This window comes from Haliotis cracherodii, unplaced genomic scaffold, assembly GCF_022045235.1.
Source record: "Haliotis cracherodii isolate W230 unplaced genomic scaffold, xgHalCrac1.p SCAF_7, whole genome shotgun sequence".
Classification (NCBI taxonomy): domain Eukaryota; kingdom Metazoa; phylum Mollusca; class Gastropoda; order Lepetellida; family Haliotidae; genus Haliotis; species Haliotis cracherodii.
In genome coordinates, this window is record NW_027266330.1 from 59,855,044 (window position 1) to 59,999,222 (window position 144,179).

The following is a 144,179-nucleotide window of genomic DNA, read 5'->3' on the forward strand; positions in this document are numbered from 1 at the left end:
CTCGTAGCTGGAATATTGCTGAGTGTGGCGTTAAACAACAAACAAACAAACAAACAAAAGATAGAGAAGATGTCAAGAGATGCGATACTAACCTAATATATCCACAGTCGATACACTATTCTCCCTGCAGTGTTTTATTAATTCAAATTCAAATTAAGCATTTATATAGCGCTACTTATCGAGATATGCTGCCTCCTCAAGAGCACTCAGTCGTACGTGTGTATGCTCTTTTGAAGAGGATGGTCTTGAGTTTTGATCTGAAGGTGTTGACATCTTCAGATCCCCTGACATCATTGGACAGTGCATTCCATAGAGTTGCACCTGCTTTTCGGAAGGTTCTGTCGCCATATGTTGTTCTGCTGGTTGGTGGAACAGCAAGCTGTAGTTTGTTTGCAGATCTCAGTGTTCGGCCAGGTTGGTAAAGGGCAGTGAGTTCCTGGAGGTATACTGGGGATAGCCCATGGATCGATTTTTAGACAAACATGATCAGCTTGAACACGATCCTGAGTCTCACAGGTAGCCAGTGCAGCTCTTTCAGGACGGGTGTAATGTGTTCACGCATTGACTTCCATGTGATGAGTCTGACAGCAGTGTTTTGCACACGCTGTAGTCTATCCAGATGCTGCTGCTAAATACCATACAGAAGACTATTACTATAGTCAAGTCTTGATGTTACGAATCCATGGACTAGGAACTTGACTGATGCTGTGTCTACGTATCTTGCTATCTGTCTGATGTTCCTGATGTGAAAGTAAGTAAGTCTTGCACTTACTTCTTACATGGTTATCCAGACTGAGTGTTGATGCCGTCAATGATCACGCCTAGATTTCGGGCACAAGAGTTTTGTTCAACTGAACAGTCCCCGATTTTTAAACCAGGAACTCGTTCTTTGGACTGCATCTGTTTAGAGCTGATAATCAATAGCTCAGTTTTGTCATCATTAAGTTTGAAAAAGTTGCTTCTCATCCAGCATCTGATGTCATCAATGCAGCTTGAGATTGCTTTAAAGGCAATGCTGATTGATGATGTAGTCAACGGTCTGAATCCCAGATACAATTGTGTATCATGAGCAGACAGATGGAAGCTTAGATTGTGAGTTGTTGCTATATCTGCTACTGGTAGGGTGCAGATGGTGAAGAGTATTGGGCCAAGGACAGAGCCTTGAGGCACTCCAAACTTTGGTTCATACTTCTTTGATCTTACTCCATTAATGATAACTGATTGGTAACGTCCTGAGATATATGAAGCAATCCAAGATAAGGCATCTCCAGTAATGCCTACTCGTGATTTGAGTGTTGTCAGTGAATGGAATGATCTATGGCGTCGATAGCCGCCGATAGGTCCAAGAGCACAAGAACTGCAGCTCCCTGAAAATCGACAGCATGAAGTAGGTCATTCTGCACACGCAACAAGGCTGTTTCCGTGCTGTGACCAGTCTTGTAGGTTGACTGCATAATTTCACCTAGGTTATTTGTATGCATATGGTCATGAAGACGTGATGGTTCGATCACCTTTGAAATAAATGGCTTATTATGAGGGTAACGCTATTTTTCAGGGCATTATCACTTGCAGAAGCCCTCGGTCTTTTATTAACTGCCCGACGAAGGAGGGCTTCTGCAAATGATATTGCCCTGAAAGATAGCGTTACTGTTATTATAGCTAAAATGAATAGAATTTGTGATCAAATAAAAAAAAAATATCGGTTTTGAAACTTTTACTGCAATCAAGACACTACGAATGTCACAGACACGTTTACAACTATTGAAACGTCATAGAACAAACCTGATGACGTCACTATTGAACGTCACATGACGTCACCTAACAACCGGCGTGATAATGGCCCGTCAAGCAATATAAGGGCATTATCAAGTTACAGTGGCCCGCTCATTTCTGATAACATGCGGGCGGTTTAATGATAATTCTAACCATTTTAGCAATAATAAATTATTTAATATCCCCCAAAACTGGCTCCCACAGGAGATATGGCTTGTGGGAGATCAAGCGATATCTAGATAACGCTAAAATGAAAATGCATCACAATGATGAGCAAACCATTGTGACGTCAACGGTTACAATGACGTCACAACAGTAATATATCTACCACTGAAGCTTGTTGTACCAAACGTTTGTTTGTTTGTCTATTGTTTACGCCGCACGGACAATATTCCAGCGGCTGTCTGTAAATAACCGAGTCTGGACCAGACAATCCAGTGATTGACGTCATGCGCATTGATCTACGTAATTGGGATACAGTGACATGCATCTATCAAGTCAGCGAGACTGACAACCCGATCCCGTTGGTCGCCTCTGAACACCGTCGCCTCTTATAACAAACATGTTACACTGAAGACACTTGTTGGAAGAATGATGTTGGATGATAAATTGAATCTCACCCTTGTGTCTTTTGATATCAAATATATCAACACTCGTGGAAGAATAAAATAAACTCATCGGCTTGAGTGAGTGAGTGAGTGAGTGAGTGAGTGAGCGAGCTAAAATCGTATTTGGTGCGGTTGCCAGGCATAACAAAATATGTGCCCCACCACTGACAATCAAATTATAATATTTTTTGTTGTTGACTAGTTTCGGACCTAGATATGAATGGGGATCCATGCAGTGATGGACGGTGGTCACGTGATACCGAATAGAATATGTTTTCCTATCATGCCGCCATCGCCATGATTGACAGCTGACAGGACGCATATTATAGTTATTATCATTATGATGTATAAATGCCAGGCAGATACAAACACAGAGACATTAATTGTTTGACATTAAGTTTCCGCCATTATCGCAGTGTGACAGGACCGGGGACGTCGGTATTTAGCCAATAGCATAAATCAGTGCTGTGATTAAATTCAATTGCAAAGTCGAACTTGCAGTTACAAATGAGTTCAGCAGCTTCGGATATTTTGCCGATCCAGTGCCGTGCTGTGACGTCACTGATGGGCGTTTTTTCACCGGTTCTGCGTTCTCGAACCACGTGCAGTATATATATACTAGTTTCCACACGAGGCGCCTCCTCTCCTGTTCACACTGCATGCGAGGCGACAGCTGACGGCGCCGAGTTTCAACACCGGTAGGTGGACGCTTTAAAACTTCAGTGCATGCAGGTAGCAGTGTTAACAGCTGATTTTTTTTTAATTTTGTTAAAAACAACTTCAGTTGAAATTTACAATTGTTTTTCAAAACATGACATATGACATCAGTCAACAAATGTTAGAACGACGCCGAGGCCATCTGTGTGTTTTGTGCGTTTCTCATCGGTGCTAAATCACAGTTTCTCTTAAAAAAAGTTTAACAAAAATGAAAAACTTTTGTTTTATATTGCAACCCATTCATCAATCTGAATATATTACAATATCATTCTGCTCTGGTTGAAATGGACAATATTCCATATTCTAATCAAACAATATTATAAACTCAAAGCGATTGTCCTTTAAGCTTTGAATAACGATGCAACAACCGCTGTTCCAGGGCCCCATTCCTCAAAGCGATATTAGCGCTAAGTCGATCGTAACTCCCATACTTTAACATAGACTTACAACTGTCGTAGCACTAAGATCGCTTTGTTGAACAGGGCCCAGGCATATAACGCGATAACGATGAGCACTCCCTCTGATGGTAGAAAAAAACAGTACAACATGTAGCGTTCAACACGGTATAACTCCCCAAGAGACCTCACTGCTTCAGGGGGCACGGGTGGCCCAGTCGTCTAAGGCGCCGCGATTCGCTGTGCAGAGTTGCGTCCCTTGGGCACGCCAGAAACCTAGGATTGTGGGTTCGAATCCCGGTTCGCCCTGATTATGTTTCTAGGTTTGTCAGCACCATACCCGTGCTCGTGGGTTTCACCGAAGTGGTAAACGTCTGAGACCTGCATCACTTCGGGCTTTCCTCCCACATGAAGCTGACACGCCGTGATATAACTGGAATACTGTTAAAAGCGGCGTTAAACCCAACTCACTCACTGCTTCACTCATTGCAACTCTGTGGGAGTCGTGCATCACTTGTGGCAACTCTGTGCGGGTCGTGCATCACTTGTGGCAACTCTGTGCGGGTCGTGCATCACTTGTGACAACATTGTGCGGGTCGTGCATCACGTGTGGCAACTCTGTGCGGGTCGTGCATCACTTGTGGCAACTCTGTGCGGGTCGTGCATCACTTGTGACAACATTGTGCGGGTCGTGCATCACGTGTGGCAACTCTGGGCGAGTCGTGCTTCACTTGTGGCAACTCTTTGCGGGTCGTGCATCACGTGTGGCAACTCTGTGCGGGTCGTGCTTCACTTGTGGCAACATTGTGCGGGTCGTGCTTCACTTGTGGCAACACTGTGCGGGTCGTGCTTCACTTGTGACAACTCTTTGCGGGTCGTGCATCACTTGTGGCAACTCTGTGCGGGTCGTGCATCACTTGTGGCAACTCTGTGCGGGTCGTGCATCACGTGTGGCAACTCTGTTCGGGTCGTGCTTTACTTGTGGCAACATTGTGCGGGTCGTGCATCACTTGTGGCAACTCTGTGCGGGTCGTGCTTCACTTGTGGCAACTCTGTGCGGGTCGTGCTTCACTTGTGGCAACACTGTGCGGGTCGTGCTTCACTTGTGACAACTCTTTGCGGGTCGTGCATCACTTGTGACAACTCTTTGCCGGTCGTGCATCACTTGTGGCAACTCTGTGCGGGTCGTGCATCACATGTGGCAACTCTGTTCGGGTCGTGCTTTACTTGTGGCAACATTGTGCGGGTCGTGCATCACTTCTGGCAACTCTGTGCGGGTCGTGCTTCACTTGTGGCAACTCTGTGCGGGTCGTGCTTCACTTGTGGCAACTCTGTTCGGGTCGTGCTTCACTTGTGGCAACTCTGTGCGGGTCGTGCTTCACTTGTGACAACTCTGTTCGGGTCGTGCATCACTTGTGACAACTCTGTGCGGGTCGTGCATCACTTGTGGCAACTCTGTGCGGGTCGTGCATCACGTGTGGCAACTCTGTTCGGGTCGTGCTTCACTTGTGACAACTCTTTGCGGGTCGTGCATCACTTGTGACAACTCTGTGCGGGTCGTGCTTCACTTGTGACAACTCTGTGCGGGTCGTGCATCACTTGTGACAACTCTTTGCGGGTCGTGCATCACGTGTGGCAACTCTGTGCGGGTCGTGCTTCACTTGTGACAACTCTTTGCGGGTCGTGCATCACGTGTGGCAACTCTGTGCGGGTCGTGCTTCACTTGTGACAACTCTTTGCGGGTCGTGCATCACTTGTGACAACTCTGTGCGGGTCGTGCTTCACTTGTGACAACTCTGTGCGAGTCGTGCATCACTTGTGACAACTCTGTGCGGGTCGTGCTTCACTTGTGGCAACTCTGTGCGAGTCGTGCTTCACTTGTGGCAACTCTGTGCGGGTCGTGCATCACGTGTGGCAACTCTGTGCGGGTCGTGCATCACTTGTGGCAACTCTGTGCGGGTCGTGCATCACTTGTGACAACTCTGTTCGGGTCGTGCTTCACATGTGACAACTCTGTGCGGGTCGTGCATCACTTGTGGCAACACTATGTGGTCGTGCATCACTTATGACAACACTGTGCGGGTCGTGCATCACTAATGGCAACACGATGTGGTCGTGCATCACGTGTGATTCACTCGAGGCGACATACACGTGAAGTTCCGTGTTAGAACCGGTGGTCAGGCTCTCTAACGTGATTGATGCATGTCATCGTATCCCATTTGCGAAGATGGATGCTCATGATGTCATTCACTGGAATGTCTGGTCCAGACTCGATTATTTACAGACCGCCGTCATATAGCTGGAATATGAGTGTGGCGTTAAACACCAATTATAAAAAGAAAAGAAAAAAAGACTTGAGGCGACACGAGTTGGGTGTCATGCATCACTTGCGGTCACTCTGGATTGACCATTGGTCGTGTAGCAACTGTAGAGATGCTAGGTGAGGAGTGCATCTCTTGTGACCTTCTCGATCTTTTGACTCGACATGACATGACACAGCAACATGACATTATGTGTGTTGGTTGGTTGGTTTGTTGTTTAACGCCGCACTCAGCAATATTCCAGCTATATGACAGCGGTCTGTAAATAATCGAGTCTGGACCAGACAATCCAGTGATTGACATCATGAGCATCGATATATGTAGTATGGGCCATGTTGTATATATAGTTCTTTAACTGGGGTGATGCAGTTATTTCAAGTCGTCACGACTCAATCAATGTGTTGATTGATTGATTGATCACTTAAAGGTGATTATATATATATTTTGAACGGGTGCTTGAGGAAATAGATCACTACTGATTATTTTTTAATGTCCCTGTCAGTCAGTCGACAGTTTCAGTTTCACAAAGATGAGTCGATCACAAACTTGCAGTCAAACAACTTTCGTTTCCATTGTGTTCAAAATTTCATGATTACTTTCTCTGAATGATCAGAAACAACTGTTCTGTATTTAGTCATGATAGGGACTTTCCAGGAGTTTCCCCAGGAATGTGGAAGTACTCCGTCAGTGTTTAGCTCAATATAAAATACAATCCAATGAAAAACGTATGGACGTCCAAAAGTGTCCTTCGTGAACGTCGGTTTCGAGTTCTGCAACTTCTCTTCCGGAACAAAACTAATTAGCTTGCAGAACACACCTATATTCATTTATGTATTTATTCACTCTGTATTTCCAGATTTTAAAAAAACAAGCAACCATGCCGATGTACACAATCCTTGCACATCTCGCCGTGACGCTGCTGTTGACGCAACTCCTTACAGCGACCCCGACCTCACGTGAGCTGGTCGCAGGTACGTTGGTGTCGGATGAGGAGGGGAAACGGATGCATCGTCATATATTAAACCAACTGCATTGGTTGGTTGGTTGGTTGGTTGTTTAACGCCGCACTCAGCAATATTCCAGCTATATGACGGCGGTCTGTAATTAATCGAGTCTGAAACAGACAATCCAGTGATTGATATCATGAGCATAATTCCACGCAATTGGGATATGTTGACATGCATCAACCAAGTCAGCAAGTCTGACCACCCGTCAGTCGCCTCTTACGACAAGGTATTCTAACCCGCATCATGGTCGGTGTTACAGATAACCCATATCAGACATTGTAGCCGTGGTCAGACTCGCAGACTTGGTTGATGCATGTCATCGATCCCAATTGCGTGGATCGATGCTCATGATGTCAATCACTGGGCTGTCTGGTCCAGACTCGATTATGTTACAGACCGCCGTCATATAGCTGGAATATTTCTGAGTGCGGCGTTAAACAACAAACAAACAAACAAACAAACAAACAAAACATTCCCATTCAGTATTCTACCCAGGATTCATCACGGGGAAGTACCACTCAGAACATCTCTGACCTCGTGACCTCTGCGGTTACGGAAAGGGGCGAGGTTTACCGATTGGGAGAAGTACTTCCGGTGTGTCATACCCGTGGTGGTAGGGTCAAATGAAGTTATTCAATAAGAACTATTTCATAAACGATACAGAACTAATTTCATATCATTAATTTTCAGATAATGGACAGCTTGGCCCGGCTCAAAACATTCCGAAGTTAAAGTTGTTTCAAAATGGCGGCGCAATGAACCGGAAACGACGTTCATATCGGCATCACAACAACTACCGACATTACTACTGCAGAAAATGCAAGTGTTGTGGATTAAAAGAAGTCATTTCTCGGTTCTAGACTTGGAGGTTATGGAAGTATGCACCGGCACTATCCACTTCTTCAGTCTGGTGCCATCGTCACACCTGGATCTGATGGCTATGCTTATACTAGTATCTACTTTGTGGAAGAATCCTGTGGAATGTATATGAACCCCACGTCAATAAGTATATAAGATCAAATATTTGTTTAATTGCGGCTAGATACGCGCGGTGAGTGTTCGGCCGTCACCACCAGGGACAGTTTGACTTGACACCACATTTGTTTGTCGTGCATGATGTCGTCACGGTTACGTCGGCCACTTACACATAGAGTGGCTTTATCGATGTCGTTGTAGACTTGGTTTTCGAAATATATTTAAAATGTTTGTTTTGTATTGTTTGTTTAATGAAGGACTCAAAATATTATTTCCATGAACTCATGGGATTTCCGGTGAGAATAAAGGTCCCCAACCCTTGCTTCTCGTAAGAGGTGACTAAATGGGGTGGGTGGGGGAGGGTTGTGTGTGTCGTCCAAGGATCCACAATTCCTATGTTCATGGGTCTTGATTTGTGAGCACCATATCCATGCTCATAGTTTAGTCGGAATGGCAAGCGTCTGACGGGGCTGGAATGTATCTTAACGTGACGTAAAACCATTGTCACCAAATGTTAAAATTCGAACGAGAGCAGCATGACCTAACCAGCTGGGTTGAATTCGGTCAGCATTAAAGGAAAGTTCACTGAAGTACTCGACACTATTCATAACATGCACCCACTTCGTGCAGGAAGCGCAGGTGATGACCCTAGCTAGTCACCCTGTCAGTTACACCAGCGCCATGTCACTCTCGGTCATGTGTGAGCTTCAGTATTGATTAATCTTGACAATTATACCCCGACAGGGGGATGTAAGGGGATATATGTAGGTTGAAGTTATAAGCATGTCGGGCCGTGAAGATCCGGGTTAGAATAGATCTTCAGCAACCCATGATTGTCGTAAGAGGCGACTAACGAGATCAGGTGGTCAGGCTCGCTGACTTGGTTGGTGCATGGCATCGATCCCAATTCCGAAGATCGATGATGTGATGTTTATCACTGAATTGTCTGGTCCAGACTCGATTATTTACAGACCGCCGTCATATAGCTGGGATATTGCCGAGTGCAGCGTTAAACAACAAACAAGAAATATATACATGTTTCGTCTCTCCTTCTGTTTCTATTCCGGAGCAGAAGTATAAAAGTCTTCACTGTCCTTTCGTGAAAATTTGCACATATACTCAGCGTCATAATTGAAGGGTCACTCAGATATGTAGACTGCCAATAGGTCTTAGTGTGTTGACAATATGATTTAGAATTTAACATTTGAACAACATGTTAACAACTAAGGTGAAGCTACCCAAAACACACGCCTGAACGCAACCAGTGGTTCCGCCCCATGCACGGGCAATACATGACAACCTCCGTGGTCTAATGGTAGAGCGTCCGCCCGGAGAGCGGGTTCGATCCCCGGCCGCGTCATACCGAAAGACGTTAAAAGATGGTACTTGTTGTTACCCTGTCTGGCGCTCGGCATTAAGGGGCTAAAACAAGGACTGGTCGGCTCGGAGTCAGTAAACTGTGTCTGAGTGGGGTATTCATGTTAAACTGCGGCATGGTATCTCAGTGTGCTAGCACTATAAATCGGCATCAGTCCGGACTAGTACAAGCAGCCACACACACGCACATACACGTGCATGCACGTCGCTATATAAGTGCAATAATCTTGGACGCGACGTTAAACCCCATTTCACCTCACCTCCAAATGCACCTGAGCTGCACTCTTGGAAGTTGAAAATGCCACGGTCTCCTAAATATTTTTTTATCGTGTTATCTGCACGACCCTCAATAATGACGATGAGAATATATCAATCAGGTGCACTTTGTTACTGGTGCAGAATTATTTGTTTTAAATTTTGATATTTCATGAAGAAAATTGGTATCCAACATTCAAGAATATGGCCACTGACACATTGTACTATAATCCACAAATGTTGAAATGCAGCCTTTCGCTAGGTCATGGTATAGAATGTGCCGTTCCACCCCATAAGGGGAAATTCCGTCGAAACATTTCTTATCGAATGATTCATACTTTTATCAAATTTATTGAGGATGTAACACATATTGTAAACTTTATTCTTCAAAACTATTCAGCCTTCAGTTGTATTAACTGGCTAAACCTCACCTATGTTATTATAGATAAGTTATATGCTGAAAAAGAATCATTTTGAGAAAAAACCCACTAGATAATGGTTCAGTGTCGCAATTATTAATTACTTATTGCACATGAGTTCATGTAGTGAGTGAGTAAGTTTGGTTTTACGCCGCTTTTCGCAATGTTCAAACAATATCACGACGGGGAACGCCAGAAATGAATTCCCACATTGTACGCTTTGAGGGAATCGAACCAGGGCTTTCGGCGTGACGAACGCTTTATCCACTTGGCTAACCCAACCGCCTTTCACGTAGCTACACATGGCAGTTATGTAACCACATATTGCAATAATGTCATCGACAATAATGTAACCACAAATGTCATCGTATCCCAAATGCGTAGATCCATGCTCATGATGTCAATCACTGGACTGCGCGCGCGCACACACACACACACACACACACACACACACACACACACAGACACACACACACACACACACAAACACACACACACGCACATGCACGCGCGTACGCACACACCATTATCGTAACCAGATAAAAGGCGACTAACGGGATCGGGTAGTCAGTCTCGCTGACTTGGTTGATGCATGTTATCGTATCCCAGTTGCGTGGATCGATGTTCATGATGTAAATCACTGGATTGTCTCTCCCAGACTCGATTTTTTACAGACCGCCGTCTTAAAGCATAAATATTGCTGAGTTCCGCGTTAAACAACATTCATTCACTCGTAACCAGATACAAACTAAAGAGTAATTTTGTCAAGGTTTATTTCTGATGTATAGCTAGCTCTGTAGCAAGCCTGCACAGACACCCCTTCGTCAGTTCACAGTCTGCATCACACAGTGATGAGTCAGCATCACACCACCGCCATAAGTTAATTTGAATATCACGTGGATTGATTCTTTCTTGTTTGTAAATAAACGTGCGTATTCCGAAATCATAGCAGTCCGTGGCATTCGTCACCACTCGCCCCTTTCCGTAACCTGCAAGAACACTCGTCCCCTTATCGATGAATGTTATGTGCGAAAATACGACAAACCAATCAGAATGCGCGTATGATTTCAAGTTCTTCGTCAAAGAATCCCTCAGAAATACTCTCTGTTTTTACATATGTCTTGCATCTAAAAATATACCCAAGACACAGTTAAATGTGTTCAATCATACTGTATAATTTCGCATGTCCTGACGTGCTTTAAATTGCATCTGAAATATAAATAATATAGGAAAATATTTGAACCATTGCGCAACGAGTTGACAATTGTTTAGGTATACCCGTTTGCGCTAAGACGGAACCCGGTTGCAAAAATGGCCACGAGAGGCCATTCCGGCTTGTCCCGGAATAATACGAGTTGGTCACGAATGTGTCCGAGGAAGCCTTTCAATGGCATTTACAACTTGTTTTGCATAAATACGCGACTACAACTGCGACAGTGGGGTGGACGACAACACATCAATACACAGTGACCCTATCGCTAGCTCTCCTTAGGGCTTCGATGTCTGCACGTGGAATCGTACAAATATTGTAAACAAAGGATAAATACGCAAATTGAAATAGTTTTTCCCATTTTAGGAAATTTTCTCAGCGAAATTAACGACTATGCCATATCATCATCTAAATGTGTCGAATTTTCAAAAATGGAATAGATGAACATCACATGTATTTTTTTGAATGGACTGTAAAATGTAACGATTCGTCACATATCTCTGGTCTGTAGCAGAGGTACCAGGTTGATCGCAAGGAACTCTGGGTAGGAGGGCGACCCTGTGTACTGTATAGCTCTAAGTATTGCCCCCCTCACATGCTAAGCTTGAGCTCCGTGACGTCACTGGTCGCGCGGACAACGCTCTTGCGACCCTCTGGAGAGAACGAGTTGTTGTTTAACATGAGACCCCTCAAAGATTTCACAGTTTTGATGACGTCAATCACATCTTTCGTGACGTCATCTGTTATGAGGTTCCCGCTGAGGTCAACCACCTTCAGACACGCGCTCTGCAACACTGCTCCTATAATAACACCAGCTTTGACGTCATCAAGTCCCGCGTGGCAGACCGTGACTTCTTCGAGAAGTGGGCTTGAGACAATCAGCTCATGCAAGAGGGAGCACGCCCGGGCGTCGATGGCGGGAAGGAAAGTTCCCCGATGGGTATCCATAACAGAAAAGCTTTTTTTAGCGGACAGCAGATTGAGGCTCACTACTTGTAATTTGTTGCACATTTGTGCGCACTTCAGGACATCGTGTAACTTTGCGCTCGGAATGTAACAGTTTTCTAATCGGAGATGATAAAAATCACCTTGACCTTTTAATTTGATGATAACCTCTGACCCAGCCGCTTCAAGGTTACACCTCCTGACCTCGAGTCTGTGGAAGATGTTGGGCCAGCAGCCAATCACATAGGCAATCCGGTGCATGTGGCTGCAATTTTCTATTGTCAGCGTTTTAAGCGCTATGGCGGATGTGAACGTCGACGCAACCCGTCTGTGTAACGCGTGGGAGAGATTCTCGGCCGAGTTGAAAGGTCCTCCTAAAGTGAAGTTTTTCACATGGGTGTTACCTTGGAATGTCTCACAGAGGAAATGTACCAAAAACGTTGTGTCGGCGACAAACGTCGCCCGCAGCATTAACGTTGTTAAAGACGTCATACAATTCAGAGCACGTGCCAAACTGATACCGAGGCTGGACTGTGTGAACATTTTGTCCATGTGAATGACGATTCCATGAGTTGAGAGCTCGTAACGCGCCATCATGTGGATCATGTCTTGAAGCACCGAACAGACGCTGTCCTCTAAAGAAAATTCTAATATCGTTGGAAAATTTTGGGCTGCGAGTTTGCACACATCCTCTTGAAAATCTGTTTGTCTGAGACAAACTAGAACCCTGCTGACGTCACAGAGGGTACCGCGTGTCACGAGCTGATCGTGACCTAGCATCGTCACGTACTGCTGCTTGGATCTCTCCATCATTGTCTCAACAAGCGTCTTGAGGACCGCGATGTGACCCGACACGCTGAGCTGTCTGCAGCAGTACCCGCACAGACTCTCGAACACTCTGTCCTGGAGGAGATTTGGTAGGAGACTTTCCGAGATGGTTGGATTGACCAACAGATGACAGACATGCGCAGAGGCCAGGAAGTCGCGGAAACCTCTGGAGCTGTAAGCAAACATATCACTGGCTGAAGCCGATTCGTTCTGATCTCCAGTCTCGTGAATGTCTCGGATTATTCTCAAGTCACAGAGGTGAAGAGGTTGGACGGACTCCGCGAGCACGGACTTGTTGAAATAGTGTGTCCCTCTGTACAAGCCTTCGTATGCTTGTTGACGCAAGCACACGATAATCCGTTCTAAATCACCCCCAGTTCCTTTCTCTTGTAAAACGCCATCTAGTGACCGGAAGCTGTGGTGAAGAAGACACTGTATCAAGTCCGTCTTGTTGTTAGGGATGACGTCATATCCGGTTTTACAAAAGTCAGCAAGTAGCGAACTTATTAGGGGGTTTCGGAAGAATTCCCCTTGAAGATCAACCATCTTGATTTGGTCAACACTGGACACCTTGTGCTCGGGAAAGTCACACATCTTCTGCAAACGTCTCGTGAGGATTCGTGAGCCATAATCCGGGTTTATTCCGTAACAGTAGAACAGGTTATCGAACCGATGTTTGTGAATCACGCTCGGGCCAGTGAACACCATTACGCGGGCGAACGCCGTCTTGTGGGAATCTAGAGTGGCCTCAATGACCTTGATCAGCCCTGAACACACGGTCACGTTGTCAAAGTATATCTCCACGTCTCCCGAGCAACTTGTCAACCAGTCACTCATGTCGTTGGTCTGAAAGTCACACCCTTGATCCCCCAGCATGGCCTTCACTGTCTTGACAATGAATCTGATGTGGCTCTTGCTGTCCATCACGGATGAAAACGAACCCTCCGTAACGTTGGAACAGTCAAGGTACAGCGGTGTCTTTAAGTTCGGCAGATGGACGTCCTTGACCGTGGAACTGCTCGTGGCCTTCATACACTGCGTCTGTTGACACGCGACCTTGACCTCCCAAAGCTGCAGAAGACGCTGACAGATGGTTGTCTTGCCAACGCCAATATCCCCCTCCACCAGGATGCTGACGCTCCGGGAAGGTCGAGGATACACCAGGTCATCAATCGACGCTGTTTCAAGTCTGTGGAAAAAAGAGAGAGAAAACGATATATTGAATTTCCTATTGAGTGAGTATGATTTTTACGCCGCTTTTAGCAATATTCCAGCAATATCACGTCGGAGGACACCAGAAATGGGCTTCACACATTGTACCCATGTCGGGAATCGAACCCGGGTCTTCGGCGTGACGAGTGAACGCTTTAACCACTAGGCTACCGCCCTTATTGCTCTTAGAGACAATAGTCTAGGAAGAAAGCCATTAGCGATTGGTCACATAAAGGAGGACATACAGAGAGGTATGTGTTGGAGGCCCCGTCGCATAGACTACAATCACACATTGGCAATGTTGTGTTGCATTCTTGGATTCTTTGAAGTCACCTTACATTAATCATGCCTTCTTTTAAGTCACCTTACATTAATCATGCATTCTTTGAAGTCACTTTACATTAATCATGCATTCTTTGAAGGCACGTTACATTAATCATGCATTCTTTGAAGGCACTTTACATAAATCATGCATTCTTTGAAGTCACCTTACATTAATCATGCATTCTTTGAAGTCACTTTACATTAATCATGCATTCTTTGAGGTCACTTTACATTAATCATGCATTCTGTGAAGTCACCTTACATTAATCATGCATTCCTTGAAGTCACTTTACATTAACCATGCATTCTTTGAAGTCTCTTTACATTAATCATGCATTCTTTGAAGTCACTTTACATTAATCATGCATTCTTTGAAGTCACCTTACATCAATCTTGGATTCTTTGAAGTCACCTTACATTAATCATGCATTCTTTGAAGTCACCTTACATTAATCATGCATTCTTTGAGGTCACTTTACATTAATCATGAACTTTCCAACCGAATCGCCTTGGTGGCACTGGTGGACATCGCTAAGAACTTATCATAAGTGGACATCAAGCTGCAAATCCACGTGATTCTGCCCTGATGAAAATCTACGATAAAGGCGGAAAGCTCTTAGAGACTGGTGATGTAAACAATAACCCTCTTTACGATCGTGGTTACAGAGGCTGTTTACGTTTATTATCTAAGTCTTCCTAGAACAGATGATCCTCCTCTATTTTAAGTATGTACTTTGTTTTTCGATTCAAGTGTCCACGACGTCATATCCCTTGATGCCAAAGGATTTACTTATGATTCCTTATATTCTCATAGTAATATCATGATAGGGTTAAACGTCGCGTTCAAGATTACTGCACTTATATAGCGGCGTGCGTGTGTGTGTGTGTGTGTGTGTGTGTCGCTGCTCGTACTTGTTCGGACTAATGCCGATTTCATAGTGCCAGCTCACTAACATACCATGCCGCAGTTTAACATGAATACCCCACTCAGACACAGTATACTGACTCTGATGATAACGCTTTGTTATTACTAAGAAATGGGGGGGGGGGGGGGGGGGGGGATATAGGTACAAAGAAACAGTTTATATTGATGTAGTGGCGTGTTGAGTATTAATGCCCTCTACAAAGTAAGTCAAAGAATATTATGTCGGTGTGTTTGACATATGCAATCCCGTGCTCGTGGGTTTTACCAAAGTGTTAAACGTCTAAGACCTGCATCACTTCTCGCTTACCTCTCACGTCAAGCTGATATATAAATGAATACTGTTCGACGTGCCGTTAAACCAAACTCACTCTCTTTCGCCGATTATTCTAGGGGTTTCTTTGAGAACAACATGACAATGAACTTGTTCTCTTTTTTCTTTCCCTAAGTATAGCCCGGCATGGGCTGACGCGCACCTGGCTTTTGTCTGACCACGGCTTGTCATAACACTGTCAGGGAAATGTACACTGGGAACGGGGGAGGGCATTGCGTGCTAGTCAGACACCGGGTTCGTTTCAACGGTTACGTACCCATTCCCCGACATATCTATAGCCGAATAAAGTACCTCTTGACACATATGAAACACATTGTGAAATATATGTGAAACACACAGTGAAATACATGTGAATCATGGTGAAATACATGTAAAACACAAGGAAATACAAGGTGAAACACACTAGGAAATCTATGTGAAACACTGGGAAATACAAGGTGAAGCACAAAGTAAAACATGCAGTAAAACACATAGTAAAACACGTTGTAAAAGACGTAGTGAAACACGTTGGGAAACAGTAAAACACGCAGGAAAACGTAGTGAAACACGTTGTAAAACACGTAGTGAAACAGTAAAACGCGTAGTGAAACAGTAGAACACGTAGTGAAACACATACAAAAAGACGGTATAACGTGGTACATCTTGTTACCCTGCCTGCTGGCGTTCAGCATTAATTAGAACAAGGACTAATCTACTCGGGAGTTGTGTTTGAGTGGGGTATTCATGTTAAACTGCAGCATGGTATCTCAGTGGGCTGGCACTGTAAAATCGGCATTAGCCCGGACTAGAACAAGCAGCCACGCAGGTGCTTGCATGTCGCAATAAAAGCACAATAATCTTGATCGCGGCGTGAAACTCATGGCCAATGCGGCCAGGTTTTATCGAGGCAGGCTTTCAAACAGGTATCGCTGTGTGTATCACAGGATAGTGTTTTCGAGAATCAGCTACCGTAAAGCCTTGATTAAACATATGTTTAAATAGGTTTTTGGATATGGCGTATATTTGAGGCAGGCTTTATTTCCATTTTCATCAAATGTCTCTTTTTCCATCAAGCACTTGGCCAGGCACCCTTTAAGGCAGGTTTCGTCATTTCTGTGCGTAGGTTGCCCGGGCGTTGATAATGAGTGAGTGAGTATGCCTTTGCGACGCTTTTAGCAATATTCCAGCAATATCATGGCGGGGGACACCAGAAATGGCCTTAACGCATTCTATCCATTTTGGGAATAGAACCCGGATCTTCGACGTGACGAGCGAACACTTTAACCACTAGGCTACCCGACCGCCCCTCCTGGCGTTAACATAGATGCAGGCGATTATTCATAGAATAAATAAATGATATATAATTGAAGATTTACGGAAATGTAGACATAAAGGCACACAATTCTATGATAAAGTCAAGAGTTGGCACCGAGTCCAAGGTTCGAGATAACACTGTGTATTTGTATCCCGAATTCGCGGTAAGAAGCGAAGTTTACATGCATTTATATAGCGGCGGTCGGGACCAGGTTCGATATAGCGGTACATTCGAGATGTCCGGATTCGACTGTACATATGAATTAATAAAGCGTACAATCCAAAACAAATGTATCGCCTTCTTCATGCCAAGTTCTAATACTACCAAAGTATGGCATGGTTTCCTTGCTTAACAGTGTCTAGATTGACACAAGAAAAAGGATATATGATGATGGTCGTCATGGATACGTTCCTAGCTGTATGGTCGCGTCGTTTTCTGCAAATGGCTGAAGTTTTAAACTGAGACGTTAACTGATAGTTTTACACAGTTTGATGAAGCGCAGGATGAACATGGGCGACTTGGCAACTTATCAATGGAGCTACACTTAAAATTGCTGGCATTTCGTGTACTGAGATATTCTGCAGATATGATGTTATCTGATAACCAACAGTTTCAAGCTTGTTGATTTCGGTGTGCACACGAAGCGGATTTACGTGACGTGTGCACACACGTATAGACAGCTGACGGTAATGAGTGACATCGACCGGAGCAATTGCAAGCCCCGCCTACTTTTATCAGCCAATCAGAAAACAGTATTCCGCTAGAGGGCGTGGCCTTTGTTTTTACATGAACGAAATAAGCATGCTTTGTATGTCAATCAAATGCCATGGACTCAATTGCAAATTATTTGCAGTATTATTACGCGATTTTTTAAATTATTATTTTGTAGATTACACAAGGTCGCGGTTGTATAGTATACATCAGTTCACGCCCTTTGTGTCGTCAGTGCTACATGAAGTAACCCTACACCTGTGTATTTGTCGTAAATCGCCTGAATTTCAGTTGCTTGAGGTTGGACCACAATCCAAGTGTCAAGTGGTGTAACGGACTTGTATCATACCCAATCACAGGTAATAACTACAATGATGTTCAATGAAACTCCGCCCACTTATTGACCTGACGTCATGGGGCAAGGTCGGGATGATTCGAATACGCTCAGTTAATCCTATGCCTCACTTGATAATGGGTAGAATAGGTCTTCAGTAACCCATGCCTGCCGTAACAGGCGACTATGCTTGTCGTAAGAGGCGACTAACGGGGTCCGGCGGTCGGGCTCGTTGACTTGGTTGATTCATGTCATCGATCCCAATTGCGTCGATCGATGTTCGTGATGTCAATCACTGGATTGTTTGGTCCGGTCTCGATTATTTACAGTCATACAGCTGGAGGATCTTAACTGGTGATTTAGCATAACTGGTTGTCCGTCATACAGACCCTGATACAAATATATCCAATATAGCCCACGCAAGCCTGTAATGTTTGGCAAGTCTAGAAAATAAAGAAAGTCTCTGGTCTCCTTTTTATTATATTTTATAACTATGATATAACAAGTGTTTTTTTCTGTAAAATATGTTCATTTCTGACACTAGATGTCAGTCTACGTACATGGTAACAGTTGGTTCTGCCAGTGCCAATTCAAAGTTTAAAAATCTCTGACGTAGGCGGTTAATGACGTCATAAATAGTCGATACCTTTTCGCGTATTATCTTGCCCAATCACGTCAAGTCAATAAGTGGGCGGGGTTTTATTGTACATCATTGTAGTTATTACCTGTGATTGGGTGTGGTACAAGTCCGTTATACCATTTGACACTCGACCGATTATGGGCCAACACGGCTATGGCCCATACTCGGTCACGTGACATGGCATAACTATTACTTAGTACTCAAAGAATACTTCTACTTATGTATTTAAAAAAAAATAAAATTAATTTAAAACTTTTAAAAATTTATTCAAGATTTAAATGCTGATGGGTATCTTAGACATCTTATATTTGAAAATCAAATTCTGCATAAATTTACAATTCAACATGGTAGGTGTCTACATTTGACAATTTATTTTACACAAAATTACTCAGCCACAGACTACCTTATATAAACTGTTGCAGGAATGAGTGATGGTTAAATAGACAAAATGAAATCTAACAACAGTTCTTTCAGTGAGTTACATAAATAACAAACGCGACATACTTTCTTTTTTAGTTTATGTCCTAATATAAGAGCATGTTGACGGATACATTCACCGAACAAGGCATTTGCCATATGTTATACACATAACATTTATCGGTTGTAATTACGACATTTGACATTTGTATTTTGTTTCCATGCTAGCGTTCAACAGAATCCTTTCGGAATGTTGTTTATTCGTTTCTTTGTTGCTTCACGTCACACTCAGCAATTTTCCACCTATATGATGGCGGTCTGTATATAATCGAGTCTGGACCAGACAATCCAATGATTGACATCACGAACATCGATCCACGCAATTGGGATATGATGACATGCATCAACAAAGTCAGCGAGCCTGACCACCCGATCCCGTTAGACGCCGTTGGTTACGACAAGCATGTGTTGCTGAAGGCCAATTCTATACCGGGTCTTCTATTCGAGACATACAACCCTGTCATTGTTTCACAAGCCTTTCGCTTGTCGGTGTGAACACGATTAGCAAAGCTTAGGTAATCATTAGTTAGTGTTTCAAGTCTAAACAGTGTAAACGAAAATGGCAGAATGCCCAGCAAATGGCTTATCAATTGTTTATCGATGGGACCCCGCGAAGATGTCTACATGTCGTAATTAATTCCAAGACAAAGTTTTCAGCACTTTTGTTGATAATTGCTCCCAAATTACTTCGCCAATAATTGCTCGCCCCGGCATGGCGTGAAAATATACATAGGCAGTCGCGAGTGGTCATGCTGTATCGTGTTATAACACTGCGCTCCGCACATAGAACATGTAGCTAAGGTACTGCCGACGTCCTCATCAATAGCAAACAAACGGAAGAGCCAGTCCACCCTGAAGGTTTGAGTCAAGTGATTGTCTACCACTACATGCGAATGAGGCGTGAGTGAGTGAGTTGGGTTTAACGCCGCTTTTAACAGTATTCCAGTTATTTTAGGGCGTGTCAGCTTAATGTGAGAGGAAAGCCCGAAGTGATGCAGGTCTCAGACGTTTACCACTTCGGTGAAACCCACGAGCACGGGTATGGTGCTGACAAACCTAGAAACATAATCGGGGGGAACCAGGATTCGGACCCACAATCATAGGTTTCTGGCGTGCTCAAGGGACGCAACTCTGCACAGCGAATCACGGCGCCTTAGACGACTTGGCCACCCGTGTCCCCGCGCCAGAAGCATCCAGGAGATGTGTTCAGAGACACGAGACTTGCCCTCCTCAACACGTATCCGTTGTGTTTTAGTGTGACAACCCCTTCCCTTGAATCTCGAATAGCATCTAATTTTTCAAACAGTTGCTCACCATGATTCCCGATTACACTAACCCGCTTATAACGAACTACGGTTATAACGAACACAAAGACACCACTAATTTAAGTTCGTTATAACCGTAGTTCGTTCGTTATAAACATATGTACAGCATATATACAGCAAATTGACGGATCAAAACACATTTCGTTATATCCGTCAGTTCGCTTTAAGCGTGATCGTTATTAACGTAGTTTACTGGACTTCTTACTCAAAAGCACAGGTCAGAATTCCCTCTTCATGGCAGAATGTCGATCACAGACGAAAACCTATAGAACGCGTTCCCAGGTTATAAAGGGTTGCAATTTGAAGTCAAACAAGTAAAGAACCGATGGTAAAGAATTTAAGAAGAGGGTGTCCCAAGTTGGATAACGTGTTCCTAATCCTTTTCCATTTGTGAATACAATATGTTTTAACTAAACCGAACAAGTAAATAAATATCGAAAAATATATGTTAGTTTTCGATATTTCTTTACTTTAGTTTAGTTTAACCATGTTTTATTCACAAATATTATAAGCATACATACGATTTGACTTACGTCCCGCGTACAACACTACAGTCAACTACGTTTATAACGAACACGCTTATAACGAACTGACGGATATAACGGACTTGCTTTTTTGTCCCTGACATTTGCTGTAGTTATGCTGTATATATGCTTGTAACGAACAACGGTTATAACGAGCTAAAATTAGTGGTCCCTTGAGTTCGTTATAACCGTAGTTTACTGTACATAGTCCCGAATACCCCCTAAACAGACCCCCGAATCCTGCGTACCAAAAGGGGATTGGCAGGCTGAACCGTGGGTATCCTTAAATCAGTTTTAGTTCCAGCCTTGGGATGGGGATTGTTATAGATCAGGGGAGACCTATCTTTGTTTGCATGCTATTTTACGCCGCACTTATTATTCCAACGAGTGAGGACCTGACAATCCAGTGATTAATTATATGAGCCATGGGGTTACGAAAACACGCAATCAACCAAGTCACCGAGTCTGACACGGTAGAAGACCGCCTCCGTGGTCTAGTGGTAGAGCGTCCGCCCGGAGAGCGGAAGGTCCGGGGTTCGATCCCCGGCCGCGTCATACCAAGAGACGTTAAAAGGTGGTACTTGTTGTTACCCTGCCTGACGCTCGGCAAAAAAGCGGCTAAAACAAGGACTGGTCGGCTGGGAGTCAGTTTACTGTGTCTGAGTGGGGTATTCATGTTAAACTGCGGCATGGTATCTCAGTGGGCTATCTCAGTCCGGTCTAGTACAAGCAACCATACACACATACACGTGCATGCACGTCGCTATATAAGTGCAATAATCTTGAACGCGACGTTAAACCCAATTTCACCTCACCTCACCTGACACGGTAGAGATTCGGCGATTCAAACTCAAGAATAGCTGATCCTGGCACGGCGAAGGGACACAACTTTGCACAACGTGTTGCTGCATCTCAATGTAACAAGCTTCAAGGACATGTGTTAGGACAAAAGCAGTGTGCACACACATGGCAATGCGGAGTTATACACCATGCAACTACCTGGCAAACTACAGCACTAGACGAGCACTCCGCTACACGAAAATAGTTCTGTGGGTGATATCACCTTGTCAGCGGATAGTACGCAGGCCAGAGTGACGTGTGCAGATCATTCCGCACTTTAAACCTGGGAACTCTTTTTATTTGGAAAAAGGGTTCCCGAAGTGGCAATTGTCTTTCCAGGTCACATGACCTCCCATCACGTGACTCCCGATGGCGCTTGTAGGTTGCCAGGAGACATGACCTCAGTCGTTCACCAAACTGAGATGCTGAAAGATAATTGAGAAACTTAAAAACAATGCATTAGAATAAGACTTTAGATTGATTGTTTGTTTGTTTGTTGTTTAACGCCGCACTCAGCAATATGACTTTAGTAAAAGGCGACTAACGGGATCGGGTGGTCAGGCTCGCCGACGTGCTTGATGCATGTCATCGATCCGAATTGCGTGGATCGATGCTCATGTTGTCAATCACTGGATTGTCTAGTCCAGACTCGATTACTTACAGACCGCGGTCATATACCTGGAATATTGCTGAGTGCGGCGTTAAACATCAAACAAACAAACAAACAAACAAACAAACAAAACAAACAAAACTTCGTCTCATACAGAATACAGAAACCCCTTTCACAGAGATCTCAGGGACCTTAATCAAATCAAGGTCGTATCAATAATCAATTGATCTTAATTCAGCAATGCTTAAAAATAAGTGTACTGTATTTTACACGGACTGAAGGCCGAAAGAACAAAATAAACATGATTTGATTTCGCGCTTGATATTTCATCAACCATCAACAGTGGGGAGGGGGCAGGGTTCATCGCGAAGTTTCACGCGGCAATGGAGAACGAACAATCTGGAATGGTGACTGCAACGAGCATGAATTGAGGAATACCCATGGATGCTATCACAGTTATTTAAGTGAAAATATGTGTTATGTCCTGTAACACAAGCGAGACTTGATTCTCGATTGACAATGTCCGTCGGAGCTCACCAGGACGTTGTGAGTGAGTTTGGTTTTACGCCGCTTTTAGCAATATTCCAGCAATATCACGGCGGGGGGACACCAGAAAAGGGCTTCACACATTGTACTTATGTGGGGAATCGAACCCGGTCTTCGGCGTGACAAGCGAACGCTTTAACTACTTGGCTACCCAACCGACCCTGTAAACACAGTAAATTTCTCTGATTCTTGCACAGTAGAGTCAAATTAGTCATTCGTTCTATTTTGACGCTTGTTGCTGCAAGCGCTAATTATCACCAAAGGCGAATGTATTTAGAAATTATATTACCGTTATGTCGATGATAAAACTTTACCGACTTAAAAGCAAGCGAAAATGGCGGACAACATTTTTTTGGCAGCTATAGTGTGTTCAACATGAAAAAAAGACGAGTTCGTCTACTAAGCCTACGCATGTACCTGCCATTTCAAAGAAACATTTCTTTTCCTGTAAATCTATATCGTAGACCGCGCTCTAACTATCATCTTCCACATTCACACGAACGAGCTGGTCGAGTTTAGACCGAGCAACGAAACAGACATTCTCATTAAAGTCAGATCTTAGTTCTTGCTAACGCTAAACAAACGCTATGTTTAGCGGTAGCGAGAACTTGGGAGTTGATTTTAATGAGATTGCAAAACAGAACGGAAGATATCATAACTGAAAAGAAAACATGTACTGTATAGTTCTTCCCGCAATAAACTGTTCTCCTTTAAATGTATTCATTGATAGTCCCTAACAAGGGCCCTAGCTAGTAATTCTTTTTATTGGGACCGCCTCCGTGGTCTAGTGGTAGGGCGTCCGCCCGGAGAGCGGAAGGTCCGGGGTTCGATATCCAGCCGCATCATACCAAAAGACGTTAAAAGATGGTACTTGTTGTTACCCTGTCTGGCGCTCGGCATTGAGGGGTTAAAGCAATTAGTGTCTTAGTGGGGTATTCATGTTAAACTGCGGCATGGTATCTCGCACTATAAATCGGCATCAGTCCGGACTAGTACAAGAAGACACACACACACACACACACACACACACACACACACACACACACACGTCGTAGGGCGTCCGCCCGGAAAGCGGAAGGTCCGGGGTTCGATCCCCGGCCGCGTCATACAAAAAGACGTTAAAAAGATGGTACTTATTGTTACCCTGCCTGGCGCTCGGCAAAAAGAACTAAAACAAGGACCGTCGGAGTCAGTGTACTCTGAGTGGGATATTCATGTTAAACTGAGGCATGGTATTTCAGTGGGCTAGCACTATGAATCAACATCAGCCACACAAACACACGTGCATGCACGTCGCTATATAAGTGCAGTAATCTTAGACGCAACGTTAAACCCCATTTCACCTCTCCTCGTACTTCTTTACATTTGAGTTCCCGATACTATATTTAGACATTGTTTCAAAAGTTGTGCCCTGACGGGAGGTCACGAGGATTCCCTTTTGAGAAAGTAGTTCCCGATACTATTTTTAGACATTGTTTCAAAAGTTGTGCACTGACGGGAGGTCACGGGGATTCCCTTTTGAGAAAGTAGTTCCCGATCGCAGTACCGAAAATTACACTTAATCTTAAGTCAGCCAATCCGAGAAGAGGATAACACAGTCACTTAGTTGAGAATAACGTGCAACCCACAGGAATAAGTCCCGAATCAATTAATTTTGGTAAGCATTGGCTGATTATGTTACGAGGGACACGGATGCTCCGTACTTCAGGGTTGCGGGAGGTTCTTGTGATATATCCTTCATCTTACTAATCAGTACGTGACGTTGCACCAACAGTGTGTTTGAGCTCATGCGACCTGGAATCCGACATTTTTCTATAATTTCTCAGATATCTTTGTTTGTTTGTTTGTTTGTTGTTTAACGCAGCACTCACCAATATTCCTGCTATATGACGGCGGTCTGTAAACTAACCAAGTCTGGACCAGACAATCCAGTGATTGACATCATGAGAATCGATCCTTTTTAATTGAGATCGATGACATGCATCAACCAAGTCAGCGAGCCTGACCACCCGATCCGTTAGTCGTCTCTTAAGACAAGCATAGTCGCCTTTTACGGCAAGCATGGGTTGTTGAAGACCCGGATCTTCACGGGTCTAGATATCTACAATCAAGTTGAAGTTCAGCTCACGAGACCAATGTTACACATAGAACTAACATTTTGTAAGTTTACACATTACTAATAACAGAGCTCCAGATAACGTGTTTTTACTCGAAGGTTTCTATTTTAATTGGGTTATTACATTTTTCATTGGGTAACCAATATGTTTTCACTCATCAGTTTATCACTCTATTGGGTTTTCTATATAAGTAAATATATTGAGATTTAAAAAAAGAAAAAATGTTTTAGTTGTATATAACAGTTCTAAATATAGGCTTGACTCGTAAAGTAAATTAGCTCGTAATTGTGTTTCAGAAATTAGCTCCGTTGTACGCATGCTGAAAAAGCTTCATTGGGTATTTACGCATGCTATTTTCAAACAATTGAGTTATTCATTTCATGCATGCGTTTCTGTACGCAAGTTAATTGAAAGTAATTGGGTTTTGTATAGTTGCGTGGGGTATTTTACGCATACGCAGTTTATCTGTAGCTCTGACTAACAGCTTTACGTTAACTGAGAGGATGGCCCGTTATAACCAGAAGGGTGAAGAATGCACCGAGTTTGCTTTTTATGTAATTGAAAATTGAAAGAACTGTTGGTAAATTAATCTTTAAAAAAATCGAGGTTGCCTCATTGGAAAACACATTCCGACTGTAATTTTCGAAATCTGGTAAGCGACGCTCTGATTGGTCGGATCAAGGGTCGATCTGACGTGACCCCTAACTGGATGTTCTCAGATCCCTCTTTAGCCATAGCGAGAACACAGTTCTGATTTCAATGAGATTGGTTGTTAAATTTGATTATGTGTATCAAACCACCCCTCATTCCTGCAACAGTTTGTAAAAAGTATCTGTGTCTGGGTAATTTTGTGTAAAAATAAATTGGTTTAATGAAGACTTGGGTAAGGAATGACTATGCAACCAATTATCCCCCATCCCCCCCCAAAAAAACATACAAAAAAAACAAAAAAACAGACAAAAAAAAACAAAGAAAAAAACAAAACACACACCATGTTTGAAATGTTGTACCTTCGTGCCGAAAAAAGCAAAATTAGTGATTTTTAAAGATCAGATAATTAAGATTTTGTTTAATCTTTAAAAAATATAAATCAAATGATATTTCAAAAAATAAAAACATGTAGAGGTATTCTTTGAGTTCTAAGCGCCAGTATAGTTCATTTTTTGGATATAATATCGCTAATTTAAAGATTTTATCAATTGAAAATCAAATATTAGATAAAAGCAACTAAGAGGTATAGTTTCTTTTGCTGCTCAAAACGTCTTTTATTCAGGTTGAAAAACGACAAGGATGGTAATGATTATATTTTTTGTAAACGCACTGGGATTCTGGTAATCGCGAATTGAGGTGAAATGGGGTTTAACGTCGCGTCCAAGATTATTGCACTTATATAGCGACGTGCATGCACGTGAGTGTGTGGCTGCTTGTACTAGTCCGGACTGATGCCGATTTATAGTGCTAGCTCACTGAGATACCATGCCACAGTTTAACATGAATACCCCACTCAGACACAGTATACTGACTCCGAGCCGACCAGTCCTTGTTTAAGGCCCTTGATGCCGAGCGTCAGGCAGGGTAACAACGAGTTCCATCTTTTAACGTCTTTTGGTATAACGCTGCAGGGCATCGAACCCCGGACCTTCCGCTCTCCGGGCGGACACGCTACCACTAGACCACGGAGGCGGTCTCCGGTGATCGTAAGGACAAAATGGCCACTGCGTGTGGTCCCAATTTAAGCTGTTCTTGATGTAGGAACACAGTATCTTCTACGCATTCACTTTCTCATGTTGTTGTTTGTCATTGATGAGGTAACCATCTTGCTTAACATCTGTATCTCGTTCAAAGAATAACATGTTGGTAACAAAGATTATATTGCCATACTTTCGTTATTTGGATCTACCAATAAAAGCAGAGTCTCCCCTTTCCAAACAGACTCGTTATAACGAAACCTAATACCTTCATGTACCTTGAAGTGCGCGTGTTTAACCCAGGTTTAGTGTTATGATGTGTTTACCTTGAACCGCGTCCATTCCGTGTGAAATGAGAGTTTCAGTGCTTCATACCGCTCTTGGTAGCTCCCACCGCCGGCAAGCCAAATATATCACAAGAGTGTCTGAAAATACAACAAAGGTTGAAGGTAAGTGAGTTGGTAACGGGAACACTGGCATGCTAGGGTACTTATGTAGATGTACGTACAACGTCAGAGAGATGCAAATATACATTGTACGACACGGTACGGTAATTAACAAGGTATCATGGAGAGAGAGAGAGAGAGAGAGAGAGAGAGAGAGAGAGAGAGAGAGAGAGAGAGAGAGAGGCGCGTTCGTCATTCAGCTTTTGCATTCATTTTTCTGAAAATAGGGTTTGAGCGAAGTACAGCGTCTAAGAATATAAATCTTAGTATAAGGGTTACTAATATATAGATGCAACTTACTTTTAGATATACATCTTCGCTTCATCTTGCCAAGACGCAATATGAAACTTTAAGAATGTTCTCGTCTCCTGCAGAAGAACCCGGATGAATGGGGTAGCCACTTCCCCGGAACTGCTCAGCGCAGCTCTCAGGTTATAGAAACATCAGCCTCACTCTAATGATCCCGGCATCTCTCTGTAGCAGTGTGGGTGACGTATTTCACATTCTGGAGATATTTCTCTGATAAACGCGTGAATTTCCTGGCTACCTGTGCGGCGCGTTATCGCCGGACAGAAGTCTTCCCACAGACAGGTACGCCACCTCTCGAGCAATGGCGGCAGCAGAAAGGGATTTCTCTGGTATCCGATTTCATGAAGCACCGGAAAGAAGATGGCACAGGAATAGATCAGCGAAAGGGGGGGGGGGGGGGGGTTCTAGGAGGGGTAGAGGTAACGTATGTGCTGATAGCGGCGCCAGGCTGGGCTAGAGTTGCATCCAGAGGCTCTGGAACACTGGAAGTTGGGCACTGATCAAGCGCGAGTGCAGACTTCGGGAGGTTATCAACAACTAAGATGTATTATGATACTCAGGAATGTCATTTTTTTAAATGTACGTGTTTCGGGGTGAATTGATCAATGTAAAAATATGACGTAATTGTTTAATTGATCCCTTGATTAATTTTGAACGTGATTACATACTCGACCCGTGAAGAACTGGGGTAGAAAAGGTCTTCAGCAACACATGCTTCCCGGAAAAGGTGACTATGCTTGTCGTAAGAGGCGACTGACGGGATCGGGTGGTCAGGGTCGCTGCATTTTATGCAGGTCATCGGTTCCCTATTGCGTGGATCGATGCTCATGATGTCAATCACTGGATTGTCTGGTCCAGACTAGATTTTTTCTCAGACCATCGTCATATAGCTGGAAGAGTGGTGAGTGCGGCGTTAAACAACAAACAAACAAACAAAACATCTATACTCAGTCTGTGTAACTATTGAACGAGTGAATTAGAAAACATGTGAGTGAGTGTGTATGATTTTAAGCCGCTTTGAGGGACCGACCATTTAATATTCGGGGGTGGGATTGTATCCAAAGAAAATTAATTGTCCAAGAATTTTTTAAAAATAAATATTTATGCTTCCGAGTGTTGAGAAAAAAATGCATGCCACAAAAATTACATTGCTGCAAGGTGTTTTTCTTAAAGCCCAAAGACATCCGATCAGCCCAATCGGGCCGCATGCGCAGAAAATATTTTTCAAGTGGAAATGGGCATTTTATAGTAACCCACGTGTCTCAATCTAAAATACATGCGGTAATCGGCAACGCGTGAACATCGTTATGCACATCATCATATCCCAATTGCGTAGATCAATGTTCATGATGTCAATCACTGGATTGTCTGGTCCAAAATCGATTATTTACAGACCGCCGTCATATAGCTGGAATATTGCTGAGTGCGGCTGAATGCAGCGAGCCTGACCACCCGATCCCGTTAGTCGCCTTTTACGACAAGCATAGTCGCCTCTGACGGCAAGCATGGGTTGCTGAAGACCTATTCCACCCATGATCTTCACGGGTCGATACTTTGTATTGAAGAAATCAAATCTAGAATTAATTCATATTTTGTATCTGTGTAAAAAACATATTGGCATGTCTAAAGAAGATAGATCTATGTATGTTTAAACTACATATCGACATTATGATTTTTATTTATTTTATATATGTTAATTTATAATATATATTTATTTAATTTAAGGTCGCTTTTACAATTACTAGAACTGTCGTGTTTGTACTTTTGGCGCATAAATTTGAAAAAAATATATGCAAACTGTTATCTGATTTTAGTAGCCAGATCTAGATATATTTAATTTTGAATTCACTTCTCAAAAGTTGTTGGGTCGTTTGTAAAATACGGCTCGCAGATTGCTTCGTGTGGATATGGCAATGCAAATGAAAATAGCTTCTATTCTGAGATTTTTCAACGGAAAATTCTGCATACCTGAATTATACCTGCATAAAACAATCATAAACTGTCTGGAGGTATGTGTTCATTGCGGTATTTAAACGTAACGTCTTTGTAATAACATGTATTTTCGGTATACCTCAAGAAAGTGTGCATTTTGCCAGCTCGCCACGTGGTTTGCTATAATTAGATACGCTCGCGCAGATGTCAGCTGACCGAAGGCTAACTCCTCCCACTTCTGCTGTGCATCGGTGTTTCACAGACGACTGGATTTTTTACAACAAAATATCAGATCGAATGTAATGATTTTAGATATCGTTTGACTTTTGGTACATAGACTGGCGTAGGGCAAGTCTGTCTGCCAAGGCTTAGATGTGAATGTTGTCTCGTTCTTCAGTTATTCAAGATTTTCGGCCATCGATAACTCGCTGACCGATCATCACAACAGTCAGGTCTCGCAAAATACCGCGCTATTTAGAATCCGGTTGGGACTTTAACAACTAATTAATGCTCATAGTTTTAATTAATATACAGTAAACTACGGTTATAACGAACTCAAAGGGACCACTTATTTTAGTTCGATATAACCGTAGTTCGTTATAAGCATATATACAGCATATATACAACAAATGGCCGGGTCTAAAAAATAAGTTCGTTATATCGGTCAGTTCGTTATAAGCGTGTTCGTTATAACCGTAGTTTACTGTATATAATATATATCTGGTTTTGTACAAACCCCCAGCCCAGCGAAAGTTCGGCATCAAAGCATCCACTGTGAATAGTATTTCAGTTTATTCAGATAGTTAAGTGAGTGAGTGAGTTGGGTTTAACGCCGCTTTAACAGTATTCCAGTTATATCGCGGCGTGTCAACTTGATGTGGGAGGAAAGCCCGAAGTGATGCAGATCTTAGACGTTCACCACTTCGGTGAAGCCCACACGCACTGAATGGTGTCGACAAACTAGAAACATAATCGGGGCGAACCGGAGTCCAAATCAAAGGTTTCTGGCCAAAGGGATACAACTCTGCACAGCCAACTGCGGCGCTTCAGACGACTGGCCCACTCGTACCCCAGACAGTTACATATATCCATCATTGAATACCCATATACATTCGGATACTGCCAACTAACTAATTTATACTTAGGTCAGGAATGAAAAGCCAAAGTTATGGAGTGACAAGGTATAATTATTTTCTTGTGGTCTATAGTAGTATAGAAAACCAGAGTACACACTGAAAATCTGCCTGTACAAAATGTGTTCACCGGTTGATTCGTTTATACCTCCATAAACGCAAAACATGACCAGGTCAATAATAAATAACTGAGTCAACAATATGACTTACATTTATAAACTTAGTTAATATTTACACATACAAAAGCTGCAGACAACGATACGAAATCAATGACATCAGTTCAGCGCAATAATACAACACTCCCTCCCCGCTCTATTCACAAGCCAATCAGAAAACAGAAGTCCGCCGGAGGACGTCGCCTAAAACTGGGTTTTTTCTTACACTGGGGCCGTATTCTTAAAGATTCTAAGAAGATATTTACACATATTCAGTACCACTTTTGTTCAACCTTTGTCTTATTTGCTGTTGATCAGAATATATTTGAAGCACAGCTCGTCTAGTTGTGATTTGTAGGTTACCTATGGCAGCCATATTAGATATCTTTAAAAAATTCTTAACTTAAGTAAGCTGATGAGATATTGAGCAAAAAACATTACGAAGCTATGTGAATGTGACATCAGAAAGTACTTCAAAGTTAAGTTGGTTGCTTGAGAAAATAGGATTTCTTTGTGGATACCGCCCCTTGACTTCTGATATGAACAAAACATACAGCCAAAAGGAGTTAAAAAGATGATATTTCAAGTGTCGCCGTCATATAGCTGGAATATTGCCGAGTGCGGCGTTAAACAACAAACAAACATTAAAAAACCCAAATGATTTCATATGCGTACTTTTAGTTGTGATGAACGTTTCAAAGCTACTATTATAAAAATGCTAATTGTTGTAACTGTTTTTCCCCAAAGATTATTTACAGACAGCCGCCATATAGCTGGAATATTGCTGAGTGCGGTGTTAAACAACAAACAAACTTAGAAAGTGTTATCCCAACTATAACATTTGTTACGCCAGTGGTTCTGGGTCAAATATAGCCCCGTCACCTTACAAGCAGGCAGCGGGCAAGATATGGGTTATCTGGCTGGTGCATGATATGCGCATTTCGCTATTATCGTGGTGGCAAAAAAACGTACATTTTTTAGGACAGAGACACAGTGTTTTGAGTGAGAATAGTCATTGTTGGTAGGCATTTCTGAATACTTATTTGTACAAATGCAGGCAACTACAAAATATTCGCCATCCCATTACGAAGGGTAACCCCCTACTTAAAACACATCCCAACTTTTACACTTTGACAAAATATTCTTTTGTTGAAAATATTGAAAAAAAACACCAGAACTCTTTGTAGCCTGTATTTATACTGTGTGAGTCGTCCTTGCGTGATGCACGAAGAATGCGTTCTCTGCCGCTGTTGCACGTGCACCAAGCTCCGTCGCGAGCTCATATTTACAATGCATCGTACACGGCTCTTCCAAGTTTCGCCGGGCCCTAAACTAGTATAGTATCAATCGTTTGCAAGTTGCAAATACATGCTGACCGGGATTTTAGCAAATGTAGAGCCCTGAACAAGGAGATATATAATATGTTTACCTGACTATTTTCTCGTCAAAAGTTCAGCGAAGTGCTTAAAATATGAACACTGTTATAGGTACCCTGCTGTGATATAGTATGTACATGTTGAGAATCTCACCCTCGTGTCTTTTGATATCAAATATATCAACACAAGTTGTTAAAAGTTAAAAAACTCCGAGGCTCGCCAAGGAGTTTTTCCACTTTTATCAACGAGTGTAGATATATTTGATATCAAAAGACACGAGGTTGAGATTTTATTTATCATCCAACATCATTCTTCCAACGTTTTCAGATTGTAGACAGTAATTAGCAGTGTCTTAAGTGTAAGAAGTACTGCGAACAGCTTCAGTAGCAGAGGCATTAGTGATGTCATTTTATTGTGACGTCATGGTAACCAATGACGTCACAATGGTCTGCAAAGCATTGTGATACAATTTCATTGCAGCGATATCTACAATGTAGATATCGCTTGATCTCACCCTAGCGGTATCATGTGGGAGCCAGTTTTGGATGATACGTTTGTTTCAGTGTTTAAGGATAATGCAAATATTTGAAAATAATTACTAGTTAATTTCACACTTTACTGTCATGTGCTGCCGTAGCTGAGGTCGCCAATCAGACGTCCTCAAATCAAACGATGCGGGTTCGAAACCCGTTGGCGTTACATATTTTCCGCCAAAATGTGATATCACTCACATGTCCAAAACAAAGTTCCGTCTGTTACAAGTGTAAATTAAAATGTTATTGAAATGTTGGTTCCAGATAATATACACTTGACAAACAACTATCCATTCCTGAAAAGTAATGGAACGTTTAAACAATAGATGTGTTATAACGAGGTTTCACTGTTGTAAACATTTTTGCAAGTCACCGAACATTTTCTGGAAGCTTTTGATGATGCACTGCTCGTCAGTGCACAGTCAAAGGGAGGTAACTAGATTGGTTCTTTATCGTGACGCAGCACTTTGATCCGCTCTATACAACCCTCCCTACACAACTGACCCAGTTTCCTGGCTGACACAGTGTTTTAAATTCCCTAGACCTCTGACAAAATACCAGGCTTACAGTGTTGTGGTGCTACCTCATCACAGAATGGCAGGTCGGGCGCTGATAAAAGTGGACGTCGTGAGCGATGTCGTCTGACCATGGTGTTGGGTCGGCAAGAGGAAGTTGGAGACGGCAATGACGGCGCTCGCTGACAAGTTTGAGTTCCGCGTTCGTTGGGAGCCCTTCCTCCTCCGGCCCGACACCCCCCTTGAGGGAACGCCCAAGTCTGCCAACTTCGCGGACCCCCAGAATCCAGGGTGAGTACCCGGAGTGATCGTGCGTGAGTGAGTGAGTGAGGGAGAAACACTAGACTTGCACAAGTCTCAAAGGCATTAATATTAGTTTAAGTGTTAATTTCTAGATTATATAAATAATACGAAAAAGTTGTCCCTATAAGAGACTTGACTGTCCACATATCTAGAGTGAGTGAGTTGGGTTTAACGCCGCTTTTAACAGTATTCTAGTTATATCACGGCGTGTCAGCTTAATGTGGGAGGAAACCCCGAAGTGATGCAGGTCTCAGACGTTTACCACTTCGGTGAAACCCACGTACACGGGTATGGTGCTGACAAACCTAGAAACATAATCAGGGAGAACAGGGATTCCAACCCACAATCATAGGTTTCTGGCGTGTCCAGGGGACGCAACTCTGCACAGCGAATCGCGGCGCCTTAGACGACTGGGCCACCCATGCCCCCTCTACATATCTAGACTTGCCTATTCGGAGGATAGAATTACGACTCATCTATGGACCTTTCTTTCAGTACAGCCTTGGAGCAAGGCTAGAGAAACGCCAAAACATAACATCCAATGCATCCCTAGTTATATGAACGCTTTCAAACCATGACATGTACGATATAAACATTTTGAAACGTCATCGTGACAAAACAGAAAAAAGGCAATGAAACACATTGGTAGTTGTTAGGGACTAATAAGTTATTATAGGTGTGTGTGGTGGGTGTGCTGATGGTGTGTGTGTGTGTGTGTGTGGAGGGGGGGGGGGGGGGGTTCGGTTGGTTGGAGGGTATGTTTGTTTGTTTGTTTGTTGTTTAACGTCGCTCTCAGCAATATTCCAGCTATATGGCGGCGGTCTGTAAAAAACAAAAACACGAGCATCGATCCAAGCAAGTGAGTGAGCCTGACCACCCGATCCCGTTAGTTGCCTCTTACGACAAACATAGTCTCCTTTTACGGCAAGCATGAGTTTCTAAAGACCTATTCTACCCCGGATCTTAACGGGTGGTTAGCTGATGGAATTAGGACTGTGTGATTCTTTGTTGAATTATGACCGTTATAGTCTTCACAGTGTTACGAATCAGCTTCATTTAAATATAATTGCTGTAACCGTCAGAGATCGGGGTTACAGGATTAACGGGAGTTGTTTAAAAAACAACGTAATGGTGACGCTTTTAGGTCACGTGTGACTTTACGTCTTCCAGCCTTTGAGTATCGTTCGATAGCTTTCTTTAATATTGAAATTACTGAAGTTACATGAATGAACGTTTGCATGCTTATCTGAAACATACTTATCAAGACTGGGTTCGAAAGTTGGTCCCGTCATTTACTTTTGAGAGAGTTACGGCCCTTGCTCTGTGCTTTTCCACTTAGTGCATACGGTGTACAATGAGGACCAGTTTTCTCAGAACTACTGAAGTTACTTGAATGAAGTTTGCATGCTTATTTAAGAGAAACCTGTCAAGACTGAACTCGAAAATTGATCTTGTCAATTATTACGGCCCTTGACCCTTTTTATTTTGCTGGGTACACAGTCATTCGTCACCACTCGCCCCTTTCCGTAACATATTCGGCTTGTCCCGGAATAACACGAGTTGGCCACGAATGGAATGGCGTTACATCGGCAGCCATGTTGGAAGTAGTCCCACAAGTTCTTTCAACTATGCCCGTTTGCGCACAGACGGAACCCGGTCGCAAAAATGGCCACGAGAGGGGCACGAGTCGCTATTCGGCTTGTCCCGGAATAACACGAGTTGGTCACGAATGGGTGCATAGTGTCTGCAATGGGGATAAGTTTTTCTCGGCTTATCAAAGAGATACTTATCAAGACTGAGTTACGGTTCCAGAGAAGGGCCCTTTTATGTATATTAATTTCACATTTAATCAATTTTTCTGATGTCATAAAGCGGCCTAAGTGTCTAACTCTTCTTAAGGATTTATAAGACTCTAAGAGTTTATATTCACTTCTATATGATCAAACAACATTCTAATGTGCCCCGTTGCGGGGGATAGTAATCACGCTGTTTTCTGTCTCAAAACCTATTTGTAGGGGTTCCATGGTAATCTACAACATTGGGAGGGGGCACGGGTGGCCCAGTGGTCTAAGGTGCCGCGATTTGCTGTGCAGAGTTGCGTCCCTTGGGCACGCCAGAAACCTATGATGGTGGGTTCAAATCCCGGTTCGCCCCGATTATGTTTCTAGGTTTGTCAGCACCATACCCGTGCTCGTGGGTTTCACCGTGGTAAATGTTTGAGACCTGCATCACTTCGGACTTTCCTCCCACATTTAGCTGACACGCCGCGATATAACTGGAATACTGTTAAAAGCGGCGTTAAACCCAACTCACTCACTTACAACATGGGGGTTGCAGACTTACAACAGTGCTTAACCACAACATAACATTGCCAATTCCCAGATGCCGCTAGTTAAACATGAAACGGATACAGAGTGTCTAAATGATCGTGAAGCATTCGACTGTGGGTGCATTTTTTAACACAATTACGTACGGAAATTCATTTTTAATGGTACCAAATTAATCCATAGCACGGCATTCATTCCTAAACATGCATATGGAATTTCTGGTTGGTTGTTTGTTTGTTGTTTAACGCCGCACTCAGCAATATTCCAGCCATATGACGGCGGTCTGTAAATAATCGAGTCTGAACCAGACAATCCGGTTATTAATATCATGAGCATCGATCCACGCAGTTGGGATCGATGACATGCACCAACCAAGTCAGCGAGCCTGTGGAATTTCTGCCTCCACGGGGATTCACATATTTTCGTGTGTCCGTTTTTGATTTTAAGGCTATTCGATACAGAGTTTTGCGTCCCGTAAATTCTTGATGTGGTTTTAATATTGAAACGGTACTGACATTGGGACAGAATAAGCTCTGTTTATTCCTGTTTTCCCATTACAGGGTTCGGTATCTGAAACAAGCCGGACAGGAAGTGGGTATCGACTTTACCTATAAGGCCCCAGTGGTACCCAATACACTCAAAGCGCATGCGCTGTTGGAACTTGCCAGAAACAAGGGCCAGGAAAGTCTACAGAATGACGTCGCAGAACGTCTGTTCGACGTAAGCCCAACGTTTCTTACACGTTAGAACACGACAGGTTATTTGTTTGTCTGCTGTTTTTGTGCCAAGCCATATTTTTTCATTTTATTCATAGACATGAGACCCGTGAAGATCCGGGTTAGAATAGGTCTTCAGCAACCCATGCTTGCCGTAAAAGGCGACTATATGCTTGTCGTAAGAGGCGACTAACGGGATCGGGACTAACGGCCAGGCTCGCTGACTTGGTTGATGCATGTCATCGATCCCAATTGCGTGGATCGATGCTCATGATGTCAATCACTGGATTGTCTGATCCAGACTCGATTATTTATAGACCGCCGTCATATAGCTGGAATATTGCTGAGTGCGGCGTTAAACAACAACCAAACCAAACGATGCTCAAACCAACCAAATCATAGACATGAAGTAAGTAGTTTTGTATTTTGTTTTGGTCAAGATGTCATTTTGATGTGCTGATGTAATGAAAAGTGTGACCCTGAAAACGGATAATTCCTGTTTATATTAGGCGTACTTTACGAAAGGGAAGTTCTTAGACGATGACGTCCTGATGGGAGTGGGAAAGGAGGCTGGCCTTGACCCGGGAGAGGTCAATGCCTACATCAACACCGACAAGGTCATCCAAGACATCCGCACAAAAGCGCAGTCATGGGCAATGAAAGGTGTTTCCGGTAAGTCATTGAAGCTCTCTCTCTCTCTCTCTCTCTCTCTCTCTCTCTCTCTCTCTCTCTCTCTCTCTCCTCCTCCTCCTCTCTCTCTCTCTCTCTCTCTGACTCTCTCTCTCTCTCTCCAACACATTTTTACAGTGTGACATGCCTTGTCTTCTGTTTCCTCGACACCGATGACAACTGCAATAACTACTTTGCCTACAGGTGTCCCCTACTTCTACATGAACGGCCGTCGCATGTTCTCCGGCGCACAGGATGTGGAGACTTTCAAGAAGATGATGGAGATGGTGGCTGAAGAGTTCCCGCAGGAAGCCACCAGTCGCACCTAAAATCATAATGGTGCGTTTTTGTGTGTGCATCTTTGTGTGTGCGTTTTTGTGTGCGTCTTTGTGTGTGCGTCTTTGTGTGTGCGTTTTTGTGTGTGCGTCTTTGTGTGTGCGTCTTTGTATGTGCGTCTTTGTGTGTGCGTCTGTGTGTGCGTCTTTGTATGTGCGTCTTTGTGTGTGCGTTTTTGTGTGTGCGTCTTTGTATGTCCGTCTTTGTGTCTGCGTCTTTGTATGTGCGTCGTGTGTGAGGATAAGATAACACACACCTTCGTGAGACACGTTTTGCAATCTGTCAACCATTGCGTCTGCATCTGAACGTCTGTGCGTGTGCATCTGCTTGTATGTGAGGATGTGCGAATGGGCTTATGTTTGTTTGTTTGTTTGTTTGTTGTTTAACGCCGCACTCAGCAACATTCAAGCTATATGACAGCGGTCTGTAAATAATCATGTTTAGACCAGACAATCCAGTGATTGAAATCATGAGCATCGATCCACACAATTGGTATACGATGGCATGCATCAACCAAGTCAGCAAGCCTGACCACCCGATCCCGTTAGTCGCCTCTTACGACAAGCATAGTCGCCTTTTACGGTAAGCATGGGCTGCTGAAGACCTATTCTACCCCGGATCTTCACGGGGCTGATTGGGGTTAACTGTTGATCGTATGTGTATGTATGCACGTGCGTGTATATGTGTGTGTGTGTGTGTGTGTGTGTGTGTGTGTGTGTGTGTTCTTTGAAGCATTCTTTAAAGATGGTGTACTCATGGCGAACCTCAAACGACGCGTTGTTTGTTGAAAGTATAAGATTGCAACAAAACTCTTTTTATCATCTAATGTTATTTCTCACACTTGAGTGCATTGACATATGGAAGTGTATTGTTTATTATCTATATGGCCCAACATATCATTGTTGACGGGTAGGTGAAGTACCCTAGTGGTTAAAGCATTCGCTTGTCACGCTGTAGGATTCCCCACATGGGTACAATGTGTGAAGCCCATTTGTGGTGTCCCTCGCCGTGACATTGCTGGAATATTGCTAAACGCGGCGTAAAATCTAACTCATTCACTCACTCATCGTTAAAGTGAGTGAGTGAGTGAGTGAGTATGGTTTTACGCCGCTTTTAGCAATATTCCAGCAATATCACGGCGGGGGACACCAGAAATGGACTTCACACATTGTACCCATGTCGGGAATCGAACCCGGGTCTTCGGCGTGACGAGCGAACGCTTTAACCAATAGGCTACCCGACCGCCCCGAGAGAAGAGGAAATCAGTGTACACGTGTGTATATCCATCCCATTTTTGTTTACAGTTGTATAACAGGTAAAGAACACGTGACAGTTAAAGTTCAACTTTCCTTTTTTTCAGATTCAGTGACCTAATGTGTAACGATCTTGCAACGAGTGCAAAAGCGTTAACGACCTATCACCACGAACCTCCTATCTATTCCACACTCTGATAGTATATCCTGTTACTCTGCACGTGAAGCTTATGCTAAAATACCCAGTGACCATTTAATTAATTGGTTAGTGTTGATGTTGCCCTTTTGAAAAAGTGACCCGATGACGACAGCCACTAAACTGACCAGTGGCTGAGCTGATGTTAGTCACGTGACGTGAAGAGTAACATCAACATTACAATTGATTGGCTGAGACAAACGACGCTGTTTGATTGGTGCGATACCACTGTATTAAAGTAGAATCTGGACAGAGTTACGATTAAAACATATTTACAATTGTTAATTCATATTAAAAAAAGTTGAAACCTCATGAAAACATAATGTATTAGTTTTGTCTTTTGTACGGACGGAACCAAACTGGTCACCTGAAGGTTGTTTCCTTCACCACGAATTGCTTGTTGTGTATCGCCGCTGTGTGACGACAGCTGATATATGATCGAGTCTGGTCCTAACAATTCACTGACGATATATGGAATTGGGGGACGATGACAAGTGAAAGGGAGACAAGCATAGTGCTTCGATCTATTCCAGCCCGGAATCCCCACGGGGAGACAAGCATCGGTTGCTGGGGCTATTCTAACCCGGAATCCCTACGAGAAGACAAGCGTAGGTTGCTGGGGCTATTCTAACCCGGAATCCCCACGGGGAGACAAGCATAGGTTGCTGGGGACTATTCTAACACGGAATCCCAACAGAGAGACAAGCACGGGTTGCTGGGGCTATTCTAACCCGGAATCCTCACGGGGAGACAAGCATTGGTTGTTGGTGACTATCCGAACACGGAATCCTCACAGGGAGACAAACATTGGTTGCTGGGACTATTCTAACACGGAATCCCTACTAGGAGACAAACATAGGTTGCTGGGGCTATTCTAACCCGGAATCCTCACGGGGAGACAAGCATAGGTTGCTGGGACTATTCTAACCCGGACTCACCACGGGGAGACAAGCATAGGTTGCTGGGGACTATTCTAACACGAAATCCCTACGAGGAGACAGGCATAGGTTGCTGGGGCTGTTCTAACCTGAAATCCCCACGGGGAGACAGGCGTAGGTTGCTGGAGACTATTCTAACCCGGAATCCCTACGAGCAAACAAGCATTGGTTGCTGGGGACTATTCTAACACGGAATCCTCACAGGGAGACAAGCATGGGTTGCTGGGGACTATCCTAACATGGAATCCTCACCGGGAGACAAGCATGGGTTGCTGGGGACTATCCTAACACGGAATCCTCACAGGGAGACAAACATGGGTTGCTGGGACTATTCTAACACGGAATCCCTACAAGAGACAAACATAGGTTGCTGGGGGCTATTCTAACCCGGAATCCCCACGGGGAGACAAGCATCGGTTGCTGTGGCTGTTCTTACCCGGAATCCTCACAGGGAGACAAGCATGGGTTGCTGGGGACTATTCTAACCTGAAATCCCCACGGGGAGACAAGCATAGGTTCCTGGGGACTATTCTAACCCAGAATTCCCACGGGGAGACAAGCATAGGTTGCTGGGGGCTATTCTAACCCGGAATTCCCACGGGGAGACAAGCATAGGTTGCTGGGGGCTATTCTAACCTGAAATCCCCACGGGGAGACAAGCATAGGTTGCTGGGGACTATTCTAACCCGGAATATGGGTACAATGTGTGAAGCCCATTACTGGTGTCACCCGCCGTGATATTGCTGGAATATTGCTAAAACCATACTCACTCACTCAGTCTAACCAGGAATCTTTACAGGGAGACAAGCATGGGTTCCTGCAGACTTATTCTCATCTTGCTAAGGACCAGTTCTAACCCGGAATACGCACAGGGTGAACACTTAGATAATTGCACAGTCATGGCGCAAGATAGTCCTGCACCATGACTGTGGAATATATTTGTTTTACGAAAAACATAATAATCTAGAAACGCATACAAAAGCAAGTCTAGCCAGCTCTTGCTAGCTCTATTCCGCATGAAATTTCTATGAAATCAGCATAGGGAGATTTTTTGTTTGTTTTAGAGTCAAGAAGGATATTGTGTAATATAAGATTTCATAGACTAAATGTTAGTCTAGGCGCAAGACTATAACTCAGCATGAAGATATACACTTACTAATGTCAAGAAATATAACGGTAGTTTCCGAATTCACTAATGATCAGTGAATCTGAGAAGTGACATTTGAATGTAAGTACTGAAATCGTGGGAGAGCGGGGATCCGAATTCATTGTATCACTTAATTTGTCCCAGCAGACGGTACTAAACATGCATGCTTCCGTAAATAAACTCATCGAAATAACATTACCCATGCAGCGGCTGCCAAATTAGGTCGCTCTGGAATGTGACCACCACCCGTGTTATCTTTGGGTTGTATTTACCAAGCTCCTCACAGCGATAACCCGGTCGCGGAGCTCTCCCTACATGATAATAGGGTCATGCGCTGCTGAGAAGCTGTGTTTGTTGATCTGGGAAAGGGAGGTAACTCCAGTGTTTTGTGCGAGTGTTTCGAGGAAGACGTGACAACCGTTCAGGTAAAATACGCATCAACAGGTTGACATAGTTCGTGGTCAACATGGCATCTCGGCAGCTGATCAACGTGGACGTCGTCAGCGACGTCATCTGACCATGGTGTTGGGTCGGCAAGAGGAAGTTGGAGGTCGCTTTAGCTGATCTCGCGGAAAACTTCGAGGTCCGCGTTCGATGGGAACCCTTCCTCCTCCGACCCAATACCCCCATCGAGGGGATGCCCAAACCAGCCATGTATACAGACCCCGCGAATCCCAGGTGAGAACTGATTTGTTGATGTCGAGGATAATAACAGTTTCATTGTTTGAGATTTGACAGGTCACTACTAGGTCAAAGTACGCAGCCAGGGGTAGTATTAACTACAGTGCAAACTCTTGGACTCTTGGCAGTCGGTGCGAGGCTTTAGCAAATGTCTATATATTGTCTGTTGTCAGTTTTGTGTATATTGTATTCACAAAATGTATACAGAATGTATGACCAGACATGACGTGTTTGAAATTGTTCATAGGAAGCGTTCATAAAATGCAGCTAGGTCATCTGAAATCATCGATATTATTTCAGGTCGAGATGGTAAAATGCTGTTTTTTTCATATTTAATCAACTTTGATGAGTTTTTTAACGTGTGGTTTGTATGAGGGAAAATATATGTACATATATGGTATATACGTGGCCATTGAATCAGTTAAAACATTCATAAAATCATCAGTGGATGCTGTGCTTGTCGTAAGAGGCGACTTACGGGATCGGGTGGTCAGACTCGCTGACATGGTTGATGCATGTCATCGTTCCCAAATGCGTGGATCGATGCGCATGTTTTCAATCACTGGGTTGTCTGGTCCAGGTTCGATTATTTACAGACCGCCGTCACATTGCTGAGTGAGGCGTTAAATAACAAACAAACAAACAAACAAACGTAGTTACGTCAAAATCGACTGGCGTCATGACGCTGATCATGTATTTTAATATTAAAACGGTACTGACACTGGGTAAACATTGTTTATACATGTTCTTCCTTCACAGGGTTCAGTACCTGAAACAAGCCGGACAGGAAGTGGGTATCGACTTTACCAATAAGGCCACAGTGGTCCCCAATACACTCAAAGCGCATGCGCTGATGGAACTTGCCAAACACAAGGGAGGAGAAAGCCTACAGAATGACGTCGCCGAACGTCTTTTCGACGTAAGCCCAAAGTTCCCAACACGTGTTAGAAAACAACAGATTATTTTACTGTCTTCTGTTTTCATCCCAAACGATTTTTTCACAAAGTCTTCATTGTTATGATATGTCCCTGTCGTATGTGCATCTTTGATTTTTATCCATGGAGTTTGTAGAACGATTGTTTGAGTAGTTTTTTGTTTAGTTAGGTCAGTTAAGAATATGTTTTTGATGTGTTTGTAGTAATGTCAAATGTGAACATAAAAACGGATAATTCCTGTTTATATTTAGACGTACTTTACGAAAGGGAAGTTCTTAGGCGATGACGTCCTGATGGGAGTGGGCAAGGAGGCTGGCCTTGACCCGGGAGAGGTCAAGGCCTACATCAACAACCAGGCAGTCATCCAGGACATCCGCACAAGAGCGTTGTCATGGAGTCAGAAAGGTGTTTCCGGTAGGTCACTGATGATTCTATCTGTTGATTCTGTCGCTGTTGGACCCGTGAAGATCCGGGGTAGAATAGGTCTTCAGCGACCCATGCTTGTCGTAAAAGGCGACTGTGCTTGTCGTAAGAGACAACTAACGAGATCGGGTGGTCAGGCTCGCTGACTTGGTTGATACATGTAATCGTATCCCGTTGTTAGGATCGATACTCATGATGTCACACTGGATTGTCTGATCCAGACTCGATTATTTACACACCGTCGTCATATAGCTGGAATATTGCTGAGTGCGGCGTTAAATACCAAACAAACAAACAAACAAAAACAGTCTCTGTTGATAAAGTCTTTGATGATTCGGAACAAGTAGTATCTCTTGCCAAAGCTCTTTATATTCGGGAACAGATTGAAATATTCCCGCAAGGCATTCTAAAATTCCCAAAGTATTGAATCAGTCAGTTTCACTCGAAATAAGGGGACTTACACCTTCCATAGACACAAAGCACCACATCGGAACGAATTTTCCATTTTTGTTGTCGGAATTGAATTTTATACCTTGAAATAGGTATTCACCCATTACTTGTAATGGATAACTTTTGAATCCTTACGTAACACTGTTTGGTTTGCGACTCAACTATAAACTAAACACTTTGGACTGAAACATTATCGGCGATTCGAGATTCGAACCCACAATCCTAGGTTTCTGGCGTGCCCAGGGGACGCAACTCTGCACAGCGAATTGCGAGGCCTTAGACTACTGGGCCACGGCGGCCCCTGGTGTCTTAAGGCATATTTACGAATGTGGACCCCAAAGAACGTTTTTTGGCACTAACTGTAAATGTCAAATATTAATAAATAATAAATACAATTATTGAAGTTGTTTATGTGTGCTTATCAATATATTTTGGTAAGACATCCTGGCTGGGGAAATGTCATGCGTAATGCTTGGCCTCCTGTTGCTGGAGACGATGACTGCCGTAGCTAAAAAGCTGTTAAAAGCGGAGTTAAACCCAACTCACTCACTCACTCACTCACTTTGCCTACAGGTGTCCCTTTCTTCTACATGAACGGCCATCGCATGTTCTCCGGTGCACAGGATGTGGAGACCTTCAAGAAGATGATGGAGATGGCGGCTGAGAAGTTCCCCCAAGAAGCAACCAGTCGCACTTGAAATCAAAATGGTGCGTGCGTCTTTGTGCGCGCGTATATTTGTGTGTGCGTGTTTGTGCCCGCGTATATTTGTGTGTGCGTCTTTGTGCGAGCGTATATTTGTGCGTGTGTCTTTGTGCGCGCGTATATTTGTGTGTGCGTCTTTGTGCGCACGTATATTTGTGTGGCAGTCTTTGTGCGCACGTACATTTGTGCGTGCGTTTTTGTGCCCGCGTATGTTTGTGCGTGCGTTTTTGTGCGCGCGTATATTTATGTGTGCGTCTTTGTGCGCGCGTATATTTGTGCGTGCGTCTTTGTTTGCACATAGTATGTGATAATGAGAAAATGAACACTTCTTTAAGACTGCTTGCTGTAGCCTTTTGACAAGTTCGTCTGCAGCAGAACGTCTGTGCGAGCGTATGTGTGTATGTGTGTACGCCCCTGTATGTGTGTACGTGCATGTGTAATTGTACGCACGTGTATGTGTGTAGATGCGTTGTTGTGTGTAAGTGCGTGTATATGTGCGTTTACGTCCGTGTGTGTACGCGTATGTATGTGTATTCGCGTTTGTATTTGTGTACGTGTGTGTCTGTATGCGCGTTAGTGTGTGTACGTGCGTTTATGTGTGTACGCGTGTGTATGTGTTTACGCCTATGTATATACGTGCGTGTGTGTGTATACGCGCATGTATGTGTGTACGCGTTTGTATGTGTGTGTGTACGCGCGTGTGTGTATGTGTATGGGAAGCTTTAAAGACACTGTATTCATGACGGAGTCATTAACAACACGTTGTATGTTATGATATGATGATATATTTTAACAAACACTTTTAATTCTTATTTATCATATCCGAGCCGATAGCCATATCGTAGTGTTATATGCAGAAGGGCAATTATTTATCATCCACTTGGTCCAACATACACTTCATCATTGACGAAATACATACACTGTTGTTGACGTGATACATAATACTTCGTCGGTGACGACATTTTGACACTGCAATTGACGTGATACATACTGCATCGTTGACGACAGGCGGTGGACTAGTCTAAGCGATTCCCCGCATATGGACATAAACACGCACCCTCCTATACCCCCAACCATCAGGGGCGGTCGGGTAGCCTAGTGGTTAAAGCGTTCGCTCGTCACGCTGAAGACCCGGGTTCGATTCCCGACATGGGTACAATGTGTGAAGCCCATTTCTGATGTCCCCCGCCGTGATACTGATGGAATATTGCTGGGGGCACGGGTGGCCCAGTCGTCTAAGGCGCCGCGATTCGCTGTGCAGAGTTGAGTCCCTTGGGCACGCCAGAAACCTATGATTGTGGGTTCGAATCCCGGTTCGCCCCGATTATGTTTCTAGGTTTGTCAGCACCATACCCGTACTCGTGGGTTTCACCGAAGTGGTAAACGTCTGAGACCTGCATCACTTCGGGCTGACACGCCGCGATATAACTGGAATACTGTTAAAAGCGGCGTTAAACCAAACTCACTCACTCACTCACTGGAATATTGCTTAAAGCGGCGTAAAACCATACTCATTCAATCACTTACCGAGCCCACCACCCCTCTCCACTGGAGTGATGTGAGAAGAGAAAGTTTACACAACGCCGTCAATCACGTGTTCACGTTGTGTTTACCCCTCTATCGTTTACCGTTATGTAACAGGTCATGTTCACGAAGTTAAAGTTGACATTTGTTTTTTTTCAGATTTGACGTGACCAAATGTGTAACGATCTAGCACCGACTGGAAAAGCCTTTTCGACCAATCACCAGGGACCTCGTCTTTATCCCGCTCTATGAGTGCGTGTCTTGCTATAAACAATGTGTGTTTGTGCAACAATACCCAGTGACCAATTATGCAGTAGTCTGTGCTGATGATTTGTGTGTCCTGCTACGACGTATGTGAAGCTTATGCTTAAATACCCAGTTACCATTTAATTAATTTGTTAGTGTTGATGTTGCCCTTTTGAAAAGTGACCCGATGACGACAGCCATTAAACTTACCAGTGGCTGAGCAGATGTTAGTCACGTGACGTGAAGAGTAACGTCAACACTACGGCGACTACCTTTGATTGGCTAGAGACAGGTGACACTGTGTTTGATTGGTGCGATACCTAATGTCCATTTTATCCAAGAAGCTTGTTTAGATATATGGTGTCCAGTTGAGATTAAAACGTATATTTACAATTGTTAATTTAAGTCGAAAGAAGTTGAAAAAAACATGAAAACACAATGTTTTAGTTTTGTTTTTTAACGGGCGGAGCCGAAATGATATCATCCCCTGAAGGTCGTGTCCTTCACACATTGCTTGTTTGTTGTGTATCACCGAACTATGACGACAGCTGGTACATATTCAACTATATGGAGCCACCAAAAACATCCATCTATTCGGAACAGACATTATCCAGCTTATGGAGCCACTAAACACTATCAGACCGCCTCCGTGGTCTAGTGGTAGAGCGTCCTCCCGGAGAGCGGAAGGTCAGGGGTTCGATCCCCAGCCGCGTCATACCAAAAGACGTTAAAAGATGGTACTTGTTGTTACCCTGTCTGGCGCTTGGCATTAAAGGGCTTAAACAAGCACTGGTCGGCTTGGAGTCAGTATACTGTGACTGAGTAGGGTATTCATGTTAAACTGCGGCATGGTATCTCAGTGAGCTAGCACTATAAATCGGCATCAGTCCGGACTAGTACAAGCAGCCACACTAACACACATGCATGCACGTCGCTATATAAGTGCAATAATGTTGGACGCGACGTTAAACCTAATTTCACCTCACCTCACCTAAACACTATCCAGCTATATGGAACCACTACACACTATTCAGCAACGTTGAGCCACTACACATTATCCTTCTATATGGAGCTACTACACACTATCCAGCTGTATGGAGCCACTACACACTATCCATCTGTATGGAGCCACTACACATTATCCGTCTATATGGAGCCACTACACACTGTCCTTCTATATGGAGCCACTACACACTGTCCTTCTATATGGAGCCACTACACACTGTCCTTCTATATGGAGCCACTACACAATACCCATCTATATGGAGCCACTGCACACTATCCTTCTATATGGAGCCACTACACACTGTCCTTCTATATGGAGCCACTACACAATACCCATCTATATGGAGCCACTACACACTGTCCTTCTATATGGAGCCACTACACAGTATCCTTCTATATGGAGCCACTACACAATACCCATCTATATGGAGCCACTACACACTATCCGTCTATATGGAGCCACTACACACTATCCATCTGTATGGAGCCACTACACATTATCCGTCTATATGGAGCCACTACACACTGTCCTTCTATATGGAGCCACTACACACTGTCCTTCTGTATGGAGCCACTACACACTGTCCTTCTATATGGAGCCATTACACACTGTCCTTCTATATGGAGCCACTACACACTGTCCTTCTATATGGAGCCACTACACACTGTCCTTCTATATGGAGCCACTACACAATACCCATCTATATGGAGCCACTACACACTGTCCTTCTATATGGAGCCACTACACAATACCCATCTATATGGAGCCACTACACACTGTCCTTCTATATGGAGCCACTACACACTGTCCTTCTATATGGAGCCACTACACACTGTCCTTCTATATGGAGCCACTACACAATACCCATCTATTTGGAGCCACTACACACTGTCCTTCTATATGGAGCCACTACACACTGTCCTTCTATATGGAGCCACTACACACTGTCCTTCTTTATGGAGCCACTACACACTATCCTTCTATATGGAGCCACTACACACTATCCTTCTATATGGAGCCACTACACACTGTCCTTCTATATGGAGCCACTACACAATACCCATCTATACGGAGCCACTACACACTATCCGTCTATATGGAGCCACTACACACTGTCCTTCTATATGGAGCCACTACACACTGTCCGTCTATATGGAGCCACTACACACTGTCTTTCTATATGGAGCCACTACACACTGTCCTTCTATATGCAGCCACTACACACTGTCCTTCTATATGGAGCCACTACACACTTTCTTTCTATATGGAGCCACTACACACTGTCCTTCTATATGGAGCCACTACACACTGTCCGTCTATATGGAGCCACTACACACTGTCCTTCTATATGGAGCCACTACACACTGTCCGTCTATATGGAGCCACTACACACTATCCTTCTATATGGAGCCACTACACACTGTCCTTCTATATGGAGCCACTACACACTGTCCTTCTATATGCAGCCACTACACACTGTCCGTCTATATGGAGCCACTACACACTGTCCTTCTATATGGAGCCACTACACAATACCCATCTATATGGAGCCACTACACACTGTCCTTCTATATGGAGCCACTACACACTGTCCTTCTATATGGAGCCACTACACACTATCCAGCAACGTGGAGCCACTACACAATACCCATCTATATAGGACCACTACTCACTACCCAGCTTGTGCATCGCCGCAGTATGACAACTGCATATATGAGTCTGGGCTTGACAATCCACTGATTGATTTTATTACCAACGATCAAAACATTTGGGTACGAAGACACGTAGAAGTACAACAAGTCTTCCTCACGTTCGCGTGACATTTTTCCCGTGGAAGCACCACCATGAATCAACAAAACATTATACAAATAATGAATGGAATTGCAGAGGTCTTAAGAAGAATTTTAATGAAATACAACAATACAACAAATACAAGATTTTAAACCGTCAGTTTTTTGTCTCCAAGAAACATATCTAAAAAACAGATCTATTTGATATCCGACAGTTTAGTTCTTACCACTCGTTTCCCCCTCCTGGTGATAAAGCTACAGGAGGTTCTTCTATCCTGGTGAAGCAGGGCATTATCCATAGTCCCATACACTGAACGATTATGTAAATATTGTATAGAAAATGGTATATCTTTCAATGAAGATGAATTTCATGTTTTACTTGTATGTGAGCGTTATTCAGCCCTAAGAAATATGTATCTTAAACAGTATATCAAGTTTCAAACTGTAACATCTTTTACTGAAATAATTTCATCAGAAAAAATTGATGTTGTATATAACACATGTTTATATCTATATAAAGTCCAACGGCTAAGAGAAACTTAAATCGACTACTTCCTTGGCATGCGTAGTTCATGCAATCAACCATTGTCTGTATTATGGGCCTATGGCCTTCTTACTGAATAAACTGTCTGTCTGTCTAATAGGCATGAGTTAATAAACAATTGCTTGTTGTGTGATTTCACTTCAACAATGCATTTACTTCAGAGAAGTCTCAGTACCTATTCAAGTTACAGCCTAATATAACATTGATAAGATTACGTAACACATTTATAATTAAAATACCACTTGTAAAATAATAACAAAGTGTAAAGTGTAAGCTCAACTCATTGGATATTCATTTATATCATAGCAGTAAACATTTGATATAATGCAGACATTATAATCAACTCACATTAAATTACTCATTGATAATTACTCATAATGTTTGATATATATTTAAGGAACTCATAAATAACATCTGAACAAAGTTTACAAAAAGCATTCATATGAAAGATTATAACAACACCTTTCTTGAACAATGACATGTCGAATAACTTATTCTACGTTAAATACGGTACATGTGACGTCATGAACTATAACTGATTCAGATGTACACTTCAGAGTTAAATAGTGAATACAAGATTTAATACAGTAAATAATAATGGGACCCGCATTCAATGACTGAATACACTATACTAAATTCAGAAAACAGCTTGCGCAAAATGGTTACATACGGTACGTGCCGTCACTGCCAAGCGCTGGTGAGTGCGCCGTTATATAACAATGAGAGGTGCCGCCTGTGCATGCCGCGCTATGCGGGCCGAGCTTATACAAATCACACAGACTGAATACCGTGTTTGAAACTTGAAATATATATGAATTAAAACTGATTATTAGTGAACATATATTCTATTGTGAATGTTTATGGACCTTATTGGAGATTTCGCTAAAACAGAGAAGTTGCTTGTGAACTGTAATTTAGAAATGGATATAAACAATGCGTTAGGAAAGCCTGTTTCATTATAACTATTCTACAACATAAAACTACTACGTTATCTGTAGCGTCCAAATCATGCTTTAAGTATAGTATCTGAGATATTCTACTCATCGTCCATTCATCTTACCGAATGGAAATAATATGCATAATTTGGAAAACATAAATTTATTAGGCATTGCTTAATTTGCGTGCATTTATCTAGAAGAAAAAGTTACGTTCAAGTATTGTAGTCTAGTGATATGCCCTCACAAAGTAGTTACCTAATAAGAAATATATTTTGGGCTACAGATAAGAATAATATACTTTGCTGTACTTGCACTGATCTGGTTTTGTATATAAAGAATATATTTGATGTATGAACATCGGATATAAGTTATATTCTAGAACCGTATTTATCAGGCATAAGAACGCAAACAAATATACATAACGTAAATTATATCGAGTAACTGGATCATGTTAATGCATATTGACGCATTTAACATTGTTGCATTATAAAACCACTGTACTAACGATACAGAATACAATAAAGTAAATAACACGACACACATATGAATACTGGTCCTACCGATACACGGACAGATAATTCATACATTATTATGATGCACGCTATTCACATTGAACCATGATGATTATGAAGCATCCACGACACCTGTGATTAATAATCATTTGCCTAGTAGTTTTAACCCGATGAATAAACATGTGGCATACGAACGCTGATTGTGGAATAGTAATATTTCTACATGAGACGCACGCATATAAATTACTGTAGTTAATTTGTGTCAGTAAAACTTGAATGATATGCAGCTTAGATTCGAACGGCATTTCGAATACATATAGTATAAGTTCATTGTTCAAGCAAGATATTCATACAAAATTAAAGACAAGTTTAAAAGACAATTTCAAGCAAAGTTCAACCTAAATGGCAAAGTAACAAGTAAAAGTGACTTACCTTCAAAGACAAACAGAGAGAGGTTCTCAGGCAAAGCAGGACTGACTAACAGTCGATTTCCCCCCTATATTTATACCTGAGACCTCCTTTGTTAATCTGAAGGCAAGTCTACATGTGCATGTCCAGTTTGAAATTTGAGACTTTGGACTAATAAAGACTGGACATGTTATACAATTTTGTCTGATGGTTTTGGTCTGTTAATAGCAAAAGCAGACGGTCAGTTTGGAAAGTTGAGTAATAGAAGATTATAAATGCCGATAGAATCACTCAGCTCGTGTTTTGATTTCGCGTTTTCAATTTTCTAATTTGGTCAGTTGCAGCTAAATAGCTGATAACGGTGCACTGGTAAGTGCCGAACGCGCTGACCACTACCAGTTGTTATTCAACATGTAATTAAAGTTTCGCACACCGACCTGTTTGTGGCAGCGTAAATCTGAAGTGCCAGATGTTGTTATACAATTTCTTATCGCTAGTATGTACCGACAGGTCTTAAATGGTTAACCGACAACTTATGAATTGAAGGCGAATTTCACAAAAAGTTGAACAAAATATAGCAATTTTAGCACTGTTACAAAAGCAAGATCATGTGCCGAACCAAACCAGGATGTTGAATCAGGTGTCGTGGACATAAAAGAGCACATCATGGCCAACAAAGACATTAGATCTGACAAACTGAATATCACAACAGCAGAAAGTATTTTCCAAAACAAATCATCTTCCAATCTATTACCTCAAAGCTAAAGCATTAGATAAGAATGACAAGAAGTAAAGTTAACGTTTTCATAATGTTTTCATTGGTATCTAGGCTATTTTCGCCGGAATAAGTTCAAAAATCGGTTTCCAGCAATTTTGATTCCCTTTCTATATCTACTAAGTGTGGAAACATCTTGCGTCAGGAGAGACTCTCTTTCCTCCTCTCTAACATTCTGCGCTCTCAGCTCCAGCTGGGTTAAATACCGGTCCTCCGCTACTGTTTCTTCAGCCTTTTTTCTTTCAGTCAATACATGTGCGAGTTCTTCCTCAGCATCTTTGATTTGCTGAAGAAGTGAATCCCTCACCCGACCATGGCTATTGGGTAACTGTGAAGCCATTTTGTTCTTCTTTGACTTGATCTCCATTCCCCTCTGCACCATCGCTTCCAACACTTTCTCGTTGTCTCTCCTGGATACATGATGGTCGGCCGGGTTATCGTCTATGTCCTTCGGCTGCCGCTTCAGATCTTCCACCTCTAGCTTCAGATGTTCTATCTGTTTCAAGTTTTCTTTTAGTAGATCCCTATAAGACTCCCTTTCTTCTCTGATCTTGTTTTCCATTTCTTCTCTCAGTTTTATCCTAATTTCCTTCCTCATCTCTTCTTCCTTCGTTTTCATCACAGCAACAGCGCTTTGAATCCGACGTTGCATTATTTCTTCAGCTTGCAAAAACATAGAGGAAGAAAAGAAACTTTCCCCGTTCTTCTCTACCATTTCCTGAATACGCTGAAGGAGGAAAGTAACATCCTTTTCCCGAGCCTATTCTCCACCTTTGTTCAATGGACACATAGCTGCCACCAACACTCCGCAGTATGTGCTTCAGTGTATCGGGAGCAGTTTCAAGATAGTCCTTGACAGATTCTCCCTCGCCAAGGTCATCTTTTCTGGTGAAGACGATTATCAAATATTTGTGCATTTGATCTCCAAATATATCATCAATTGCATTGAAGACTTTTTTATCTTCTTCTGTGATTCGCTGCGTTAAGGAATTCACCAATAAGAATGCGTGTGGCCCGGGAGCGGAGATGGCAATACATTTCTTTATTTCCTTATCAACGACGTCTCTTTCCATGTTGGTGTCAAACATCCCTGGTGTGTCGACAACTTTTCGGCATATACGGTGTCTAACGTAACATGACACTGTATACGGCAACTGAAGACACCATAACGAATTTATTATGCCGAAAAGTTTACACTCTCTGGTATCCATATCACACGTGTCATGTCAAAATGAAAACTTGACACTAACCATACATGGACGTTAAGGGTCAAAGGGAGCCTACTCTTCAAACCTTAGAGGCCAAACCTTGTTGAAAATTTTAACGATAATCTTTATCAATAAAGTCACGAACGTGATCTAAAAAACAGATTAATGTCCTTACACATCACAATTAATGATAGTAAAACACAAAACAGTGTCAAATAACGAATTTCGGTACCATATGAAATATGAGAGGTGGGTGTTTGAAAATCCAAGATGGCTGTTACTGACGGTAAACGGTCTCATATTAGATCAGTATCAACCATTGTGGATTTTTACTGACGGTTTACGGGCTCATGTGGGGTCGGTAGATCTGCTCTCTAATTGGTCAATCTCACTTTGAGGCATAATAATATGAAATATGTTTCAAATGGAACTAATAGGGCATTAAAGCAACATCATATGCCACACCAAACCAGGATGTTGATTCAGGTGTCGTGGACATAAAAGAGCACATCATGGCCAACAAAGACATTAGATCTGACAAACTGAATATCACAACAGCAGAAAGTATTTTCCTCAAAAACCCATCTTCCAATCTATTACCTCAAAGCTAAAGCATTGGATAAGAACGACAAGAAGTAAAATTAACGTTTTCATATGTTTTCTTTCGTATCTAGGCTATTTTCGCCGGAATAAGTTTAAAAATCGGGTTCCAGCAATTTTGATTCCCTTTCTATATCTACTAAGTGTGGAAACATCTTCCTTCAGGAGACTCTCTCTTTCCTCCTCTCTAACATTCTGCGCTCTCACCTCCAGCTGGGTTAAATACCGGTCCTCCGCTACTGTTTCTTCAACCTTTTTTCTTTCAGTCAGTACATGTGCAAGTTCTTCCTCAGCATCTTTGATTTGCTGAAAAAGTGAATCCCTCTCCGGACCATGGCTATTGCGTAACTGTGAAGCCATTTTGTTCTTCTTTGACTTGATCTCCATTCCCCACCGCACCATCGCTTCCAACTCTTTCTCGTTGTCGCTCCTGGATACATGATGGCCGGCCTGGTTATCGTGTATGTCCTTCGGCTGCCGCTTCAGATCTTCCACCTCTAGCTTCAGATGTTCTATCTGTTTCAAGTTTTCTTTTAGTTGATCCCTATAAGACTCTTTTTCTTTTCTGATCTTGTTTTCCATTTCTTCTCTCAGTTTTCTCCTAATTTCCTTCCTTATCTTTTCTTCCTTCGTTTTCATCACAGCAACTGCGCTTTGAATCCAACGTTGCATAATTTCTTCAGCTTGCAAAAACATAGAGGAAGAAAAGAAACTTTCCCCGTTCTTCTCTACCATTTCCTGAATACGCTGAAGGAGGAAAGAAACATCCTTTTCCCGAGCCTCTTCTTCACCTTTGTTATTGAAGGACACATAGCTGCCACCAACACTCCGCAGTATGTGCTTCAGTGTATCGGGAGCATTTTCAAGATACTCCTTGACAGATTCTCCCTCGCCAAGGTCATCTTTTCTGGTGAAGACGATTATCAAATATTTGTGCATTTGATCTCCAAATATATCATCAATTGCATTGAAGACTTTTTTATCTTCTTCTGTGAATCGCTGCGTTAAGGAAATCACTAATAAGAATGCGTGTGGCCCGGGAGCGGAGACGGCAATACATTTCTTTATTTCCTTATCAATGACGTCTCTTTCCATGTTGGTGTCAAACATCCCTGGTGTGTCGACAACTTGGATGACGAGGCCGAAGGTCTCCCGGTAGGCATATTGGCTTACTTCTGTCACAGACTGGAACGATATACTCGACTTGAAAACATTTTCATTCAAAATTGTGTTTGCTGTTGCACTTTTTCCCGATCCTGTTTTGCCCAAAAGTACAAGTCTCAAGACGTTTTGGCCTATAAAATAAAATAAATAATACCTAGTATCCTAAAAGTATTTACCTTCAAAAACTGGAATGGAAATTCTCTGCATTTACTTAGAAATACACAACCTACTTTATAATCTTCAAGACCGCCTCTGTGGTCTAATGGTAGAGCGTCCGCCCGCAGAGCGGAAGGCCTGGAGTTTGATCCCGAGCCACATCATACCAAAAGACGTTAAAAGATGGTACTTGTTGTTACCCTGTCTGGCGCTCGACATTAAGGGGCTAAAACAAGGACTGGTCGGCTCGAGTCAGTATACTGTGTCTGAGTGGGGTATCCATGTTAAACTGCTGCATGGTATCTCAGTGAGCTAGCACTATAAATCGGCATCAGCCACACACACACATTCACGTGCAAGCACGTACCTATATAAGTGCAATAATCTTGGACGCGACGTTTCACCTCACCACCTTATAATCTTCAATGATAGAAGGTGTTTGTTTGTTGTTTATCGCCGTATTCTGCAATATTCCAGCTCTATGAATATACCCGTCGTCCGGATTTAATTTTGTCTCTTATCTTTCGAGGAGTAAATGACATCAGGTGTTGTGTTGTCTGTAGCGTTTTATCTAACTAGGCCTGTCTTAACGATAACAGACCGCCATATTACAGACAAACAACTCATACGTAATGGTGATATTACTAATTTTACATTTAAAAGGAAACAATCAAACTGTACCTTTGTTTCTTAGTTGTGTAACGCCGCATTCAGCAATATTCCAACCATATAATGATATGTAAATAATCGATTCTGGACTAGTGACTGACATGCATCAACCAAGTCAGCGAGCCTGACCACCTGATCCCGTTAGTTGCACTTTAGGACAAGCATGGGTTGCTGAAGACCAATTCTAACCTGGATTTTGACTGGTATCAAATAGTACCTAATCTGCGCTGTGATTGAACTGCTGCTGAGATATTTACCTGGTAATGGTGGCTGTCTGCGTGGTTTAGGTACAGGGTTGACTAACGCTGCCATGCTGTCTGTGTCTCCACTGTTCACCCTCAAGCCAACAACAACGTCAGATTACGATCAAACTTAGTATCTAATCTACACAACTGCCATAGAATCATTCGTGACCAACTCGTGTTATTCCGGGACAAGCCGAATCTTCTTGCATGTAACGGAAAGGGGATTAGTGGTGACGAATGGTCATGATGATTGGTCAATCTCACTTTGAGGCATAATAATATGAAATATGTTACAAATGGAACTAATAGGGCATTAAAAGTGAAACAGAGTTACTTTTTACACAAAAACTGATCAAAACCTAGAATGACTTTCGGGGAATTAGCCACGGGATCAACACACCTTCAAAGACAAACAGAGAGAGGTTCTCAGGCAAAGCAGGAAATCTTTATTAAATGTTTTCATCATCATCAAGCATATAGACATAATCAGAGAATCTTCATCATCACCAAACACAAAGACATAATCAGACAAATAATTAAGCAGTAATACAAAAACTGTTAAGATATTCGTTGTTATATAATAGTAGGCATGAGTTAATAAACAATTGCTTGTTATGTCATTTCACTTTGAGAACAATGCATTAACTTCAGAGACGTCTCAGTACCTATTCAAGTTACAGCCTAATATAACATTGCATAAGATTACGTAACACATTTATAATTAAAATACCATTTGTATAATAATAACAAAGTGTAAAGTGTAAGCTCAACTCATTGGATATTCATTTATATCATAGCAGTAAACATTTGATTTAATGCAGACATTATAATCAACTCACATTAAATTACTCATTGATAATTACTCATAATGTTTGATATATATTTAAGGTACTCATAAATAACATCTGAACAAAGTTTACAAAAAGCATTCATATGAAAGATTATAACAACACCTTTCTTGAACAATGACATGTCTAATAACTTATTCTACGTTAAATACGGTACATGTGACGTCATGAACTATAACTGATTCAGATGTACACTTCAGAGTTAAATAGTGAATACAAGATTTAATACGGTAAATAATAATGGGACCCGCATTCAATGACTGAATACACTATACTAAATTCAGAAAACAGCTTGCGCAAAATGGTTACATACGGTACGTGCCGTCACTGCCAAGCGCTGGTGAGTGCGCCGTTATGTAACAATGAGAGGTGCCGCCTGTGCATGCCGCGCTATGCGGGCCGAGCTTATACAAATCACACAGACTGAATACCGTGTTTGAAACTTGAAATATATATGAATTAAAACTGATTATTAGTGAACATATATTCTATTGTGAATGTTTATGGACCTTATTGGAGATTTCGCTAAAACAGAGAAGTTGCTTGTGAACTGTAATTTAGAAATGGATATAAACACTGCTTTAGGAAAGCCTGTTTCATTATAACTATTCTACAACATAAATCTACTGTAGCGTCCAAAACATGCTTTAAGTATAGTATCTGAGATATTCTACTCATCGTCCATTCATCTTACCGAATGGAAATAATATGCATAATTTGGAAAACATAAATTTATTAGGCATTGCTTAATTTGCGTGCATTTATCTAGAGCAAAAAGTTACGTTCAAGTATTGTAGTCTAGTGATATGCCCTCACAAAGTAGTTACCTAATAAGAAATATATTTTGGGCTATAGATAATTAAAGTTTCGCCCATAGACCTGTTTGTGGCGGTGTAAATCTGAAGTGCCAGATGTTGTTATACAATTTCTTATCGCTAGTATGTACCGACAGGTCTTAAATGGTTAACCGACAACTTATGAATTGAAGGCGAATTTCACAAAAAGTTGAACAAAATATAGCAATTTTAGCACTGTTACAAAAGCAAGATCATGTGCCACACCAAACCAGGATGTTGAATCAGGTGTCGTGGACATAAAAGAGCACATCATGGCCAACAAAGACATTAGATCTGACAAACTGAATATCACAACAGCAGAAAGTATTTTAAAAAAAAATCATCTTCCAATCTACTACCTCAAAGCTAAAGCATTTGATAAGAATGACAAGAAGTAAATTTAACATTTTCATAATGTTTTCATTGGTATCTAGGATATTTTCACCGGAATAAGTTCAAAAATCGGGTTCCAGCAGTTTTGATTCCATTTCTATATCTACTAAGTGTGGAAACATCTTGCGTCAGGAGAGACTCTCTTTCCTCCTCTCTTAACATTCTGCGCTCTCACCTCCAGCTGGGTTAAATACCGGTCCTCCGCTACTGTTTCTTCAACCTATTTTCTTTTAGTCAGTACATGTGCGAGTTCTTCCTTTGATTTGCTGAAGAAGTGAATCCCTCTCCCGACCATAGCTGTTCGGTAACTGTGAAGCCATTTTGTTCTTCTTTGACTTGATCTCCATTCCCCTCCACACCATCGCTTCCAACTCTTTCTCGTTGTCTCTCCTGGATACATGATGGTCAGCCGGGTTATCGTGTATGTCCTTCGGCTGCCGCTTCAGATCTTCAATCTCTAGCTTCAGATGGTCTATCTGTTTCAAGTTTTCTTTTAGTTGATCCATATAAGACTCCTATTCTTCTCTGATCTTGTTTTCCATTTCTTCTCTCAGTTTTATCCTAATTTCCTTCCTCATCTCTCCTTCCTTCGTTTTCATCACAGCAACAGCGCTTTGAATCCGACGTTGCATAATTTCTTCAGCTTGCAAAAACATAGAGGAACGAAAAGAAACTTTCCCCGTTCTTCTCTACCATTTTCTTAATACGCTGAAGGAGGAAAGTAACATCCTTTTCCCGAGCCTCTTCTCCACCTTTGTTCAATGGACACATAGCTGCCACCAACACTCTGCAGTATGTGCTTCAGTGTATCGGGAGCAGTTTCAAGATAGTCGTTGACAGATTCTCCCTCGCCAATGTCATCTTTTCTCGTGAAGACGATTATCAAATATTTGTGCATTTGATCTCCAAATATATCATCAATTTCATCAAAGACTTTTTTTATCTCCTTCTGTGAATTGCTGCGTTATGGTAATCACTAATAAGAATGCGTGTGGCCCGGGAGCGGAGATGGCAATACATTTCTTTATTTCCTTATCAATGACGTCTATTTCCACGTTGGTGTCAAACATCCCTGGTGTGTCGACAACTTTTCGGCATATACGGTGTCTAACGTAACATGACACCGTATACGGCAACTGAAGACACCATAACGAATTTATTATGCCGAAAAGTTTACATTCTGTGGTATCCATATCACACCTGTCATGTCAAAATGAAAACTTGACACTAACCGTACATGGACGTTAAGGGTCAAAGGGAGCCCACTCTTCAAACCTTAGAGGCCAAACCTTGTTGAAAATTGTAACGATAATCTTTATCAATAAAGTCACGAACGTGATCTAAAACACAGATTAATGTCCTTGCACATCACAATTAATGATAGTAAAACACAAAAAAAGTGTCAAATAACGAATTTCGGTACCAGAATTTCCATGTGAAATATGGGAGGTGGGTGTTTGAAAATACAAGATGGCTGTTACTGACGGTAAACGGTCTCATATTAGATCAGTATCAACCATCTTGGATTTTTACTGATGGTTTACGGGCTCATGTGGGGTCAGTAGATCTGCTCTCTGATTGGTCAATCTCACTTTGAGGCATAATAATATGAAATATGTTACAAATGGAACTAATAGGGCATTAAAGCAACATCATATGCCACACCAAACCAGGATGTTGATTCAGGTGTCGTGGACATAAAAGAGCACATCATGGCCAACAAAGACATTAGATCTGACAAACTGAATATCACAACAGCAGAAAGTATTTTCCAAAAAAAATCATCTTCCAATCTATTACCTCAAAGCTAAAGCATTGGATAAGAACGACAAGAAGTAAATTTAACATTTTCATAATGTTTTCATTGGTATCTAGGCTATTTTCGCCGGAATAAGTTTAAAAATCGGGTTCCAGCAATTTTGATTCCCTTTCTATATCTACTAAGTGTGGAAACATCTTCCTTCAGGAGAGACTCTCTTTCCTCCTCTCTAACATTCTGCGCTCTCAGCTGCAGCTGGGTTAAATACCGGTCCTCCGCTACTGTTTCTTCAACTTTTTTTCTTTCAGTCAGTACATGTGCGAGTTCTTCCTCAGCATCTTTGATTTGCTGAAGAAGTGAATCCCTCTCCCGACCATAGCTGTTCGGTAACTGTGAAGCCATTTTGTTCTTCTTTGACTTGATCTCCATTTCCCTCTGCACCAACGCTTCCAACACTTTCTCGTCTCTCCTGGATACATGATGGTCGTGGTTATCGTGTATGTCCTTCGGCTGCAGCTTCAGATCTTCCATCTCTAGCTTCAGATGTTCTATCTGTTTCAAGTTTTCTTTTAGTTGATCCATATAAGACTCCTTTTCTTCTCTGATCTTGTTTTCCATTTCTTCTCTCAGTTTTATCCTAATTTCCTTCCTCATCTCTCCTTCCTTCGTTTTCATCACAGCAACTGCGCTTTGAATCCGACATTGAATAATTTCTTCAGCTTGCAAAAACATAGAGGAGGAAAAGAACCTTTTCCCGTTCTTCTCTACCATTTCCTGAATACGCTGAAGGAGGAAAGTAACATCCTTTCCCCGAGCCTCTTCTGTACCCTTGTTATTGAAGGACACATAGCCGCCACCAACACTCCGCAGTATGTGCTTCAGTGTATCGGGAGCAGTTTCAAGATAGTCCTTGACAGATTCTCCCTCGCCAAGGTCATCTTTTCTCGTGAAGACAATTATCAAATATTTGTGCATTTGATCTCCAAATATATCATCAATTTCATCGAAGACTTTTTTATCTTCTTCTGTGAATCGCTGCGTTAAGGAAATCACTAATAAGAATGCGTGTGGCCCGGGAGCGGAGATGGCAATACATTTCTTTATTTCCTTATCAATGACGTCTCTTTCCATGTTGGTGTCAAACATCCCTGGTGTGTCGACAACTTGGATGACGAGGCCAAAGGTCTCCTGGTTGGCATATTGGCTTACTTCTGTCACAGACTGGAACGATGAACTCGACTTGAAAACATTTTCATTCAAAATTGTGTTTGCTGTTGCACTTTTTCCAGATCCTGTCTTGCCCAAAAGTACAAGTCTCAATACGTTTTGGCCTGTAAAATAAGATAAATATTACCTAGTATCCTAAAAGTATTTACCTTCAAAAACTGGAATGGAAATTCTCTGCATTTACTTAGAAATACACAACCTTCTTTATAATCTTCAAGACCGCCTCCGTGGTCTAATGGTAGAGAGTCCGCCCGGAGAGCGGGGTTCGATCCCCAGCCGCGTCATACCAAAAGACGTTAAAAGATGGTACTTGTTGTTACCCTGCCTAGCGCTCGACATTAAGGGGCTAAAACAAGGACTGGTCGGCTCGGAGTCAGTATACTGTGTCTGAGTGGGGTATCCATGTTAAACTGCGGCATGGTATTTCAGTGAGCTAGCACTATAAATCGGCATCCGTCCTGACTAGTACAAGCAGCCACACACACATACACGTGCAGTACGTCGCTATATAAGTGCAATAACCTTGGACGCGACGTTTCACCTCACCACCTTATAATCTTCAGTGATAGAATGTGTTTGTTGTTGTTTATCGCCGTACTCTACAATATTGCATCTATATGACGGCGGTCTGGAAATAATCGATTCTGGACAAGACAATCCAGTGATTGGCAATGAGTATTGATCTGTGCATTTGGGAAAAGATGACATGCATTACCAAACTCAGTGAGCCTGACCACCGGTCAGTCGCCTCTTTTGACAAGCATAGTCACCTCTTACGGCAATCATGGGTTGCTGAAGACCAATTTTAATCCGGATCTTCACGGGTCTATTTCAAGTGGCGAGGACTATCGATAGTATCTGTTTATTACGAAACTTTGTTGCTGTTTTCGCCATGTAAGACGTTGACGTTTCAATATTACAATCTTCTACTACTGAATAGGGCGGTCGGGTAGCCTAGTGGTTAAAGCGTTCGCTCGTCACGCCAAAGACCCAGGTTCGATTCCCAACATGGGTACAATGTGTGAAGCTCATTTCTGGTGTCCCCCACCGTGATTTTGCTGAAATATTGCCAACAGCGGCGTAAAACCATACTCACTTTTATTAAATATACCCAAAGCACAAGTCGTCCGGGTGGTAATTTTGTCTGTTTTATTTCGAGGAGTAAATGATATCAGTTGTTGTTTTGACTTTGCGTTTTATCTAACTAGGCCTGTCATAACGATAACAGACCGCCATATTTTTTAAAATATTTTTTTCAGACCGCCATATTACAAACAAACAACTGATACGTAATGGTGATATTATTAATTTTACATTTAAAAGGAAACAATCAAACTGTACCTTTGGTTTTTTTTCTGTTTAACGCCGCATTCAGCCACATAATGATATGTAAATAATCGATTCAGGACCAGACAATCTTGTGACTAACACGCATCAACCAAGTCAGCGAGCCTGACTACCTGATCCCGTTAGTCGCACTTTGGGACAAGTATGGGTTGCTGAAGAGCAATTCTAACCCGGATTTTCACTGGTATCAAATTGTACCTAATCTGTGCTGTGATTGAACTGCTGCTGAGATATTTACCTGGTAATGGTGGCTGTCTGCATGGTTTAGGTACAGGGTTGACTAACGCTGCCATGCTGTCTGTGTCTCCACTGTTCACCCTCAAGCCAACAACAACGTCAGATTACGATCAAACTTAGTATCTAATCTACACAACCGCCCGGGCGGGCATAGCTGCCCCAGAATCATTCGTGACCAACTCGTGTTATTCCGGGACAAGCCGAATCTTCTTGCCATTCGCGACCAACTCGTGTTATTCCGGGACAAGCCGATTAGCGACTCGTGCCCCTCTCGTGGCCATTTTTGCGACCGGGTTCCGTCTTAGCGCAAACGGGCATACCTAAAACAATTGTCAACTCGTTGCGCAATGGTTCACATATATTTCCCTATATTATTTATATTTCAGATGCAATTTAAAGCACGTCAGGACATGCGAAATTATACAGTATGATTGAACACATTTAACTGTGTCTTGGGTATATTTTTAGATGCAAGACATATGTAAAAACAGAAAGTATTTCTGAGGGATTCTTTGACGAAGAACTTGAATTCATACGCGCTTTCTGATTGGTTTGTCGTAGTTTCGCACCTAACATTTATCGATAGGGGGACGAGTCTTCTAGCAGGTTACGGAAAGGGGCGAGTGCATGGTGACGAATGTCTTCTTGCAGGTTACGGAAAGGGGCGAGTGGTGACGAATGCCCCAGAATTTCATGCACTCGTGTTTTGATGCTTTCGTGACCAAATCGTGTTATTCTGAGACAAGCCGAATCTTCTTGCAGGTTACGGAAAGGGGCGAGTGGTGACGAATGTTTTCTTGCAGGTTACGGAAAGGGGCGAGTGGTGACGAATGGTCATGATGATCCATTTGGATATAAATTTGAAAATGGGTCGTGAATTCATAAACAATGCAATGGCAGAAATGCTGACTGCCACTCCCATATTTCTGAGACATGTCGTAATGCATGATTACCCCCACGGTGAGGAGAAGATGTTTGTTTGTTTGTTGTTTAACGCCGCACTCAACAATATTCCAGCTATATGACAGCGTTCTGTAAATAATCGAGTCTGGACCAGACAATCTAGTGATTTTCATCATGAGCATCGATCCACGCAATAGGGATACGATGACATGCATCAACCAAGTCAGCGAGACTGGACAACCGATCACGTTAGTCGCCTCTTACGACAAGCAAAGTCGCCTTTTACGGCAAGCATGGGTTGCTGAAGACCTAAAGACCGGTAACTAGTAACTTATGGATCGGGTGGTCAGGCTCGCTGACTTGGTGATGCATGTCATCGTATCCCAATTGCGTGGATCGATGCTCATGATGTTAATCACTTGATTACAGTAAAGTGTTCTGCCGTCTATTGTTCTGATTCATCTGCTACTTGTAACGTTTTCAGTGTAACAATGTGCCGTCAAGAAGATCATGTAGTCTTGATTAATTGTATTACAAAGATTTACAATGTGTCTACAACACAAACATAATGCTCAACAAACGATATCTACTTATGGGTTTCTATTTCGGGAGAGTAGATAAAGTGTGTTATCAGTTATGGTTTATGAGATCGCAGTATATGCAAAAACCTATCTATGCATATAGACAGTGTCATCCAGAGATCAAAGGTCCCGTAGAAAGCAGCCCTGATAACGCCTACACACAACACTTCCTGTCTGTCTTCCTCAACCGAGGACACGGGTGGCCCAGTCGTCTAAGGCGCCGCGATTCACTGTGCAGAGTTGCGTCCCTTGGACACGCCAGAAACCTATGATTGTGGGTTCGAATCCCGGTTCGCCCCGATTATGTTTCTAGGTTTGTCAACAAAGTCAGCGAGCATGACAGCATGATCCCGTTAGTTGCCTCTTACGACAAAGTCGCCTTTTACGGCAAGCATGGGTTGCTGAAGACCAATTCTACCCCGGATCTTCACGGGTTGGTTTTGTTGTTGTACTGCATATTTCACATAATCTCTAAAATTACAAGGTCAATGGAGGTGATACCGCGCCATGCTTGTCCATCCGTGCATGTGTCACTATGAACCCGGGAAAATCCGGGATAGAATAGGTCTTCAGCAACCCATGCTTGCCGTTAAAGGCGACTAACGGGATCGGGTGGTCAGACCCCTGCCTCGGTTCATGCATGTCATCGTATCCCAGTTGCTTGGATCGCTGCTCATGAGATCAAATCACTGGATTGTCTGGTCCAAACCCGATTATTTACAGGCCGCCGTGATATGGCTGGAATATTGCTGAGTGCGGCGTTAAACAACATACAAACAAAGCACTTTGAACTTTGCAGCAACCACTGATATCTCTAAAATGTGCTCATAGAGTTCTGATCCGACGTTTAACATGGCTGTCAAAAAGATAATCTAATAACGCCCATTGCTCTGTCATTGTTTGCATGTGTTATTAAAATTATATCATTATTATGATGTGTGATTTTACAATAACATGTTTGATATTTTGTTGAGCATGGTGGTATTTAGAACAACGTCAGCCGTTGACCATTAGGTACTGCAGTAGGCTGTGAATAGTACTCGGGGCGAACAATCATGTCTGTTATATTTTACTTATCCATCTAATATTCCAGAAAAAGTCAGGTGAGCTACAGCGACTTATGCCTCTGTACTGACACTGTGATATAAAGGGTATGTGAGCGATGTGAAAGAGAAATATGTGGAATAAATAAAAGCGACAAAACCCTTTCCATGGCAACAGACCCATAAAGATCCGGGGTAGAATAGGTCTTTAGCAACCCATGCTTGCCGTAAAAGGCGACTAACGGGATAGGGTGGTCAGGCTCGCTGACTTGGTTGATGCATGTCATCAATCCCAATTACGTGGATCGATGCTCATGATATTAATCACTGGATTGTCTGGTAAAGACTCGATTATTTACAGACCGCCGTCATGTAGCAGCAATATTGCTGAGTGCGGCGTACAACAACCAACCAACCATGGCAACAAGACAATTCCGCCACTAGCAGAGTCAACTGCAGGTTTCCGACTGTATCATGAACATGTGTTTATGAATCACTATCAGATAATGTTTGCACAAGGTGCTCGCGAAAAGGTGAGCGTATCCTGTCTCACCTGTCACAAACACATGCAGAGTAAAGTCACCACCATAAACGTTTTTGATGGCCTTGAATGTTGTTACCTTGATCAAACAACTTTTGAGCAAGAGTCGTTGGGGAGCGAGAATCCATGAATTTGTGTTCCTGTCAAGTGCATCGTAGGGAAACACAGACTCACCCAGTAGTAAACCAAATACAGTAGAACACGGATGTAACGAACAATTGTTGACAAGCGCGATGGCACTAGTCGAATGGATTTTGACGATGAGGACATGCAAGAGGGGATTGACTTCGTGGAACCAGCCCCATCCTCCTTTGCCGATGCAAATAAGGCGCTTGAAACACTAAAGCTCTTCTTGAACACGCAAAAAGCAACAGACATGACCTCTTTTGACAGTTTGGCGGATCTGAACGATGCCGTTTCAAGAAAGCAGTCAGCGAAACGAGGCCAAAGTAAAATCACAGACTACACATCTCGTATGTAAATCGAAAAATGATAAATATGTTTACATTTTGTACATGTATTTGATAACAATCTTCAGAAAATTTTAGGAATTTAATGTTATAAAATGAATGTTGTCAATTGATATCAATTGAATGATCACTGCTAATAAAAATCAATGCTGCAGTTACGTGTATTGTGTTTTGTCTTATCCAGGATGGCGGACGTTTCCGAGCGAAAACGGATATAACGAACAACGGATATAACGAACTGATTTCTCTGGTCCCTTGTAGTTCGTTATATCCGTGTTCTACTGTAGGTGCGTAGTTGGGGTAAATTATTACTTGAGTCGCAGTGTGCGCATTAAAATCTGTAGTAGTCTGTCCTGACAACATTTGCGTTTGAAAAGCTTTCACTGTCATTGCATTCAAGACTAAATCTTGTCAATCGAATGTCGGAGTCAAGACTGGAACTCAGGTCTTGTCTACGACGCATGTGTACTGTTTGTTTGTTTGGGGGCGGTCGGGTAGCCTCGCGGTTAAAGCGTTCGCTCGTCCCGCCGAAGACCCGAGTTCGATTCCCGACATGGGTACAATGTGTGAAGCCCATTTCTGGTGTCCCCCGCCGTGATGTTGCTGGAATATTGCTAAAAGCGGCGTAAAACCCTACTCGCTCACTTGTTTGTTTGTTTTTTAACGCTGCTCTCAGCAATATTTCAGCTATGTGACAGCGGTCTGTAAATAATCGAGTCTGGACCAGACAATCGGACTCTTGATATCATGAGCATCGATCTCCGCCACTCGGATACAGTGACATGCATCAATCAATTCAACGATCCTGACAAGCCGATGCGTTAGTCGCCTCTTCAGCAGTAGCCAGAACTAAGATCGGAGTTTAATGAGATTGTTGCCATGGTTGCCAGGGGCCAGAATGAGATGCCAATTTAGCACATCTATGTTTGTTCCTCTCGCGTAGTAAGACCTAACACCGTGTATCACATTTTAAGATTAATGAATCCAATTCCAAGTACGTGTTTATGTTTTCAAAATTTGATTTATCTAATGAGATATTGTGACAAAGTGCAAGGGAATCTCTTCCCTAACAGCACTTGGTTCAGTCCATTCTAACTATATAGGGGTGTGAGGATAACCCCTTGCATGCCACCAGTTTTCAATGACCTTTCAGTTAAAGGGTCAATGTGAGTGAGTTGGCTTTAGTGAGAGAGTGAGTTTGGATTAACGCTGCTTTTAACAGTATTACAGTTACATCACGGCGTGTCAGCTTAATGTGGGAGGAAAGCCCGAAGTGATGCAGGTCTTAGACGTTTACCACTTTGGTGAAACCCTCGAGCACGGGTATGGCGCTGACAAACCTAGAAACATAATCGGGGCGAACCGGGATCTGAACCCAAGATCACAGGTTTCTGGCGTGCCCAAGGGACGCAACCCTGCACAGCGAATCGCGGCGCCTAAGACGACTGGGCCACCCATGCCCGAGTTGGCTTCAACATCCTTTCAATAGTGTCACAGTTATATCACAGTGTGTCAGCTTCATGTAGATGAAAGCCTGGAGTGATGCAGGTCTTCTAAGATTTCCACTTTGATGAAACCCACAAGCACGGGGATGGTGCTGACAAACCTAGAAGCACGGGGATGGTGCTGACAAACCTAGAACCATAATCGGGGGAACCAGATTCGAACCCAGAGTGATAGGTTTCTGGCGTGCCCAAAGGATGCAACTCTGTATAGCGCACATGGCCGTGATTTAGAAAACTGGGCCCTATGAACCGAATTGTTGTATAGAGCTCAAATAACATTTTTAAAATAGCTGTGAGTGAGTGAGTGAGTATGGTTTTACGGCGCTTTTAGCAATATTCCACCAATATCACCATGTGGGACACCAGAAATGGGCTTCACACTTTGTACCCATGTGGGGAATCGAACCCGGGTCTTTGGCGTGATGAGCAAACGCTTTAACCACTAGGCTACCCGACCGCCCCATATGGCTTGTGTACAAGATGTCAAAAATGACAACAGATGCATGAAAGGACGGCATGCCACACCAAAAGGTCACTTCAACTGGAAGTTAGGGTGACCTAAAAATGACACAACAATATCAAATGACATGAAGAATGTAACAATGACTTTATTTGATTATCTCAGAATCAGTATTCATCAGTAAGTACAAAACAAGAAGATTGTGACAATGTATCCTTCTCAGCACAGAGGAAACAAATTGCACTTTTTCCCAATTTTGGACACAAAGACATATCACCAGTTCCAAAGCAAATATAATACCAGTAATGTGTAGGCCATGTCAGTATGGAGAGTCTTGATCTTGAGTCCTCAAACCCTGACAGAGATCAATTCCTGCAATCAGAGCTCCTAAATAGTATAGTTTCCCAATCATCCGATAATCTGGTCTACCGCCAGATAGTCTTGCTTCCTGTCTAGTTCATTAAAAATGGCACAAACCACACAAAGGCATCACGTGGAGTAAAGCACCATCAGTACCTCGATGGTTTGTATACATGAGTTTAAATATCTTCCCCTGAATATTTGTTCTGGTGGAATTGATATACCAGGACTTTTGTTCCTGTGAAATAGTACCCCGGTATGTTGTTCCAAAGGAACAAAAGTCGTGATATATTGATTCCCCCGGAACAAATGTTCAGGACGAACATAGTTATGCTGACACATTCACACTGTTCCTTCATCACCTGTGAATACACACGGCCACTTGGGAGTGTAGTCGCGGTTTTCAACCAATCAGCATTCAGATTATATCTCACATCATAAACCTCCTTATATCATTCCATGGACTTTATATAATATCCCTGGGATTTTATAAATAATCCATGTACTTTAAATAATATCCCTGGGATTTTATATAATATTCTATGGACTTTATGTAATATACCTGTGACTTCATATAATATTCCATGGACTTTTTATAATATCTCTGGGATTTTATAAATAATCCATGTACTTTATATAATATCCCTGGAATTTTAAATAATATTCCATGGACTTTACATAATATCCCTGGGATTTTACAAATAATCCATGGACTTTATATAATATCCCTAGGATTTTATATAATATTCCTAGGATTTTATATAATATTCCATGGACTTTATATAATACCCCTGGGATTTTATATAATATTCCATGGACTTTATATAATATCCCTAGGATTTTCTATAATATTCCTTTGACTTTATATAATACCCCTAGGATTTTACAAATAATCCCTGGACTTTATATAATATCCCTAGGATTTTATATAATATTCCATGGACTTTATATAATATCCCTGGGATTTTACAAATAATCCATGGACTTTATATAATATCCCTGGGATTTTATAAATAATCCATGTACTTTATATAATATCCCTGGGACTATACAAGTCCTAGCAACATTGTAATGTGTGCATATCCCTTACTACAGATTTATCTTGCATTTGCACACAATCTACAAAAGAAAATGTGAAAAATCAAATGACAATTTTTTTTCTATATTTCAGTGGATCACACATACAACTTTAGTATCTGTAGCCTAGTGAGTGAACCAGTTGACTCCAGGGGCACTGATAAATCACGATGCTTTAAGAATCTCATTTTCTAGTGCTGGTACATGTACGCCAGCAACAGATATTCATGGAAAGTATGTTTGACATCGAAAATTGTTGATAAATGATTAAGATTTTTTCGGTTTGCAAGTTAGATAAAACACTTCTCCTGGGGGTTTATGAGATGTAAAACCGGAATCTGAGGGATGAAACCGAGGAAGAGCAAGAGGCTTCACACGTGGCATAGTCTTGTTGTCATCTTCTCTTCACACTGCTTCCATGCTAGAGTCTGGTTCACACACAATGCATGTGCAGAGTTGGCCTCACTTGACTTCCACACAGCCTCATTTCATTACAGGGGGGCTGTTCGGTAGCCCGGGGGTTAAAGTGTATGCTTGTCACACCGACAATCCGGGTTTGATTTGCCACATTGGTACAATGTGTGAAGCCCATTTCTGGTGTCCCCGGCCATGATATTGCTGGAATATTGCTAAAAGCAGCGTAACACCATACTCACTTGCTCATTTCACTACGGGATCAAAACCAGACTCCACTGCTTATCATCCGTATGTATTCACAGTGATGGAGAGGGGGCACGGGTGGCCCAGTCGTCTAAGGCGCTGCGATTCGCTGTGCAGAGTTGCGTCCCTTTGGCACGCCAGAAACCTATGATCGTGGGTTCGAATCCCGGTTTCCCCTGATTATGTTTCTAGGTTTGTCAGCACCATACCCGTGCTCATGGGTTTCACCGAAGTGGTAAATGTCTGAGACCTGCATCACTTCGGGCTTTCCTCCCACAATAAGCTGACACGCCACGATTTAAACTGGAATACTGTCAAAAGCGGCGTTAAACCCAACTCACTCACTCACAGTGATGGAGAAACACATACAAACATGTGAAGTACTGACAATACTTCTGTCCAAGATAGATGGAGTATGGACTCTCCAAGGACGTTTTGTGCTGGTCGATTCTGTTTCCTTGTCCTGTTGTCCAAGCTACGTCAGAGGTCAAGGTCATCATGTGGTGGCCAGGGCCTTCATCCTCTTCTTGATCTCTTCCTTCCGATGCCGGAGCTGCTCCATCCGGACCTTGTTCATTTCCAGTCTGTTCTCCAGGCTCTGCAGCAGCGGTCCTCCCATCACGTCCATGATGTGGCACTCCGACTTGGTGTACACTGAAACATTTAAGTGAACACTGAAACATTGGAGTAAACACTGAAACATTTAAGTGAACACTGAAACATTGGAGTAAATACTGAAACATTGAAGGTGAACACTGAAACAGAAGTAAACACTGAAACATTGAAGTAAACACTGAAACATTGAAGTGAACACTGAAACATTGGAGTAAATACTGAAACATTGAAGGTGAACACTGAAACAGAGGTGAACACTGAAACAGAAGTAAACACTGAAACATTGAAGTAAACACTGAAACATTGAAGTGAACACTGAAACATTGAAGTAAACACTGAAATAAGGTTAAACACTGAATTAAGAGGGTGTCCACTGAAACATTGAAGTTCAACACTGAAACATTGAAGGTGTACACCTAAACATAGGAATAAACACTGAGAGATTGCAGATGTACACTGAAACATAGAGGGTAAACACTGAAACAAAGAAGGTGAACACTCAATTCAGAGGGTGTACCCTGAAACATAGCGTCAACAGTGGCTATTATGAGTTATGTCCCTTCTATGTCCCTCATTTCGACCAATCAGATTCATCCCCTGCATTTGTTTTAGATAGAATGGTGGCTCCCAGTAAAAACATCTGATCGATAATCAAGCTCTATATTGTAATAAAACAGGTCTTACTTCACAAAGTGCACAAATAAATTGAGCACCTTGATTAAAAACATGAAAAGATTTGCAAATATCTATCGATGGCAATACACATGCTTTGCAAATCCTTCAGTCGACTAAAATCAGCAAGTTGAAATCCATGTTGTTTACGATTCGGATATCTAGTCTAGTGATTTTGATTGGACTTTGCAGACTCGTTAGTCAAGCCAAAATATAATTCCATAATTCCTGCCTAGGGTGGAAACTGGACTTTTATAGTCAGTTAACTCACTTGCCTTGGGCAGACATCTATAATGAGATATAATTAATTTTGAATGAATAGAACAGTTATTTTTCAATCATTCAAATATGATGCTGAAATAAAGGGTTTTAGTGTGATGCTCAACATGTTAAAGATTTGGGCTGGGTTTGTTGGTTTGTTTGTTGATTAACGCCACACTCAGCAATATCCCAGCTAAATGATGGCGGTCTGTAAATAATCGAGTCTGGACCAGACAATCCAGTGATTGACATCACGAGCATCGATCCGAGTAATTAGGATACAATGACATGCATCAACCTAGTCAGCGAACCTGACCACCCGATCCCGTTAGTTGCCTCTTACAACAAATTGAAATTGAGTAGGACTTGGGTACCCACAGGACTACCCGGACTCGTGGTTAGTCATGTGATATATTGTTTAATGACAAAAGTTATCTAAAACTCTATGGTTACACTACTGGTCACTAATGTTCCCATTTCTTTCTGACAATGCACCCATTCCTTCTGACTTTTATATGTTTGAATCAAGATAAAAGTCCGTGCAGTAAACTTCAGTGTATGCATGACAAGATCGTTCATGTATCTAAGTACATTTTGCCAGGGCTGCAGTCAAACTTTTCCAAATCAGACAGTTTGTACCTATCTCTAAATATCTACATCGGGTAACCTGGTTGGGTCGGGTAATAGGGTGGTGGGTACCGGGGTAGGGCCGTATAATAGGGTGGAGGGTACCCTGGTAGGGTCGGGTAATAGGGTGGTGGGTACCCTGGTAGGGTCGGGTAATAGGGTGGTGGGTACCCTGGTAGGGTCGGGTAATAGGGTGGAGGGTACCCTGGTAGGGTCGGGTAATAGGGTGGTGGGTACCGGGGTAGGGTCGTATAATAGGGTGGTGGGTACCCGGGTAGGGCCGGGTTATAGGGCTGTGGGTACCCGGGTAGGGTCAGGTAATAGGGTTGAGGCTACCTGGGTAGGGCCGTATAATAGGGTTGAGGCTACCTGAGTAGGGCCGGGTAATAGGGTGGAGGGTACCCGGGTAGGGTCGGGTAATAGGGTGGAGGGTACCCGGGTAGGGTCGGGTAATAGGGTGGAGGGTACCCGGGTAGGGTCGGGTAATAGGGTGGAGGGTACCCGGGTAGGGTCAGGTAATAGGGTGGTGGGTACCCGGGTAGGGTCGGGTAATAGGGTGGAGGGTACCCGGGTAGGGTCCGGTAATAGGGTGGAGGGTACCCGGGTAGGGTCGGGTAATAGGGTGGAGGGTACCCGGGTAGGGTCGGGTAATAGGGTGGAGGGTACCCGGGTAGGGTCAGGTAATAGGGTGGTGGGTACCCGGGTAGGGCCGGGTAATAGGGTGGAGGGTACCCGGGTTGGGTCGGGTAATAGGGTTTTGGGGACACCCGGGTTGGGTCGGGTAATAGGGTGGAGGGTACCCGGGTTGGGTCGGGTAATAGGGTTTTGGGGACACCCGGGTTGGGTCGGGTAATAGGGTGGTGGGTACCCTGGTAGTAAATTTAAAGCTCATGGAAATTCAATCACAAATTCAGGTCAACCAGACTTTTTTTTTTCACAGTCAAAAACATGTTACATACAATTATAGCACTTGGCCGCCTTTCCCGGGACCTCCTGGGGAATAAATCAATGTATCCCACCACCAGCTGACGCAGCTGATACAGCTTCAAGTTGCCAGCTGCCTTCAGACTGAGAGCATCGCACACGAGGACGGAGAGCACCCTTCCTCAAATTCATGAGGTAAGATTTGTCATATTTCATATCCTGAGATGCTAAACCTCTGTATCACCATCTTCCCTAGGCAAGAGAGTCCATGAACCTATATCAAAGCCTAGTTTCATCCTGGCCCTGTCAAGTCGACTTTTCTGTGATAAAACTGACACACTTGGGTGAGGAAAATCACATGTATTGATAGTTAAATCTGTGAACGTTTTAAAAAATCAAGGCTTGAAAACATGGCCGCAGACTTCGCTTGTTGAATTTGAACAGAGATTAATCAAACAATTTAGCGAAAAACAAGTTTTCAATCAACTCACATGAGTACTTTTATACTTATGACTGAAAAATTCATTTTATCTAACTTGAATGACTGAATGTTTGTCAGTGACTGAGATATAATGCTATTTTTAGATGAACCCTGCTGAGCTTTTCATGTAACCTCAATGTGCAGTGTCACACGAAACTATTTAGTCTGTGAGCAAAGCGGCAGTAATAATCTTTACTGTGGTATTACGTCAATTTGTATGTCAGTGTACTGTCTCCGAGCGGGACAGCCCTTGTTTTATCCCCTTAATGCCAAGCACCAGGCAGGGTAACAACAAGAACCGTCCCTTATGGTCTTTTGGTGTAATGGGTCCGGGAATCGAACCACCTCCCTTCCGCTCCCCAACACTCCATTGACCAGACGATGGTTGACAATAAGGATAAGAAGTCTTCAGACTTTCCCACAGCAATTCAACCCGTGAAGATCCGGGGTAGAATAGGTCTTAAACAACCCATGCTTGCCGAAAAAGGTGACTATGCTTGTCGTAAGAGGCGACTAATGGGATTGGGTGGTCAGACTCGCTAACTTGGTTAATGCATGTCATCGATCCCAATTGTGTGGACCAATGCTCATGATGTCAATCAGTGGATTGTTTGGTCCAGACCGCCATCATATAGCTGGAATACTTCTGAGTGCAGCCTTAAACAACAAACAAACAAACAAACACACTACAATTCCAATTACCTGCAGCATTGTGTATTTTGGTGAGAAGGTCAAGGTCATGTTGTTCTGTGTGCTGGTATGCTTCCTGTTCTTCGAGACTGAGGATCTTGGGTAAATTGACAAGGGATTCCAGACACGCTCGGCCAATGCCGGTACTTGGCACGACGTGGAGGGGGATCTCAATCCTGTCATAGCTGCAACCCAGACACAACACAGAGTGTATTAGTCTAACTCACACAACGTCGGGACGGTCGGGTAGCCTAGTGGTTAAAGCGTTAGCTCGTCACACCAAAGACCCGGCTTCGATTCCCAACATGGGTACAATGTGTGAAGCCTATTTCTGGTGTCCCCCGCCGTGATATTGCTGGAATATTGCTAAAAGCGGCGTAAAACCGAAGTCACCCACCACACAACGTCAGTGTACCTAGGACCAGAGTAGCAGTATGGGAAAGTGAATTGCCACTGTTAAATGTTAAAAGTTAGTTCATCAATACAGAGCTCCAGATAAGCTTTTGGTGTTGTGGGTATTTTACCCATGCATTTTAAAATCATTGGGTATCAGTAATTCTATCGGGGTATTCAAATTTCTGTTACCCACTAGTTTTAACACATGTGGGTATTTAAGTTCAATATTTAAAAACACTATTCATCTAGTCCCTGCAATCTGGTGTCGTGTGGGTTCGAGAACTTTATAGGACACAAAAATAGCACGATACTTCCACTAGAAAGTGTGATGGCAAATGATCATGATGTAACTGTCATCGTGGAGTTTGGCAAGGTTGACGGAATGCCCGATTATAATTTCAAAATAAGTTGCTGATTTGCTAATCAAATACGCAGGGTTACTTCACAATATTTTGATGATACGCACAAGTTTTATTTTTGTAGCGTATCTCTAACGTTCGTTTGGATATTTGGATTTTATTTTACTGTGTATTTCTGCATTTCTGATGAGTATTTTATGCAGATACGCAGCTTATCTGGAGATCTGTCAATATCACAAGATCTCTCGGGGTGTTCCGAATGATAGTTACAGGCTTAACGACTGAATCCATACAATCTAGGCCATCTATTAGCCATTCTAGAATGTTCTTTTGTTCAGGTTTCAAATATTTAATCGATAATTTGTCAAAATATGTTTTGAAGAGTAGTCATCAATTTGAAATAAGTGTAAAGCACAAGACAGCTGCCTTCTGATTGGCTAATGTCGACTTCTTGTCTGTCAATCCATTGGTCGGTCAAAGTTTGCGCAAGGTCGGTCTGACATGACCTGTAATAGGGTGTCCTCAGATCTTTGTTAAATGGTAGCGAGAACTAAAATCTTATTTTAATGAGATTGTATCTTCTCCAGATTCATTGTAAACAACCATCTGGTTTGTTATTTGAGGGCTGGTCAATATAAATCCTTGAATCCAAGGTTTAGTCTACAAACAAACATTTATTCCCCAGTTGACATGGAAACAGGCAACATGATAATTACAACTGTTGCTATAGTTACTCTCTTGGAGGTTACGACTGTTGATATGGTTACACAATCGAGAATTCCAACTTTTACCATGGTTACTTACTCAAGAGGTACAACTGTCGCCATGGTTACTTACTCGGAAATAACAACTGTCACCATGGTTACTTCCTTCAAGACCAATTTCTGTTACCATAATTACTTACTTGAAAATTACAACTGTCACCATGGTTACTTCCTTTGAGAGTTATTACTGTTACGATGGTTACTTCCTCGAAAATTACAACTGTCACCATGGTTACTTCCTTTGAGAGTTATTACTGTTACCATGGTTACTTACTCGAAAATTACAACTGCCACCACGGTTACTTCCTTTGAGAGTTATTACTGTTACCGTGGTTACTTACTCGAAAATTACAACTGTCACCATGGTGACTTCCTTTGAGAGTTATTACTGTTACCATGGTTACTTACTCGAAAATTACAACTGCCACCACGGTTACTTCCTTTGAGAGTTATAACTGTTACCATGGTTACTTACTCGAAAATTACAACTGTCACCACGGTTACTTCCTTTGAGAGTTATTACTGTTACCATGGTTACTTACTCGAGAGGGCCGTAGTCTCCTCCCCGACTCACACTCTGGAAGCTGGTCACCTGAACTCGGTTTTGCTGCAAACAAATTCAGGATTGTCACTTCACACTTAATATCAGGCGGGACTGTAAGGGCTTTGGGAAATCATAAAACAACGGGGGACACCAGAAATGGGCTTCACACTTTGTACCCAAGTCAGGAATCAGACCCGGGTCTTTGGCGTGACAAGTGAGACTCAATCTCTTTAAAATCAGATCTTAGTTCTCGCTACCGCTAAACAAAGATCAGAGAACACCCCATTACGGGTCACGTCAGACCGACCTTTTGCGAAATTTGACCGACCAATGGCATGATTAACAAGAACTCGCCAGCCAATCAGAAGGAAGCTTAATCGAGCTTTACAGCACGGGTTTCAAACTGGCGACTACGCTTCCAAACATAATTTGACATATATACTTGATTAAAAAATTAAAATCTGAACAAAAGAACATTCTGGAATGGCTAATAGATGGTCTAGATTGTATGAATACAGACATAAAGCCCATAACTGTCGTTCGGAATACCCTGTGTGGTTTGTTTTTTCAAGGTTGCACGATCAAAAATCACATTCCAACTGTCACTTTCATGATGTGATAAGCGATGCTTTGATTGGTCAGATGAAAGGTCGTTCTGATCTTTGTTTAGCAGTAGCGAGAACTAAAATCTGATTTTAATGAGATTGAGTGAGACTTTAACCACTACATTCCCCGACTGTCCAAGTGCCACAAGATAACTGAGATGCTGATCATTGAATACAGGAGGTGAGGTAAAATGGGCATTAATGTTGCTTGTTGTGTGTGTGGCTGCTTGTACTACACCTTAGACATAATAGAGACACAGCGGATATTTTCCATCGAACCCAAATGCATGGTTTCAGTGCTAAGATCTATGATCACATGATCATTCTCAGTTGAAGATATAATTTAAACCCACTATCAGCGGATCCTGACATTACAAGGGTCACAACTCTGAACAGGAAATTGCAGCCCACTGGGCCACCGAAGCCCAAAGTCATGTAATGTATATCCTGGCACTATGAGCATGACGAGAAGTTGTTTGTCGTTTGTATAATGCCGCACTCAGCAACATTCCAGCTATATGACGGCGGTCTGTAAATAATCGAGTCTGGACCAGACAATCCAGTGAATGACATCATGAGCATCAATCCATACAATTGGGATACGATGACATGCATTAACCAAGTCAGTGAGCCTGACCACCCGATCCCGTTAGTCGCCTCTAGAGACCTAGTCCGCTTTTACGGCAAGCATGGGTGGCTGATGACCTATTCTACCCCGGATCTTCAGGGGTCACTATGAGAAGTGAGCAAAGTTACCTTGGTGTGTTTGTCTTCATTAAACACAGAGAAGATGAGGCCGATGAAGCCAGGGTCCATCAGCTGGTATGACGCTTGTGTTCGCACATCTGTCGGTAACACAAAGACGCAGAGTACACAAACTGAAGTAGTTCACGTCATCCACAAATAGCTGTAACGTTTCACCAATCAGTTTTTGAAATAAGTCGAGCAGGTGACCCATAAGTGTTGCCTGCCCACCTTCAAAGTTACCTGCCCTCATTCAGACATTTAGAATATTGAAAAACTGCAAATAATAAGAGACAAAACGTGTCTTAATTTGGTTGAAATAATCCAAACAATTATTTAAAATCTACAAGAAGTTATGACAAAATTTAATACGTAAGTAGCCTTAAAATAATCTGCTAAACAAGTAGGCAGGAGGAAGAAAATTTCAGACAGCCCGACAGAAAAGTTACTAGCCAGGGGCAGGGGGGCAGACAGTTATTTCAGACACTGTTTCCAATACTAAAGTAGAGTATGTTTTGGGGGTCATAATCATGAAGCTGGTTTTTTTAAGACAGCAATAAAACACACAAATTACATTCTTTTCTGAGCAGTCTTGGATTTATTTCGGATTCCAAAAAAGTTGGCTTGGCAGGGAAACTGGCATTTTTTTTGACATTGTTCAAAATCGGATTTTGTTCATCGTCTTATTTTCGTAAATTCTGAGGAATTAGGATTTTAAGAATTTAAATTGGGAATGTTAACTGTCTCGACTCGACTGCTGACGACTCAGGGCCGAATATCGGTCTCCAAGCAGCTCTAGATAAATCAATGAGAAGTGTTGGATTCTGATACCTGACACAGTATTATCACAGGTATCCATGACAACTGGTCATTTGACCAAACAATAAGGACTTTTTTTACTGAGTGACTAGCTAGGTTTACATGTATTGACAAACAAAGTCTGTAAACATGGTAAATGACCTGGATAGAAGTCACAAAAGCATATGGATCTGTAACCATGGTAACCGATTATTAATGTTTCTTACCAACATGGGATGGCCACACTGTGATGTGGGGATGAGAGTGGTACCAGCCCAACACTCGCATCGGCCGCTGCAGCTCTTTGGCCAAGTCCTGTGCATAAAACATGTAACACCTACATCCTTGTTTGTTGTTTAACCTGGTGCGCTCAGCAATAATCAAGCAATATGTCTGTTTGTTTGTTTGTTTGTTTGTTGCTTAACGCCGCACTCAGCAATATTCCAGCTATATGACGGCGGTCTGTGAATAACAGAGTCTGGACCAGACAAGCCAGTGACTGACAATATGAGCAGCGATCTACACAATTGGGATTGATGACATGCATCAACCAAGTCAGCGAGCCTGACCACCCGTTCTCGTTAGTTGCCTCTTACGACAAGCATAGTCGCCTCTTACGACAAGCATAGTCGCCTCTTATGACAAGCATAGTCGCCTCTTATGACAAGCATAGTCGCCTCTTATGACAAGCATAGTCGCCTCTTATGACAAGCATAGTCGCCTCTTATGACATGCATAGTTGCCTCTTACGACAAGCATAGTCGCCTCTTATGACAAGCATAGTCGCCTCATATGACAAGCATAGTCGCCTCTTATGACAAGCATAGTCGCCTCTTATGACAAGCATAGTCGCCTCTTATGACAAGCATAGTCGCCTCATCTGACAAGCATAGTCGCCTCTTATGACAAGCATAGTCGCCTCATATGACAAGCATAGTCGCCTCATATGACAAGCATAGTCGCCTCTTATGACAAGCATAGTCGCCTCATATGACAAGCATAGTCGCCTCTTATGACAAGCATAGTTGCCTCTTATGACAAGCATAGTCGCCTCATATGACAAGCATAGTCGCCTCTTATGACAAGCATAGTTGCCTCTTATGACAAGCATAGTGGCCTCTTATGACAAGCATAGTTGCCTCTTATGACAAGCATAGTGGCCTCTTATGACAAGCATAGTCGCCTCTTATGACAAGCATAGTCGCCTTTTACAGCAAGCATAGTGGCCTCTTATGACAAGCATAGTTGCCTCATATGACAAGCATAGACGCCTTTTACAGCAAGCATATGATTGTGGTCTGTAAATACTCAAGTCACCATGACAGCATTACTGACATCATGAGCATCGATCTATGTAACTGAAGCCAATAACATGCATCAATAGAGTCAGCAAAACTGACCCCCAAATCTGGTTGCTGATCTGACCTGGATCGTCATGGGTACTTTCATATATAATTCCAGAGGATGGGGCGGGGGGGGGGGGGGGGGGGGGAAGAGAGGTATTTTACACAAATATGCTGCTTATCTGTAGCTTTATTATTATTATTATTATCATTACCGTATTTGACGTAATAAGCACCTCGCTCTAATAAGCGCCCAGTGCGATATTTGCTAATATATTGGTTAGTGAACAATCCCAATTAGCACCCCTTCCCATTGATCAATGTACAAAAGACTTATTTATTCGCGTGCAATATGCACTCGTGTTATACATGTTATATGCACCCTTAATTATGGGCAATTAAATTCTAAATTCTGGGAAAATATATCTGTCGTATATAAACATTTCAGGCTGTCAGTATAAACCATGAAAATTTATCTTTCAACTCAAAAGTTGACTTTTCACCCAAATAATATTCTAATAATAGCCCCCTATTTCTAATTTTGAGAGCGCCCTTGGCGCTTATTATGCGGAATACTTTATTATTAGGCCTTATTGTGCTAATAAACTACCTCTGCCTTGGTTGATGCATCAGAAAGCTGTTCTGGTGATATTTCCACTCTGTCAGCCTGCTTGTCCGACCTCCGTAACATGATGACAGCAGAGACATGGGACACTTTCCTCTCGTCAACCTAAAACATACAATACATATTGACATAGATAGATTTTTACTTTACATACTAGAATCCAGTGATTTAGACACAAAAAACTGAATAGAGGTCAATGACTTGGGCCAAACAAATGTAATAAGTCAATGGCAAAAGTCAAATCAACAAAAATGGTGGATTTACCATAACAACAAATCCATTTGTGATTGGATGAAAATATACTATCTGGCCAATAAAACACTGCGATACCAAAAGCGCTTGACTAATCACTATAGCTTGGAACAGTGTTTTCCTATGACACAGAAAGTATGATGTAATGTCATCTGCTGCTTAGAATTTCCATTACAAAATTTTATGGCTGTGAATTGTTTTTTAAATTAAAATTGTATCTGGGAGTAATCCTTACCATCTTACTATCTAATTATGAAATTATGAAATGTGTGACACCTTGCTTAGCATTTCTATCGGTCAAACGTCTGACTACTTAAACAAACCATCGGTCAAATAGGAATCTTATCGGTCTATGACTGGTGACTGATGGCCTTCTGAAACTCTGGAATCATCTGAATGATTGCTACAAATCCTTTGTAAATGTAAAATATTAGTTGTTGTGTCATTAGCTGGATTTTACTGCAATACCAGCTGAACAGTGAATTGGTCCTGTACCTACTATGACTGAAGGTTCAGCACACTAACTAGTTATAGTTTGGTAATAGCACTTAGATCTATCTTATCCATCCAAAAGTTGACACTCAATGTATTCTCAGTTGTGCAGTGACAAACATGGCAAGTGTTTTTCAACCATGAACATGCTAGGCAAGAACACTATGGCTGGATTTCGCGTTGTTAAACATGCACAAGTGCAACCTATTATTGAAAAGTACAGCCTTATATTTATTTATGCTTATGTCTACATGCACCAAATGAACGTAAAAACTTTGTGTCTGACTGACCTTTACTTCACACAATCCATTTTTGAACTTACTTAGTACCTTTAAAGTTTATTTACCATACAACACAACTAATCCTGTGTTATTCATTATGTTCATGGTGACATCATCACACTGTGGGTACTTCAAGATTATGTGCACATGTTCCTATTACGTTTTACAGCAATGTGTCATTAATTTAAGTGACACTGGCAGCAGACAAGCCTGTGTTTCAACTTTGATAAATTTATGAGAGCAGGGTGCAACCTGGTTCTATTTGGTGCAACGTAGATTGCATATCAACATGCATCAAGTGCAAGTTTAATCAAGTTCCTTAAATCGAGCCCTGACTTTACCAGGAGTGTGTCCTAGCAGACTTTCCTGTTTTGTACTGCAGCGATGTAGCGATAGTCAGCTGTGAATCAAACTTCACTGATCCTTAGTGTTGGCTGTGTCACTGTTAGGGTAGGTTATCTCCCCTCTCCGAAACTAAGGGTTAGTGGTCCAGTGTTGGCTGTGTCACTGTTAGGGTAGGTTATCTGCCCTCTCCGAAGCTAAGGGTTAGTGGTCCAGTGTTGACTGTGTCACTGTTAGGGTAGGTTATCTCCCCTCTCCGAAGCTAAGGGTTAGTGGTCCAGTGTTGACTGTGTCACTGTTAGGGTAGGTTATCTCCCCTCTCCGAAGGTAAGGGTTAGTGGTCCAGTGTTGGCGAATTACTTATCTGCCAGCTCGCCTAACCTAGATTCTACAAGTTGACAATGCAAATTTGAACTCAACAACCACTAGAGCTAAACAGCATGGGGAGTAGTGCACCTTACCAGGAGAACTGTTTCGGTTTTCAATTAATACCACATGGAGGATCAAACTGACTTTGCCACCTTACAACAGGACCGCAAGTGCTAAACAGCTATGACAAATAACTAGTGTTTGTTTACCAAATGATCAGATCGATGCTCATAATGTCAATCACTGGATTGTCTGGTCCAGACATGATTGTTTACAAACTGCCATCATATAGCTGGAATATTGCTGAGTGCGGAGTTAAACAACCAACCAGCCAACTGATCAGCAGCCCATTGTTTACTGCCACATGTATGCACCGTTACTGTGACAGTAGCAATTTTCTATGCAAAACTCGAAACGTGATAAAATGATTGATTTTGCTGAAATTAATTTGGATTAAATCGATAGAAGTGATAGCTAACGCATACTCCATCTCACAACTATAAAGCTAAGGATCTTGGTGGCTAATCTGAAGGATCGTAAAGAGATGTTTTATAGGAAAGGGAAAGGTTTTTTTTATCAGAAAGAGAATCCAAGTGCTAAGGATTGAGTTTGGGATAACTTTCTCTAACACAACTAACCCTAACCATCGAAGAGGCACGCGAGATCTGTGAAGCGAGAGCCACGTCCGGCTGCCTGAGCCAATCTGTGCTATACAGGCTGTATTTTCTTTGACATACATCAAATTCACACACACTAACATTCAAGCAATTGATCAACGACAGCTGTGTGCCCGGTAAACTGCTCATGCAGCTGTACAGGCCCGGTGCAAAAGCTCACCTCTCCGATGAGAAGCCCCATGACTTCTTCTCTCTCGGTTGACAAGGCATGCGTCAGACACACCAGATACGCATCTGCTTCAAGATGTACACAAGACACCGCCATGATTTTACTTTTGGATCAAACAATAACGATCCAACCACCAGATGTTTACAAATATTACCCTTAAAATAGCATTAACAATATCGAATTGTACAAGGGTCGCTTGTACGAGACAATACCGGAAATACTTATCCGGAAGTTAGGTGCTGAGTGAATTCTAAAAAGTTGTAGTGATATCCGAAATACGATGTCATTTAATTTATCATGTGCCTAGTATTTCGGAAAATTGAAGCATTTAATTCACGAGAATTACGTATTTTGAACATGAGATTAAGTTCACCGTTTGCAAAATCCAGTTTATAAAGTAAAGGATAAAATTGTTTCGGATTTATTCATCGATGTGCGTTTTATAATTACGATTAACTTATCGACCTCCAAACAGAAAAGAGTTGTCAAACCTGTGTTTAGACGACCGTGTTTACACGCGAGCAATGAAAAGGTAAACAATGTACTATTTGTTTGATTGTATTGTGATGGCTGCTACATTTATTCATCGTGTTCGCATGTTGCCCTTTTCGCAGGAACTTGATGATGCATTGGTATATTTGTGGCAAATTGAAAAGCACAATTCTTGCTAGGCTTACTGATCGTTGATTTATTGATTGATTTCTCATGTTCACGTGTAAGACTACCCGACAGTAGGTCTTAGTTCGTTGTGCAGCTCAGTTCTCAGTTTATGCCATATGATAACCTATGTCAGCTGCGGATTTTTTTGTCTCATTCATTCGTTTTAATCATTTAGTAATTTTGTCGTTTGTGAAACATTTGTGAAGGATTCGATAATTTTTTACAAACGTACAGCACATATACCATGTATAAAGTTAGGAATCATTTCTATTCTATGCGCTATTTTTTTTACTACTTATTTGTAACAGAATATTTTTTATGGATTCTGGTCCAACATCTTTTAGAGTTAGTGCAATATATCATACTAAAAGACATGTTTCCACCTACTAAAAGCATATACGATTTCCAATTAAAAGGGTTATATGGGATAAACTTCCTTTGGGAAAAAAATTAGCTTGTTCCAAAAGTGTATTTTAAAAATATATTATTTGCTAACTTAAGTGGTATTCTAAACATAAAATTGCATTTAATGCTGTGAAAAATATTCCTGAAAAGCCTCTTCCTCTTTTGGTCATGTTATCAGAGATACAAATCACATCGACCAAGACATAACATTAGTATATATTATTGTTATACAGATATTATATCTTTTCCTATTTGGGAAGTTTTGCTGAAATTTGTTTCAGGCTTGGTGCTGAATATTGGTCTCTGAGCAGGTCTTTGTAAATTCCTGAGTAAGCTGTGTTTTGCCATGACTTAATCACAAGATAAACATAATAAATGTGAATAATTCCTTTTCTATTCTTTTCTAGAAAGTGTCCTGTTGGAATGCCAGGAAAATACAAAGATAACAACGCTAGGACATTGATGTAGGACAATGGCTAGCAAGGAGCCATTAGAGTCAAACTAGCGACATCCATGTTCACCTTCCTAGGCAATGTCAACACGATGGTGTTAGCACTCAACCGATGGAGGAGAACAGCCAGGGGGAAGAAGATACTCCTCATCCTTGCTGCTGGTTTAATCATAGTCATCATCAACATCATCTGTGGTGTCAACTTCATGGACGCTCGCTACCCAGTTGACTACAATGCCAATGACGGCTCTAATCCTGTTGCCACTCCGGACATAAACAGTGAGAACTACATCAGAGAACAACGCCGACGTGAAAGACTCCAGATTTTCCAAAAGATTTTCGAAAAACAGAGTCGAAGGAAATCACAAATCAGTAATCAGACCTGTCAGCATCCTCACTTGGATTTGAAGCATGATAGCAACAAAGAAGCATTCCATTCTATGCCTCCCTTGAACTGTACTGGGAAGAGCTTGTTTTACCTGCACAACCGTGTTGCACGGCTTAACAGAACTGTGCTACAAGGTAAGGAACTCGGCAAGTGCTTGTATTTTGGGATAGAACGAATGACAGATGAATTCTTTACCTACACAGAGAGCCTAGAAAAGACAGCACCTCCGTATGATCTCATATTAAATCATGACTTTCTGAGGATACAGTGTAACTATAAGAGCACCGAGGAAGAAGAGAAAAATATAGACTATCCTGCGCAACGAAGACTGATGTCAGTGGAATTTAGGCACCAGAAGAAAAATATTCCAAACAGCCATAAAGATTACATTCATCAAACTGATTTGAAATATGATCATGATATACTTGACCAAAAAAATGCCAAAGATGTGATACGTTTTTCTCAACAAAAAGCACCTGTCAACAAAAAATCAAATTCTTTATTGGACCAATTGAAAACTTGGAATCAATCCGGTACCGGTACTCAAGAGTGGGGTCACGCACGGAAGTTGCAGCAGATGAATTTTGAGGAGGGCAAAGCTGGGGATGAGTTAAAGGAACCGATGAACGGCGCCGGCGACATCATGGCGCCATTTCCAGGGGGAGACTCGGACCAGTTTAATCCCGGGATGGGGCCGGCTCTAGACGACAGTGAAGGATTTGACTACCAACATTTTATGGGAGCTGAATGGAGTGATAAAGATTTTGATCAGTTTCTTGTTCAAGTTGTTCCAAAGCAAGGTGTGTTTGATAGAATCACCAAAGCTAAAGCTAAAATGACGAAGCCTTCGTCCAATATGAACATCCTCATTCTAGCCATGGATTCCATGTCGCAGTTGTCCTATCAGAGGAAACTGCCTCTGACGTATCGATACCTGAAGGAAGAGCTAGGGGCGACTGTGCTGGACGGCTACAATATTGTTGGTGATGCTACAACCGCCGCTCTCATACCCATGTTCACAGGTGAGGCCAACATTATATATGAGGGTTGTCAGTGTGTGTGTTACAAGTCAGTTATGGTCAGTAGTCAAATAAATTTTGGGTCTTTAATCAGTAGTCAGTATTTTTTCGGTAGTCGGTTAAAAATACCCATTTCGAACCAAGAGCAAGCTGTCAAGATGAATCTAAAATTGGGAATCATCTTGGAATATCAGTCTGTAGAGAAACATGGGGACAGCTGATTCTGCTTTTGTTTCCCTACTGGACCCGTGAAGATCCGGGGTAGAATAGGTCTTCAGCAACCCATGTTTGCTGTAAACCACGACTATGCTTGTCGTAAGAGGCGACTAAGTGTATCGGGTGGTCAGGCTCACGGACTTGGTTGATGCATGTCATCGTATCCCAATTACATGGACCGATGCTCATGATATCAATCACTGGATTGTTTGGTCTAGACTCGATTATTTACAAACCACGGTCATTTAACTGGAATATTGCTGAGTGTGGCGTTAAATAACAAACAAAACAAACAATTATCTTCATGATCTTTGACCCAATTTATTATTGTATTTTTCCGGTATTCTCCTTTAAAACAGAGTTGACCATCAAGACCATGCTTGTTGTAAGTGGCGACTAACGGGATCAGGTGGTCAGGACGTGATGCGTCTGCATCATGCCTAGGTTTGAAATAGGAGATATCCTCAAATTTGAAAATTGTTTATGAGTTCTAACCTATTTATCTTAAATTCTTGGGAATTCTGTTCGTATAAGGGTGGTTGGGCACCTAGCATTTAAAGCCTTATCTCATCACACCTGTTCTGTCATTAGGTAAATATTTCCACAAGTTAGTAATAAGGAGTTATTTCCCCTTGCTTGAATAAATGTGCTTGATGAGATGCGAGGAGCATGGGTGGCCCAATCATCTAAGTTGTTTCCCTTTGGCATGCTAGAAACCTATGATTGTGTATGATTCGAATCCAGGCTCACCCCGATTATGTTTCTAGGTTTGTCAGCACCATACCCGTGCTCATGGGTTTCACCGAAGTGGTAAACGTCTGAGACCTGCATCACTTCGGGCTTTCCTCCAACATTAAGCTGACACGCCGTGATATAACTTGAATATTGTTAAAAGCGGCGTTAAACCCACTCACTCACTTGATGAGATGAGGTGACTATGCTTGTTGTAAGAGGCAACTAACAGGATCGGGTGGTCAGGCTCGCTGACTTGATTGATGCATATCATTGTATCCCAATTGCGTAGATCGATGCTTTTGATGTCAGTCACTGGATTGTCTGGTCCAGACTCAATTATTTACAGACCGTCATTATATAGCTGGAATATTGCTGAGTGTGGCGTTAAACAACAAACAAGCAAAACATGAAGCAGAAATGTGCGTCCACTACACACAAATGTATAGAATGAACACATACAAAACAATTTTTATGTTAACTATACCAAATTCTTGACAAAAAATATATAGGTCCTGTAATTAAAGTAATTATAAAATCTTACAGTACAATACACTTCGCCGTTTCCTTACTTTACAGGTCCCTCATATTTCTCTAAAATACCTCCCAAAGCTATTCAAAACCCAATTACTTTCAATTAACTTGCGTGCAGAAACGCATAAATTGAATGAAAAACTCAATTGTTTGAAAACAGCACGCGTAAATGCTCAATGAAGCTTTTTCAACATACGTACAACAAAGCTAATTTCTGAAACACAATTACGAGTTAATTTACTTTCCTAGTCAAGCCTATATTTAAACCGTTATATATATCTAAAAAAGTATTTCATTTTTTTAAAATCTCAAAATGTTCACTCATTTGGGGAAAACCCCAATAGAGTGATGAATAGATGAGTGAAAAAATATTGGTTACCCAACGAAAAAATGTAATAACCCAATCAAAATAGAAACCTTCGAGTAAAAACTCAATTGCTCAAAAAGTTATCTGGAGCTCTGCTCATATTTCCTATAAGAACTAGCCTAGTGGTTAAAGCGTTCGCTTGTCACGCCAAAGACCCAGGTTCAATTCCCGACATGGGTACAATGTGTGAAGCCCATTTCTGGTGTCCCCCACCGTGATATTGCTGGAATATTGCTAAAAGCGGCGTAAAACCATACTCACTCACTCACTCACTCACTCACTCACTCACTCACTCACTCACTCACTCACTCACTCACTCACTCACTCTAAGAACTAATTAATATATTAATTAATTATTGGGAATCCCCTGGACCTGAATTTTGTAAGTGAAGGTAAAACCACAGTGTGTTGAAACTAAGGGCAATCTGACCTGGTATCACTGTGAAGGGGTGTTGCTGTGTTGCAGGCAAGACGGAGATGGAGTTGCCGGAGGTGCGGAAGGACGAAGAGGATGCCAACTTCCTGGACGTGTACCCCATGGTGTGGAACCGCTTCAAGGAGGCTGGCTACGCCACCATGTACGCCGAGGACGAACCCTCCATCAGCACCTTCAACCTGCGCTTCAATGGATTCCAGGTGACATGACAACCTATCGGACACACAAGGAAAGGGGCGGTCGGGTAGCCTAGTGGGTAAAGCGTTCGCTCGTCACGCTGAAGACCCGGGTTCGATTCCTGACATGGGTACAATGTGTGAAGCCCATTTCTGGTGTCCCCCGCTGTGATATTGCTGGAATATTTCTAAAAGCAGCGTAAAGTCATACTCACTCACAAGGAAGGGATTACGGTATTCGACGTAATAGGCGCCCATTAGAAATTGAGGGCGCTTATTAGAATATAAATTTTGTGCAAAACAGACTTGAAAGATCATAAATTTATGGTTTATGCTGACAGCCTGAAATTATATAAAAGAAAGGTCAGTGTGTGTTATACACGACAGATATATTTTTCCAGAATTTAATTGCCCATAATTAAGGGTGCATAACACATGAGTACGTATTATACACAAATAAATAAGTCTTGTGTACATTGATCAATCGGAAGGGGTGCTAACTGGGATTGTTCACAAGCCAGTATATTAGCAAATATCGCTGTAGGCGCTTATTAGAGTGGGTCGCTTATTATGTCGAATATGGTATGTATCATATCAAACACTGATTACAAGTTCACAAGTTGCAAACTGTTTATTGTTTATTAGTTTTCACATTTTGATCTATCTTTGGTGGCACGTAGTCCTATGTTCAGCACACAGGTCACAAATCAGGTGAAGTTAAGCAACGTCGGTCTCGGAGAGTTGTTGGATGGGTGACCACGTTCAGCAGCTTGACTCCTGAGAGTTTCTAGGGCTTCGGTCCTGCCCCACACTGAAGCACATGTAACACTTGTATCTCCTTAGGCAAGTGACTTTGTTCGAAATGTGCCTCTGTTCACCCAGCAGTGAGTGGGTACCCGGTAGGATGAGATGGTAATGTGGCTGTTAACCTTCTAGCAACTTATATTCAGCTTACGGTTGTATACTCCCCAGGGAGCTGAGAATGAAAATCGAGTGCTCACTGATCCATTGAGCGGGGTAAAAATGTAGCGCTTTGAGCATGAACTGCTACATAAGTGGACATTATTATTATGTTTGGGAATCGCCTCCATGGTCTAGAGGTAGAGCATCCGCCCGGAGAGCGGAAGGTCCGGGGTTCAATCCCCGGCCGCGTCATACCAAAAGACGTTAAAAGATGGTACTTGTTGTTACCCTGTCTGGCGCTCGGCATTAAGGGGCTGAAACAAGGACTGGTCGGCTCGGAGTCAGTATACTGTGTCTGAGTGGGGTATTCATGTTAAACTGCGGCATGGTATCTCAGTGAGCTAGCACTTTAAATCGGCATCAGTCCGGACTAAAACAAGCAGCCACACACACACACATACACGTGCATGCACGTCGCTATATAAGTGCAATAATCTTGGACACGACGTTAAACCCAATTTTACCTCACCTTATTATGTCTGGGGTCTGCCAGATTGGTTCTTCTGACTTGAAACAGTCTGGTGATAGGGCTGGGTCTGAAGCATTAGCTAACTCAATAGTATGACAAACGTTTAATGACAGGGCTTAAAAAATCTTCAGAACCTTAAAATCTTAGAGTATGATACTTGTTGCGATACGATACATATCCTTATGCTGTAGGTGTGATAAGATTTGTATCATTGAGTTTACTCATGTATGAGTTTACAAGATGGTAACTGGCCAGTCAGGCAGAGATTTTATGACGCTTAATTGTAATAATGTTTCGGGGATATGAGTGGCCCAGCAATTAACTCTAGTTGTCCACGTCTGAGTGTTTCGCTCACTCGTACGAAAAAGAATGAAGCCTTGGCTTACTGGCTGATTAGAATCTTCGCCTGGCACGACCTGTGCTGGAGTGTGATCAGATATTTATGCAGAGAAGTATCGTATCTACAGAAGCCTTTTAGAGCCATTTGTCTTTTTGTTTTTTTTGAAGTACCTTGAAATTTGAAGATGCCGTGTTAAAATTTTAAGAAGCGAAGTTGAAATTTGAAGATACATAGTGGTATGTTGAAATGTCAAAATAATCATCTGAACATTTTAAGATAATAAGTTGAAATTTCAAGATAACGATCCTAAAATTTTAAGATATTAATTTGAAATTTTATGATATTAACTTGAAATTTCAACTTTTCTTGAATTTCAACTTAGTATGTGTCTTGAATTTTCAAGTTAGTATCCTGAAATTTTAACTTATGTATCTTGGAATTTTAACTTATGTATCTAGAAATTTCAAGAAAAGAATTATAAACAAATGACCCTAAAAGGTTTCCGTATGTATCAGTGTGAAAGATCGGATTTTAATGAGACTGATTCAGAAAAAAAACCATTTTCTCTATGTTTTCAGGAATCCCCCGCTGACCACTACATGCGTCCATTCTGGCAGGCTATCTGGGAGTCCAGCCTTCGGGCACAGAGTCCGCGGTACAGCACCGGCACCACCCCCCACCACATCTACCTGCTGGACTACCTCAAAGACTTCTTTGTCAGCTACAACAACGTGTCGAGGTTCGCGTTCGGCTTCAGCGTGGAACTCACCCACTGGGACAACAACCCTGGAGAGTACATGGACAGAGATCTTGTAGACTTCCTGCAATTTCTTCAGAAGAAGGGTTACCTTGACAACACAATGCTTGTTGTCATGGGCGACCATGGCGCCAGATACAGCAAGGTGCGGAATACAGTACAGGGAAAGCTTGAAGAGAGACTCCCGATGATGTCACTTGTGATGCCAGCGTGGTTTCTTCATGAATATCCACAAGCTAAAGAAGCTTTAAAACGGAACAGCAAACGTCTCACAACGCCGTTTGACATTCATGAAACATTTTTAGATTTGTTGAATCTGGAACGATTGACGGTTCCCATCAATCCAGAACAGAGAGGGATGAGTGTTCTGAGAGACATTCCCAATAACCGGACATGTGCTTCGGCCAGAATAGACATCCATTGGTGCTCTTGTCTTCATCAAGTGCAGGTCAACCTGGACGATAAGTTTGTTATGACAGCGTCCGAGGAGGTCGTCAACTACATCAATGGGTTGACAAGCAAACTTCGTGGCAACTGCACGGAACTAAGTCTCAAGAGAATATACACTGCTTACATGGTGTTGCCTAATGAGATGGTAGGTTGAAAACTCTGACAAGGTACCTCATAGGGCTGCCGTACAGAGCTCCAGATAACTGTTTGAACAATTGAGTTTTTACTCGACGGTTTCTATTCTTATTGGTTTATTTCATTTTTCATTGGGTAACCAATATTTTTTCACTATATATATTCTATTTTGGTTTTTCCCAAAATGAGTAAATATTTTAAAATTAAAAAAAATGAAACAATGTTTTAGATACATGTATATCATGTATATATAAATACTAAAATATAAGCTTGACTCGGAAAGTAAATTAGCTCGTAATTGTGTTTTGGAAATTAGCTCCATTGTACGCATGCTGAAAAAGCTTCATTGGGTATTTATACATGTTGTTTTTATACATTTGAGTTTTCATTACATACATGCGTTTCTGTACACAAGTTAATTGAAAGTACCGTAATTGGGTTTGGAATATTTTTTTGGGTATTTTACGCAAATATGCAGTTTATCTGTAGCTCTGGCAGTAGTTTCTTCGTTCATTGACATCTCTGTTTTGCAGTGTTCCGTTTGCCAGTAATTAACAGTTTTTTACCGGTAAAATTAGGTTTGGATCAGTAAATCATGTGACTGCCGGTCCCTGTGGACCAGCAAATACAGTACAGGACCTTATAACTCTTTGTTGTTGAACAAAACATTGCCGATATTCATATCAGTATATTTTTCAAACTAAGTCAAGGAGTCTGTTACAAGGTTTCCCATTGTCTATTATCAGTGCATGGCAATGGCATTCAGCTTTGCTGTAGGTTAAATATATATTTGTTGCGACTTTAAAAAAAAAATATTTAGAAAAAAAGAAGGTAAAATGTGACTGAAATTTGTGTGAATAACATGAAGATCTAACTTAGTTACTTTAGAGATGACGTCATTGCATTGATGCAGAGCTCCAGATAAGCTGGGTATCTGCGTAAAATATGCATCAAAAATGCAGAAATATGCAGAAAAATAAAATCCAAGCGTATCAAATACGCATCGAACATTACAGATACTCGACAAAAATAAAACTTGTGCGTATCATCAAAATATTGTGAAGCAACCCTGCGTATTCGATTAGCAAATCAGCAACTTATTTTGAAATTATATACGGGCATTCCATCAACCTTGCCAAACTCCGGGATGACAGTTACATCATGATCATTTGCCATCACACTTTCTTGTGGAAGTATCGTGGTATTTTTGAGTCCTATAAAGCTCTCGAACCCACACGACACCAGTTTCCAGGGACTAGATGAATAGTGTTTTTAAATATTTAATTTAAATACCCACATGTGTAAAAGCTACTGGGTAACAGAAATTTGAATACCCAGATAGAATTACTGATACCCAATGATTTTAAAATGTATGGGTAAAATACCCACAACACCAAAAGCTTATCCGAAGCTCTGTTGATGCACATGATGTCGACAGGTAATTTGTAGATGTTTTTTTCTGTTGAAAGTCGCAAGTGACATAAATTAGATGGGATTGGTAATGGTTAGGTTTGGAAGTCCAACAGGTTTGGCAGGTTCAAAAGCTGGCGAGACCACTGCTGTTTGGTCATTTTTCAGCTTTTAGATTCCATCTTGACTTTAATTAATTAATTATAATAATTAAAGAAACATCACTTCAACAACTGATTCTACCTTTCACTTTGATTTCACTTTGATTTCACTTTGATTTCACTTTGAACAGGACTGTCCAGTTTTAATCCTGTGGGGTTTTCGGGGTAAAATATAGGTTCCACAACTCATGCTTGATGTAAGAGGCGACCAAATGTGTTGGTTGATTGTAACTTGGTTGATTGATGTCATCGTATCCCAATTGCGTGGATTGATGCTCATGATGTCAATCAGTGGATTTTCTGGTTGAGACATGATTATTTATAGACCATAATCACATAACTTGAATCCTGCTGACTGAGGAGTCAAAAAACAAAACAAAATCAAAACAAATCATGGATAAGCGGGTCATTATGTCGGCTTGACATTTTTAATTATAACCTAAGGAAAAAATTTATGTTTTGTACTGACATTGCCTTCATCATCTTCGCAGGTCCTGAAGTTCCAAAAATCAACTGACCCAGACGCGAGGAATGCTAATTTTAGTAGCTCGGTTGACCTTGACAAAGCTCATTATCAAATCACCCTGGAGACGAGTCCCAGCGACGCCATCTATGAGGTTACCGTTCAGGTCGACTTTCGGAATGAGACGTACCACTATCATGTGACTCCGGAGATCAGCCGCCTCAATCTTTACGGTGACCAGCCCAAGTGTATTCAGAAGCACCATCCTGACCTCAGAAAGTACTGTTACTGTCAGGAGTTTGTAAAACCAGACATCGAGGTCAGGAAGGGAATGGCTTAGAGCCCAGTGGTTTCAGACACACGCTCAAATCTCTATAGGTTGGATTTGGAACCCCTTTCCCCCATTGATCTGCATTTGGAAGTGCTGTTTTTGTTTGGAGTGCAGAGCTACAGATAAGCAGCGTATTCTCGTAAAATACCCCCCAAAACTATTCAAAACCCAACTACTTTCAGTTAACTTGCGTACAGAAACGCATGCATTAAATCCGGACCAGAGGGAGCAACCATTTAATTTTTTTGAAGGTGGAGGGGGCTTGATCATATAAAAAAATATATATAAAAAAATCTAGCCCCTGTTTCGCTGAATTTGTTTTTCAGTATGCCTCACACTGCAGAAAAAACAATAATGTTCCCCTTTCTTGCAGGCAAGTGTCCAAAGAATGTAGTACGTTATTTTATTTATTTAAAACTTTTTTTTTGAGTACCTGTTTATGTTGAAAAAAATTCAAATCCTGAATATTACCAAAACTAATGCTGATCTCAAACCAAAATCTCCTCCACAAAACCTACCCCCAGGATCTGCCACTGGGGGTGGGGAAGTGTTGGGAGATCAGGCCGGGGTCATGGAGAAGGGGCTTAGAGCCGACAGTTGCCAGTGTATGAAAACTATGTATTAATATAAGGCTAAAAAAAGATAATAGTCTTTGTTCTCAGGCACCGCGTGCATCAGCATAAAGTTCGACACACGTTTCGATTTTATTTCCATTTTAAAAAAAAAAATAATCCTGAAATATTCCAAGTCCAACGTGGTCAATTACTGTATTTCAGTATTTTACATTGTACTCATCACGGAATACATTTGTGTAGGGAGGCCCTTTCCCAGGTTGAGTGTACACAACTGTTTATTTGGTTACATACCAGTTTGAACACAAATCCATCTGTTCGCACACACTTTATTTTCAAAAGCCATTGCCTGAGGACCAATTCTTTTATTTGTTTAAGCCTTATCATTTACAAGCAGTCCAAATGATCATATTAATTACGTCATGTGTTCCAAATGAAATATATTGAGATTCCAAAGTGAAAGTATTGTTGCATTTATGTCCAGTTACAGTATTTTAATATTTTACAAAGTTTATGATACTCTGCTCATGTCAGATACAGATAGGCTAACAGACTTTGTGGTTTAAGGCCAGTTTGTAGAATATTAAAGTATTTGTTGAATCATGATACTCAAGAAACCATATTGGTAAAACACCTAAGCGATGAATGGCCAGATTACAAAATAGAACCCTGATTATACAGACAGTATTTTACAAGTGAAATTATCTAATCACAGATTTCTATCATTGGAATGAATGAATATTGTTTTACGCAGCATCAGCAATGTTGCAGCTATTCACGGAGATCTATCATTGAGAGCTGTAATGTCCTTTGACTACATCGAGATGTCCCTGCAGTTATTGTCTGGATTAACAGGGGCCAGATTAACAGGGTTTTACTGTGCACAAAAGAGTAAATGGCCAGTTTACAAAATGAAATAATTATTTCAGTAATATTTTTCAATAAATTATTATCACATTTATGCTGAAGATATTTGATATTTAGAATTGATGACTTTGACAGATGTTTGGAGATCCCTTGCCACATCTGTCATAATATTCCTTACGTATTGATGTGGATCATTCATTGGCTGTGAAAATAGATATTTATGTGTTTGTTTGCCTTTGGAAATTTGAACCAGTTTAAAAACTGGAGGTAATTTGATTGGGTTGAACAACAAGATCACAGTCTGTTATGTTAGCCACGAGTGCGAAACGTGAGTCGGAGGATTGGAGCATCTTTTGTGGTAACCTGATACGTCTGCTGATGAGTTTCTCGTGTGTCAAGTGTATAAAATGTGTATCAGTTTAAAAAACTGGTGATATATATTGATTGACTGAGTCAAGGTTGATGTCACTGACTATACCACTGTTTGTGTATAGTATTGTGTATTGTATTTTGTATTATTGTATTTTGTATTATTGTATTGTATTTTGAGGGGAAGGAATGGTTAATACCTCGTCATGGAGTTGGAGAGTATTACGTAAACTTAGCTCAGTAGGTTTACTTGCTTATAATTGATTGGCTGTTTTAAACTTCTGCTTCTGATTGGTTTGAAAGTATTTTAAATACTCTTCAGAAGATTTTTGTTACATTGATCATGTTTTTTTAATTTGGGATGCCTTACGGATATGTTAGAATTTGACTATTGGCCTTTATGTTTTGTTTTAAAACCACAAGCTTGTTTTTGAGACTATGATCGTTGGTTGTAGGTCAAGGTCATCCCCAAGGTCATTGCTTTAAAGAAACTGAATTATGGACTAACTCATCAAGCTTGTTGGTCACTGAAACTTGGTTCATGCTTTTTGCTTTTTAGTGAGCTAAAAAGGTTCAAGCTCACTGTAACGTTTTATGAAGTATTTGTGTCATTTTGTATAACATGCGTTTTACTTATATGATTGTACGATTTGAGTACTTATATCACAAGAAATGACAATCTCATCATCACAGTTGTATGTCTCAGTATTGATGGTGACCTACTTTCATCGTATTATGATTAGTGTTTCAAAATACGTATCGTGCCATTGCCTTCCAAACACATCGGTCATTGAAATGTATTTTCGGGAAGACGTGACAGACAGATTACCAGCAACGACTGAACTAAGTGTGCATCGTTGGATTTTTGTTGGCCCATGAAGATCAAGGTTAGAATAGGTCTTCAGCAATCCATGCTTGCCTCCCCCTGTGAAGATCCGGGGTAGAATAGGTCTTCAGCAACCCATGCTTGTCCTAAAGGCGACAATGCTGGTCGTAAGAGGCGACTAACCGGATCGGAGGTCAGGCTCGCTGACTTGGTTGATGCATGTCGTCGTGTCCCGATTGTGTGGATCGTTGCTCATAATATCAATCACTGGATTGTCATCATGTCCCGATTGTGTAGATCTTTACAAGGTTTACAGGTTATTTGCCAATCAGTTAATTCATGTATGTCAAATGAAATTAATGACAAGAATCACTTGAGATATATTTATATGCATTTACTTCCATCAGAGAAAGATTTACAAAGTGTTTATAAAGTATACTACTCAAAACAAGTTTAAGAACACCCATAATTGGAAGGCTGTGTGTTGCAACACCCGCCAGCCATGACAAATTAACTTTCATATGAAAAAAATAATTCCTTAACTTCTTTTGAGTAGTATATATGTATTGGCCAGAGGGTGTATAAAAGCAATTTATCATTTTATTTTTGAAATGAGCAATGTGTAGTTTTTTTATCCATAAATAATAGAGATGCCTTTTTATCTTTTATTTTCTGATTGTCCTTTTTGCTCCAGTTAGTTGAAAGTCATTAATCGAAATCATGGTCTTGTGAAATGAGACAATACATAAGACCATAAGGAAGAGAATTTATGGATGTCAACTTCTTTATTATGAGGAACACAACATTTTGGAGTATAAAATTAATCCTTCAGGTGAATGAAGGGGTAAGTATGTACTCCGAAACGTTGTGTTCCTCGTAATAAAGAAGTTGACATCCATAAATTCTCTTCCTTATGTGTATCACTTCCGAATGCCATTTAAAGACTTGATCCAACCTTACTTGTGTAAGAACTTTGCCAATGATCTCTGGTTATCCATGGAGTACATGCTAAATGTCATGTCAGAAAGCATGCTTCAGTCGTTCTGTTATGATCTTCCTTCATTATATACCGTATTCGACGTAATATGCCCCCTGCTCTGATAAGCGCCGACGGCGATATTTGCTAAAATATTGGCGAGGGAACAATCCCAATTGGCACCCCTTCCGATTGAGCAATGCACACAAGCCTTTTTTATACGTGTATAATATGCACCCTTAATTATGGGCATTTAAATTCTGAAAAAATATATGTGTGGTATATGAACATTTAAGGCTGTCAGCATAAACCACAAACTTTCCGATCTTTCACCTCTGTTTTTTCACCCAAATAATATTCTAATAAGAGCCCCCTATTTCTAATTTTGAGAGCGCTCATTATGTCGAATACGGTAGCATTGGTCTTCTATTACCCAAACCTGATCAGTGGGGTGTTTTACCTTCCAATGTAGATACACATAGACAGCATTAGAAACCCCTGCTGCAGGTGATGCCACCTAGTCAATAGGTTTAGTTGGTGGTAGGGTGAGGTGAAATGGGGTTTAACGTTGCATTCAAGATTGTTGCACTCATACGGTGATGTGCATGATGTTTGTGTGGCTACTTGTACTAGTCCGGGCTAATGCTGGTTTGTTAGCGTTTGCCCACTGAGATACCATGCCAGTTTAACAGGTATACCCCACTCAGACACAGTATACTGACTCCGAGTCGACCAGTCCTTGTTTTAGCCCCTTAATGCCGAGCGCCAGACAGGGTAACAACAAGTACCATCTTTTAACGTCTTTTGGTATGATGCGGCCGGGGATCGAACCCCGGACCTTCCGCTCTCCGGGCGGACGCTGTCCAGTGTATTGGTAATTATGTTAGAAAAGTAGACAAGCATGTTTTATTATGGATTAAAGCTTTGACATTTTGCTCTCTGCTAATAATATTATTGGTCGGTCGGGTTTCCTGAAATGAAGACTTTTTCTAATGATCTATTGTACACACATCTACATATACATGATACAGCTAGATTGTAGACTAGGAGTTTATGCTTTTTTACAGTTTATTTATGAGAAGATGTAGTATACACTCTGTTGTTTTCCAGCTTGTTGAAATATGGCTGTGTTCATGTAGGAGCCTTTAACAGATGTAACATGTCCTTTACATGCAAGGGTGCTCTAATATATTCCTAGATGACATATCACAGGCGAACATCTTCTACAATGTTCCTGGATGTAATCTGTGTGTTTTCATGTGTATCGTGTAATTTGCTCTTTGAATTGTAATCTCATTGAAATAATATCTTTTACTGTGATACAATACCTTGTGCTGATGTGACGTTGTATTTGTTCAACTGAGAGGATTTGGGCTCCCAATCTAAATGAAGAATGTTTGAGTTCTTGAGCCAGGTAGATGTCGGCTTTTTAAAATGTTCTTTTTCATTTCTTTAATGTGGAAGATCTGATCTCAGCTAAAGAAAACCAGAATCAAAACCTGACACGTTGTGTAGCCACAACAAAATAATAGTGTAACTTTTGTTTACATTAAGAACTGCCAGATTATATTCTTTTTTGGGAACTGAGATATGCTGGTCTGATATTTTCACTCATTCGTGTTGAGCTCAGATCTGCATGCTGAGAGGTATTTTGTCGGAATAAGAGACCTTATTTTAATGAGATTGTTTGAATTTGAATTGCAAACATCCCTGCTCTTTAACTAATTGTGTACTTATGATTGATTGATTTGTTTTGTTCACTGGTTTCCTGAAAAAACACACATCAAATTCTGGTTCTTTGTTCTTCCCAAAATTCTCTGAATTATTTGCGAATTGATCCATGTTTGTAAAGCTAGTGTTGCCAATGTTGCTATTTTATGCATAATAGACTTGTGAAGTCTGAAATTAGGATGATACTCTTTTTAAGGGTGAACACAGAACCTTTAGAATTATTTCCAATTGTACAATTTTGGAGGAAATATTGTTATTTTCCTCATATTTAAGCATGTTTTTCACAAAAGTTGTTTTGTAAAGAACATGTTTACAATAAGTTCGGAAATTGTTATGGCCCAGTCGTCGAAGGTGCCGTGATTTGCTGTGCAGAGTTGCGTCCCTTGGGCACGCCAGAAACCTATGATTGTGGGTTCGAATCCCAGTTCGCCCCGATTATGTTTCTAGGTTGGTCAGCACCATACCCGTGCTCGTGGGTTTCACCGAAATGGTAAACGTCTGCGACCTGCATCACTTCGGGCTTTCCTTCCACATTAAGCTGACACGCCGTGATATAACTGGAATACTGTTAAAAGCGGCGCTAAACCCAACTCACTCACTCATCTCCAGATGACTCTTGTTAGACATCATCATTCATTTTTCACCCTGAAGAATTCCAATGTATAATGCATAACTTTTTATTTAACATGTTTAAGTTTCAGTAAAATGTAACCACTTAGCTGTGCCACTGTGGGTTCCTATACGTGATATAGATAGTTTGGGAAGCTTATGCTCCTATATTAATGCTTTTTTGAGGGTCCTGTTGCCATGGTTACCATTATATCTTTATATTGTTTTGTTTGCATTTTGAAAAAAAGGCATTTCTACTCCATTAAAGTGGGATGTTGATTCCAGTGCAATAATTTCCCATATTGTAAACATTTTATCAAGAGCTTTCTTAGTAGTGTTTTTGAATCACATTCTTATTACTATTGTGATATATATGTGCGTGTTGTTCTGTTTGCCTGACAAGAAACATTGATAAAGAAAGGACCAATCTCATTAAAATTAGATCTTAGTTCTCGCTACCGCTAAACAAAGATCTGAGGACATCCCATTAAGGGTCACGTCAGACCAACCTTGTGCGAACTTTGACCGACCAATGGAATGACCAATCAGAAGGCAGCTTTCTCGCGCTTTACGGCACTAATTTCAAATTGGCAACCAGGACTCAAAACATATTTTGAAAAATTCGCAATTACAAAATTTGAAACCTGTACAAAAGAACATTCTGGTTAATAGATGGTCTAGATTGTATGGATTCAGTCGTTAAACCCCTAACTTTCGTTCGGTGTTAAAGTTTTCGAGGCTGCATGATCAGAAATCACATTCCGACTGTCACTTTCATAATCTGGTAAGCGATGCTCTGATTGGTCGGATGAAAGATCGTTCTGACGTGACCCCTAATCAAATGTCCTCAGATCTTTGTTTAGCAGTAGCGAGAACTGAAGTCTGATTTTAATGAGATTGAGAAAGGACAGACCAATTTTTTTTATCTTTTTACACAGATATTTCCTGATTATATACTACTTAAAAGAAGTTAAAGAACACCCGATTCTTTCATATTACTACAGATTAACTGTCATGCCAAGTTGGTCTTTGTCAACATACTGGTAATCCCAGCACAAAATCAATAAACAAAGACTGATAAATTGTTTTTCTTTCATATCATCCATTTTTTCATTCATGAATTCTACAATAGTAACACAATTATTATGTTGCTGATAAAACCAACTAACTGGATCGGGTGGTCAGGCTCGCTGACTTGATTGATGCATGTCATCGTATCCCATTGGCATGGATTGATGCTCATGATATTAATCACTTGATTGTCTGGTCCAGATTTAATTATTTACAGACTGCTGTCATGTAGCTGGAATATTGCTGGGTGAGGCGTTAACCAACCATCAAACAAACAACCTTGACCTTCTTTTATTATTTTTTTGCATCACCAACTTGTTTCATATGTCATTGTTTTGTCTCGGAATTTTGAACATTACATATCATATATGTCTGCTTTCGCAAAACGTTTGTATAACTTATGTATCATGTTTTGTTGGGCTTGTTTCGTATGTACCGGGGTACTGACTACTGCAGCCACTGTTTGATGTCAATGTGACATATTTGTGTACCTGCTGATGATAATCTTTTCATATTGGTGTTAAAGTGACTTAGGTGACGTCATGCCCTGACGCCGTGAATCGTTGCTCATAATATCAATCACTGGATTGTCTGGTCAAGATTCTATTGTGTACAACCTTCTGTTGTACCACCCGATTTTTAATATTACCATAGTTAATCTGTCATGCCATATTAACTTTAGTAATATGAAAGAATCGGGTGATCCTTAACTTCTTTTGAGCAGTATAGATGACTGGTAAATTGTACCTTTCTGCACCTAAAACTGTATTCAAGGAGGGAACTTCACAGTGAATGTACACAATTGCCCTTAACAGTTAAAAAGGAAATTAAGTACTAAAAATGAAACTTTGATGAAAATTTAATAATAAGATTATTGTTTCTTTATAATCAAATTATACATGTTGTTTGTGCTGTTAATGTGTATCAGGCATAATTTTGGAGACCATTTTTTTCCCACCAGTTCAAGAGTGAGAGATATTGTTTCATCATAAATTGAATGTGAAAAATTCTCAATCAGTTATGGAGGTTTATTGGCTACTGTCTTCAGGTTCAATTTCAACTACAGTTTCAGGTCTGAAAATATGACATCCTGTAATATCTTGAAATCCAACAACTTACAATTTGTATTTCTTATATTTCAGAGAGCTTTGAGCTTTAAGCTATGAGCTTTAAGAGCTTTAAGAGCTTTTAGAGCTTTAAGATAATCTATATCCTTTCCTGTGTGTTTTGTTGTCTCAGTGTTTCATTGAGATGATGGTCAAGGAGAAACTGTTGCTATTTTTGTAGAGGGTATTTTTTGTCAAAGAGACTTTTTCCGTCCTCACAACTGAACCGCCATGACACATCCATGAACTGTTTGTACCTTATATGTGTGTTGTGTGTTGTCTTGGATGTGTTTGTGATGAGGATGATGATATTGGGCATAAAATTGAAAATAAACAATGAAGAAAAATTATCCTTTTGTTATTATTGTAGACATTTCAAACAAGACATTTGTGTTTAATATTTATGCACGTCTTAGGAATTTCATTAAAATTGAATGTACTCCGATACAGTACCTCTCAGTGCAGAGTTGCGTCCCTTGGGCACGCCAGAAACCTTTGATTGTGGGTTTGAATCCCGGTTCGCCCTGATTATGTTTCCAGGTTTGTCAGCACCATACCGTGCTCTTGGGTTTCGCTGAAGTAGTAAAAGTTTGAGACCTGCATCACTTCGTGCTTTCCTCCCACATTAAGCTGACACGCAGTGATATAACTGGAAAATTCCAGGTCAATGCGTAAAAAAAAAAATATATGTTGAAATACACTTGTATATATTTTGATTTCCTGAAAATGTTAAATTGGGAAAGAAAAGTGGAGAGGGGTAAACTCAGGGCGGGGGTTCAAATGTAAAGAAGTATCAAATACCCAATAACACCCGCAAATCTGAAAACACATACAGTAAACAACCGTTATAACGAACTTAAAGAGACCACTAAAAATTAGTTCGTAATAACCGAGCATTGGCGGATACAGAGGGGAGGGGGGGGGGGGGGTATGGGTGCGGGGGTGTGCACCGCCCCTCTTTTTATTTCGAAAAAAAATCTTTATCTCTGTATAAATTACCACCAAAGACAATAAATAGATCTTAATTGTGCACATCCCAGAACCCCCCACCCCCACCCACCCCTTTTCAAAAAAGCTGTATCCGCCCATGCCGAGGTTCGTTATAAGCAGCATAATTACAGCAAATGGACGGATCCCAAAACAGTTTGTTATATCCATCAGTTCGTTCTAAGCGTGTTCATTATAAACGTAGTTTATTGTACTTATATCACCATATATTAGACATAGGGCCGACTGTCATTCTTTCTATGGCATGCAATAGTGTCCGTGCAGAATAAGAAACTAGATCGCGAATTGAACACGTATTCCTAAGTCTGTCGCATGTGTCCTGATTGGTATATCACAAGTCGGTCACAAATCTTAGTTGGGTGGGTGGTTGAGTATATAAATTGGGTATAGAGCAGTCATCAAATTTTCAACCTATAGGGTCAATCACCGAATAATATTCATGAATGGTTGTATGCTGTTTATGGGGGAGGCTGACCCATCATGCGGCATAATATAAGTTGGGTGCAGAAATGACAGTTTGCACCGTGTGCGAAATACGCATCAGTCGGAAAGCGCACGTTAAATCTCCAAAGTAAGTAAGTAAGTAAGTAAGTAAGACAGTTTGGAAGATGGCCGCTAGTATGGTCGACCCACCATCAGCACCAAGATTGTGTGTTTGTTTGTTTGTTTGTTTGTTGTTTATCGCCACACTCAGCAATATTCCAGCTATAAATAGTCTGTAAATAATCGAGTCTGGACCAGACAATCCAGTGATTGACACCATGGGCATCAATCCACGCAATTGGGATACGATGACCAAGTGAGCCTGACCACCCGATCCCGTTAGTCGACTCTCACGACAAGCATAGTCGTCTTTTAAGGAAAGCATGGGTTGCTGGAGACCTATTCTACCCCGGATCTTCACTGGTCTGTATTTTTAATTAAGTCTATATAATTGCTGTATTGACCTACTGTGATCAGCATATGATTTTATCGCTGAAATATTACACAATTTTAGGTAAGGATTAAATATGAAACAAATGTATTCCTAGATGGAATACCTACCACAGACACCCGTCAGATGATAGGCAATTGTTGCGCCAAATAAATGCTACGTCACGTCAGTTTTCTCACATAACGGATGTGGTTCACAGGTCATGGGCAGCTTGGAATGCTAGTTAGAAAAAACAGAACACCGATGTTCTAATAATGGAACACGTGTTCTCGCCCATAAGATTAGTGTGCTGATTTCATTATATATTCATTATAGAACACAGCAGAACACAATGTGTTCAGGGAGAGAACACATGTGTTCCAAAAGTCCAAGAGAAAACGCATGTGTTCAGCAAATAAACCGTATATGTTCCATAGCACCAATATATGCTCCAGGTAAATGTGGCCAACAGAATGCCAGTGTTCTGATACGCGTAAATGTCCCGTAATGCAAGCAAGTTATTTCCATGTATTACCAATGAGCTGTACGTATTTCAACAATGTTTCTTGCTGTATTTAGTCAGGCTACATATGAGTTATTAATAACACAAAGTATGCCGTGTTTATAAACTATTCATTATTCATCAAACTCAAAATATCACCCTTTTCATACACATTTTCTGTTTGACTTAACAATCTACCAGCCTCTCTTATTCTCAAAAATAAATGTTTCAAAAACACAATAAATGGTCGCATTTTAATTTATCTAGCAATATTAAGCACATTATCTCTGCTAAGGTGCATGGATCTCTACATTGGTCAAGCCCACTAGCTTGATGATTGGCTGATAATACAGTGGGCGTGGTTTGTATGGCATTATTCTGATCAATATCACTGTTTTGGTATCGTTGTCTACCGTTTGATATCTTAATGATGAAATAAGCATTCTGTGAAGTTGTTATTGTTGACTTATGTATAAGACTTGATGGTTCGCATCGGTGTAATACCTCCATAAACGCAAAACATAGTTAAGTCAATTCCTACATAACTCCAAATGTCTTCACCCGTGAAGATCCGGGGTAGGATAGGTCTTCAACAACCCATGTTAGCCGAAAAAGGCGACTATGCTTGTCGTAAGAGGCGACTAACGGGATCGGGTGGTCAGACTCACTGACTTGGTAGATGCATGTCATCGATCCCAATTGCGTGGATCGATGCTCATGATATCAATCACTGGATTGTCTGGTCCAGACTCGATTATTTACAGACCGCCGTCATAAAGCTGGAATATTGCTGAGTGCGGCGTTATACAACCAACCAACTTAATTTCTTTAAACAAACACTCTAAACCCACTCTCTCACTCTCGCTACTGTACCCCTCTCCGTGCACACACCTGCATCGGATATAAACTTGTACCGTAGAATCCAAAAAGGTAAGAAAGTATTTCGTTGTTTCGAATTGAACAGAACATGCGCTTGGCTAGACTAATATCTAGTCTCTGAAATGAATATATTTTACCGATAAAAACAGTTAAATCATAGGTATGAAATATAATAAAAAGAGCTCAGAGACTCTCTTCATTTTTAGATACCGCAGTAACCTAGACTTGAAATATTATAGACTTGCATAGGCTGTATTGGATATATTTGTTTCAGGGTCTGTGTGACAGACTATAGTCGTTTTGCACGACTACGGTTGTGAAAATGGCACCTTTATCTGAATGGTTTGTCGTTAAAATACCGCATTCGTCTGTTCTCTAATATCCTGGCTTAATATCAGCTGCAGTATATTGGTAATTATGTTAGAAAAGTAGACAAACATGTTGTCTAAATATCTTATCAAATAAAATTCGTAAGAGTGTAATTTTTTAACATGATAAGCCGAAACGTAAAGATGACCAGTTATACCGACTCCGCCGAAACGGAAACCTATCAAACCTACCCCTCAGAGAGCATACAGAAAAAGAATAACATGCTTGTCTGTTTACCTTGTGAGCCTCAACGTGTCGTGACAGTTGCCGAACGTAACCGGAATAACCCGAGGATATCTGAATGTAGTGTACACGTTTGCGACATATCGGTTCATTTACGGCAGCTACTGTCAACGTGGACGAAGTTCGGCTGGTCGACTGGGGTATAATTGTAAGTTTTCAATAACACGATCGTTGACATCTAAAGTTGTATATGAGAACTGACAAGGTCGAAGCATCGGTTCGATACAACACTTGTACACTTTCTCGATAAAATTAGAACTGTGAGTCTGATTGCATTGCATTGAAGCGAGTTGATGAACAGCTGTTGACAGTTTTGTTGCAAGTTGAAGTGTATTTAATATACAAGCAAACAACACAGATGTCTTGACTTGTTTTTTTCTTTTAAACTTTGGAACCTTTTTTGTTCAGTTTTTTTGTGTGCTGGTGTCATTTGACTTCATAGTGTGACATTTAAGAGGTTTTTATCTTTGGGTCTCGGGAATAGCCAGATTTATATATTGACCATACTGTCAATAGAAACTGTGTTTATAAACGTCTCACTCTAGCATGATTGTCTTCTATCCTAACATGGGATATGTATTGGTAGGGTAATTTAATCGCTCATTTTATGATAAGATTGTTAAGACTACCTGAATGTCTTTGTTTGATTTTTGAAGGCTGCAAGTGTATAATTCACATCAGTATAGCGAGGGTTTTATGCGAAGCGCAAATGTGTGCACAGTGCACACAAATGTAGAAAAGGGATGCAGAAAATAACACTGCACCCTGAGGGACACACAATAATATTCATTGTACCTACAGAGCATCAAGAGCAGTTATGGGTGTCTGTTATTTCATCCATCAATCATGACCACTGTCCACACGATTATTGATTATTCTAGGCTCTAAAGTAATGATCTAAACATACAGACACTACACTATTTAATTAATTTACAGGACTCGCATATTGCCAGCATGGACCCTTAAAATTCATTATCTGGGGTCCCCTGGACCCCAACTTTTGTAAGTCCGGGTAAAACCCTGATAATGATAAGTGTCACGCTATGTATATATTGTGATCTTTTAAGAACTTCATATATTCATAGACAAGAATAATTGTCATGTATGATTGATTTATCCCACAATCTGTTATAGACTTGCCACACTTAATGTTGACTCTGTGGCTGTATATGGATGATGTGACATGTGGCATCACAGATGTTACTTCAGCGTGGTCTTATAACCATATGGTTGATAGTTTACACTGTCACAGAAGAGTTTTTCTCCCATCTTATTTAAATCAGATCTTTGTGCTTAGTAATCTTAGTGCTCGCTAACGCTGCATGGATTTTAATGACATTGCGGTATATCTGTTGTTAGAATGGTGTTTCACAATGATAACTTTATCTAATATTTTCCCAACCTCTTTCACCATGTTGTGATATTTCTATCACGATAGACTAGTGGTAGAGTGTCTGCCTGGAGAGGAAGGTGCGGGATTTGATCGCTGGCTGCATCATACCAAAAGACATTAATAGATGGTGCTTGTTTTAACCCTCCCTGGGGCTCGGCATTAAGGGGATAAAACAAGAATTGTTTTGCTCGGAGCCATAATGGTTGATAAAAAACTGGAAATTCCAAAATATTAGTATCCAAAACAGGTACATTATTAATATACAACAAGATGAACACTTATCATAACCAGATAACTGTTCCTTACTAAAATAAATACTGAATACTTTAGGGTTGATTCTTAATGAGAAATATAGATCTTATTATCATGTGACATATGGCCAAACTATTGAAATGTAATTGCATGCTCATCTTCCGAGGCAAGAGAGTTAACTGACTATAAAAGTCCAGTTTCCAACCTTGCTGCAACCACAAGAACAAAATAGTTTTAAATGAAGGGATGGCTATTAAATGTAACACTAGTTGGCGCGTCCTCAGTTACCACGTCCCTGTGTTTTGCCATGCTTACAGGTGGCGCTGTGCTACTTCTGCCATTATGGGAGGTAACTCTATTAGTTCCCGTTCTATTAATAGCGTATCACGATCTCACAAATAGACGATACAAGTATCGTGTATACCTAAGTATCGATGATATCAAAGCTATCGTGAATCGTTACAGCCCTAACACTAACTACAAATATAGTGGAGGCGGTTGAGTATTGCGAGTCTCATCTTCCCGAGGCAAGAGAGTTAACTGACTATAAAAGTCCAGTCTCCACCCTTGCTGAACTAGGCTGGTAATATGGAGTTACATTTTGGCTGGACTAACGAGACTATGCATAGTCCAATCAAAATCATGTAACGAAATCAAAATTCAGTTCGTAAACTGTCGTGCATATTTCAGTCCATTGCAGGATTTGCAAAGGATGTGCACCGCCAACTCGTTGTCAGCAGATATTTTCCAAATCTTTTCATGTTTTTGATCAAGGTGCTCACGTTATTTGATGCACTTCGCAATGCAAGACCCGTTTTATCACTATACAGATCTTGATTATCAATTAGATCGTCTTGACTTAGCGCCACTATTTAGTTTGAAGCAAGTGATATGAGAGGTGGAATCTGATTGGTCCATAGGAGAGGCTTAGAAGGGATATAACTCGTAATAGCCACGATCGAGCCTAGTAATTTCAGCCTAGTTCGGCAAGGGTGAAAACTGGACTTTTAAAGTCAGTTAACTCTCTTGCCTCGGGAAGATGGTGCATACTGTGTCACACAATGGTGTAATCTTTAACGTTTAGTTGTAACTGATGTTTGAAATTGATTGAACAGATTAATGATTAAATAAGGATGTATATCGTGTTGACAGCTAAAATTTAATTAACAACCTTTAATATTTCATTTTGAAATACCTTGTGTCATGGCACGAAATATAGTCTGCACCAAAGATTTGCTTCAGCCATTGAGAATAGTAACCATGGTAACCAGATAGTAACCATGGTAACCAGATAGTCTGTCTTACAGACCCTGATACAAATATATCAAATACAGCCCATGCAAGTCAATAATGTTTGGCAAGTCTATATTACTGCAGTATCAGTATCCGAAAATGAAGAGTCTCTGGGCTCCTTTTTGTTCTATTGTTTTTAAAATAATTTAACAACTGTTTTTTTCTGTACGATATGTTCCTTTCAGAGCCAGGATGTTAGTCTAGTGAGCGTCAGCTATTGGCTATTTTTCAGAACAAACAACCAATCATCAACTGAGATCAAGATGAGGCAGCTGAAGGGCAAGGTCAAGGAGACGCGGAAGGAGAAGCGGGAGCGCAAGATGGACAATATGAAAAACAAGCAGGCCTTGATGACGGTCGTGCTCCCGGTGTTGGGGGTGATCGCCTTGTTGATTGGACTCTTCGTGTACGTGAACTCTCGCCCGATGCCCGACGAGCAGTGATCTGGCCAGACTTTGAACTCATACTGGATTTTTATTGTTAACTATATATTTTATGGTTATGGGTGTTTCTGAGACCTGTGTGAATGCTGACTGAGAGTTTTGGTGTTTGGTCAGATTTTCAAGAACTTTGCATAATGCATTCGTCATCACATCATTGAATTTTCGCTACTAAGATGAAGAGGTGGTAGTAATTGATATCTTTGCAGTGAGATGCTGTGGAGCTTGTATACCGGTATGCTTCAGCCAGTCAGGTGATCGAGGTCATGCCTGTGAACAAAATGAGTTCTGAGCAATTGTAGCCCTTTAGAAATAATTATTATTGTTTTTCTAGGGTCAAGGTCATGTCCTGAGAACAAAATAACTGTGATCAATCATGGCCCAAGAAAATGATTGTTTTTCCTCCATGTCCTACTTACACCATGGCCACGATTTTGACTTTTAGTTTCTATGGTTACCAGACCCATAATTATTCCTGACAGTTAGTAACCGTGTGGGTAGTGTCGATTTTAGGTTCAAACAAACAATACATCACAGTTTTCTGTGTGGACTTTGTACATGATGTATGCTGTGACATGTGAAGCCCATTTCTGGTGTCCCCTGCAGTGATGTTGCTGGAATATTGCTAAAAGCAGCGTAAGACCATACTCACTCACTCACTCGCTCACTCATGTATGTGTGGTTTTAATTGCCTCTCATTGAAGCAAAAACATAATGTGCCCTTTTCTTGCAGACAAATGTACAAAGAATATAATCTGTTCTTTTTATTTATCTAAAAAAAATATAATTGAGCACCTGTTTGTTGTAAAAAATAATTGAGCTCCTTAAACCTTAAAAAAACCTATCTCAAATTAATAATAGTTGTTCCCGAAATATTACTTTTTGAAAATTTGCGATGTAAAAAACATAATATATACATCGATATGTCCGTCCCTTCAGAATCTCATCATCAATATCAAGACTGTTTCACAAGTATATTGGAAGACGGATATAGAACAAAATGTGTGTGTTCATTGAGTGAGAAACACGACAAGGACTGTGTCATGTCTAGTCATTTTTTATTGAAAGCGCCACAACTATGGTGATGGTCTTTTAGTTATTTGTTGTGAATGAATCCACTGGGTTCCAATCCCAGTACACACTGATTTAGTTTTTAAGTTTGTCTGCTAGGGCTGGGACGAGTCCTAATTTACTACTCAGGTACCTGACCCCCTATTACCCGACCCTACCCTGGTACCCACTGCAGGTCTGAAGAGTTGGGAACAAAATGTTTGATTGGGAATTGTTTTACTGGCCAAAATTATTAAGATACCTGTATCAAAAGATCAGATCATGTGTACACTGACATTAACTGAAGCTTTATCTGTACTCAAACATACAAGTCAAAAGGAATGTGTGCATTATCAGAAAGAAATGCGGACATTAGGGACTTGTAGTGTAAGCGCTGTGCTATAGTGAGTTTTTGTCATTAAACAATATATCACGTGACTTACCACGGGTCCGGGTAGTCTTTGTGGGTACCCGGGTCCAACTCAGTACCCACCCAACCCGAGTACTCGAGTTACCCATCCCAGCCCTATTGTCTGCTCCATACTCTAACTCATGGGTTTTCTGGGGGCACGGGTGGCCAAGTCGTCTAAGGCGCCGCGATTCGCTGTGCAGAGTTTCGTCCCTTGGGCACGCCAGAAACCTATGATTGTGGGTTCGAACCCCGGTTCGCCCCGATTATGTTTCTAGGTTTGTCAGCACCATACCCGTGCTCGTGGTCTTCACCGAAGTGGTAAACGTCTGAGACCTGCATCACTTGGGGCTTTCCTCCCACATTAAGCTGACAAGCCATGATATAACTGGAATACTGTTAAAAGCGGCATTAAACCCAACTCACTCACTCATGGGTTTTCTGATCACTTTGGGCTTCCTCCTATATATCTGAGATACTCTTCAGCTTGAAACTAAACTAACTTGCTAATCCAGTTGGCTACCATAATGCTGACCATCTTCCTGAGGCAAGGGAGTTAACTAGGCTGGAATTATGGAGTTATATTTTGGCTGGACTAACAAGTCTATGCATAGTCCATTCAAATCCTGTAATGAACTGGACATTCAGTTTATAAACAACATGGCAACAGCAGTGCTGATTTTGTTGATTGCAGTATTTGCAGAGTATCATCTTCCCAGAGGCAAGAGAGTTAACTGACTTTAAAAGTCCAGTTTCCACCCTTGCCGAACTAGGCTGGAATTACTGGGCTCGATCGTAGCGCCATGGTGGCTATTACGAGTTATGTCCCTTCTAAGCCTCTCCTAAGGATCAATCGGATTCCACCTCTCGTATCACTTGCGTTTGCTTCACACAAAATGGTGGCGCCCGGTCAGTTAGATCTGATCGACAATCAAGATCTATATTCTGATAAAACGGGTCTTACATCGCGAAATGCATCAAATCACGTGAGCACCTTGATTAAAAACATGAAAACATTTGGAAAATAATTGCTGACAGCGAGTTGGCGGTGAACATGTTTTATAAATCCTGCAATCTACCGAAATCTGTACGACAGGGTATGAACCGGATTTCGATTTTGATTGGACTCGTTAGTCCAGCCAAATTGTAACTCCATAATACTAGCCTAGTTCAGCAAGGGTGGAAACTGGACTTTTATAGTCAGTTAACTCTCTTGCCCCCGGAAGATGGCAGAGTATATGTACCGCCATCTGGGCATCGACAGATATTTTCCAAATATTTTCATGTTTTTAATCAAGGTGCTCAAGTGATTTGATGCACTTCGCAAGGTGAGACCTGTTTTATTACAATATAGATTTGATTATCTCGACTGTGAGTGGCCATTTTGTTTGAATCAAATACAAGTGATATGAGAGGTGGAATAACTCATAAGGGTTCAATTCCCAACATGGGTACAATGTGTGAAGCCCATATTTGGTGTCCCCCACTGTGATTTTGCTGGAATATTGCTAAAAGCGGCGTAAAACCATACTCACTCACCAAGCGCCACCATTTTGTGTGAAGAGGCTTAGAAGGGACATAACTCGTAATAGCCACCATGGCGCTGCGATCGAGCCCAGAAATCCCAGCCTAATTCGGCAAGGGTGGAAACTGGACTTTTTGAGTAGGTTAACTCCCTAGCCTCAGGAAGATGAATGTTGACAAATTTGACCTGTTTGATATTAGTGCTACATTTGACACTGTATGTTAATATTTTACAAACAGATAGTATTACTATATTACTTATCAGATTGTAACTTCAGTAAAAATGAGTTTTTCACACAAAAAATGTTTTTTATATAAGGGTGTAGTTTTTATTGCATAATAATTGTTGTGTTGTTTTAGAAATTGAGGAGACAATGTACATGTAATTTGTCATTTTGTGATAAAACTCATTATTTTTTACATTGGTAACTCCCATGTTTCCATCATTTCACAATGTGTGTATGGGTTATTTATTCAAACTACTTATATGACGTGATATTTTAAAGGAAGGACTTTTAGATTTAGGACACATCACGAAGGAAATAGTCTGACGTTTTGTCATTCAATTTTGAGACGATATCTGTCGTTTTGTTATTAAATGCATATTGTTACATCCTGCAATTGCTAGCCGCCAAAGAACAAACACCAAAAATTGGTATTTATGACATTTGAATTGTTGTTTATGCTCCTTGTGAGTCAGTTTAGATATAGAATCTGCAGATCATGTAACCATGGTAACCAAAACGTGAATTATGAAATGTGAATCACATGAACAGTTATGAAATTGTATGCATGACATACGGCAGTGGGTCTTCCCGAGTAGTCTTGTAAATTAGTCATTTCAGTTCGAAGCCTGTACCCTTAATTCTGCCTGTCAAATGAACTTTTGTTGATGTCTTCTGACAATGGAGCAGGAAGCCTTTCAACTGAATGCTCAGTTCATGAGGGATCTTCCATCTATTTTCTTGGCAGCATGTTGAAGCCTTACCAATGTTAGATTGTATTTGTGAATGGGAATACGGGAATACAGGAAGATTTGTCATAATGATTTGTTATGTCTTATGAGATTATTAAAAATTTGTCAAAGTGATAATCTTTGTTGGAACAATGTTATACTCATTATAAGGACCGCCTCTATGGTCTAGTGGTTAGGTCCTGCCTGGAGAATGGAATATCGGTGTGGTCAAGCTCACTGACTTGGTTGATGAATGCCATCGATCCCAATTGCGTGGATCGATGCTCATGATGTCAATCACTGGATTGTCTGGTCCAGACTTGATTATTTACAGACCGCCGTCATATAGCTGGAATATTGCTGAGTGCGGTGTTGAACAACAAACCCACCCACCAACCAAAGAAAATCGGTGGTTCAATCCCGACAGTATCATATTAAAGGATATTAAAAGATGGTAGTTGATGTTTCCCTGCCTGGTGCTGGGTATGAGGGGATAAAAGAAGGACGTGTGAGCTTGGAATCTGTACATTTTGTCTTAGTGGGGTATTCATTGTGGCATGGTTTCTGAGTGGACTAGCACTATAAAACTGCATTAGTCCAGACTAGTACAAGCAGCCACACACACACATGGTTGTATAAGTGTATAATCTTTGGGAATATGATGGCGTGTCCTTGTAACAGGATAGTGTGGATTGTTACTCACAATATCAGTCACTGGATTGTCTGGTCCAGACTTGATTATTTATACACTGTACAAATCTGTTTAGAATGTTAACACATTTTTAGGAATGTGTTTAAATCCTAAACAGAATACTCACTTCGTGTGTTCTATCCAAACACATTTCTTGCGCTTTTATCTCACACCCTTTTCAATAATTGACCCTAATTACGTTTAGCTGTGAATTAAACACAACCCTGACCATATTTAAACCATTAACCCGTCAAAACTATGGTACAGGGAACGTGCTTAGGTTTGTGTTTAGGGTCTTAACACATTTTTACTCTTTTCAGACCGCCATCATATAGCTGGAATATTGTTGCGTGCGGCGTTCAACAGTACACATTCACACACTCGCATAGCCTTTATGATGAAACCCTTGACTGCCCAATTCGAATATTCTGAAATCGAACAATTTCTTATTTCTACATTAACCTGTATTGCAAACATAAATAATTTACGAACAGGCTGCGGACTATTGACCACCCTGAGCCGGCATGTCAGTAAGACCTATCACTTGATAACAATCACTTCATGTCGCGACGAGCCACCAGCTGCGGGACACCTGTTCCAGTGGAATGGGAGGTGCGATAGCAGATGATTTTAATCATTTTCATATTTATTATGATAGTGATCAGTATTTAGAGTGTTTGGGCATGGCTGTAAAACACACTGTTGGTTCTTGCCGTTTCCGGTGCGTCCATTACGTCCATGCATAACTCGTTAGTCCAGCCAAAATGTTTATTTGTGGATGGAATACGATTTGACGGAAAGCTTTTTATCAATATGCGTTTACAAGTCGCAATTACTTACAGGCCGACCTCATATGGAAGGAATATTGCTGAGTGCGGCGTTAAAACACAAACAAACAAATAAACAATATAAGTCTGTCATGTCAAGATACGGGTTTCATCGAATGGACACAAGAGTACAGCATTCGTCACCACTCGCATGTTTCCGTAACATTCGGCTTGTCCCGGAATGGGACGAGTTGGTCACGAATGTACCAATTATTGCAATCTGGAACACTCGGCTTTTTCGACGCTTACACGATATGTTTGAATGGGACTCATTCACATCGAATTCAGATCCTTGAGGGGCGGTGGGGTAACCTCGTGTTTAAAGCGTTCGCCCATGTCTGGTATCCCCAGCCGTGATATTGCTGGAATATTGCTGAAAGCGGCGTAAAACAATACTCACTCACTCACTCATATCCTTGACTCCTCCGACTCGACCCCTATCTCCGTCAGTGTAAAACACATGGTATGGGGTTGAATAGTCTGTTATAGAGACCCTGAAACAAATATATCCAACACACCGCTTGCAAGTCGATAATGTTTGGCAAGTCTAGATTAATGCAGTGAAAATGAAGTAAATCTCTGGGCTACTTTTTATTATAATTTATAACTATAATTTAACAACTGTTTTTTCTGTAAAATATGTTCATTTCAGAGACTAGATGCTAGGGACTGAAGCAAGCCGAGGGCAAATAATGATGTGTCCTTCCTTGACATTTCTGTAAGCGGCGTAAAACCTCACTCACTCTAGTAGACACTGATAAAGGAATGATTGTAATATTTTCTCTAAATGAAGGTAATTCAACAAACGTGTTACACTAACATTTCGTCGTACGTTTTTTTTGTGACGAGAATAATCCGCCCCATTAAAGACATTCCAGTGGTTGATATTATGACCTTACGCCGTCAGGGAACGATGTCACTGTCACCCAAATATTTATTTAATTGTTTTGCTCTTGTGTTGAGTTCTTGTGTTGAAATTATGTTGTACGTCCTTCCTGAATCTGCCTGACGTATCACCCGTGAAGATCCGGGTTAGATATGGTCATCTGCAGCCCATGCTTGTCGTAGGAGGCGACTAACGGGATCGGGTGGTCAGACTTGCTGACTTGTATATACATGTCATCGTATCCCAATTGCGTGGATCGATGCTCATGATGTCAATCACTGGATTGTCTTGTCCAGACTCGATTATTTACAGACCGGCGTCATAAAGCTGGAACATTGCTGAGTGTGGCGTTAAAAAAAAGCTATGACGTGTTTATCTTCAGTAATGTGGCATTTAACAACACACACATAAAATAAAACACTTTTACTTGTAGGGAATTAGGAAGTATAACGGGCCTGCCTTGAGTCTACTCCCTTCCCTGTTCCGTGGCTCGGAAACGAAGAGATTGGAAGATTATACTCGACGGAATACGGAAGTGATTCGCTTAATCGTTTCGTACAGCCGTACATCCCTTCTATAACGAAACTCTTTCAAAGGAAATGCCGAGTACAAACGATTTTAGGAATTTATTTTTTATTCTTCTCTGAGTTTTGTTTGTTTGTTTAACACCGCACTCAGCGATATTCAAGCTATATAACGGCGGTCTCTATATAATCGAGTCTGGACCAGACAATCAAGTGATTGACATCAACCAAGTCAGCGCGCCTGATCACCCGATCCCGTTAGTCGCCTCTTACGACAAGCATAGTCGCCTTTTACGGCAAGCATGGGTTGCTGAAGACCTATTCTACCCCGGATATTCACGGGTCTCTTCTATGAGTGTATATAGTGTGTATATAGTGTATATATGTCACTGCTGACTATAACCCAGGCTGCCTGTCAATAATCAAGCATGGACTAGACAACCCAGTGATTGATATAATAAACATACGTCATCGGGGTTCGATGATACGCAATCAACTTTTAGCTTTTTAGTTGTTTTTCCATTTGGCTTTGGTTAAACGTGACTTTATTTCTCATGATGTTCCAACACAGTGAAACTACGCATGTCAGGATCCCGTTAATCGGAAACAACACATTCCGTTCCCTATAATGTTTTGGCACATCTACATATATACCCCCCACCCCCCACCCCGGTTAAGATCCGGGTTAGAAGAACAGGTCTTCAGCTACCCATGATTGTCGTAAAAGGCGACTATGCTTGTCGTAAGAGGCGACTAACGGGATCGGGTGGTCAGGCTCGCTGACTTGGTTGATGGATGTCATCGTATCCCAACTGCGTGGATTGGTGTTTATGATGTCAATCACTGGATTGTCTGGTCCAGACTCGATTATTTACAGACCGCCGTCATATATGGAATATTGCTGAGTGCGGCATTAAACAACAAACAGCATATATACACAGGAACGGACATCTGATAATCCAGACTTTCACTTAGGCGACGTCGTTATCAAGGGAAGCGCTCGTAATAGAACTTATTCCTGCCACGGAGCAACACCATAATGGCCACGAAACGGATGTCAGCAGCACTACTCTTCAGTGAGTGAGTGAGTGAATGGGTGTGTGGGTTGCAGACTCGCATAGTACCCATGTAGGGAATAGAACCCCGGCTTCGTCGTGACGAGCTAACGCTGTCACCATACGACCCCCCTACCGCCTCGACATAATTAGGCGGTGTCCACCTGTTGTTTCAAAGTGATTCACAACTAAACCAAGAAAACAGTACGCCTGGCGTTTATTAAAAACACAACTAGTGAGCATGGTACACATAGTATAAGAAATGTTGATGCCTTAAACCACAAAGACAATTTAACAATTCCCCCAGATATACAGACAAACAAATAAGGGGACAAACAGTAAGTTCGTTTTTTTATTTTTAACTTCGCGCTCAATAATATTAAAGCCATTATCATGAAGGTCTGTAGTAGTGGGTGAGTTGGGTTTAACGCCGCTTTTAACACTATTCCAGTTATATCGCGGCGTGTCACCTTAATGTGGGAGGAAAGCTCGGAGTGATGCAGATCTTAGATGTGTACCACTTCGGTGAAACCCACGAGCACGGGTATGGTGCTGACACACCTAGAAACATAATCGGGGCGAACCGGGATTCGAACCCACACTCATAGGTTTCTGGCGTGCCCAAGAGACGCAACTCTGCACAGCGAATCGGGGCGCCTCAGACGACTGTGCCACCCGTGTCCCCAAGGCCTGTAGTAATTGTGCCTGACCAGAAGCAAAAGCTGTGATTAATAACATGATCAACGCCTTACGCAGGACTACGATGACACAGACTTAGCCAAGTGATTGAGTATGGTTTTACGCCGCTTTTAGCAATGTCCCAGAGGTATCACAGCGGGGGCTTGAATGGCTTCACACATTGTACCCATGTGGGAATCGAACCCCGATCTTCGGCGTGACGAGCGAACGCTTTAACCACTAGGCTACCCTACTTAGGTAAGTTACAGAGCATGAGTGAGTGGTCATATTCCAACTTTATCACGACAGCCTGTAAATAATCCAGCCTGGGCCAGACAAACCAGTGATTGATAGTACGAGCAGCATCCCAAGCCGTCGGGGTACGTCACAGTTAGTCGCAGTGACTGACCACCCGATCCCCATTTGATAGGGTCCTGGAACCGGAGGGAGATTCATCACAAGTGTAACACACTTAGGAATTACGTTAAGTACATATGTACCCGGAACAGTCAAGGATGGAGTTCGTTCCTTGAAGACACACCAAAAACCTTTCGATAAATTGTTTACATCTGAATTTGGCAAAACATACATATTTTGCAGTTTCCCTTATTTGTTTTCAACTGTATATTGCATTCTTCCTCCTTTTAATTTGCTGTTTCTTATGCGTGATTGGATATAGACATTTCAGACATAATATCTTACTTCAACCAGAGATGGTCTCTGCTTCAACGGATATTATGTATAGAACAATATCAAATCTTTTTAAAGTCTTAAGAGACCAAAAATATATGTAGAAAATTGATGTTCCCAAGCAAGGAAATACAAGTATATATGATATCTACATTAACAAAACAATAAGCTTCTTTCCAACATCATAATTTTATATGAGGTGGCTACCCCTGTAAGTTCTCATACGCTACGTCGTCTCCGTGGAACAAACTGCCGGATGAATACACAATGCCATTTAGAAAATGGTCAGTTGTGACAAATATTATATTTGGGATAACACTTTCTAAGTAAAGTATAAATTCTAGTACTTCTTGGGTTTGTCCAATCCGGGATTCGAACCCATACTCTCAGTTTGAAGCACCTAATCGCCAGCACACAAAGTCAGCGATCTAACCACTCAGCCACCGAGGCGGTGTGTTATCCCAAATAAAACATTTGTTACATTGAATTACTTTCTAAATGGCATTGTGTGTTTATAACTTTCGGCCATGGGAGCCGTGCCAATTTACACTGTCAGAGGGGTACACAAAGTACGTGATCTAGACTACCAGTCGTCGGACTTTCATGTTTTGTGGAAGCTTCGGTGGCTGAGTGGGTTTGGTGGACTTTGTGTGCTGGCGATGAGGTGCCTCACTCAGAGAGTGTGGTTTCGAATCCCGGATGGGACTCAACCCAAAAGAGCACTAGAATTTGTACTTCACTATCCTAAATATAACATTTGTTATAATCTGCCGGATAATCTCTAATCTGCCCGAGTGCGAAATCGGCAATATCGGAAGCGCTCGTTAAATCCCCATCATCATCATCAAATCTGCTCCCGCTCTTTCCACTTTCAAACCAGGGGCGGTCGGGTAGCCTAGTGGTTAAAGCGTTCGCTCGTCACGCCGAAGACCCGGGTTCGATTCCCGACATGAGTACAATGTGTGAAGCCCATTTCTGGTGTCCCCCGCCGTGATATTGCTGGAATATTGCTAAAAGCGGCGTAAAACCATTTTCACTCACTCACCTCAGCTTGAGACATTTCTGTTTGAACAGTCTTACAGATGCTAAAGTGCAAAGAGCATATATATATATATTTTTAATTATTGCGCTATATAAATGCTCGGATTATTATTCCCCTATATCATATACGGGTATTTTGTTCTGCAACGTGCCCACACTCCGTATATGATACAGCGTAACCTCGTTTATCCGGTCGGCACCGTGCTGAGAGACATCGATTAGCAAACGGATGAATGAATCATAGGTTGACATGTGTAGCCGGTGGGTGGGGTGTCAAGGTTAGTAACGGTACTACCCGGGCCTCGTAGCCGTTATGGAGGCACTCTTTGCCCGTTAAACGCAGCAGTTAAAATTATGAAACTTGTCCGCTTTACTATCAAACACTGCCCGTCCATCCCCACCCGTCCTCCTTCTCCATACACATAGGTGTTGTAGCTTTACTATTGATCCTCTTTCTCTCTGTGTTGAATGTTAAATATAATCATGGGTGTTTTATTATTTTAAAAAGAACTTCGAATTCCTGTGGTCTGTCTTTTGAAAACGTCACTTCTTTTGTGAAATTTTAATGTTTGTGAAGTTTTCATGTCCCTGGAGTTAAATATCCCAGAACTGTTCCACACTGATGACTGATCATTTCGAACATCCTTCTGAACTGACTGACGTATTGACGAGAATATCCTGGCAGAGACGCTTCATTTGTGACGTATTGATCATAATAACCTGGCAGAGACGCTCTGTGACGTATTGATCCGAATATCTTGGCAGAGGCGCACGGCTCTGTGACGTATTGGCCAGAATATCAATGCAGAGACGTACGGCTCTGTTTGTGACGTATTGATCCGAATATTCTGGCAGTGACGTACGGCTCTGTGACGTATTGATCAGAATATCCTGGCAGTGGCGCACGGCTCTGTGACGTATTGATCCGAATATTCTGGCAGTGACGTACGGTTCTGTGACGTATTGATCCGAATATCTTGGCAGTGACGTATTGTCCAGAATATCAATGCAGAGACGTACGGCTCTGTTTGTGACGTATTGATCCTAATATTCTGGCAGTGACGCACGGCTCTGTGACATATTGATCAGAATATCCTGGCAGAGACGCTTCATTTGTTACGTAATGATCAGAATATTCTGGCAGTGACGTACGGCTCTGTGACGTATTGATCCGAATATCCTGACAGAGACGTACGGCTCCGCTTGTGACGTATTGGTCAGAATATCAATGCAGGGACGTACGCCTTCATTTGTGACGTACTGATCAGAATATCCTGGAAGAGACGGCATCATTTGCGACGCACTGAACGGAACAACCTGGATGAGAGACATGCCAGCGTGACGTACCATATCCTATGAATTGCTATGGTTGTGATGTTAATATCCAGGTATGACATGAAAATGAGTACAATTCCTATTAATACCAAAAACTTTTAACAAGTGTCCCCAGCCTCGAACCAGAGTCAATACATAATGTTGGATGTGTATTGCACCCACGTTAAAAGCGTGTTAGTAAAACAAACAAAAGTGCATATGTACAGGCACGTTCGCTGAATGACAAATGTCATTCGGAAACAGTTTGGACCAAACCACCTGGTTCCTTATAAACAATCCAAGCTGCATTATTAGTTGTCGAAATTGTTTTCGTCCATCTTATATTAAATAGTGTACAGCTCGATTGAGACGGCCCGTTTCCTTTGTAACTGAAATCACCGAGGAGTCAAGTTTGAACGCCATCTTGTTTGACCGAAGTGATAAGGTACTGCACATGCGCAGCATCATTCGATCGACGGGGGACCGTCTCATCTGTGGTGACAGAATTCACACCCACAACGAAGGATGTACCTGTATGTGGCGTATACCAACTCGCCCCCTTCACACTGTAGCGCCACCGCTTTCATGATGGACAACCGGTCCCGGCAACATGAGCAGTAGTGTTTGAACGGACGGAAGAGGACGGGAGAGAACGAGATTCTCGGCTGTGTGCGAGACTTGTTGCAGTATCCTTCACACTTCGTCAGCAGAATTTCCTGAAATGGGAACGGAAACTGAATGAGATTTTGAAACACTCGGGTGTCAATGTCAAGTGTGTTTTCATATTCTTTTATCGATGAAATAATAACCCAATGATGGAGGGTGGGGTGAGGTGAAATGGGGTTTAGCGTCGGGTGGAAGATTAGGGCACTTATATAGCGACGTGTGTGTATGTGTGTGTGTGTGTGTGTGTGTGTGTGTGTGTGTGTGTGCTTGTACTAGTCGACTTTTATAGTGCTAGTCCACTGAGATATCATATTCTTCAGTTTAACATGAATACCACACTCAGACACAGTATACTGACTCCGAGCCGACCAGTCCTTGTTTTAGCCTTGAATGCCAAACACCAGGCTGGGTAACAACAAGTACCATCTTTTAACGTCTTTTGGTATGACGCGGCCAGGGATCGAACCCCTGACATCCTGCTCTCCGGACGGACGCTCTACCACTAGACCACGGAGGCGGTCCTGTGTACCATATATTTAACCCTTAAACCACAATACCAGATATTTCACCCTGAAACCAGACATGTCCACTAAATATTCGACCCGTAAATACCCGGGTTAGAATAGGTCTTCAGCAACCCATGTTTGCCGTAAAAGGCGACTATGCGTGTCGTAAGAGGCGACTAACGGGATCGGGTGGTCAGGCTCGCTGACTTGGTTGATGCATGTCATCGTATCCCAATTGCGTGGATCGATGCTTATGATGTCAATCACTGGACTGTCTGGTCCAGATTATTTACAGACCGCCGTCATATAGCTGGAATACTGCTGAATGCGACGTTAAACAACAAACAAACTAAATATTCAACCCTGAAGTCACCACGCAGGTCGAGGTATGCAAGGGCTAGTCTGGCGCGTGCTGGGTTCAGTCCAAAGGGACTGGCGATCACTTCCCTAAATCTGCTCTGTTCTAAAATTCCTCACAGAATATGTGTCGGAAGGAACACACTCTGCTACACAGACCACGTGTCCCCAGAGAGGACAGCGCAGATGGGGTGGGGAGGATTGCCACGAATAACAGTACATTCCACTCTCTACCAACACTTCCTGTATCACGTGTCTGCCTGTACGCTCCCGCCCCGGGCCACATTGCGAACTTAGTGCAAAGTGAGTGAATGAGTTGGGTTTAACGCCGCTTTGAACAGTATTCCAGTTATATCAGGTGAGGTGAGGTGAAATGGGGTTTAACGTCGCGTTCAAGATTATTGCACTTATATAGCGACGTGCATGCACGTGTATGTGTGTGTGTGGCTGCTTGTACTAGTCCGGACTGATGCCGATTTATAGTGCTAGCACACTGAGATACCATGCCGCAGTTTAACATGAATACCCCACTCAGACACAGTATACTGACTCCGAGCCGACCAATCCTTGTTTCAGCCCCTTAATGCCGAGCGCCAGACAGGGTAACAACAAGTACCATCTTTTAACGTCTTTTGGTATGACGCGGCTGGGGATCGAACCCCGGACCTTCCACCATTACCTCTACCATTAGACCACGGAGGCGGTCTCCAGTTATATCAAGGCTTGTCAGCTTAATGTGGAGGGAAAGCCCGAAGTGACGGTTAGCATTTTGGTATGGTGCTGACGTACCTAGAAACATAATAAGGGCGAGTCGGGATTCGAAACCACAATCAAGGGACAGTGAGTATTGTTTTACGCCGCTTTTAGCAATATTCCAGGAATATCACGACGGGGACACCAGAAATGGGCTTCACGCATTGTACCCATGCTCAGGGAATAGATCACGGAAACCTTAACGTGGTATGAGGACTCTGGTGACAATAGTTTGTTTGTTTGTTTGTCTGTTTGTTTAACGCCGCACTCAGCAATATTCCAGCTATATGACGGCGGTCTGTAAATAATCGAGTCTGAACCAGACAGTCCAATGATTGATATCATGAGCATCGATCTACGCAAATGGGATACGATGACATGCATCAACCAAGTCAGCGAACCTGACCACCCGATCCCGTTAGTCAAACAAACAAACATTATTGATATCGAGACACAATTAACCGCGATATATCGGCGTATCGCTACAGCCCCATTTGTCACCTTGGTCCGGCAGTGCTTGAAGGGGTGCTTGACAGTCTCCACCATATAGTGCTTCATACATCGGTTCTCCTTCCTCACAGCAAGCACAGACACACAGGCGAAACACAGCAGGCTGCAGAGCAAGGCGGTCACGTGAGTCCACGGGCAGGTCGCCATCTGGTGGCTGGAATCAGAAACACAGAAACTGATAGAATATCTGAGTGGGCGAGTTGGTTTAACGCCGCGTTTGACATTCCTCAAGCCATATCACGGCGTTTCTGCGGCGTCAGTTCCAGACAAATTCTGCAGATCGCGGAAAGGTTTGAAGAAAACATAACTTACGGCAGAATTGAACAAAAATCGCGGAATTTGCTTTTTTTTTATCAATCAATACACTAATTTTTATTATTTTCAAGATTTTCTAAGACATTATGCACTCGAATGATGCCCAAACGTTTAACATCCAAAATATGAATCCTATGAAATATGAATATGAATGTATTAATGAACACATAAACTTTGGTTACATCTAGACATAAATAAAGATCAGTGACTCGACATTATGCATATAAGTTTGTATTAAGTTTTGAGGGGGAAATTGTTCATTTTACCGCAGAATTTACCGGAGAATTATGTTATTTTAGCTGCAGAATTTTGGTAATGTTTCCGCAGAATTCCTCTGGAACTGTTCAGCGGATGTTTACCACCCTGTTGAAACTCATGAGCACTGGTCCGGTGTCCGGAGTCTACTCAGAAGATTGACGCAACTCAGCACATCGAATTGCTGCGCCATAGACGACTGCATACGTGACCAACTCATGTTATTCCGGGACAAGCCGAATTGCAGGTTACGGAAAGGGGCGAGTGGTGACGAATGAGACGACTGCGCAACCCGTGTCCGTCAGGAAAGACGGAACACAGATACTCTCACTTCACTTTCCTAAGGAAGCCTTTTAGGACCAGTTTTCTTTTCTTGAAATTTCAAGATACTAAGTTGAAATTTCAGTATAATGATCTTGGAATTTCATGACAATAAGTTGAAATGTTAAGATTAAAACGTGGAATTTAAACATATGTATCTTTCAAGATAATAAGTTGAAATATTAGGAATTGAACTTGAAATTTCAATGTATGTACATGTATGTTGAAATTTCAACTGAGAATCTTGAAATTTCAACATAGCATCTTGAAATTTTAACTTACTATCTTGAAATTTCAAGACAAATAACAAACAAAAAAACAAATGGCCCTAAAAGGCTTCCGTACTATCCGACTGTGTCTATCGGTCAGTGCTACAGTTCACATCTTACATTTCACACTATGGTCGATACGACAGCCTCTGGACAACGATATTGTGGACACCTTACATTCCAGACACCTACATAGTAGATACAAGACCTAGACAACCCTATATCGGACACCGTACATTCCAGACACCACCATGGTGCGTGCCATAGTCTTTGGACAACGATATAGTAGACACCCTATATTCCAGACACCGACATGGTAGATACCAGACCTGGACAACGCTATTGTGGACACCGCACATTCCAGACACCGACATGGTAGATACCAGACCTGAACACCTTCAAGACACTACCGTGGTAGACACCCTACCTTCGGAACCCGGGCGGTGGGGTAGCCTAGTGGTTAAAGTGTTCACTCATCACGCCGAAGACACGTTTCGATTCCTGACATGGGTACAATGTGTGAAGCCCATTTCTGGTGTCCCCCGCGGTTATATTGCTGGAATATTTCTAAAAGCGGTGTAAAACAATACTCCATCACTCACTCACTCCTTCTGAATCATTGGTTGTGGAAACTGTAACAATACGGTCCCTGTTTATTGCTACAGGGTGTCTTCGTCCTTCCATTCGGATTTTATCACCCCCCAAAAAGCGTAAAACATTGTTGATGTGCTTTGCAGAGTTCTGTCGACGAAGTTGCAAAATACTTAATCGCGCGTTGATGTTTGATGTCTCGGATACCACACAGACAGCATCGTGTTTTTTTTCCACAAAACAGCAAAATTAAGCACATTGTCTTGAAGAGCAACCTCAACAGGTAAACAATGCGATAATGGCGCCGACGTGGAAGCGTCTACCGTATTATGTAACGACTGAAAATAGCTGTGAAACCTTTTGTCTGCAGTAGGAATGTGGTTGAGATATTTCTTTATCAAAGTCGTCTCCGGTATCGACTTCTGACAACATTAAAAGTGTTTGTGAGGTTGCCGAACGCTCATTTGCGGGGTATAAATAAAACAGTTCCGGTAGCGCGCGTATATTTATTGAATGGCTGCCATTATATCCACTATCAGACATCAGCCAGTGAGTGCATGCCGCTCATTTCGCGCACCGCTGAAATCTTTGGGCATGAAAACTCGTGTTTGGTTTTGATCTTGTATTAACCGGGTGCTTTTATGTTTCCCTGATGGAACGATTCAAGAAAATGGGGGACGGTGCTTGTTTGGGTCAGTGTCTGTCTGCGTTATCGCGCTCTCCCTGGTCGTTACGTCTTCACGTCTTTCACGTTCGTGCAGCACGTGCAGCACGTGATTTGCGATGAATGATATGACTTGCAGCACCTGGCGTTTTCTGTGGACTGCCGAGCAAGTTTGGTGACAGATAATTGTTCAGGTAGTTGTTTGGTTTTATGTTTGTTGTTTACCGCCGCACTCAGCAATGTTCCAGCTATATGACGGCGGTCTGTAAATAATCGAGTCTGGACCAGACGATCCAGTGAATGACATGATGAGCATCGACTTATTAACTCTCAATACTATTGATGAGTTAGTGAGTGAGTTTAACGCCGCTTTGAACAGCCTCCCAGTTATATCACGGCGTGTCAGCTTGGTGTGGAAGGAAAGCCCGACGAAATGCAGGTCTTAGACGTTTACCACTTTGGTGAAACCCATGAGCACTTTTTGAAGCTGGTATTAGGAAACACGATCCTGACTTGTCTAAGGGACGCAACTCTTCACAACAAATTACGGTGCGTTGGGCAACTTGGCCACCTGTGCCCTATATCCTGGAGAATAAACTAAAAATGAATCTAAAAAAGAATGATATGGCAAGTCTGGTTTGCCTCAGCTCCAGGTTAAATTATATTTGTTCTGGGTTCCATTTGGATTTTATTTTTCAATTTGTAGATATAAATGTTTAGATAAGATTTATTTTTAGGACTGTGTTAGTCCATCTGTGCCCCTATTATTTCTGATAAAAAACAACTTCGGTCGAACAAGGCGGATAAACACGAATGGAAACACGAATAAGTAACATTATATATTTATTTATTCATTGTGTTTCGAAAGACTAATATCTAATGCTATTTCTACTCGTCGTGGATTTAGTCCGACCATGGAGTGAATGAGTGAGTTGGGTTTAACGCCGATTTGAACGCTATGCCAATTTTATCACAACAGGGGCGGTCGGGTAGCCTAGTGGTTAAAGCGTTCACTCGTCACGCCGAAGACCCGGGTTCGATTCCCGACATGGGTACAATGTGTGAAGCCCATTTCTGGTGTCCCCCGCCGTGATATTGCTGGAATATTGCTAAAAGCGGCGTAAAACCATACTCACTCACTCACTTTATCACAGCGGCTCTGCCTGATATGGGAGGAAAGTCCGAAGTGATGAAGGTGTCAGACGTTTATCACTTTGGTGAAACCAACGGGTACGGTGCTGACAGACCTAGAAACATTCTGGTCCAATCGGGCTCCGAACCCACGATCCTAACTTTCGTTGTCCCCAAGGGACGCAACTCTGTAAGTTAATTGTGTCTTAGAAATGAATCGTAACACCGCTTCTTTCAAGTTAATACTTATAGGTAGGCCTATTTATTCAAATCCCAATTATCTAGGTAGCGAGCTGCATGCACCGACCCACAATCCGCACTGACTTTCAGTACACACAGACTTCTTACGTCATTAAAAAATACACCTCCTAACGAGGAACCAATTCTCAGTCGTCAAAATGAAAGTGGCGAAAATAGGCTTGGAATAATTGTACGAGTCAGTTACACGATTTACCCTAATGATGTTTGGGCTGCGCGAATGAAGCCGACTTCCTAATTGCTGCTCTAGTCTCTACAAATGGGATTTGTTATTATGGCTGAGGATCGGTCTGTTAGAAGACCTTGGAATTAAAGGAAACAGGAGATAGACTCAAATAACGCGGGTTCACGAGGTAAGATGAGATCTGTTGAACACGAGAGCGTAGTTCCGCTACAGGAAATGGTCGGGTTTTTGCGCCCATGCTTTGAACATGCTGCAACCCTCGTCAGACGATTGCCGTAAAAGGTGGCTGTGCTTATCGTAAGAGATCGTAACGGGATCGAGTCGGTTATTCTAGCGTGGCTATTCTGCCCCGAATCTTCACGGGTCGTGTTAGCTGACAAAGTAATACGCACTTTCGACTTCCGATCATTTCGAAGCAATATCGTAACCTCCGTTTTGGTAAACGTTTCTTCGAGTTTTGATTTTGACCCCAAACCAAAACTCAAATCGTCAGTTTCTACAAATCGAATAATTTCAGTTCGTTAAGACCCGTGAAGATTCGGGTAAGAATAATGTCTTCAGCAACCCATGCTTGCCGTAAAGGGCGACTACGCTTGTCGTGGATCGATGCTCATGATATCAATCACTGGATTGTCTGGTCCAGACTCGATTATTTACAGACCGCCGTCATATAGCTGGAATATTGCTGAGTGCGGCGTTAAACAACAAACCAACCAACCAACCAATTGCGTAGATCGATGCTCGTGGTGTCAATCACTGGATTGTCTGGTCAATACTCGATTATTTACACAAAGCCGTCATATGTCTCAGCTGAGTGCGGCGTTAAACAACATAAATAAAACAAATTAAAAAAATACAAACAAACATACGAGAAGCATGGTTCTCGGGACTTATTCTATACTTGACTCTTGGATTTAACCATCGTATTAATATAAAGAGAACTCACGATAAAACGTATTACGACCCCCGATAAGACACTTCACGCAGAGATTCACTGGCAACATAGACTAAGCACCTACGTGCTGTATGCCGCATAGATTAAGAAAGAATTAACCTTGTGAAAACCGATTTATGTTTCTATATGATAAATAGACTTGTGATCGAACATATGTTTGACAAGATGATCCCGTTGTTAGCCCGGGGAATGCATATTTAGATATCCGACTGCGCAATCTAGGATTACACGAGCCCAATGACATAATCAGAGCAGGGGGTATTGTAAAACCTCTCTTGTTAACGCAGGGTAGTCAGCCAACGACACGTTTGACAATCGGAGTTATAGTCCTTCGGAACAACACTCACAGTTTAATCCCTTTTTATATTTGAATAGTGTTTCTTCATCTGCTCATCAATTTAATTATTTGGACAGCTGTCAAAATTATCAGTTAGGATATTCGGTTTGATTTAAACATATTTCATTTGCAAGGAAAGGGGTTGGGAACAAGTTTTCACATCTTCTGTCGCCCTGTCCCAAATATTGACATTATTTGTGTGATATAATATCACAGAGTGTGTACAAACAGACACTCAATAGGGTTTTACATTAACTTAAATCTATTGGTGTGGTTGATATACGTTGATATACGGTGGCCCAGTCGTCCAAGGCACCGCGATTCGCTGTGCAGAGTTGTGTCCCTTGGAATCCAGAAACCTATGATTGTGGGTTCGAATCCCAGTTCGCCCCGATTATGTTTCTAGGTTTGTTAGCGCCATACCCGTGCCCGTGGGTTTCACCGAAGTGGTGAAAGTCTGAGAATTGCATCACTTCGGGCTTTCCTCCAACATTAAGCTGACACGTCGTGATATAAATGAAATACTGTTAAAAGCGGCGTTAAACCCAACTCACTCACTCACTCACGTGTGGACTGAGAGAAATAACTGTACATTTTAGTTGCAGCTGAGACGGGAGCTCCCATTTAACAATACTGACACACCAGGCAAGAGTTTAACAAATTCAGTTATGATATTAGACCCGTGAAGATCCTGGGTAGAATAGGTCTTCAGCAACCCATGCTTGCCGTAAAAGGCGACCATGCTTGTTGTAAGAGGCGACTAACGGGATCGGGTGGTCAGGCTTGCTGACTTGGTTGAGGCACGTCATTGTATCGATGCTCATGATGTCAATCACTGGATTGTCTGGTCCAGATTCGATTATTTACAGACCGCCGTCATGTAGCTGGAATATTGCTGAGTGCGGCGTTAAACAACAAACAAACAAACAAACAAATAAACAAACAAAAAGTTATGCTATTAAACATATTTTTCTTACAATTTTATTATTGACATTATGTTAAGTTGTGATATTCGACAGGAATTGCCCTGTAAATGTTCACTAAGATACTTTGTAGCAATGTCGATAGCCAGTAGTCTGACGAACCAGCCCCACCTATTCCTACAAGACACAGACATTCAGATAACTGTGCTATATTGACGATGCTGCAAAAACAACACATTTCGCTACTCCAGCACGTGCTATCCCAAGAGGGACATGCACGTGTTAGGCGTGGATAATGTACACAACAACAGTTAGGCGTTCTGCAACATTCTTGTCTTAAAAAATCCATTGATACGAACATTCTACCTTGTCTCATTACAAAATGTAATATATTGCTGCTAGACTAAGTTTAATCAACGTTAGGGAGCGGTGCGTTACTTTTCAACTATTTCCAAATATTGAAATGTCATAAGATCAGAATATACCGAGAAAAAAGGGAAGGGCGAAAGGAACGTGTGACTGAGTGAGTGAGTGGGTGGGTGAGTGAGTGGGTGGGTGAGTGGGTGGGTGAGTGGGTGGGTGAGTGAGTGAGTGGGTGGGTGAGTGAGTGGGTGGGTGGGTGGGTGAGTGAGTGAGTGGGTGGGTGGGTGGGTGGGTGGGTGGGTGGGTGAGTGAGTGAGTGAGTGGGCGGGTGGGTGGGGGGTTGGGTGAGTGAGTGAGTGAGGGGGAGGGCGAGAGTGAATGAGTCAGTGAATGGGTGGATGGGTTGTTTCCTATGGAGTCGGGATCACCGGTGGCCCAGTCGGCTAAGGCGCCGCGATTCGCTGTGCAGAGTTGCGTCCCTTTGGCAGACCTGAAACCTATGGTTGTGGGTTCGAATCCCGGTTCGCCCCGATTATGTTTCTAGGTTTGTCAGCACCATACCGTGCTCGTGGGTTTCACCGAAGTGGTAAACGTCTGAGACCTGCATCACTTCGGGCTTTCCTCCCACATTAAGCTGACAAGCCGAGAAATAACTGGAATAATGTTATAAGCGGCGTTAAACTCAACTCACTCACTCACTCCGATGGAGTCAGGGGATGAATGGGTGGGTGTGGGTTTGAGTGAGTGAGTGAGGGGCGGGTCAGTGAGAAAGGTGTAACGACACTTTAAACAATATCCAATATCTATATATTATGTGGAATGGTAATCGCTATGATCGTAATAAACTGCCTTTCCCTTTCAAACAGTATCCATTAAATAGGAAGAAAAATAACCAAAAATTAACCACAAATTTTGTACACATGTATTTACCAGTCAGAATCTTTTAATCTGAAATTTTAAATTTGTGGAAATGATAATATGTAAAAATGACATTCTAATGAAAAACGTTCAAAATAAATGAAGATAAAAGTTATATATATGATTAATAAGATCAAGTTTTATATATATGTGAAAGTCTGTACACAAAAGTAGAGCAAATGGTCGACAATGCAATTACGAAATTAAGCCATTGTCACCAGCTGAGCGAATTGATGAAACATATTCATTACGTGAAACACGTCCAACTAAACATGATGTAAATGATATAGAACCGGATATATTAGTAATGCTAGAATGATTTTCATTTTTTTCAAAAATATTAAAAGCAAAGTGTTGTTTTGTGCTTCAGCAAAAAGAGCAGCACAATGTAGCACGGACGACTGGACCGAGATCATTTCTGCAGCTACGTGACACGGTCTTTGAGCAAAGTGAACGCAGATTCACCCAACTGTGTCTGGCACAGAAAGCACCTATCATGCATGATCACACACCGCGGGGGCCGACTGAATTATACTGGGTAAACATTGTACCCCCAGACAGACATAATCAAGCATTTACTTTAATAGAATGAGCGGAGAGGGCCGCCAGCGTCTTTGTTCATGGAAAGCTCTCGTTCTCGGATGATATAATGAAGATTTATCAACGAAACGGAACTAACTCAAAACATGTAATAGGAAGCATATTGTTGTTAGGTGGAGGTTAGCAAGTAAGTGGGCCACATACTTTCAATAAAAAAGTCATTAAAACTGCTAAAAAATGGAATTTATTAAAAGCGGATGGAGTGAAACATGATTGGGGTTATCTGCAGTGTATTGTGTGCTGACAGGGAAACTGCGCCTTGGAGAACACGATTAGACCCAGGAACGTATGATTGCACAGGAAATCACAACCACGACATACATGGATTCAAACGGGTTTCGTGCCAATAATTTCTTAACCGTTTAAACATTTTTTCGTTGTTAGTTTTTAAAGGGATGCTAGGTCAGTGAGGATTGATAGTTTTAAAAAGCAGGAGTGAAAAACAAACCTGCTCGGCGAGTGTAAATACTTTTGTAAGTCAATCAGTCAATTATTTCTTTTTTGGGTTGAAAACGTTTCACCAAATGATCCACTTTATGTGTTTTTTTATACGTCAAAATAATTGGTAAGCTCTGAAACATTGAGTGAGTGAGTGAGTGAGTTGGGTTTAACGCCGCTTTTAACAGTATTCCAGATATATCACGGTGTGTCAGCTTAATGTGGGAGGAAAGCCCGAAGTGATGCAGGTCTCAGACGTTTACCACTTCGGTGAAACCCACGGGCACGGGTATGGTGCTGACAAACCTAGAAACATAATCGGGTCGAACCGGGATTCGAACCCACAATCATAGGTTTCTGGATTTCCAAGGGACACAACTCTGCACAGCGAATCGCGGCGCCTTAGACGACTGGGCCACCCGTGCCCCCTTAAAACATTGTGAAAGTGCCCCCCTGCAAACCCCCGATCTGTTTCCGAATGTAAGTTCTGTCATGTTGGCACTCCTGGCAAGTTTGATTCAAAACAGGAAGGTTTTGTACAATATGAAATTTTGTCAGTTCTAGTGGATCAGAAAGTTCCCTTATTCAAACTTTAAAAAATAAATATCAATAGGCCCAGTTAGAGCACTTGCGTCAAATATATCATATGTGACACACGATGCCTTGATGTGTGCTCCCTTGTATTCTGAGTATTCGTCACCATGGGACCCGTGAAGATCCGGGGTAGAGTAGATCTTCAGCAACCCATGCTTGCCGTAAAATGCGACTGTGCTTGTCGTAAGAGGCGACTAACGTGATCGGGTGGTCAGGCTCGCTGATTTGGTTGATGCATGTCATCGTATCCCAATTGCGTGTATCGATGCTCATGATGTCAATCATTGGATTGTCTGGTCCAGACTCGATTATTTACAGACCGCCGTCATATAGCTGGAATATTGCTGAGTGCGGCGTTAAAAAACAAACTAAACAAAAAGTCACCATTGTCTCTCATCCTAGAACGCTGAAACACTGTGATGTATTGAAGTGAGTGAGTGAACGAGTATGATTTTACGCCGCTTTTAGCAATATTCCAGCAATATCACGGCGGGGGACACCAGAAATGAGCTTTACACATTGTACCCTATCGGGAATCGAACCCGGGTCTTCGGCGTGACGAGCGAACGCTTTAACCACTAGGCTACCCGACCGCCCCTGTAATGAAGACACTGTTCAACACGGCATAATAAAATAAAAGAAAACTCACTCACTCACTCACACGTCAAATATAACGATAAAACCTTATTCATGAAAATGAAAAAAATATGAAAAAAGCCGGAAAAGCAGCATGTCTTGGAGATACATCTCGCCGATCATAAATCTAGTTCAATATAAACTTCCCTGAATGAGGCCACGCTACGGTGTAGCATCTTGATGAAGAGATAGCTAGCTTCCGCAGCTCTGTGTGTCTCAGGTCCACGCGCATAACAATACACGCAGACGTTTGTTTCAATTAAAGCTGGGTCGACCCGCCAGTGTCTAGACTGGAGGCAGTCTCGGTGTCCAAATCAATAAGAAGATGATTAAATCATTTATAAAAAATCCGAGGTATCTTTTATTACTCGCCATCGGTATGTCCCGAACGCGGTAACCACTTTCAGAAACGGTGCTTCAGTTAGCGCTTGTGTAATGGTCGTTTTATTTGGTTGTTTAAGGTTTATGTCCATATCTGAAATTATACTCTGAGTGAAGCTCAAACATTCAGATGAAGAAAATTCACGATATTTGTAATTCATATTTCATTTTTTTGGGGTGAGTGAGTGAGTTGGGTTTAACGCCGCTTTTAACAGTATTCCAGTTATATCGATTAATGTGGGAGGAAAGCCCAAAGTGATGCAAGTCTTAGACGTTTACCACTTCGGTGAAACCCACGAGCACGAGTATGGTGCTGACAAACCTAGAAACTTCACAATCATTGGTTTCTGCCGTGCCCAAGGGACGCAACTCTGCACAGCGAATCGCGGTGCCTTAGACGACTGGGCCACCCGTGCCCCCGATTTCTTTTTGGAAACTGATAACATATATATTCCATATATATATATATATATATATATTCCACGTTTCCATAGTTCCATGTTATCATATATCTATATCATCACTGCTCCATATTGCCATATCAACACGGCTTCGTCTTGTCATATCATCACAGCTCTATTGTCAACATAGCTCCTCCACATTGTCATGTCATCACATCTGAACTCCATATCGTCTTATCATCACAGCTCCCTATTGTCATATCATCACAGCTCCCAATTGTTATATCATCACAGCTTCCCATTGTCATATAACTACAGCTTCCCATTGTCATATCATCACAGCTTCCCTTTGTCATATCATCACATGTACAGCTCCCATTGTCATATTATTGCATCTTCCCATTGTCATATGATCACAGCTTCCGATTGTCATATGATCACAGCTTCCCACTGTCATATGATCACAACTTCCCATTGTCATATGATCACAGCTTCCCATTGTCATATCATTGCATCTTCCCATTGTCATATCTTTACAGCTCCCCATTGTCATATCTTTACAGCTTCCCATTGTCATATGATCACAGCTTCCCATTGTCATATGATCACAGCTTCCATTGTCATATCACCACAGCTCCCCATTGTCATATCATTACAGCTTCCCATTGTCATATCATCACAGCTTCCATTGTCATATCACCACAGCTCCCCATTGTCATATCTTTACATCTTCCCATTGTCATATCATTACAGATCCCTATTGTCATATCATCACAGCTTCCATTGTCATATCACCACAGCTCCCCATTGTCATATCTTTACATCTTCCCATTGTCATATCATTACAGATCCCTATTGTCATATCATTACAGCTCCCCATTGTCATATCTTTACATCTTCCCATTGTCATATCATTACAGCTTCCCATTGTCATATCTTTACATCTTCCCATTGTCATATCATTACAGCTTCCCATTGTCATATCATCACAGCTTACATTGTCATATCATTGCATCTTCCCATTGTCATATCTTTACAGCTCCCCATTGTCATATCTTTACAGCTTCCCATTGTCATATGATCACAGCTTCCCATTGTCATATGATCACAGCTTCCATTGTCATATCACCACAGCTCCCCATTGTCATATCATTACAGCTTCCCATTGTCATATCATCACAGCTTCCATTGTCATATCACCACAGCTCCCCATTGTCATATCTTTACATCTTCCCATTGTCATATCATTACAGCTTCCCATTGTCATATCATCACAGCTTACATTGTCATATCACCACAGCTTCCCATTATCTTATGATCACATCTTCCATTGTCATATAACCACAGCTTCCCATTGGCATATCATTACAGCTTTCCATTGTCATATCATCACAGCTTCCATTGTCATATCATCACGACTTACCATTGTCATATCATTACAGCTCCCTATTGCCAAATCATTACAGCTCCCTATTGCCATATCATTACAGCTCCCTAGTGTCATATCATCACAGCTTCCAGTGTCATGTCATCAGAGTTTCCCATTGTCATATCATCACAGCCCCCCATTGTCATATCATTACAGCTTCCCATTGTCATATCATTACAGCTTCCCAATGTCATATCATCACCGCTTCCCAGCGATTAGTCGTCACGCCGAAAACCAGGGTTCTATTCCCGACATAGGTGCCCAACGTCCTGGCGTCGCCCGCTTTGATATGGTTAATATTTGCACAATCGACGTAAAACCATTCCCACTCAACCAACTACCATAATTCAATATTATGACATTTATAATGTATTGAGTGAAGATTTCTGGTGTTCCCCGCCGTGATACTGCTTGAAAATTGCTAAAAGCGGCGTAATGGCATCCTCACTCATAACGAACACAAGAGAAGAGGAGAGTCCGTGACGGGAGGGAGTGCCAGACAAGGGGCTTGTGACATCAAGCACTGGACTCGTGAAAAACTTCAGATTTTGTCGAATAGTTTGACAATTTTAGTAATATCGATTATATTAGACAATAAAACTTCGTATCAATCCTGAACAGGGGATTACGACAGAAGTATTAAATCTTACCTTTTTGACAGATTATATATTTATTTTACCATATGTTATCTATATTTTGTTTAGATTTAGGAGAGTGAGGGCTGGGCGAGTGGGTGGGTCAGTGGGTGAGCTGGGCGAGTGGGTGGGTGAGTGGTTGGGCTGGGCGGGTGGTGGTTGAATGGGTGGGCTGGGAGAGTAGGAGGGTGTTGGTTGGGCGAGTGGATGGGTGCGGGCTGGGGTAGTGGGTGGGCGAGTGGATGGGCTGGGCGGATGGGTGGGTGAGAGGGTCGGTGAGGGCTGGGCGAGAGGATGGGCGAGTGGATGGGCTGGGCGGCTGGGTGGGTGAGGGCTGGGCGAGTGGGAGGGAACGCGCTGGGCGAGTGGACGGGTGCGGGCTGGGCGAGAGGGTGGGCGAGTGGGTGGGCTGAGTCAATTCAAGGAAATAGCATTATCAAATCATCCCGGGAAGTTATCACGTTTATGCTTATATCTAACATTATAAACTTGAATAATGGTCAGGATGTACGTTAGTACTATTACAACTATGGGTGTTATTGACTGTCAGCTGCTTTGGGGGTGGTACGTGACCCCACGTGACCTGTGTATCAACAATGGGGCGAGGATCTGACCCTCTCAGAGCTTGTTGTAGCCAGCAATGCCAGAAACTTACAAGTAATATTTCACGACGCTAGAACGCAGCGCCATGTGGCGCACATTTCACACAGGTGGGTTTTACCGTGGCGAGCCGTCAATCTGGGAAGAATCTCATCTACCAGGCTGCGAGCATCAAAGTCGACCAGGTATACGTAGTTCCATGTTCCGAATAATGTAACCCTTGTTCCAGACTCGCCTACACGGTACCACCCAGGGCGCAGGAACTGCATCATCAACATCCACATCATTGTACATGCAGCCCAGAATCAGTTTGTTTGTTTGTTTGTTGTTTAACGCCGCACTCAACACTATTCCAGCTATATGACGGCGGTCTGTAAATAATCCAGTCTGGACCAGACAATCCAGTGATTGACAACATGGGCATCGATCCATGCAATTAGGATACGATGACATGCATCAACCCTGTTAGTCGAGGTAGCTGAAAACCAATTCTAACCCGGATCTTCACGGGTCACCGGTAACTATGTTAGTTGCACGATAAGATACTGTTACAATTGTTTTGTTATGTAAAATTATGTTGTGCAAAGTATCATTTTATGACATAACATCTATAACAAAATAATATTTGATATTAACTTTTTCATAAATTCATCTTATCGTCAAAAAGAGCAATTTCTTCTGACAAAGATTTAGATCAAACCGATAATCACAAAGATTAAAATGTATTTGATAAACAAGAAATGAAAGAAAGAGTAAAATTTGCCTGATAATGACTATGAGTAAAATATATCTGATAATCACAATAATGACAAAGAGTATGATAATGATAATGACAGAGAAAAAAATGTCTGATAATCACAGAGAGTAAATTTGTTTGATAATTTCAGAGTAAATCTGTCTGATAATGACAGAGAAAAAATGTGTCTGATAATGACAGAGACAAAATTGTCTGATAATCACAAAGAGTAAAATTTACCTGATAATGACTATGAGTAAAATAAATCTGATAATCACAATAATGACAGAGTAAAATTTGTCAGATAATTACAGAGTAAAATTTGTTTGATAATTTACAGAGAAATATTTGTATGATAATCACAGAGAGTAAATTTGTCGGATAATGACTGTGAGTAAAACAATATGATAATCACCATGGGGAGGGTATGTTTTCGGTCACCGCTTCAAATCATACAAAAGCCGAAATCATGGCGCGAAAAAAAAGAAAATGTTCGCAATCTATTTTTTAAGGCCATCAAACGTGTCCAGCGAATTTTCCGCTGTAAAACCCCAGGAAAAATAATTAGTTTGTCGCTTCATATCTAAAGACGTTCCATCACGTTTCATCTTGTAAGCGGGGAGTTCGGATTAACGGGGTTTCTATGTATATAACTTCTCCCTGCATTGATACATACTCTCTGCATACACTGGTAATGGTATTACATTTTGAACATACCAAGATAAATGAGACTGTGTAATCTATTTGACTTTAATCTAACAGAAGAAATGTAACATACTTTAAACGCAAATGATACGAAGGCTCAACTCTATATAGATGTATTGCACTGCGTTCTTTGCACAGCATCTGTTCTTTCAAAAATATATCTATGTACAAACATAACTGGATTTTTTTAAATAACTGTTATATAAAATTGTGTAATACAACCATCCTTAAGATAGTATGTACCTTAAGCCTGTGGCCTCCTGTAAGGAAATACCTACCTTTCTAGTATATTTTAAAGATTCGTGTTGGAATAAAACTCAATACAAGTATTTTAATACTCCTCGTTAATATAGCATTGTACTGTTGTACATTGTATAATATTGTACGGTGTTAAATCAGAGAACACCATAAATAAGATCACACCGTTATCAGCCCGTGTAGCGCTGATCCCGACATAAGACGGATTATCTATCGCCCTTTGACGGTATTACGTGAGTTGACAAAGATATCAACGTATTTCAACGCGAGATAGACACGGCGCACTGCTGGCGACGATCGATACGTTGACATATATAAATTGACAGGGGGGCATGTGAATTGCCACTTCAGCCACATTTTACACATTGCAAAGGACTTACCCACAGCTTTACTGTGTGACTGAATAATCTCAAAATTGATATACATGGTCATTTTGGACAAAAGTATTTTATCATATGCGTTAAAAAACATCAATTTTCTTTTTTGGTGACGGCCCTTCTTTTTTTCTTTTTTGTTTGGCGATCGACGCCGACAATAAGCTTGAATATTGCCGAGTGCGGCGTCAAACAACAAACAATCAAACATTTTTTGTTACCGTACATTATTCCATGTACGCCATGGATTGGTAGTTAAATACCGTGATACACGGATGCATCATTGTATATCCAATCCCTAATTATTACCGTAATTGTTCCAATAGACTGTTTTACAATTGATGGTGGGAGTGTACTTATGAAATATAGAATTGTGTGAGCTCCTGTATAAATTGGAAACTGTTTGTTAGCTTCAAACTTGAAGATCATGACATATCATATCACTATGTTTTGATAAATAGCCCAGAACACTTTCTTGGGTTACGCTCATCGAACATTGAATATCTTTGCTATATCCAAGTGTCCACGTCTTACCATGTTATATTTACTAGTAATCACACAATGGTTTTGTGTCTCCCCTAGGCAACGAAAAGCACACATTTGAACAGAGGAAACATCCGTGTATGCCATGCAAGGGGAAGAATTCTACAGACATGGCAGTTGGCATTTAACGAATTGGTGATCTCGCAAATAAAAAGACGAAAAACTAATCTGCTTGACAAAAGAAAATATACTTTTGAAAATAGGATTTGATAAACACTTACAAACATTGTTAAAACCTTAATAGGCTGATAACAGTCTCCGAAACACTGCGAAAATAAGTTCAAAAACACAACTATGATACCCGTATCAAATACACTAGCATAGAATAACCATTTCTTTTGTTTCATTTTCCACAATCAAACACGGGTGAATATTTTCTTTGGCCGAGCAGTTTATGATATACTTACATTTGTGTAGATTAACACCAATATATTCATATATATATATATATATGAACTTGAGTGCATAGTTTGAATGGTAGATAAATCATGTAGATACTACATTTGGACACCCAGTGTATAATAGCTGGATCGAATCAATGTAATACCCGAGCGTGTGGTAACAACTGTCGCGTTGTTTGAAAGCTGGTTTTACGATCAATAAACAAATAAACAGATAAATATAAGTACGTTTTTAAATATGCACAACAGTCCTAATATGTACGCTACATAAACAATACGGTTAATGGTAAACGCAAAAAAAACGTTTAGGAAAATAGTGTTTCACAGGTAGACACTTTTTCCTAAAGAAGTTTGCGACTCGGAATATCAAAGCCTTACCTGAGGTAGCGGTTTCACGGAACTGGCGTTTGGGAAGTCCTTGTCTGAAGTGTCTCCCGATCACTCAGACACATGTCTGGTGTCCGAAGTCGTGTCTGAAGGTGTCTGAAGTCTGGGAGTTTTCACTGCAGCTGTGGACACAACGAACACCCACCGACTGTGATCAGCGTGGCTCGGTCTTCTTCGAGCGAACAGAACACGTTGCGGCTTATCACGAGTTAGACACTCCTCTCCGTGTAGATGTCTCGGGCTTATTCGGGTTGTCCCAACCAAAGTATTTCTAATTTCTTACGTAACAAAATTGTAGAATTTCACTTGATACCAAAATACTGACACCATACATCTATAAACAAGTTTTGCCAGTTTGCTTAACGTTTACAAACATGGATGTAAGTGATAACGCAGCTATGCACATGGGCGTACAAGAAATGTATTACACAAATAGCGTTTTTCTTATGAAATAGTTTTGCTATTAAACATGTAAAGATCGTGTTGGAATATTGAACATTTAGTTTCAGCAGTAAGAGCGACCCCTAGAACAGCCTGTTGCTAGTGAGAGATGCGCGGCATGGGATGAGGGACGGGTTCACTTCCTCCAGACACCCCTCCCACATGGCTTCTGAGACCGAGTTTATAGTCCTCAGCCTACACAAACCAAAATGAACATTTTCCAACGTTGGCAGAAGTCACACTTGCCGCCAGTAAAACATCTTCCCTAATCCCCCGAGACAGATCTCCGCAGCGGGGAGAAGAAAGGGGGGTTGGTGGTGGGGGACCGAGCAGGGCCGTAAATTACCCCAGGTGTTGAATCCTCTCCATCGCTACCAGGTTGTAGACTATCAAAGCGGATATAAGATTCCTTCTTTGTAGATGAAACTTCGCGGTACCTCTATACAAACTACAGGCTAATTGGTCACTTAAACTGCATCGTGTAAACACGGAGCCGTGGGGCCGGGCTGGAGAGACAGTTAGCACCGGCTTCAGCATCAGGGTCGGTGGCCCGTCTCCCGACGGGGATGATCACTAGGTACAGTGGCTTTGATATACGCTCGCTTGAATCACATATAATCGAGTTAGCAATGTGTAATAGATTCTCATGGCACTAAATTAAGTGTTTATTGAGAAACACGCCCACCGTAGATGTTGTTGTTGCAAGTATTTGAAATACGGTAGCGCAATTTCTGGTTAATCTCCCTAGCTGAGGGTTGTGTCGTGTTACCTGTTTGGAAAACGTAGCAGCAGGTTGTTTCTTATTGGCGTCGGGAACCTGGGGTTTTAGAAGTACATGATGTTAGCGGAAATGTGAAATACAGAAATACAGTTTCTCGGTAGATTTGGTTTGTTTGTTGTTTTACGCCGCACTCAGCAATATTCCAGCTATATGACGGCGGTCTGTACATAATCGAGTCTGGGCAAGACAATCCAGTGATTGATATCATGAGCATCGACCCACGAAATTGGGATCAATGACATGCTTCAACCAAGTCAGCGAGCCTGACCACCCGATCCCGTTAGTCGCCTCTTACGACAAGCATGGTCGCCTGTTACGGCAAGCATGGGTTACTGAAGACCTATTCTACCCTAGATCTCCACGGGTATTCTCGGTAGAAGGAGGACATATTTGGTCATATTTCCGATATGTGAACTTGTGATATCTGCTCATATTAATTCGGGCCCCACCCTCCCCACCCAATGTAAAACAAAAAAACACAAAACACACACATAAAAAGCCCAAACAAACAAAAATCTAAGTAGAAAGTTTATGTAATATGCGCTCGCATTTATGACGTCATATATTGGACATCGTTATTTCTTAGAGGGAAGTTCTCTATTGAAATGTTCCCCATAGATGTAGCTGGGCCACGCAGATATACGCGGTTGCCAAGCGATTGCATCCAAAAGCGGGAGAGATATGACAATCGGTATTGGGAGACAAGGGACAGATAATCGACGTGAGGATTGTGAGAATATGCGGGAAATACCAAACTTAACCCACCAAAAATGGACTTGTCCGACATTGCCGTGGTCGGATTCTATTAAGGGAGTCATCATTATTAAACTTTGGGTAAATATTTTTAAAGCTTGTACATTTTATCAACATCCTCAAAGAGGCTGTAAATAATGTTGATATCTCATATAAAAATAAAAACGACTCGTGGTCGTTGTTTATTTCTTAAATAAAAAACCCCAATCTATTAAATACAGTATTGAATAGATTTGCATAAATACAAAATGAACCAGAAAATATGAATGCGTTACGATATAAACTGTTCTTGGGAAGATTTAAAATAGCTTGGCAGGGTTGGGCACTTTTCCTTACAAAACAGGGTCTGAGAAGGATGAAACGAACTTAAACATCACTTTCATTATTAAACTTTGACCACATATTAGACCCGTGAAGATCCGGGGTAGAATAGGTGCAGGGGGCACGGGTGGCCCAGTCGTCTAAGGCCGTCTATTCGCTGTGCAGAGTTGCGTCCCTTGGTCGCGCCAGAAACCTATGATTGTGGGTTCGAATCCCGGTTCGCCCCGATTATGTTTCTAGGTTTGTCAGCACCATACCCGTGCACGTGGGTTTCACCGAAGTAGTAAACGTCTGAAACCTGCATCACTTCGGGCTTTCCTCCCGAATTAAGCTGACACGCCGTGATATAACTGAAATACTGTTAAAAGCGGCGTTAAACCCAACTCACTCACTCACACGCACTCATACTTACTGTAAAAGGCGACTATGCTTGTCGTAAGAGACGATTAATGGGATCGGGTGGTCAGGCTCGCTGACTTGGTTGATGAATGTCATCGTATCCCAATTTCGTGGAATTTATAATGTCAATCACTGGATTGTCTGGTCCATACTCGATTATTTACAGACTGCCGTCATATAGCTGGAATATTGCTGGGTGCGGCGTCAAACAACAAAACAAACATGTATTAAGTAAAACCTGACCAATATCATTATAAACCAGACAGTGTAATAACACATGCATCCTATCAGCCGCAGAGCTATTACAACTAAAACCCACTCCCTCGTCTGTAGGCACGCCTGGATACCGTCCAGTTAATAATCGAATCAGAGCCACGAATGTGTAAGATGTTATACGTGATGGTGGGTCCATCTAACCGTCTGTTGAACTCGGGGGCGTCCAAGGTAGCTCAATTTACTATGCAGAGTTGCGTCCCTTATACATGCCAGCATCCGCTGATCAAGGGTTTGAATCCTATATATTCGTCCCGATTATGAACAACACACTCACTACAAGGTATTAATACCAGGTTCAATACCTAAACAAAGTTTGTGTTGCGTTGTAGGGTCGATTCTGGGAAAAAATGTACCTATACATGTATTTATTTCCAAAATAGCAATTTTATCTTTTTCAAACAGACCGCCTCCGTGGTCTAGTGGTAGAGCGTCCGCCCGGAGAGCGGAAGGTCCGGGGTTCGATCCCAAGCCGCGTTATACCAAAAGACGTTAAAAGATGGTACTTGTTGTTACCCTGTCTGGCGCTCGGCATTAAGGGGCTAAAACAAGGACTGGTCGGCTCGGAGTCAGTATACTGTGTCTGAGTGGGGTATTCATGTTAAACTGCGGCATGGTATCTCAG

At 41.7% G+C, this 144,179-nt stretch overlaps 5 protein-coding genes and 4 pseudogenes across 5 annotated transcripts; 3 read left to right on the forward strand and 6 right to left on the reverse strand.

Annotated features, from left to right (window-relative positions):
* Window positions 1–11,184: 11,184 nt before the first annotated feature.
* On the reverse strand, window positions 11,185–27,781 carry LOC139447591 (uncharacterized). The gene is made up of 4 exons (XM_071228997.1): window positions 27,475–27,781; window positions 27,055–27,153; window positions 21,991–22,192; window positions 11,185–14,019 (listed from the first exon to the last, which is right to left on the reverse strand). The coding sequence occupies exons 2-4, from the start codon at window positions 27,068–27,070 to the stop codon at window positions 11,649–11,651; spliced, it is 2,589 nt and encodes an 862-aa protein (XP_071085098.1). The 5' UTR covers window positions 27,071–27,153; window positions 27,475–27,781; the 3' UTR covers window positions 11,185–11,648.
* Window positions 27,782–33,109: 5,328 nt separating this feature from the next.
* On the forward strand, window positions 33,110–39,280 carry LOC139447592 (uncharacterized protein YwbO-like; annotated as a pseudogene).
* Window positions 39,281–40,526: 1,246 nt separating this feature from the next.
* On the forward strand, window positions 40,527–46,403 carry LOC139447583 (uncharacterized protein YwbO-like; annotated as a pseudogene).
* A 5,289-nt stretch (window positions 46,404–51,692) lies between these two features.
* LOC139449049 (GTPase IMAP family member 7-like) lies at window positions 51,693–53,158 on the reverse strand (annotated as a pseudogene).
* A 671-nt stretch (window positions 53,159–53,829) lies between these two features.
* On the reverse strand, window positions 53,830–56,076 carry LOC139448151 (GTPase IMAP family member 9-like). The gene is made up of 2 exons (XM_071229669.1): window positions 56,002–56,076; window positions 53,830–55,050 (listed from the first exon to the last, which is right to left on the reverse strand). The coding sequence occupies exons 1-2, from the start codon at window positions 56,054–56,056 to the stop codon at window positions 53,831–53,833; spliced, it is 1,275 nt and encodes a 424-aa protein (XP_071085770.1). The 5' UTR covers window positions 56,057–56,076; the 3' UTR covers window position 53,830.
* A 1,920-nt stretch (window positions 56,077–57,996) lies between these two features.
* LOC139449050 (GTPase IMAP family member 4-like) lies at window positions 57,997–59,259 on the reverse strand (annotated as a pseudogene).
* Window positions 59,260–59,606: 347 nt separating this feature from the next.
* On the reverse strand, window positions 59,607–62,714 carry LOC139448152 (GTPase IMAP family member 7-like). The gene is made up of 2 exons (XM_071229670.1): window positions 62,638–62,714; window positions 59,607–61,156 (listed from the first exon to the last, which is right to left on the reverse strand). The coding sequence occupies exons 1-2, from the start codon at window positions 62,690–62,692 to the stop codon at window positions 59,943–59,945; spliced, it is 1,269 nt and encodes a 422-aa protein (XP_071085771.1). The 5' UTR covers window positions 62,693–62,714; the 3' UTR covers window positions 59,607–59,942.
* A 6,666-nt stretch (window positions 62,715–69,380) lies between these two features.
* On the reverse strand, window positions 69,381–83,483 carry LOC139447582 (lys-63-specific deubiquitinase BRCC36-like). Its single transcript, XM_071228990.1, has 7 exons — window positions 83,258–83,483; window positions 80,670–80,789; window positions 78,944–79,031; window positions 77,931–78,019; window positions 76,568–76,632; window positions 74,519–74,691; window positions 69,381–70,890 (listed from the first exon to the last, which is right to left on the reverse strand). The coding sequence occupies exons 1-7, from the start codon at window positions 83,360–83,362 to the stop codon at window positions 70,733–70,735; spliced, it is 798 nt and encodes a 265-aa protein (XP_071085091.1). The 5' UTR covers window positions 83,363–83,483; the 3' UTR covers window positions 69,381–70,732.
* A 244-nt stretch (window positions 83,484–83,727) lies between these two features.
* On the forward strand, window positions 83,728–94,819 carry LOC139447607 (uncharacterized). Its single transcript, XM_071229013.1, has 5 exons — window positions 83,728–83,798; window positions 84,739–86,192; window positions 88,505–88,674; window positions 91,001–91,774; window positions 93,827–94,819. Exons 2-5 carry the CDS (start codon window positions 84,845–84,847, stop codon window positions 94,136–94,138), a joined length of 2,604 nt encoding a protein of 867 aa, XP_071085114.1. The 5' UTR covers window positions 83,728–83,798; window positions 84,739–84,844; the 3' UTR covers window positions 94,139–94,819.
* The last annotated feature ends 49,360 nt before the right edge of the window (window positions 94,820–144,179 follow it).

Excerpts from the sequence above, each read along its gene's own strand:
- LOC139447591 (XM_071228997.1), bottom strand. Across the intron at positions 14,020-21,990 it reads GCGTACTATCCGCTGACAAG|ACTTGAAACAGCGTCGATTG; the intron begins GTGATATCACCC and ends TTTTTTCCACAG.
- LOC139448151 (XM_071229669.1), bottom strand. The coding sequence starts at position 56,056 with ATGGCAGCGTTAGTCAACCCTGTACCTAAACCACGCAGACAGCCACCA. Across the intron at positions 55,051-56,001 it reads CAGACAGCCACCATTACCAG|GCCAAAACGTCTTGAGACTT; the intron begins GTAAATATCTCA and ends TTTATTTTATAG.
- LOC139448152 (XM_071229670.1), bottom strand. The coding sequence starts at position 62,692 with ATGGCAGCGTTAGTCAACCCTGTACCTAAACCATGCAGACAGCCACCA. Across the intron at positions 61,157-62,637 it reads CAGACAGCCACCATTACCAG|GCCAAAACGTATTGAGACTT; the intron begins GTAAATATCTCA and ends CTTATTTTACAG.
- LOC139447582 (XM_071228990.1), bottom strand. The coding sequence starts at position 83,362 with ATGGCGGTGTCTTGTGTACATCTTGAAGCAGATGCGTATCTGGTGTGT. Across the intron at positions 78,020-78,943 it reads AGTGTGGCCATCCCATGTTG|ATGTGCGAACACAAGCGTCA; the intron begins GTAAGAAACATT and ends TGTTACCGACAG. Across the intron at positions 74,692-76,567 it reads GGAGACTACGGCCCTCTCGA|CTATGACAGGATTGAGATCC; the intron begins GTAAGTAACCAT and ends TCTGGGTTGCAG.
- LOC139447607 (XM_071229013.1), top strand. The coding sequence starts at position 84,845 with ATGTTCACCTTCCTAGGCAATGTCAACACGATGGTGTTAGCACTCAAC. Across the intron at positions 86,193-88,504 it reads TCTCATACCCATGTTCACAG|GCAAGACGGAGATGGAGTTG; the intron begins GTGAGGCCAACA and ends GCTGTGTTGCAG. Across the intron at positions 88,675-91,000 it reads TGCGCTTCAATGGATTCCAG|GAATCCCCCGCTGACCACTA; the intron begins GTGACATGACAA and ends CTATGTTTTCAG.